At 45.9% G+C, this 144,179-nt stretch overlaps 1 protein-coding gene across 2 annotated transcripts; it reads right to left on the bottom strand.

Annotated features, from left to right (window-relative positions):
• Positions 1–35,726: 35,726 nt before the first annotated feature.
• On the bottom strand, positions 35,727–97,604 carry CYTH1 (cytohesin 1). 2 transcript variants are annotated; one of them, XM_044300137.1, is made up of 13 exons: positions 97,474–97,604; positions 72,394–72,476; positions 70,849–70,913; positions 70,432–70,498; positions 68,077–68,195; positions 66,823–66,903; positions 63,260–63,372; positions 62,772–62,920; positions 62,444–62,556; positions 57,721–57,799; positions 42,330–42,401; positions 40,162–40,316; positions 35,727–36,687 (listed from the first exon to the last, which is right to left on the bottom strand). In XM_044300137.1, coding segments are annotated over exons 1-13 (1,176 nt in total). In that variant the 5' UTR covers positions 97,475–97,604; the 3' UTR covers positions 35,727–36,608. The 2 variants fall into 2 exon arrangements, with proteins under 2 accessions (XP_044156072.1, XP_044156071.1); XM_044300136.1 differs by lacking the exon at positions 97,474–97,604 and adding an exon at positions 91,380–91,688.
• Positions 97,605–144,179: the final 46,575 nt, after the last annotated feature.

Raw genomic sequence — 144,179 nt, 5'->3', positions numbered from 1 at the left:
TGCACAGTGGTAACAAGGCATGATGGATACATGTTCTCATTCTGTTTACGCCAAATTCGGACTCTACCATTTGAATGTCTCAACAGAAATCGAGACTCATCAGACCAGGCAACATTTTTCCAGTCTTCAACAGTCCAATTTTGGTGAGCTCGTGCAAATTGTAGCCTCTTTTTCCTATTTGTAGTGGAGATGAGTGGTACCCGGTGGGGTCTTCTGCTGTTGTAGCCCATTCGCCTCCGGGTTGTGCGTGTTGTGGCTTCACAAATGCTTTGCTGCATACCTCGGTTGTAACATGTGGTTATTTCAGTCAACGTTGCTCTTCTATCAGCTTGAATCAGTCGGCCCATTCTCCTCTGACCTCTAGCATCAACAAGGCATTTTCGCCCACAGGACTGCCGCATACTGGATGTTTTTCCCTTTTCACACCATTCTTTGCAAACCCTAGAAATGGTTGTGCGTGAAAATCCCAGTAACTGAGCAGATTGTGGAAATACTCAGACCGGCCCGTCTGGCACCAACAACCATGCCACGCTCAAAATTGCTTAAATCACCTTTCTTTCCCATTCTGACATTCAGTTTGGAGATCAGGAGATTGTCTTGACCAGGACCACAACCCTACATGCATTGAAGCAACTGCTATGTGATTGGTTAACTCGATAATCGCATTAATGAGAAATAGAACAGGTGTTCCTAATAATTCTTTAGGTGAGTGTGTATATATAAATATATATATATATATATATATATATATATATATATACACACACACACACTTTTTTCATCCACTTGGATGCACTTACTCTGCACTGGAGGGAACGGGAAGGACCTGACATTCCCAGCCTATTGACGTCACATTTGATGTCATGAAACTGGGAGTGTCGGGTCCTTCCAGTTCCCTCCAGGGCAAAGTGAGTGTCAGCATGTTCAAGTGGATGAGCTTAAATGAGGCCATTACAGATACTGGGGGCACTGATAGGTGTACTGAAGATACTGCAGGGGATAGGGTACTAAAAAACAAATAAACCAATGAAATCCATAAATTTTTCATGACCAAAACAGATACAAAGCAGCCATTAAAACGGATGAATACAGAATGGCAATTCTGTAATACCAAGCGATCTAAAAGTCATGCACACCCCAAAATAATGCCAATCAAACCGTTATCTTATCCCGCAAAAAATGAGATCCTACCTAAGTCACCCCCCCCCCTCAAAAAAATATGGCTCTAAGAATATGGAGACAATAAAAAAAAAAAAAAATTTCAAATAAGCTTTATTATGTAAAACCGAAACAAACAACTAAAAAAAGTAGTCATATTTGGTAATGTCGTGTCCGTATCAACCTTCTCTATAAAAATAGCACATGACCTAACCTGTCAGATGACCATTGTAAAAAGCAAAAAAATAAAAACGGTGCCAAAACAGCTATTTTTTGTTACCTTGCCTCACAAAAAGTGTAATATAGAGCAACCAAAAATCATATGTACCCTAAAATAGTGCCAACAGAATTGCCACCTTATCCTGTAGTTTACAAAATGGGGTAACTTTTTGGGAGTTTCTACTCTAGGGGTGGATCAGGGGGTCTTCAAATGTGATATGGCAGCTTAAAATTATCCCAGTGAAATCTGCACTCTAAAAACCATATGGCGTTCCTTTTGTTCTGTGCCCTGCCGTGTGACCGTACAGCAGTTTATGACCACATATAAATAAATATACGTAATAAATATTGAGTTTTGTTTGGCTGTTAACCCTTGCTTCGTTAGCGGAAAAAATTTATTAAAATTGAAAATCTGCCAAAAAAGTGAAATTCTGAAATTTCATCTCCATTTTCCTTTACTTCTTGTGGAACACCAAGGGTTAACAAAGTTTGTAAAAATCTGTTTAAAATACCTTGAGGGGTGTAGTTTCTAAAATGGGCTCTTTTTTGGGTGGTTTCTATTATGTAAGCCTCACACAGTGACTTCAGACCTGAACTGGTCCTTAAAAAGTGGGTTTGGGAAATTTTCGGAAAAATGTTAAGATTTGCTTCTAAACTTCCTTGTAACGTTCTCAAAAAATAAAATGGCATTCACAAAATGATCCAAACATAAAGTAGACATATGCGAAATGTAAAATAATAACTATTATATTAGGTATCACTCTCTGTTTTAAAAGCAGAGAAATAGAAATTTGGAAAGTTGCAAATTTTTCCAATTTTTAAGTAAAGTTGGGATTTAAAAAAAATTAAAATGAAAAATATTGACTGTAATTTACAACTATCATGAAGTACAATGTGTCACGAGAAACAATCTCAGAATGGCTTGGATAAGTAAAATCGTTCCAAAGATATTACCACATAAAGTGACACGTCAAATATAAAAAAAACAGCCTGACCCTCAAGGTGAAATAAGGCAGGGTCCTGAAAGGGTTAATGAATAGAGATAATGCACACAATGATGCTCTCTCTGTGTTCATTAGAGGCCATTTGGCACCAGGAGAAGTAAAATACAGTGTGAGCTCAGCCTGCATGTGGAACCTGCATTCCCTGTATTTAATGGAGACCAGAATGGCACCAGTGGAGGTAGTATTTAGGGTAGGTTCCTGTTCTAAAGAGATCACCTTGCCGGGGTCGGCCGGCACAAATAATTTTGTACAAAATGTATTTCTAATGTAGCATTAGCTCTAGTATATTTTCTATAGTGAGCATGGCACTATTTTATTCACTTTGTTATTTGTGTTTGCAAAATGCTGTTACATAGTTTCTACACATAAAAACTACATGCAGTGCACTTTTATATTAATCATCAGATTCATTCATAGGAAATAAGGTCAAAACATTCAAGAAATGCTTAGCACTGAAGTGTGAGGGTAATGGTCCATTAACACTTCCGCAAAATGGGTCTGCATTCGTTCCACAAAATGGGTCCGCATCCGCACTTCCGTTCTGCAGCCCAGCAAAAAAATAGAGCATGCCCTATTCTTGTCCGCAGACACGGACAAGAAAAGGCATTTCTATTATAGTGCCGGCCATGTGCGGTCCGCAAAATGCAGAAGGCACATGGCCGGTGTCCTGGTTTTGCGGACGTGTGAATGAACCCTTAATCAGTTACTGCTAATACACCAGCCAAATCTCATTCTATTGTTAATATTTAGTCTGACAAAGTTATCTTTTGACATTATTTTGGAAATACTGCCCTCTGCAGTTAAATATTTAGGAAAAACAATAGACCTATACATTTTTTTTAATAACTATCTAAAGGTAAAAGGGATTTTCCAGGAGCAGAATATTGATGTCCGGTGAGCGTTGCCACCTCCTTACGGCATACCATGCACAGTGCAGTACTTTGTATAGTGGCTGTGCTTGGTATTGCAGTTCAGGATCATTCACTTGAATAGGACTGAGCTCCGTGACCAATAAACATGACATCAGTGGCCTCGAAAAAGTAGGTCATTAATATTATAGTCCCGGAAAACCTCTTTAAAAATGACATTGTCTTCAGCTTCATCAAGAGAAAGGCAAAAATAAAAATAAAATGTCCAATTGATGATACTACTATTAACCCTCTGTGCCTGTGATCAGAGATCTACAAAAAAATAAGTTTAATATACGCAAAACCAGCAGCGTACACTAAGTAATTCTGATTTTACAAGTATAATAACTGCAACATTAAAGAGGCTTCCTGGTATTTAATAAAAAATTTGCCTAAGCACTCTTACAAACATAAATCCGTACTGGCGTTTTTTTCATGTCTTATGCGTTTTTATAGTATTTGTTCAGAGATTTTTTATTTATTTTCTGCCATGTATTTGACTTGCGTTGGTTTTATAATGTATTTTCTCCCTATACAAAAGGGTATGGCAAGACTGCATTTTTTAGAACATGCTGTGATTTGAAAAACCACCATGGGCACAAACTGCATACTGTGTTTTATAATTCCCATAGTCTTTTAGCTAACATCTGAACCTAGTGTTTGTTTTTGTTTTTGTTTTGTTTTTTTTGGGGGGGGGGGGGGGTCCAGAAAAAAAGACACCAAAAACCTCAAAAAAGGGGCAAAAAAAGTTAAATTAGCACAAACAGCATAACAACTGTGTAAACCAAGCCTTAAAGCAAGGAAGATGACCAAAACTGATAAAGCCCCTGCTGCTCCACTGCCACCTCACCCTGCCGGTCTCTGTCTACTGTGTTTGATTAGGTAAAATTATGTTGATTCAATGTTATGTAACTTCTAGCTAGAATACAAATGGTTAACCCATGGCTTAGTTTCAATCTCTAGGTAGGGTCAGGCCTGGCCCTTGGGCTTGGTCTCCTTCCTGGACCAGTATTGGAGAGAATATGGAGATTTGAGCAGTAAGAGCAGCTTGCAGGAACCTGAGTCCTGTGAGAAAATACAGACATGAAATTAGAGCTACTTCATTGAAAGTTGAGCAGCCATATTGCTCAGGCAACTGCCTGTGAAGGTAACTAGAGATGAGCGAATTTCATATTTTGAAATTCGTTCACACTTCGTTTGTTGGTTAAAGCTGATTTGCGTTATGGATTCTGTTACCACGGACATGCCTATCATAGAGCACAAATATTAAATATACAGTGTTAAGAATAATGGCAAGTGCGCTCCCTGGACTTTGTGTGGCTGTCATGGCCCATAACAGGTAGGAACTAGTGTTAGGGACCACTCATGGAGGCGACCTTGACGTGGTGAGTGGCTTATTACGCTTTGGCCAAAATGTACACTAATGCCTCATTCAACATCCAGCATAGAGGCAGGGCAGAGTGCTGGTTCTTCTTGTTGCATGTTGAAGCTCTACTTGGAACCTTGTTAAGATCTAGCCATGCTAAATATGATTTTTAGTCATTTTTTAAGTGGTCTTAAACTTTTGATCAGGACTATACTATGTGGGGGCAGTGTGGTAGAAATTATTGTGTGGGGGAAATTACTATGTGGGGGCAGTGTGGGGGAAATTACTATGTGGGACAAATTACTATATGGGGCAGTGTGGGGGAAATTACTATGTGGGGCAGTGTGGGGGAAATTACTATGTGGGGCAGTGAGGGGGAAATTACTATGTGGGGGAAATTACTATGTGGGGCAGTGTGGGCGAAATTACTATATGGGGCAGTGTGGGCGAAATTACTATGTGGGGGCTGTGTGGTAGAAATTATTGTGTGGGGGAAATTACTATGTGGGGCAGTGTGGGCGAAATTACTATGTGGGGGCAGTGTGGGGGAAATTACTATGTGGGACAAATTACTATATGGGGCAGTGTGGGGGAAATTACTATGTGGGGCAGTGTGGGGGAAATTACTATGTGGGGCAGTGAGGGGGAAATTACTATGTGGGGCAGTGTGGGGGAAATTACTATGTGGGGGCAGTGAGGGGGAAATTACTATGTGGGGGCAGTGTGGGGGAAATTACTATGTGGGACAAATTACTATATGGGGCAGTGTGGGGGAAATTACTATGTGGGGCAGTGTGGGGGAAATTACTATGTGGGGCAGTGAGGGGGAAATTACTATGTGGGGCAGTGTGGGGGAAATTACTATGTGGGGCAGTGAGGGGGAAATTACTATGTGGGGGCAGTGTGGGGGAAATTACTGTGTGGGGGAAATTACTATGTGGGGCAGTGTGGGCGAAATTACTATATGGGGCAGTGTGGGCCAAATTACTATGTGGGGGCAGTGTGGGGGAAATTACTATGTGGGACAAATTACTATATGGGGCAGTGTGGGGGAAATTACTATGTCGGACAAATTACTATATGGGGCAGTGTGGGGGAAATTACTGTGTGGGGGAAATTACTATGTGGGGCAGTGTGGGCGAAATTACTATGTGGGGGCAGTGTGGGGGAAATTACTATATGGGGCAGTGTGGGCGAAATTACTATGTGGGGGCAGTGTGGGGGAAATTACTATGTGGGACAAATTACTATATGGGGCAGTGTGGGGGAAATTACTATGTGGGGGCAGTGTGGGGGAAATTACTATATGGGGCAGTGTGGGGGAAATTACTATGTGGAGCAGTGTGGGGGAAATTACTATGTGGGGCAGTGAGGGGGAAATTACTATGTGGGGCAGTGTGGGGGAAATTACTATGTGGGGCAGTGAGGGGGAAATTACTATGTGGGGGCAGTGTGGGGGAAATTACTGTGTGGGGGAAATTACTATGTGGGGCAGTGTGGGCGAAATTACTATATGGGGCAGTGTGGGCGAAATTACTATGTGGGGGCAGTGTGGGGGAAATTACTATGTGGGACAAATTACTATATGGGGCAGTGTGGGGGAAATTACTATGTGGGACAAATTACTATATGGGGCAGTGTGGGGGAAATTACTGTGTGGGGGAAATTACTATGTGGGGCAGTGTGGGCGAAATTACTATGTGGGGGCAGTGTGGGGGAAATTACTATATGGGGCAGTGTGGGCGAAATTACTATGTGGGGGCAGTGTGGGGGAAATTACTATGTGGGACAAATTACTATATGGGGCAGTGTGGGGGAAATTACTATGTGGGGGCAGTGTGGGGGAAATTACTATATGGGGCAGTGTGGGGGAAATTACTATATGGGGCACTGAGGGCGAAAATACTATGTGGGGGCAGTGTGGGGGAAATTACTATGTGGGACAAATTACTATATGGGGCAGTGTGGGGGAAATTACTATGTGGGACAAATTACTATATGGGGCAGTGTGGGGGAAATTACTATGTGGGGCAGTGTGGGCGAAATTACTATGTGGGGGCAGTGTGGGGGAAATTACTATATGGGGCAGTGTGGGCGAAATTACTATGTGGGGGCAGTGTGGGGGAAATTACTATGTGGGACAAATTACTATATGGGGCAGTGTGGGGGAAATTACTATGTGGGGGCAGTGTGGGGGAAATTACTATATGGGGCAGTGTGGGCGAAATTACTATGTGGGGGCAGTGTGGGGGAAATTACTATGTGGGACAAATTACTATATGGGGCAGTGTGGGGGAAATTACTATGTGGGGCAGTGTGGGGGAAATTACTATGTGGGACAAATTACTATATGGGGCAGTGTGGGGGAAATTACTGTGTGGGGGAAATTACTATGTGGGGGCAGTGTGGGGGAAATTACTATGTGGGGCAGTGTGGGCGAAATTACTATGTGGGGGCAGTGTGGGCAAAATTACTATGTGGGACAAATTACTATGTGGGGCAGTGTGGGGGAAATTACTATGTGGGGCAGTGTGGGGGAAATTACTATGTGGGGCAGTGTGGGGGAAATTACTATGTGGGACAAATTACTATATGGGGCAGTGTGGGGGAAATTACTGTGTGGGGGAAATTACTATGTGGGGCAGTGTGGGGGAAATTACTGTGTGGGGGAAATTACTATGTGGGGCAGTGTGGGCGAAATTACTATGTGGGGGCAGTGTGAGGGAAATTACTGTGTGGTGGAAATTATTGTCTGGGGAAAATTACTATGTGGGGGAAATTACTATGTGGGGCAGTGTGGGCGAAATTACTATGTGGGGGCTGTGTGGGGGAAATTACTATGTGGGACAAATTACTATATGGGGCAGTGTGGGGGAAATTACTATGTGGGGCAGTGTGGGGGAAATTACTATGTGGGGGAAATTACTATATGGGGCAGTGTGGGGGAAATTACTATGTGGGGCAGTGTGGGGGAAATTACTATGTGGGGCAGTGTGGGGGAAATTACTATGTGGGGCAGTGTGGGCGAAATTACTATGTGGGGCAGTGTGGGCGAAATTACTATGTGGGGGCAGTGTGAGGGAAATTACTGTGTGGTGGAAATTATTGTCTGGGGAAAATTACTATGTGGGGGAAATTACTATGTGGGGCAGTGTGGGCGAAATTACTATGTGGGGGCAGTGTGGGGGAAATTACTATGTGGGACAAATTACTATATGGGGCAGTGTGGGGGAAATTACTATGTGGGGCAGTGTGGGGGAAATTACTATGTGGGACAAATTACTATATGGGGCAGTGTGGGGGAAATTACTATGTGGGGCAGTGTGGGGGAAATTACTATGTGGGAGAAATTACTATGTGGGGGGCAGTGTGGGGGAAATTACTGTGTGTGTGGGAAATTACTATGTGGATGCAGTGTGGTAGAAATTACTCTGTGGGGCAAATTACTATGTGGGGCATTGTGGGGGAAATTACTGCGTGGGACAAATTACTATGTGGGGGCAGTGTGGGGGAAAATTACTGTGTGTGTGGGAAATTACTGTGTGGGGGCAGTGTGGGGGAAAATTACTGTGTGTGGGAAATTACTGTGTGGGGGCATACTACTATACGGGGCAGTGTGGAGTAAATTACTGTGTGGGAGCAAATTACTATGGGGGGATTACAATGTGGGGGCAGTGTGGAGGAAATTACTATATGGTGCAGCGTCGGGGGCCTTGCTATTGGGGAGGCACTGTAGGGGCAATTCTATTCTTTTTGGGACACTATACAGGGATTATTACCTGGAGCACAATATAGGGTGTTATTATTATTACTGGGGGCACTCTAGGGGACATTATCACTGCTGTAGACACTATAGGGACATTTGGGGTAATTTATCAAACTGGTGTAAAGTAGAACTGGCTTAGTTGCCCATAGCAGCCAATCAGATTTCACCTTTCATTTTTGACAGCTCCTTTGGAAATCCAGTTCTACTTTACACCAGTTTGATAAATAACCCCAATTATGTCTATTAGGGTCACTATTTTTTCAGCACTATAGTACCTGGGGCATTGGGGACCCCCGGGGCACAGTATTGGGACAGGCAGCAGGATGACACTGTCGGGACACCAGAATGGGGAGGTTGATGGAAAAATTTAGAAATCTAACGTGTTTGTGCAGTAAGCGAGGATAGACGTTTACTACTTGGGGTTCTTAAAGGGAAAGTGTTTTTTGTGATGCCAGTTGCACTTCAGAAATGAAGGACAGGGTCCCCCTTTTAATAGGAATAGTGGTACCTATGATAGGAATGCCAGAGTGGTGTAAGGGTGGCCTAATGTCTCTTGGTGCTGTAGCTTTGCACTTGTCACTGTGCTCCTACCTGGATATCCTGGAACCCCAAGCGTGGCTGTTCACTGCAGTGAAAAGAGTAGTTGATGAAGGAGATGATGGAAAGACTTGGTATAACGTTGAACAGTAACTTTAGGCTACTTTCACATTACCGTTTTTCTTTTCCGGCATAGAGTTCCATCACAGGGGCTCAATACCGGAAAAGAACTGATCAGGCATATCCCCATGCATTCTGAATGGAGAGTAGTAATCCGTTCAGGATGCATCAGGATGTCTTCAGTTCAGTCATTTCCGTTGCCTGAACTGCCTGCCCGATCAGGCAAATGTTATGCAAACGCATGTAATTTTTTCTGACTGACCAGGCATTTTTCAGACTGATCAGGATCCTGATCAGTCTGAAAAATGCCTGATCAGTCAGAAAAATGCATTGCAATATCGGATCCGTTTTTCCGGTGTCATCAGGCAAAACGGATCCGGTATTTATTTTTTTCTCATTTTTAAAGGTCTGTGCATGCGCAGACCGGAAGGACGGATCCGACATTCCGGTATTTTGAATGCCGGATCTGGCACTAATACATTCCTATGGAAAAAAATGCTGGATCCGGCATTCAGGCAAGTCTTGCTACGGTTTTCTCTTTTGACTGATCAGTCAAAATGACTGAACTGAAGACACGCAAGTGTGAAAGTACCCTTACTTGAGTAATCTTGTAACAGAAACAATCTTCAAGCTTTCTCTTGGTCATTAGCAGATTCGCACAACTTTTGGCAGGCAAACACATTCAGCTCTGCTACAGCTGTACTCTTTTAGCTCTGCTATGCTGACTGGATTAAATAGGAACTTTTCCTTTCTGTTGCAACTTAGTTCACTGTAGCCTGACTCTGTCTTTATCTTGATCTGTATCTTTATCTGTATTCTGAACTTTATCCAGGGAACTACGCTTCCTGGTTTGTGAGGCTTGTAGCTTGGGCCTCTGGGTCCAACAGAACTGAATGTGTTCTGCAGACTTTGGGCAGGGCTCTCCCAAAAGAGCTCTCTGCGGCACGACCTCTCTCCAAGGAGGGAAAGGCTAGACTGACCTTCCACTAACTACACTCTCCCCTCTCTAGAGAGGGCTGGAATGTAAGGAGGGTTCCATTCTATCTAACACAGCTCTGCCAGAAGTGCCTCCATCTGCTGGTAAACCAGGCATATTGCATGTAAAACCATTACCAAATCATAAATACATTTACACATTGTGCAGGACCTGGGGATAAATACACAAGATGATACAGGGTACACCATTAAGGATAGCGGAGGGGTAAAAAGAGTGGTAATGTCCCCTTGCAGGGTGTTACATCTGTGTTACAAACTCTGCAGAGACGAGATGAGGCTGAAAGAATTTGCCATGGTGGTCTGGGTCAAATGGAGGAGAAGAGGAAAGAGAAGGTCTACATGACAGGAGATGTCCCTGGATGTAAAAGGTATGTGGTGCTGTATTCTCCTCCAAGTCTTTTTTATTATAATTATATGTATTTAAAATTTGGCAATCAAATTTTTCAGTTTAGGAGCCAATTTGGGGTATTTTTTTAAATCTGGAGATGTCATATGGTCTAGGAAGAGACTGTGGCGCTCACGAAGCACCGCAACCTCTTCATACAAATACAAAAAAAAAAAAATTAAAATGGAGGGAGGTGCCCAAGTTGGGTAGACATCCCCGGGCCTATCATGCACTTAATCCGCCCCTGGTCATGCACATGCCATGTGTTAAGTTATACCCAAGTTAAGGTATACCCTAAAGGCGCCAGGAAGTGTTGTCATTATTAGTGTCAACTTAGGTCATGTGACCAGTCACCCTGATCGCATCATCACTGATCCACTGCCGAGGAATCATGTGTCCCGCCATGCCAAGACCTAAATCAATCATGATGAATCACGTGATGTACTATCACATGACTCACTCTATCAGTAGAGTTTGGAATAGAACTCTAAATATATGATTATGAGGTACTACTGAAAGGGTTCCTCTACCACATCAGCCAATATAGGATATTCAGTGCACACTCAAATGTATTGAAAAATGTATAATAATCTTTATTTGCCTTTTCCAGTTCACCAAATTAATAACAAGTATTTTTCTCCTATTTTTCACTCCCGCTATTGTGACATAAATAAATCCAGATATAATAAGTGACAATATTTCAGCCAAAGTGACCTTTGTCAAGTCCCATCTGGAGAGTGGAATATGGAAATGCCTGTAGCTCCTTCTCCAGCCGCAGGCAATGCTATTCTCCACTCTCCAGATGGGACTTGACAAAGGTTGCCCTGACCGAAAAATTGTCACTTATTATATCTGGATTTATTTATGTAACAATAGCTGTAGTGAAAAATAGGAGAAAAATATTTGTTATTAATTTATTTGATGGACTACAAAAGCATGTGACAGTACAAGGCAGGCATGTTTTTTGGGCAGAAATAATGCCATCTAGGTATCTTGCTGAGAGGCTGAGAGCATGCCATCATCTCCCTAAGGAAAGCAGACTCTACTAAATGGTATGGCAGCGACTGCACCGCCAGCAACTTGACTAGGTAGGAGTTAAGCTTGTGCACCATCAGATTGCTGGGCGTGTACAGTTCTTTCCTGGCGACACATTCTGTTATCGATGGCTGATGACAGAGCAGAGGAGAAGGAGTCTAAGCGGAAGAAACAGCAAGTGATGATGACAACAAAGACACAATACTGCACTTGGATGCAGCTACAAAAAAAAAAATAGGGATAGGGAAGAAACTCTTCTTGCAGTAGCTGGCAGTCATACAATAAGCACAATGTTAATAGGGATAAGAGAAATTTTCTTTGCATACCATTTGCCACTAGCCCCTATTTTTACTATCTATGAAAGATCCATAAAAGTATCATTGCCCCACCTGGTCGTTAAATGTGACAAACACAAATTCCACAATATGTAATGTGTCCCAGTATCTGGACTTCTTTCTTCAAAACTTTGTAGTTAAATGCTATTTACACCTTTGGGGGCATTTTTTTTATTAGTGTATTATACTCATTTTTTTCAATTGGTCTTTGGTATTAAAAATTCAGAGTCTTTTTGTCCGTACAGAGCTGAGTTTCTCTAGTAGCAGGATCTGAATTTTCTCTTCTGCTCATCAGCCACCTTACCGGGGCTCCTTATCTCTGATCTCTGACTTTATAAATGCTCATTATAGCTCACTGATAAGAATGTTGCTTAAAGGCTGTCTATGTACACCTTTGGGGGCATTTTTCTTTATTAGTGCATTATACTCATAAAGATCTAAAAATCAGTTTTTCAATTGGTCTTTATTAAAAAAAAATATGGGGAAGAACATTTTGCCTTTGCAGCTTAGGGAGCTTTTTTTGTTTCGCACGGTAAGAGTGGTTGAAGTGCATGCACAGTTTCCTGGCCATTTTTACCAGCTCTTTTAGTTCAGTGGAAGACTTGAGGAACCGAGTGACAACGAGATTGAAGACAGGCGCCATGAAGGGTGCATAAGTGAGCCCTCCATGATGCCATAACGCCTCTGGTCAACTCAGTAATGAAGTTATGAAACTTACTTGCAGTGATGATTATTTTTTGGTCACCATGGATGTGTCTTCATTGTACTCAAACATAGACCATCAACTTGGGATCTAGTGCACCACACACTACCTTAGTGCCAATCCAGTACTCCCTGTGTCAATTTTTAACTCAATGCCTGGAATTCCTATTAACTCACAATTTGTTTATATATGAGAGTAAGATTTTTCACCAATTCCTTGGCACAGCAATGGGGAGTAAGGTGGCACCAACTTGCAAGTCCAGGTTGTTTTTCTATTGCAGATACATAGATGATCTATTCTTAATGTGGAAGGGGGGTGAAGATTCCATTATTGAATTCACTAACCAACCTAATCAAAACATATGGGGGATTCATTTTTCTCTTGACTACAGCCCAACTACAATAGAATGTCTGGATATAAAAATCTCCCAGTTCATTACGTCCACCTTTTTTGAAAAAGGTGGACAGTAACAGTTATTTACAAAAGGAAATGTCATCACCAAAGGAAATGGTTAACCAGTATTCCCTTAATGTTGTAGTTTTATTCCGGCTGCCTCTCAGCATGCGCTGCCGTGCTGCCGCCGGAACTCTGGCCCGCGCCCCCATTATAGTCAATGGGGCCGGAGCTGTAGTCCGGGGGCATACATGCACTAGCAGCAGCAAGGATCCAACAGGCTGTTCACCCTCCGGAACAGCCTACCGGATTTCCTTGCCGCTAGTGTGAAACTAGCCTAAGAGGATACGTAAGAATTGCACTGAGGATGCCATGTTTCTCTCACAAGCCGGCATTCTGAGGGACAGATTTGCTGAAAAAGGGTATCCGTCAAGTCTAATCTATGATGTCTACAGGAGGACACAACAGCTTTACCAACAACGTTGCCTACAGCCAAGAGCAAATACTAATAAAGATCACAGGAAAAAAGCTTTGTCATAACAAAACTTTCTTACAATATATTCATCTGCACGACAGATTTAGGGGTAAATATTGACCGATCCTCTTGAAGAACCCATTTTGGGGCACCGCCCTGCCTGCACGTCCAACTGTTGTTCATAGAAGAGTCCCCACAATAAAAAACATCTTGGCACCCAGTAGACTGAGGCAGCATGCAGATACTCCAGCAGGCCTTGCTGATGACAAGCTGGGCAGCTATTACTATAATAAGACCCGCTGTTTGTGTTGTCTGAGCATCACTGTCACTGAATTGTATATGCAGCCCACAGATCACAAATTAAACATGCACTCAATTACAAATATTCCTTTGTAATTTATCTTATTGAATCTTGCTGTAATATCTAGTATGCTGGTTGGATCACTCATATATCTGGAAAAAAATATCCAGAAATAAATCCTCAAACATGGCCTATCCCATTACTGTGCAGATTGGACAACTACTGTACAATAGTTGTCCTGATTCTATTGTAATTACCACCCATAGATTATATTCCTGGGAATATTTACCACAGATTTGATGCCTTATTCAAGCGCGATGTCTACTTGAACTTCAGACCTTGACTCCGGGTGGCAATAGTAGAAACAATTGTGTAAAATATCAATCAATATGTTATTGTATTTCTATATGTTATTTCATTATTATACAGTTGCAAGAAAAAGTATGTGAACCCTTTGGAAGGATATAGATTTCTGAACAAATTGGTCATAAAATGGGATCTGATCTTCATCTAAGTCACAACAATAGACAATCACAGTCTGCTTAAACTAATAACACACAAAGAATTACGTTACCATGTTTTTTTTTTAACACACCATGTAAACATTCACAGTGCAGGTGGAAAAAGTATGTGAACCCCTAGACTAATGACATCTCCAAGAGCAAATTGGAGTGAGGTGTCAGCCAACTGGAGTCCAAGCAATGAGATGAGATTTGAGGTGTTGGTTACAGCTGCCCTTCCCTATAAAAAACACACACCAGTTCTGGGTTTGCTTTGCACAAGAAGCATTGCCTTATGTGAATGATGCCTCACACAAAAGAGCTCTCAGAAGACCTACGATTAAGAATTGTTGACTTGCAAAAAGCTGGAAAGAGTTATTTAAGTATCTCCAAAAGCCTTCATTAGTCCATGGTAAGACAAATTGTCTATAAATGGAGAAAGTTCAGCACTGCTGCTACTCTCCCTAGGAGTGGCCGTCCTGTAAAGATGACTGTAAGAGCACAGCGCAGACTGATCAATAAGGTGAAGAAGAATCCTAGAGTGTCAGCTAAATACTTACAAAAGTCTCTGGCATATGCTAACATCCCTGTTACCGAATCTACGATATGTAAAACACTAAACAAGAATGGATTTCCTGGGAGGGTACCACAGAGGAAGCCATTACTCCTGACCGTTGTGCAGGTCTGATCTGCAACTACAGGAAATGTTTGGTTGAAGTTATTGCTGCCAAAGGAGGTCCAACCAGTTATTAAATCCAAGGGTTCACATACTTTTTCCACCTGCACTGTGAATGTTTACATGGTGTGTTCAATAAAAACATGGTAGCATTTAATTCTTTGTGTGTTATTAGTTTAAGCAGACTGTGATTGTCTATTGTTGTTACTTAGATGAAGATCAGATCACATTTTATGACCAATTTGTGCAGAAATCCATATAATTCCAAAGGGTTCACATACTTTTTCTTGCAACTGTATATACTATTCATTTTACCTTTCCTTATGGCATCTCTTTTGTTATAATTTTTAAGGACTTTAAAGGCCTTTGTCCTTTTTTTATTCTACTTTTTGTGTATTAAGTGTTCTTTTTAAGGGTACTTTTACACTAGCGTTATTCTTTTCCGGTATTGAGTTCCGTCCTAAGGGCTCAATACTGGAAATAAAACGGATCAGTTTAATCCTAATGCATTCTGAATAGAGAGCATTCCATTCAGGATGCATCAGTTCAGTCCCTCTTACGGTATTTTGCCGAAGAAGCAGCATGCTGCGGTATTTTCTCCATCCACAATTCCAGAACACTTGCCGGAATGCCGGATTCAGCATTAATTTCCATTGAAATGTATTAATACCGGATCCGGCATTAAAATTGCCGCATTGGCGGATCCGGTCTTAAAAATATGAAAACAATAAATACCGGATCCATTTTTCCGGATGACACCGGAGAGACGGATCCGGTATTTCAATGCATTTGTCAGACGGATCCGCATCCAGATCTGTCTACAAATTATATCCGTTTACATATGGATTTCCGGATCCGGCAGGCAGTTCCCGCTTTGGAACTGCCTGCTGGATCCTCACAACGCAAGTGTGAAAGTACCCTAACAAAACACCATTTGTTACTGATTTCTTTGTAGTCAGTGATACAATGTATTAATTTTGTTTTAAAGGGATTCTGTCACCTCCCCTAAGGCAAAAAACGATTTAAAAGCAGCCATGCAGCACAGCTTACCTGGATTAGGCTGTGCTGTTCAATCTTGAAATCCGTCCAGCAGTTAGTTCAAAAAACGAGTTTGATCAATAAGGAAATGTGTCCTGAAGGTGCCCAGAGGGGCGTTTTTTTCTTCCTAGTGAGCCCAGTACCGCCCCTCTTTCAGTGCCCAGCCCGCCTTCCTTGTATTTTCTAACTGCCGCCCCCAGCCTGCCACAGCCTCCCCTCCCTCTCCTCCCCCTCCCTCACGCCGAACGAAGTCTCGCACAGGCGCAGTACCCACTGAGGGCTGCGCCTGTGCGATCATCAGGAGACTGAGGGCGGCAGCTTCATCTTCGTCACTGGGCATGCGCCGAGCCCAGTGACGTCCGATGCTCGCTCTCCCCTCAGTCAGCAGGGAAGAGCGAGCATCGGACGTCACTGGGCTCGGCGCATGCCCAGTGACGAAGATGAAGCTGCCGCCCTCAGTCTCCTGATGATCGCACAGGCGCAGCCCTCAGTGGGTACTGCGCCTGTGCGAGACTTCGTTCGGCGTGAGGGAGGGGGAGGAGAGGGAGGGGAGGCTGTGGCAGGCTGGGGGCGGCGGTTAGACAGTACAAGGAAGGCGGGCTGGGCACTGTAAGAGGGGCGGTACTGGGCTCTCTCAGAAGAAAAAAACGCCCCTCTGGGCACCTTCAGGACGCATTTCCTTATTGATCAAACTCGTTTTTTGAACTAACTGCTGGACGGATTTCAAGATTGAACAGCACAGCCTAATCCAGGTAAGCTGTGCTGCATGGCTGGTTTTAAATCGTTTTTTGCCTTAGGGGAGGTGACAGAATCCCTTTAAACTTTCACAATTTCAGGGCAATAGTGACCCCCAGTGGCCATTTCTAGATATTTCACTTAAATATTATTTCATAATATCCTCACCACTTGACGAAGATAAGTCATATTCAGTGAGTTTTATAGTCCGTTGAATAATTATATTTCAGTCACTTGTATTTACTTATTACATTTAGAATGCATCTGGCTGAACTGGATGGACAAATGGCTTTATTCAACCATGTAAACTATGTTATTTTGTAATTAAATTTTTGCAATTTAATTGTTTAATCATGCCTAACTGTCAATCAAGGGGTAAACCTGTCCTCGAAATGTTAACACCAGAATTTCTTTTGAATGCGAAGTGTACCATATTTAACTTGTTTGTCAGTGACCCTAATGAAGGGGGTGTTCCATCCCTGAAACATGTAGTTGATACCAGGAAGACAAATAAAAACTGTTTAATACTACTTTCCGTTGGAAGTTGTGCCACGCCGCATATGCTTTCTGATTTTCCTAAATGAAAAGACATGAGTTTGGTACCTAGTCACACAAATTGTGGAACAGTTATAGCAAAATTACAAGTGTGTTTTCTGTAAAATAAAGACAGAGGTGCAATTTAAGGTCCTTCCCCTTCTACAAACACATTGAACACTGCTATTGACAATTTACTTTGGGAATATTGAAGTATTGGCGCCGGTAAGATTTCTGAATACTCTGTTACTTTTATTTAAAAACATAGGTTCAAAACAGTCAATATTCAATATGTGAGAGAGAATCTAAATCGCACATCCTCATTACTATGCTTTTCATATAACAACTGTTTTAAATTTTAGCATGATAAAACATGGCTATACAGCACTATTATCAATCTATTGCTGTGCACTATTAGGAAGCATTAGTATACAGTTTGATCAAAGAGCATAGGCCCACTTACCACAACAAGGTTGCCTCTTCAAGTGGGGACCTACTCTAACTTTGGCGCAGCACTGTGTGGCGACTATCGTGCCCCCACACCGCTCCAGCAGGCAATAGGACCCAGCGGCCACACAGCGCCCTCACTGTGCAGCAAAGCCACCTAGACCCACTTGAAGAGGCAACCTTGTCGTGGTAAGTGGGCCTATGCTCTTTGATCAAACTGTATACTAATGCCTCCTAATAGTGCACAGCAATAGATTGATAATAGTGCTGTAGAGCCATGTTTTCTCATGCTGTAATTTAAAACAGTTGTTATATCAAAAGCATAGTAATGAGGATGTGCGATTTAGATTCTCTCTACATATTGAATAGGTTCAAAACAGACTTTCTTTACTGTTAAGACACATGTTGCAAATTTGTAATGTGTTTATTCCTCCCCCCACACACATACACACAAAACCACAAATATAATGATGCAGTAAGTATGTGTGACGTGAAAAGAAAATTATATATGGTTTTCATAATTTTTTATAAATAAAAATCTGGAAAGTGGATGTGAATCGATATTCAGCCCCTCCTGAGGAAACAATACTTCATAATCAGTAATACCTGTAATAGCGGCCGGGGTCCATGTTTGGGAAGTTGGTATATGGCAGACGCCATAAAACCAGAGGTACAACGCATGCGGCAGTGAATTGCGTGATGATGCCCAAGTTTCTATGGCGCTAATGAGAAGTGAAACCAAGCGCACACTGCAAACTCATCACAGTGCACATAGAAAATCAAAATGCTGAAAGGGGCAAAGGGGGCGGAGCCAGCAAGCCATGGTGTAGGTCGTCTCCACCAGAGCTCCTCACCGCTAGCCCAGCTTTATCAGCTTTATTCAGCAGACAAAGAACCCACGATGGGGAAAACTCTCAGAGACAGAGATGGGGCAACGGGGAACACCCTGAAGACGAAAAAGACACAGGGGGACCTGAATAAATTCCTTAACAGAAGATCTTCCTCGCACCCTGAGAGCGGCAAGATGGCGCGTGAGGCGCCAACTAACTCTGAACGGGAATGCCGACAGCTCAGACGCTGAAGCTTACAAAGAGGTGAGACAGACTCTCTTCCTCTCACCCGAAGCTTCCTGCAACAATCGCTAGCCAAGGCCCTTACCCCGGTTATGAAAGAACTTTCTGACAATAAAGCCAAGTTCCAGCAGCTTGGTCACCGGGTTGAACACCTGGAAGAAAGCCATGACCTCCTAGTCCGGCATGAAGCCGGAGTACAAAATCACCTGGCTGCTATGTCTAAAATGATTAACGCAGCCTATGTGCACCTGGAAGATCGGGAGAATAGAGGGCGGAAGAAAAATGGCCGCCTGAGAGGAATACCTGAGACGGTGCCGGCTGAAGACCTGAGGGACACAGTGCGCCGCCTGTTTGCCCTCCTGGTGGGAGAAGACCACGCTAGATTCATCCAAGGACTCAACTTCTATAGGCCGACCTCCCTCTAAGAGACAACTGAGAAGACTCCTTCTCACCTTCACAGACTTAGGGGTCTCAGATGTCTGGCGCCTTCTCCATCCTGAGGAAAAGGACTAGACCTTCCACTCGCGGACGCACAATACATATCAACGTCTGGACTATTTACTCTTAACAAACCAATTGCTATCTTCAGTAATGGAGGCCAATATTGGGAACATAGTCATATCTGACCATGCGCCAGTGAGTGTGAAGGTGAGGTTTCACCAGCAAGACAACTCTCTGGGAAGTACATAAGGTAGTTGTCAGAGGGGAGCTTATAAGTTTGGGCACCAAGGTCAATAGAAATAGACAGAAACAGTTAGACTCCCTCCTTCAGCAGATCTCCACACTCGAGACTCTGCACAAGAGAGCGAGGTCAGGTGAGGTCCTGGAGTCGCTAAAACAGCTGAGACAAAAGGTTATTGACCTACTAAGCATACGGGCGGCTAGAGCCCTAAAGACCCTGCATCTCTAACCTTCTAAAGGGACAAAGGAACAAATCCTTTATCCAAGCCATTAAATCGAGTTCAGGCTCCCGACTTATCAACACCCCAGCGATAGCCCAAGAGTTTCGCTCCTTCTATTCGACTTTGTATAACCTCCCGGCACCCTCCACTAGCTAGCAGCTTGACGATCGCATCACGGAGTTCCTAGACTCCATTAACATCCCGAGCCTTACCACAGAAGATGTACACGGGCTACTTCTGCCATTTACGGTAGAAGAGCTAGACCAAGTCCTCTCTTCTATTCCTTCCGGTAAGAGCCCAGGGCCGGATGGGTTTCCAATCTCCTATTACAAAAAATTCCGGGACATCCTAATACCTCACTTTGTCGATGTGTGCAATCACCTCCTCAAGGGTGGTTCTCTGACCCCGCAAGCCCAGGAGGCACATATAACAATTATCCACAAAGAGGGAAAGGATAAAGAGGCCTGTGGAAATTACAGACTGATATCACTGCTAAATACTGACCTAAAATGATGGACTAAATTGCTTAACAACAGAATTTCGAAGTTGCTTCTTGGGCTGGTGGGTGAAGAGCAAGTGGGCTTTGTTGCAGGCAGGGAGGGCAGACATAACATCAGTAGAGTGATACATGTGACCACGCACACTATTAAAACTAAGTCCCACCTTGTGCTCCTAGGCACAGATGCTGAGAGGGCGTTCGATAGGGTCAGTTGGAACTATATGAGAAGGGCCATTTTTACACTGTATTCAGCACCATCTGCGAAAGTGCTGGTAAACAGGACCCTATCAGACGCCTTCCAAATCAAAAATGGTACCCACCAAGGATGCCCATTGTCCCCCACCCTGTTCATCCTCACCCTGGAGACGCTACTACTAAAGTTCTGCCAATCCCCCATGATTAAAGGAGTGAAATTGGGAAATCACACTCATAAGATGGCCGCCTTTGCGGACGATTTACTGCTCTTGTTGACAAACCCTGAGGAGGCCCTGCCGGAGGTTATGCGGATATTCGAATCCTTTGGGCTAATCTCAAACTTTAAGATAAACTTTGATAAATCGGAAGCCTTAGGTATATCTTTGCCACCTGCCCTGCGAACTAGGGTCAAAGCCCTCAAACCATTTAAATGGCCTTCCCAGGCAATAAAATATCTGGGAGTCATGATCCCGCTAGATCCCAAGCTCTTATTTCGCCTCAATTTCCCCCCGCTACTTTCCAAAGTCACCTCTATTCTCTCAAAAAGCTCCTCGCCCTTCCTCACCTGGTTAGGCAGGAAGAATGTCTTAACCACCTACATTCTGCCATTACTTATGTATACTCTAAGAGCCCTTCCTATTTCAATACCCTGTAACCTCATAAACAAAATTCAAACCCTTATGAGCAAGTATCTCTGGGCTAGTGGCCGTCCTAGAATGTCCATCCGCCTGCTCTCTCGTAGGAAAAAACATGGCGGCATTTCTCTCCCAGACATTCCGACCTATATCCAGGCCATTAACCTAGAAAGGTGGCTTAGGCTGACCAGACAGGAGACCCACTGTATGCACATAGACTTAGAATTGGCCCTACTAGGCAAAGATTCATTCCACAGATTGTGGATACCTGGGAAGGTGGGAGAAGGGGCCAAAGTAGACAGCGAGCTTACCAGGGGACTGTTACATGTCTGCCGCAAATCAAAGGAACTTAACTCTGGTCAGGCTAAGGTTTCTCCTTTGGCTCCTATATCAGTTCTACCTACCCCTACGTGTCCACAAGTTAAAATTCCATCTGAAATTTGTCTCTCAATGACCCGACACAGACTAGGTGACTTGACAAAGCTACAGGCCCCTGCTGACTTCTATGCTGCCCTTTCTGGAGGACCAGATCCTGGGAAAAACTTCATTCAAGGGAATGACTTTGAAAACATCTGCAGACAGTTTAAGTCCTCTAAGTTTATTCCATTACCAGACCCGACGTAGTTAGAAAACTTCATATTGCTGCCAAATCTGCCCCACAAGTGTACCACCCACATATATAGGCAAATTCTCTGTGCAAGGGACTCAAATTTGCCACCATGGGTAGCTGATTGGGAGAGAGAACTACACCTCACGCTAGATGATAATAGCAGAAAATGGATCCAAAAGTGTTCACACGGTTTTTCCAAATGTATATAAATACAAGAAAACTCTGTAAAGGTGGCGTTTAGGGCTCTTTCACACCTGCGTTATTGTCTTCCGGCATAGAGTTCCGTCGTCGGGGCTCTATGCCGGAAGAATCCTGATCAGTTTTATCCTAATGCATTCTGAATGGAGTGAAATCCGTTCAGGATGCATCAGGATGTCTTCAGTTCCGGAACGGAACGTTTTTTGGCCGGAGAAAATACAGCAGCATGCTGCGCTTTTTGCTCCGGCCAAAAATCCTGAAGACTTGCCACAAGGCCGGATCCGGAATTAATGCCCATTGAAAGGCATTGATCCGGATCCGGCCTTAAGCTAAACGTTGTTTCGGCGCATTGCCGGATCTGACGTTTAGCTTTTTCTGAATGGTTACCATGGCTGCCGGGACGCTAAAGTGATGACGTGATCGCATGGCACGTCATCCATGCGCATGGGGCGCTCTGACGTCATTCTGGAGCGCCCCGGGAGCCGTGCGGACTGTAAGTATACCACTCCCCCGCTCCCCACTACTACTATGGCAACCAGGACTTTAATAGCGTCCTGGGTGCCATAGTAACACTGAAAGCATTTTGAAGACGGATCAGTCTTCAAATGCTTTCAGTACACTTGCGTTTTTCCGGATCCGGCGTGTAATTCCGGCAAGTGGAGTACACGCCGGACCGGACAACGCAAGTGTGAAAGAGGCCTTAGATGGTACAGAACCCCCGAGTACCTTTATAAAATAAAGCTGCTCCCCACAGACCTTTGTTGGAGATGTAATGCCACCACTAGGTCCATCTCTCACATCTGGTGGTTCTGTCCGGCCATTCGCCAATTTTGGGAAGGAGTAGAGCACGCTATAAACAAGATCTGTGCCACGACCCTAAGACTCACAGCCCAGTTAGTTTTACTCTGGCTGCCCACTTCAAACTTTCGTCCAGGGAAGAACAATCTAATCATCCACTTACTTATGGCTGCAAAACTCCTAATTCCCCTGAAATGGAGATCAGTTGATCCACCGACCATGGATATGTTGCGTGACAGGGTTCACCAGATGTGTCAAATGGAGGAACTGATAGGATTGACATACCACAGTAGAGACCGCTACCTGCTGCTCTGGCAGCCCTGGCTGAATTACAGGGCAAGCCTCCTCGATCCTCTGCACACAGGAACTAACTAGAAATAAGTGCTGGAAAATATTATTTCTTGGGATCTCCTAGATCTCCCTTCCCTCCCCCCTCCCATGTTCATTCTTTGGGGTACATTGACTAAGGTTCGTCCGCTCAACGAACTAGAAGACGTGAATAGTTATGGTCTCATTATTATTCCTGAATGGATTGTAGATTACAATTTAGGATGACAAAACGTTAGGGCTGTTAGTTCTGGTTGATTGTTTATCCTTTTCTTTTATTTGTATGTCATTTCTGGATTTTATGCCTGTGCTGTAAGGTCATTCACCTGCTGGGCCCCTTGGTCCTAGTGATTTTCTCATCCTAGCCTGTATTGTTAGGCTGTGCCTTCGAAGAGATCTGCCTTGTTTTATTTACGATGTGGCGCACTCAACATTGTAACTGTGCATTTAACTATGATCTCTGTTTGTCTAATAAAAAAAGATTTCAGGACTTCCGGTTCCGGCGCTGGGATGCTAGCAGCGGCGTGAAAGAGCTCCGGCGCCCGCTTGTCTTCAGATTAGATCCCCACCGTGTGTGTAAGTGTGGGACTACTACTAAAGAAGAATCTGAGGTCTGCTATCGATTGTAGTGCTTGGTGCAAGGAGCGGTACCTTTTGCGGAGCGGCAGCATTAAGTCCACCATGTCGGCCAGCGCGGGAGATTCGCAAGGCAAGATGGCGGAGACATGCGCTTCTTTACCTGAATCGGGGGCCGATACCCATGACGGGGGCGAGTCGCTTGCTGTAAATCAGATAACACCGTTGGCACAGGGCATCGATTATAAATCGCTGGCTATAGAAGTGGCAACTTACCTGGCTCCTGATATCAGGGATACGCTGACGAAGACGCTGTCAGCGTCCCTGCAACAGCTGCATGAAATGATTCATCAACGTGATGGCAGATTAGAGGAGTTGGAGCAGAGGTCGCATTCTGTTGAGAGTGATACTGCCAGTCACGCACGCACCCTGAGTGAACTGTCCAAGCAAAACATGATTTTAATGGACAGGGTGGAAGACCTGGAAAACAGGTCGAGACGAAGCAACTTACGCTTGATAGGCTTGCCAGAGTCGGTAAAAGCATTGGAATTGAAGGGACTTTGTGAATTAGATCTGCCACGAGCTCTGGGCCTAGAGGGGCGCCATAAGGTGGAGAGAGTGCACAGAACTGGGCTTATGGAGAGCTCACAGTGAAAAGAGCGGGGGAGGCATATGGTTCACCCATAAAACCGCAACAAGTAATCATGAAGTATCTTGATTACTGTGATAAAGAAGCCATCCGCCATCCCAAGAGCATTCCGGAATAGGAAAAGTCCCCTCAGAATACAAGGACATAATGTTTGCGGATTATTCAGCGGCAGTAGCAAAGAAAAGAAGAGAGTTTAGGCATGTTTGCTCTCAGCTATATCAAAGGCAGATCAAATTTCAGCTAATGTACCCAGCAAAACTACGTGTTACCCATGCGGATGGATCTACGATCATATTTCATGAGCCGTCGGCGGCGGAAGAAATGATGGACACTCTACAGAACAGAAGGCAGGAGGGGGGGAGTGGAACGCAGGCAGAGAGCCTCATCGCCGCGTCAGGATATGAGTGAAGGAGAACGGCGGCAGACGAATTCTCAAGATCCTGGACGGGGACGTCGTGACAGAGAGGGCCGATCAGGGACTGACAACAGGCGTACTTCCAGGAGAGAAGTGCAATCGTATCCGAGGAGGTGACTGTTCCTGTGACAATATGTGTTGTGGTTCGGCATGATCTACCACTTGGAGTAGTGGGTTCCATTGTTCACAGGGGGTGATCTCCCCTTTTGGTTTATACCAACCACTGATATGGATGAGTGGAGGTGGTTATCGTTATAGACGTTCCCTGTTCAAGAATATGTTTAGTTGGTAATATCAATGCTTTCTCCGGGGGACAAATGGCCTTAGGCAATTTGTGTTATGAATTAGGAAGATGGGCGGGTGCTGCAACCCAGAAAAAAGGAAGTTTAAATATAGTTAGGGGCTGCTCTAACGGTTAGGGAAGGGGGGTAGGGGGGTAAGGAAGGGAGGTCTATTTTTGGGGTTCTGGTAAAAAGCATCTAGTAACTTTTGTCCGTTCTGAACGTATTCATTGGTCCGGCTACAAGAGTAGTGGTTTTAGGGAAAATCTAAGATGAAAATCATCTCCTGGAACATAAAAGGGCTGAGGTCACCCCAAAAAAGGTGGATGATTCTCAGACATTTAAAGAAACTCAAGCCTGACATTGTTCTTCTCCAGGAAACTCACCTTGAGGAGAAGGATTTTGACAGGATGAAAAGGTTGTAGGTGGGTGCAGTGTTTGGTTCTTCGGCGTGTGATAGGAAGGCAGGGTTTATAACATTGGTCAATAAACAGCTTAATTGTACGATAATAGGGCATACTGCAGATACAAAGGGCAGATGGGTGCAGGTTCTGATCCAGGTCCAGGATACGCAATACAGCATTTATAATGTATATGGTCCCAATACCAACAATGGTGCATTCTTTAGCGAATTGGAGTCCAGGGTGTTAGGAGACGCGAATCCTCACAAGATCATTGGGGGGATTTTAACTCAGTGGTTAGAGGTGCAGAGGACAGAAGACGAGAAGGTGATAGGGTTGGGATTGATGGGCCGCAGGACAACGTGATGCAACCCTTCATGGAAGGAGCGAGTCTGGTAGATCCTTGGCGCCAATTGCATCCAGATGACCGGGGTTTTACATTTTACTCCAACTCACAGCACTCGTGGTCGCGGATCGACTACATACTTCATATGGCATACGTATCGACTACATACTTCGGGTCGTATGGCATTAGACAATGAAAACATGTCTTATATCAATTTACTCCCCAAGCCAGGGAAGGATACCTTGTCACCGGGTTCCTACAGGCCCATATCTCTAATAAATGTTGATGCGAAACTGCTGGCCAAGATTATAACGGACCGCTTGGCGATATTTCTGCCCCAGTTAATAGGAAGAGAACAGGTAGGATTTGTGAAAGGCAGGTCCACTGTAAGAAATATAAGGACGGTCTTGACGGTCTTGGATCGAATACAACATCTTCCAGTTAGGGGTGAGTTTCCAGCCATGCTCACCTTGGATGCGGAAAAGGCATTTGATAATGTTAGATGGGCATGGCTGGGAGCGGTATTGGATAAGATGGGATTTAAGGGGCGTTTAGGGCCTATTTATCCCAAATGTATCATAATCCGAGAGCAAGGGTGTATACTCAAGGCTTTTTGTCTAAACCCTTTCAACTTCAAAAAGGTACCAGACAGGGTTGTCCGCTGTCTCCTCTCCTGTTTAATTTAGCTTTAGAGCCACTTGCCAGGGAATTGTGTGATTCCAATATTTTTGAGGGCATCAAGGTTGGGGGTGTCAGGCAAAAGCGGCCTTGTTTGCCGATGATATAATATTATTTTTAGAACGCCCGAAACAACATCTGGGGAAGGTGATGGAATTGCTAAGTGAGTTCGGAAAATACTCGGGCTATGCAGTGAATAGGTCTAAATGTGAACTGCTTCCGTTAGCTCAAGGAGATGATGGGAGGGATATTGGCGCAGAGAAGTATGGTGTTGCTAATCCGTTGACTCAGATTACTTACCTAGGGGTCAAGATAGGGAAATCGCCACATTCCATTTATAGGCTGAATTACCCGCCTTTGTTCGCCAAAATTAAAAAGGATCTGGACAGGTGGATGAATTTACTGCTTTCCTTAATGGGTCGTTGCCAGCTGATTAAGATGATGGGGGCGGCGAAGCTAATGTATCCTTTGCAGACAATACCTGTCCTCTTACGACATGCAGATATAGGTGACCTTGAGAAAAAATTTACTAAATTTTTGTGGAGAAGGAGGAAGGCAAGAATTGCGTTAAAAAAGTTGAAGCTTAAAGGGGTTGTCCAGGTTCAGAGCTGAACCTGGACAGCCCTCCATTTTCACCCAGGCAGCCCCCCTGACATGAGCATCGGAGCAGTTCATGCTCCGATGCTCTCCTTTGCCCTGCGCTAAATTGCACAGGGCAAAGGCATTTTTCTGAGTTCAGGTGACGTACCGGGGCTCTCTATGGGGCTGACAGGAACCCCGGTGACGTCACCGGCACTGATGGGCGGGATTTGGCTCTACCCTAGCCAGTAAAACGGCTAGGGCAGAGCTAAAGCCCGCCCCTCAGAGCCGGTGACGTCACCGAACACACTGCCGGGCGGAATTTACCGCCCGGCAGTGTGTTATTGAAAACAAAAGAGCCAGTGCCCTGCGCGATTTAGCGCAGGGCACTGGAGCGCATCGGAGCATGAGAAACTCCGATGCTAGCCTCAGGGGGGCTGCCGGGGTGAAAATAAGGGTATGTCCGGGTTCAGCTCTGAACCCGGACAACCCCTTTAAGAAGGAGCAGGGAGGTCTTAATTTCCCAGACTTACGGGGATATAATTTAGCGTGTCTTAGCAGACACATATTAGACTGGGCCAATGAGACTTCGTTTTACTCAAACCTAGGTGTTGAGTCAGCTAGCAGCTCCGTGGAACCTGATATCCCTCCTCCATACCCAGGTGTCAAAACTCCCATATGTAGCAAGAAGATCTCTTATTCTTACGACACAATAATTGCATGGAAAAATGTGAGGAAGTTTTTTGGTTTGTCTTATTTGTTTTCGAAACACCTCCCTTTACAGGGTAATCCTAACTTTCCTCCTGGATATAGTGAGAAATCCTTCCAAGAGTGGTCGAACAAGGGAGTGACAAAGTTGGGGGACTTGATACATTAGAGAGAGACCAGATGGGCATCATTGGGAGAATTAATAGAGAGATGGGGCCTACAGAGACCGGCAAAATTTCCCTATAGGCAAGTTCATAATTATGTGAAGAGCATTATAAGGGATATCTCCAAAGAAGGGCAGAAGAACAGGTTTGACTCCTTTCTGGGGCATAAGTGTAGGATGTCTATTTCAGAAATCTATAATGTACTTAGGGCAACCTGGGAGGATCAGCTGGTAGCTAGTCTGTTCAGGAAGTGGGAAAATCTATTGGAGGTAACGGAATTAGAGCCCATCGCTCGGGCGGGTATTCAGGCGTTATATAAAGCAGTATACAAACTGAAAAGAATGACGTGGTATTAGCAGGAGGTGCTCCAACCCACATGCAGTCGTGCATATATATATATATATAGGGGAGCAAATCCTGCACTTGTGGCCCGTTGCTAATGGCGATCCCCAGCAAAAATGCATACGGTGGAGGATGCCCGCAGCAAACCACAAGTACCACAATATACATCCTACACAAGGTAGCAATTATGTGGATGTGATAATCAATATAACAATATAACAAAATAATAGCAAAGACAGGTGCACTCTGCGGTCTTACTAAACCCTCAAACTGATTTTAAAATTGAGAGATTAGTCAACGTGTCCTAAACCCGCACTGCCTGTTACCAGAGTCAGTGTAAGATGGTAAAGAGATGAGCACCGAAAGAAATAAAAAATATTATATATATATTATATATTTAGGACAAATATTATATATATATATATATATATATATATATATATATATATATATATATACACATATATACATATATACATACACACACACAGGTCCTTCTAAAAAAATTAGCATATTGTGATAAAGTTCATTATTTTCTGTAATGTACTGATAAACATTAGACTTTCATATATTTTAGATTCATTACACACCAACTGAAGTAGAACAAGCCTTTTATTGTTTTAATATTGATGATTTTGGCATACAGCTCATGAAAACCCAAAATTCCTATCTAAAAAAATTAGCATATCATGAAAAGGTTCTCTAAACGAGCTATTAACCTAATCATCTGAATCAACTAATTAACTCTAAACACCTGCAAAAGATTCCTGAGGCTTTTAAAAACTCCCAGCCTGGTTCATTACTCAAAACCGCAATCATGGGTAAGACTGCCGACCTGACTGCTGTCCAGAAGGCCATCATTGACACCCTCAAGCAAGAGGGTAAGACACAGAAAGAAATTTCTGAACAAATAGGCTGTTCCCAAAGTGCTGTATCAAGGCACCTCAGTGGGAAGTCTGTGGGAAGGAAAAAGTGTGGCAGAAAACGCTGCACAACGAGAAGAGGTGACCGGACCCTGAGGAAGATTGTGGAGAAGGACCGATTCCAGACCTTGGGGGACCTGTGGAAGCAGTGGACTGAGTCTGGAGTAGAAACATCCAGAGCCACCGTGTACAGGCATGTGCAGGAAATGGGCTACAGGTGCCGCATTCCCCAGATCAAGCCACTTTTGAACCAGAAACAGCGGCAGAAGCGCCTGACCTGGGCTACAGAGAAGCAGCACTGGACTGTTGCATGTCATTCGGAAATCAAGGTGCCAGAGTCTGGAGGAAGACTGGGGAGAGGGAAATGCCAAAATGCCTGAAGTCCAGTGTCAAGTACCCACAGTCATTGATGGTCTGGGGTGCCATGTCAGCTGCTGGTGTTGGTCCACTGTGTTTTATCAAGGGCAGAGTCAATGCAGCTAGCTATCAGGAGATTTTGGAGCACTTCATGCTTCCATCTGCTGAAAAGCTTGGGGAGAGGGAAGCTGACCTAACCGCTAACCCCAAAAAAAATGTGCGATAGGGTTAGAAGAGACTAAGTACCTGGGTATATCATTGGGTGCAGAGTCATCAAACCCCACGTGAACAAAATAAAGGCGATACAGAATTGGCCCCGACCTGTCACCACTAGGCAAATAAAGTCACTCCTGGGAATGGTGGGCTATTACATGAGGTTTGTTCCCCACTTTGCTACTCTAGCTGCGCCCTTGACAAGGGCTCTTGAAGGGATGAAAATCAGTGATGGTTTGCTGGGATGATCAGGCGGAAGAGGATTTTACCGCTTTGAAGTCGGCCCTGTGTGGGTCACCTGTTTTGGTGACGCCCGACTTCAAGAGGGAGTCCGTGGTACAAACGGATGCCTCTGAAGTAGGCCTCGGTGCTGTACTGTCTCAGAAAGTCAACTGGGAGGAGCATCCCGTTGTCTCCCTAAGCCGCAAGCTCAACCCAGCCGAAACCAGGTACAGTATAGTGGAGAGAGAGTGCCTGGCTATCAAGTGGGCACTCGAGTCTATCCGCTACTATTTGTTGGGGAGAAATTTCCATCTGGTGACCGACCACTCCCCTCTCAAAGTGGACGAGCCAGGCCAAAGGCAGGAATGCCCGGGTCACCAGATGTTTATTGTCTCTGCAGAACTTTAAGTTCTCGGTAGAACACAGAGCAGGCTGGTTGCAGGGAAACGCGGATGCCCCATTTATATAATTGAAGAACATTTTAGGGTTAGTTTTACTCTCTTTGGCAATGACACTCTGTCTAGTTTGGCTGCTGAAACACAAATCTTTTTTAATCATTCTTTAGTTGATTCCCTTATGCACTTTGGTTCACTGTCTTGTTACATCTCCTCACAGTTGTATGAAAACAAATATTTTCATACAACTTACACTCCATTGTTCCCTCAGTGTTCACAAGTTGTCCAGGCTCTAAGACAGCAAAGCAGCTCCCTCCACCATGCTTCACAGTTGGGATAAGGTTTTGGTGTTGGTGTTCAGTGTTCTTTTTTTATCCATAGTTCCACTTTAGTCCAGGTGGTCTCAGGCAAACTTGCATCTTTATTTAATGGGTAAAGTACCAGTGAAATCCACACTTCCAATTTCATCTCCTTATTAAAATACCTTTTGACAATTAGCAAAGTCATTAACGGAGCAGGTTCACAGATTTTTGCTTCTGCACTGTGATGTTTACAGAGTCTGGTCAATAAAACTCATGAATGTAAATCTCATTCAGCTACTGTAAATGCTGCAGATTTTACACTGGCAATTCCACTGTGGAGAGTATGCAGCGTTTACACCAGCTGCAGCTCGACCCTTAGAACGCGTACAGTCCAGGAAAAATGGTCCATGCAAAGGCCACATCTGAATCAACTACATCTCATCTGATATATGATGGAGTGAGTTTCTGCCCAACCATGGGTCTGCTGCACTACACTTACAAGATGATGTGAGTCTTGCTCCAGCTTAAAGAGGCTCTGTCACCAGGATCAACTCTGTTAAACCAGGCCTGGTAGGGTTGATCTAGCTGATACCTTTCTAGATGCTGGCATTGTGGAGACATTTAGACTTGTATTCATATGCAAATGAGCCATTGGAGCACCAAGAGGTATGCTTATGTGCTTTGAACACTGCTCCAGCGAAACCTCTGGTGCACACTACAGATTTATCCAACGCTCCAAACATGCCCCTCTACCCTTAGATTGACAGCACTGGACCTCAAGTCTAGCGCTGATTTTTCATGCCTGTACAGTTGCTAGCAAGAAGCACCCCGCCTTCTGCTGCTTGCCAAGCAGCAAAGGTGTTCAGTGCACATGCGCCATTGACGTCATTCCACCCGGAAGTGAGGTGCCGTCGGCTTCATCTGCAGTTATATTATTTTGCTGTGCGGAGGCACGAACAGAAACACCACGGAAGCACTCCGTAGTGCTCCCGTGGGGTTACGATCCGTGCTTCCATTCAGCATCTCAGTGATTGCGGACCCATTCAAGTGAATTGCGGGCCACAATATGGCCACGGGCACACAACGTTTCATTATTCTGTACAGAAATCACTATATGAGAAACAATGGAAACCAGCGACTCAACCTATAAACCGAATAGATCAGGGTGCTCACCTCTTTGGTCCACCCAGACCGCACGAACAGACCAAGGAAAATTGTAAAAAAGTGTGAGGGGCACTCCGTATGTTGGAATAGAGACAGCAAATGGATAATGGCTAAGTATTATTTAATTCAATGTATCATAAAAAGCCAATGCATCAAACAACATAAAAAACATCCATACAATGCAATACAATAAAAATACAATAAAATAAATACCCAATGGAAAAGGGCCCTGAAGATTCGCTAGACAATCGTAAAGATTCAAAAATTCGTATTCGTGAATAATCGGCAGGCCCCACAATATTTCTCAGTGTGAGTAATCGCAGCGGATATTCATACACTTAGAGAGTTCGTTCTTAAATCTGGCCTGTGTCAGGTTCCAAATAATTCGCATGCACGATCTGCGTCAGAAATATCGTATTGCGCACTGTCCGAATTAAATCCTCCGGTTTATTCGGATAATCCGATATATCAATGATCGTGAAGGGGATCTCTTACCCTGTTCCGTCACCGGCTCGATGTAATGAATCGAAGATCCAGACGATCTTACCCAAACGCGGCGTCCCACGTGGTATGGAGTCTCGAACGTGATGTCTCACGTGACTCCTCGGCTGAAGCAGTAGTGGAATTGTCGATCCTTCTTAGTAATACAGCCTCTGGTTCGAGACAAGGTAATAATCCAAATGCGAAGATCACCCCCACTGTAGACCTTTCCTCTAGGTGACTCCTGGTTTATTGAGGAACGGCTCACTGTCTCAGACACGTTTCAGGGTATACACCCCTTCCACAGTGGAGGGATGTATACCCTGAAACGCGTCTGGGCCAGTTGGGACAGTGAGCCGTTCCCCAATAAACCAGGAGTGGGGCCCATTTCGGAAAGTAAACACCCTAAGGTATTCGCTGATGGGCATAGTGAGTTCATTGAAGTTTTAATTTTTTGTCACAAGTTAGCGGAAAATTATTATTATTATTATTATTTTTTTTACACAAAGTCTCATATTCCACTAACTTGTGACAAAAAATAAAATTTTACATGAACTAACCATACCCCTCACAGAATACCTTGGGGTGTCTTTCCAAAATGGGGTCACATGTGGGGTATTTATACTGCCCTGGCATTTTAGGGGCCCTAAAGCGTGAGAAGTAGTTTGGAATCCAAATTTGTAAAAATGCCCTGTGAAATCCTGAAAGTACTCATTGGAAATTGGGCCCCTTTGCGCATCTTGGCTGCAAAAAAGTGTCACACATGTGGTATCGCCGTACTCAGAAGAAGTAGGGCAATGTGTTTTGGGGTGTCTTTTTACATATACCCATGCTGGGTGAGAGAAATCTCTCTCTAAAAGACAACTTTTCCCATTTTTTTATACAAAGTTGTAATTTGACAGAGATATTTCTCACACAAAGTTTGGGTATATGTAAAAGTACACCCCAAAACACATTGCCCTACTTCTCCTGAGTACGGCGATACCACATGTGTGACACTTTTGTGCAGCAAAGATGCGCAAAGGGGCCCAAATTCCAATGAGTACCTTTTAGGAGGGAATTTTTAGGTATTTGGATTCCAGACTTCTTCTCACGCTTTAGGGCCCCTAAAATGCCAGGGCAGTATAAATACCCCACAAGTGACCCCATTTTGGAAAGAAGACACCCCAAGGTATTCCGTGAGGGGCATGGCGAGTTCCTAGAATATATATTTTTTTGGCACAAGTTAGGGGAAAATGATTATTTTATTTATTTTTTTCTCTTACAAAATCATTTACCGCTAACTTGTGCCAAAAAAAAATAAAAAATAATTTGAGGAACTCGCCATGCCCCTCACGGAATACCTTGGGGTGTCTTCTTTCCAAAATGGGGTCACTGCCCTGGCATTTAGGGGCCCTAAAGCGCGAGAACAAGTCTGGAATGCAAATGTCTAAAAAATTTTACGCATTTGGATTCTGAGAGGGGTATGGTGAGTTCATGTGAGATTTTATTTTTTGGCACAAGTTAGTGGAATATGAGACTTTGTAAGAAAAAAAAAGAAAAAAATTTCCACTAACCAAAAAATAAAAATTTCTTCTATGAACTCGCCATGCCCCTCAAAAGTGATCTTTTTATAGCACCGCAGCGATTTTACGGTGTTTTTGCAGTGATCAGAAAAAAAAATTCTGTCACTGCAGTGGGGCGGACTGAACGCAAGTGTGCGCACAAGATCAGGCCTGATCGGACGAACACTGCGTTTTTTGTAGAGCCTATAAACATGTCCTATTCTTGTCCGCAATTGCGAACAAGAAAAGGCATTTTCTATATAGTTCTGGCAATGTGCGGGGTCCGCAAAATGCGGAAAGCACATTGGCAGTGTCCGTGTTTTGCAGATCCGCGGTGTCTGTGTTTTGCGGATCCGTGGATCCGCAAAACACAGACGGACGTCTGAATGGAGCCTTACAGGGGGGTGATCAATGACAGGGGGGTGATCAGGTTGTCTATATGGGGTATAATAAGTGATAGGGGGGTGGGGGTGTAGTGTAGTGGTGTTTGGTGCTACTTACAGAGCTACCTGTGTCCTCTGGTGGTCGATCCAAGCAAAAGGGACCACCAGAGGACACAGGTAGCAGGTATATCAGACGCTGTTAACAAAACAGCGTCCAATATACCCTTCAAGGGTTTAAAAATAAATAAAAAAAATCACATCTACAGCCTGCCAGCGAACGATCGCCGCTGGCAGGCTGTAGATGTACTCGTTTACTTGCCGTTGCCTGTGTGTGCGCGCGTTCACAGGAAATCTCGCGTCTCGCGAGATGACGCGCCGAAGAGGATCAAACCGGCCGCCTCCGGACCGCAATCCTGCGTTAGGCGGTCCGGAGGCGGTTAATGCTCTAAAGAGCTTGAAAAATTTGAAAAATACCAGAACAAACTCCATACCCACAGCACGCTGCATCTTAATAAAAAAAGACATCACAAACCCCAAAAATTAAAGGACCAAGAATGTAGACTTTTCAGTAGGTTACTATAGACTTTAAAATCGCAGCAGCAGAAAGGACACCCCCCCTTTGAAATAAATCTAGCAGAGCAATGAATGGGGAGAGCTTTAAATCCATGTCCCTCTAAATAGTTTAGAGTCCAAAAAGGACGACAGTGGTACTTTATTGGTAAAATGGTGACTGATGAAATGTACGGACATACTAGTAAAGAGCATTTAAAGGCCAATGCAATCGGGGGGGGGGGGGGGAATACAAAATAGCTCTTTTTCATAAAGAAAATGTAACCAAGTAAACAATATTTCAAGGATTTTTTTAAAAACTCTGGACATTGTCTTTACAGCACAGATGCCTGTAGGTGTCACTACAGACAGAGCTACTCTGCAACCGTCAGCAGTGACAAATCACAGTGAAGCCAGTACCCTTATACATAAATTATTCTAAAGTTCTGGTCTTCTCATTTTGGGCACCAACCAAAAAAAAAGTGGGGGAAAAAAGGGCAGTGTGTCTTATAAAGCAAATATTATGGAAGCTCTCATTAGTATACAGGAAGTGCAGGGAGCAGTGTAGCGCTGCTAGGGCTGACTGTACTCACCGCTCCTTGGTCTTCTTCTGGGCCCCATGCTGCACTGTGTCCTGATGCATATAGAGTCAGGACATAGTGCACAGGCATGCACTATGACCTGATGCTGTGTGATGTCAGGTCACAGCGCAGGGTGAGGAGCTGGCAGAATACCAGGGAGCAGTGAGTGAAGGAATAGCGCAACCTGGAGCAGGAGAGGCAAGTTAATTTTTTTTATCTCCAATTTGAGATCTGATCTGTGGACTGATGAAGATTGGTAGTCTGATTGAGGGGTCCGACCTGAGGTCTAATGAATAATCCCCCCCCCCCCCTCGATTTTTCTCCTCTATAACCTAGGTGTGTCTTATAATCAGGTGAGTCTTCTAAAAGTGAAAAGTACTGTAAGTAATAATTATCATTTTTAACCTATTGTGACCCATAAAAAAAAAAAAAAAAAAATATATAAATATATATATATATATATATATATATATATATATATATATATATATATATATATATATTTTATATTTTTTTTTTTCATATTCCTTGGAAACCCATGGTCAAAAGGAGCGACACATACAGAAACATAGTACTGGCATGAAAGGTGAAGAAGAGCCCCACAGAGATGATTTATATTGCATACTTTAATGACCTAGGTTACACACACAATTTATTATTTATCCATTTAATGTATTTGTTACATACAGAAAAGCAATCATAAATTTCCAGCTATAAATTAGGACTAAAGTTTACATATATATCACGAAGACATAAAATGTGACACACCAACATAAACTCTGTCCAAAATACTTTTCCAGGCTAAGCAGGTACAAAAGGACAATGGGCAGTTTGAAGTATTAAATACAGGACCATGAAACTGTGCAAGCTTTAAGAATATATAAAATAAAAAAAATTAAATTATAAAAGTGCAACGGGGCACCAAGAACAGCAAGAACCAGAGTCCAGGGGTATGTTTGCTGCTACATATACTGCACCACCCCGCCATTCAATATGGCCATCATAGACATGTACAGGATTACAAAAACATGGCTGCTTTCTTCAGCCCCACTCTAAAGTCAATGGGGCCAAGCTGCAGTACCACAACCAACCTGCGGAGAGGACTGGTGCTGTTATTGGAAGAAAGCAGCTACGCTTTTTAGAAAATCCCTTTAAAGTGGAATCCTGTCAGAAGATTTCGGCTAATCAGCAAATGTCAATAGCAGACAGGACTTCCTATTAATTGCACTGCCCAGCACCCACATTCTTACGGGAATCTTGAAGTCACACTGTGAAGTAAACAGGTATTGCACTGAATAAAATAAAACCTGTTCAGGATAAAAATTCTGACGAAGTACTGGCAGTACATAGAGAACATGAAAACAGTAATAAATAGGTAATAAAGGCACGTAATGGCATTATTCCAGGATGCAGAAGGCCAGATAAGCAGATATAGACACCTCTTGTTGCACTGTGTACCGTACACTTTCTGCTTCACAGAAAAAGATTCTAATGTCTCTTGGTAGAGGAGACCTTCTTTTTTCGGGCGGCCAGCATTTCATAAAACGGGTCCCTGCTAATTGCAGCTCTGCATTGAGAAAAAGAAGAGAAAACATGCTCGAATGAGACACTGAGAACATCTCTGAGAACTAACCGCAGATCTGTGGATGTAGGCTTACTCAGACCCTCAACCATGCACAAAACATAGAAACTGGGGTGCAGAAAAATGGCAGCAGGAGCTCTGAACTGATGAGTCGAAATGTGAAATATTTGGCTAGAACAGAAGGCAGTTTGTTCGCTAAAGGACTGGAGGGCAAAACAATAATGAGTGACTGCAGGCAACAGCGAAGCATGGTGGAGGTTCACTGTAACTCTGCGGCTGCTTTTCAGCAAATGGAGTCATGGATTAGGTCAGGATTAATGGTGTCCTCAATGCTGATAAATTCAGGCAGATACTTATCCATCATGCATTACCATCGGGGAGCCGTCTGACTCCAAATTTATTCTGCAGCAGGACAACCACCCCAAACATACCGCCAATATCATTAATAACCATCTTCAGCATAAAGAAGAACAAGGAGTCCTGGAAGTGATGATATGGCCTCCACAGAGCATTGATCTCAACATCATCCAGTCTGCCTGGGATGACATGATGGATTTGAGCAAGTCTATACAGGGAGTGCAGAATTATTAGGCAAGTTGCATTTTTGAGGATTAAATTTTATTATTGAACAACAACCATGTTCTCAATGAACCCAAAAAACTCATTAATATCAAAGCTGAATATTTTTGGAAGTAGTTTTTAGTTAGTTTTTAGTTTTAGCTATTTTAGGGGGATATCTGTGTGTGCAGGTGACTATTACTGTACATAATTATTAGGCAACTTAACAAAAAACAAATATATACCCATTTCAATTATTCATTTTTACCAGTGAAACCAATATAACATCTCAACATTCACAAATATACATTTCTGACATTCAAAAACAAAACAAAAACAAATCAGTGACCAATATAGCCACCTTTCTTTGCAAGGACACTCAAAAGCCTGCCATCCATGGATTCTGTCAGTGTTTTGATCTGTTCACCATCAACATTGCGTGCAGCAGCAACCACAGCCTCCCAGACACTGTTCAGAGAGGTGTACTGTTTTCCCTCCTTGTAAATCTCACATTTAATGATGGACCACAGGTTCTCAATGGGGTTCAGATCAGGTGAACAAGGAGGCCATGTCATTAGATTTTCTTCTTTTATACCCTTTCTTGCCAGCCAAGTTGTGGAATACTTGGACGCGTGTGATGGAGCATTGTCCTGCATGAAAATCATGTTTTTCTTACCTTGCAGACTTCTTCCTGTACCACTGCTTGAAGAAGATGTCTTCCAGAAACTGGCAGTAGGACTGGGAGTTGAGCTTGACTCCATCCTCAACCCAAAAAGGCCCCACAAGCTCATCTTTGATGATACCAGCCCAAACCAGTACTCCACCTCCACCTTGCTGGCGTCTGAGTCGGACTGGAGCTCTCTGCCCTTTACCAATCCAGCCACGGGCCCATCCATCTGGCCCATCAAGACTCACTCTCATTTCATCAGTCCATAAAACCTTAGAAAAATCAGTCTTGAGATATTTCTTGGCCCAGTATTGACTTTTTAGCTTGTGTGTCTTGTTCAGTGGTGGTCGTCTTTCAGCCTTTCTTACCTTGGCCATGTCTCTGAGTATTGCACACCTTGTGCTTTTGGGCACTCCAGTGATGTTGCAGCTCTAAAATAAGGCCAAACTGGTGGCAAGTGGCATCTTGGCAGCTGCACGCTTGACTTTTCTCAGTTCATGGGCAGTTATTTTGCGCCTTGGTTTTTCCATAAGCTTCTTGCGACCCTGTTGACTATTTTGAATGAAACGCTTGATTGTTCGATGATCACGCTTCAGAAGCTTTGCAATTTTAAGAGTGCTGCATCCCTCTGCAAGATATCTCACTATTTTTTACTTTTCTGAGCCTGTCAAGTCCTTCTTTTGACCCATTTTGCCAAAGGAAAGGAAGTTGCCTAATAATTATGCACACCTGATATAGGGTGTTGATGTCATTAGACCACACCCCTTCTCATTACAGAGATGCACATCACCTAATATGCTTAATTGGTAGTAGGCTTTCGAGCCTATACAGCTTGGAGTAAGACAACATGCATAAAGAGGATGATGTGGTCAAAATACTCATTTGCCTAATAATTCTGCACGTAGTGTATCCACCGATCTGTGGTTAGTTCTCCAAGATGTTTGAAACAACCTCCCTGGCGAGCTCCTTCAAAAACTGTGTACATGTGTACCTAGAAAAACTGATGCTGTTTTGAAGACAAACGCTGTTCACACCAAATATTGATTGAATTTAGATTTCTCTTTTGTTCATTCACTTTACATTTTGTGAATTGATAAAAATAAACTATTAACAGTATTTCTGAAAGCATTCTTATTTTGCAGCATTTTTCCACACCTGCCTTAAAAAAATAAATTAAAAAAATTAACTTGCAAGAAGCGACAGTTGTGTATATGTTTCTCCGTTCATACTATGGAAGCATCGATGTGAGCCTCTCCAGAGAGTCAGAGTGTCGGTCACATGACACAGCTGAGGATCAGAGGCCAAAGGATAACTAACACCTACAATCAGCATTTAGAAAATTACCTTCACTACAATTTACAGCATGTAGTACCTCTGTAACTCACCAGAGAATACATTTTTTTGTGGGACTGCAGGGAGCAGCCCTGCAGTAATCAGTCCTTGCCACTAGATGGTGGATGAGGCTGTGTAGTCCCAGTGCTTACTCCTCTAAACACTGATCAGCAGGGATGCAATGAGTTGGGTCCATGCTAATCGGATATTAATCATCTGACATTGGTCATCAATACTTAAAGGGGTTCTCCGGGAATGGTTAACTCCGCTTGCAGAGTGTCCTGGGGAAGAGGACGAGGCCTCACTACATACTACACTGCTTTACAATATATGGTAATGATGTGATCCTGCCTACGATATACCATCATGGCTGAGTGGCCTGACAGGAATGCTCACCAATGTGTACTATATCCATGCAACAACCCTAGGTACCTCTGTCCTGTTCACAGTCTAGGACGGGTTGCGGGCGGCCACTTTAAATCATTCCTAGGAGAACCCCTTTAAGAAAAATGCCAGATAAAAACTAAATAAAGGGTTGTATTGGTGTAAAAAAAAAAAAATTAAAAATAAAAATCAAACAACTGACAGATCCCCCATCACTTTTTTCCAATTCCTGGTGCCTCTTGACAAGCAGGAAATGACCGCTTAGCCAATCATTGGCTGCAGTCGATCACTGCTGTGGCCTGTGATTGGCTGAGCTGTTATTTCCAGCATGTCAAGTGGGACCACGAAGGAGAGACCAACAGAAGTGTCAGAACAGGAGCAGCAGGGTATTTATAAGGCATGTATTATTTTATACCACATGGTCAGCCTTTTTAGTTTCTTTAAGCGCCCTCTTCCAGTTGCCATTATGTCACATGTATTTTGTGCTCACAAGACTGACAGATCACACTGGCACTTACTTTATACTTTTTATCCATTCATCTTTCTCTTCAGGCGTTGGTGCAGAGATTCGGTACACTGTGTGATTCCCCTCTACGACTCTGCCATCAGCCTCGGTCTTGCATGCCTTGATTACCTGGTCCTTATTGTCTGGTATAAACAGCTCAAAACAATTCTAAAAAATAGGAAATATCAGAAATGAGGAGGGGGATGGTAGAACTGAGAACGTATACAAAACAAGAGTCCATTTCTGCGTTATAAAAATGCCCCTGCTAATTTATCACGCTCTCTTTGAAGGTGCTAACTAATTTAGCATTTTGAATTGCACCTTTTGAGGGCAGCGACCGGCTCCATTCTGGTCGTGCACTTCTTCCATCTCTCTAATACAGAATAAAGCTGGTTCCTACCAATACTAGAAGAACATTTTATAGGCCCAGTCAGGACAGAGAGAAGAGGATTCCTGTTGGGCCGGTATATAATTTAGTGTAGGGACCCATCTGAATGAGAAATGTCTTATGGCAGCAGATGGGCTCATACAATTTGATAAAACGTATGCCAAGAACCTCACATGTGTAGAATAGTAAAAGTAGCAGTCATGAAATAAACACCACGTGCTCTTCCCTGTCCCGTGACCAGGTCCCCCCACCCCGGGTACACAATACTGCTGCATTAGTGTTTATTTCATCAGACCATCTGAACCCCCTGTGACTCGTCTGGTTTCTGGTTTGACTCATCATTTATAGTAAGCCCCTTTTTTCCTTGTCCCCCTCTCTTTGTGTACAATTTGATATCATTATTTATTTCTCATTGGCGACTATATTACGCCACGATCCAACTTATATGACCCCCTGATGAACCCTTAATGGGGGAAACGTGTTGGGTTAGGAACGAGCAAGGTTGTTTATTAGGGCCTTAACAGGGTCAATCAGGAAAGGAAGGAGGACGGAGAGGCTCCACCATCAGGGGTTGTCTCTGGGCTGAGGGTGAGTACAGGGTAGATGTAGGGACATTTCCTCACCAACCTGTCTCCCCTCTTCTCCCCACTCTTTGACCATAGGCCCGATGTTTTTCCCTTTTGTATTTGCTGCATACATACTACAAGATATACACTTACCTACGGCTTAGTGCTACATATGAAGGTAGCAAGTCTCATCGTGTCTATTTTAAATGAACTGAATAAATGAGTATATTTTAGGGGTCCTTTGTTTTTTGGTTTAGTTATAAATTGTTCTTACCTCAATATGTTTTTACGGCCCTTGCTTTGCACACACGGGCACAGTCATGTTGGAAGAGCAAAGGGCTTTTTCCAACTGCTGTCGCCCGGTTGGAAGCATACAATTGTCTAAAATGGCAGTGTATGCTGTAGTATTAACATTGCCCTTCAATAGAAATAGGGGTAAAACCCAGAGAAATAACCCCGACCATTATCTCTCTTCCACCAAATATTAGTTTGCACTAAGTATCCCAGAGTTGCTGTTTATCCATCATACCATCAGATAATGAAACGTGATTCATCACTCCAGAGTCCGGGGACGACGTGCTTTACACCATAAACAGCTGTTGCTTGGAATACTGATCTTAGGCCTGTATACTGCCGCTCAACCATAGGGTGCCAGTCCGTAAAGTTACTGTTCTTACGCTAATGTCACTTCCAGAGGCATTTTGGACCTCTTTAGTGAGTGATGCAGTAGAGGATAGGTGGTATGTACACGTCACACACTTCACTGTGAGTAGCCTGTTCTACCACTAAACTGTTGTTATTGCTAGATGCTTACAGGTGACCGGGGCATATCTAGCAGATCATACATTTCACAAACTGGCTTGTTTCAAAGGTGGTGCCCCATTACAGCCACTGTTAAGAGTTCTTCAGGAAACACATACTATTACCAATGTTGGTCTATGGTGATTGCATGACTATGTGCTTGACTTTATGCACATATTTGCAGCATGCACAGCCAAGCCATACCTACCTGCAGCAGACAATGGGCAATCATGCAGCAGTTGGTCGCTTCGGTGGGCAGAGCATGGCTGTGTGCATATAGCCTCAACATGTGGTCCTACCATTAAACACGTGAATGCAAGCAGGAGTAGTCTTCACATACTTATCATATATAGTATATACATTTTTCAATATGTCTGTCTAAAACTGAACACACACACACATATATATATGTAAATAAATACTTACATGTTTCTTTGAGTCTTCAACCTCCCGAATGCTTAAGTTTTCTAAAGGTATAATCCCCCGAGGCTCCTTGTCCTGGAAGAGTTAATAATTAAGATATACATGAATGAATAGAATGACTGTTTCTTCGGATTCTATGCTCACACTCCTCACAGCTTAACAAGCACAGCGCCGTCCATTGTGTAGTGGCTGTGCTTGGTATTGCAACTCTGCCTAATTCACTTGAACGAGTCTGAGCTGCGCCAAGGCCATGCGAACGATAACTGTGATGTCACTGGCTAGAGCACCGTGGCCTCCTCAAATAGCTGATCGGTTGGGGTCCCAGGTATCGGACCCTCAGACAGTGGCACAAGAAAATATATATCTTCACACACACACAAATGTGTTTCAAAGCCTGTATGATCTGAGAAATCATTGCTCTGGCTTGTTTGTGTACAGTTTGACTCCTAAAATAGGTTTAAAGAGCCTCAGTCGATGTATAGTAATGTATCTGGAATGCTCTGCTGGAATTAAACTAGGGGTAGACCTGCTGCGGCTTGCATGGTGCACATCTGGAATTTGGGTAAACATGCTGGTCAGTTTACATTATTGCCTATAGCATCTCTATGGATTCATGAAAATTTTAAAAAAATAAAAAATAAAATCAGATTTGTGATCATAAAATAATCTAATACGGTATAGAATGACAGCAATGTACAGTAAATTCCCGTGGCTTACTCACCATAGTATGTTACGGTATATTGCTACATACATAGATACATACAGATCAGCCATAACATTAGGTCAAGTGAATAGCATTGATTGGCCTGTGATAGTGGCACCCGTCGAGGGGCAGGATATATTACACAGCTAGTAAACAGTTGGTACTTGAATGTGTGGGACGCAGAAAAAAAACGGGCAATTGTAAGGATCTGAACAACTTTGACAAGGGCCAAATTGTGTTAGCTGGACAACTATGACAGATCATCTCCAAAACGGCAGGTTTTGTAATGTATTCCCAGTTTGCAGTGGTTTGTATCTACCAAAAGTGGTCCAAGAAAGAAAGGAAGGACAATATGCGTGTACGAAGTGAAAACTAGTCCATCTGGCCTGATCTTACAGAAGAGATACTACAGAAAAAATTACTGAAAAAGTTACTGCTGGCTATGGTGGAAAGGTGTCCGAATCTCAGAGCATCCCAGCTTGTGTATGAGGCCATGCAGCCATAGACTGCTCAGAGTGCCCTTGGCAACCCCATCCACCTCCGAAAGCGACTACAATGGGCACATGAGCATCAGAACTGAAGGATGGAGCATTAAAAGAAGGTGCCTGGTCTGGTGAGCCAAGTTTTCATTTATTACACATAGTATGGACAGCTGGGTGCATGTACATCGAAGTCTGTACAATGAGGAGATGGCACCAAGATGCCCTAATGGAAAGATTTAAGCCAATGTCTGTGGACAATGTCTGCTAAAAAATCTTGAGTGCTGTCATTCATGTAGATGTGACATGTACACTACTACCTGAACACTGCAAAAACTGAATATTTTGAGGGGCATGACAAAGAGTTCAAGTTGTTAAATTGGCCTCCAAATTCCCCAAACCTCAATCTGTGGCATTGCTGGGAAAACCTCTGTGTTCCATGGATCCAGCACCTTGCACCTAAAAGGAGCTATAAGATCTGCTGCTAACTTCTTGTTGCTAGATACCAGAAAACACCTTCGGGGGACTGAAGGAGTTTGATACAGCTGACAGTCTGCACTGCTCTGCCATCCAGAAATGGTGCTCTGCCATCCAGAAATGGTGCGGGGAAGATTCAGGGGGCGTGGCCAACTGCCGACATGAGCGCATGCACTTGAGAGCTGCTCCCGTTCCCCGCACAGAATCCTGCAGTATCCTGGCCACTCCAAACACAGAGTGGCAAGTGCACAGAGGGAAGAGGAGACTCAAAATGGCGCCATCGCTCCTGCCACATCACGGGCGGCAGTCACGTGAGGTCAAGCAGCACAGCAGTCAGAAGCGGAAGCTACGGGGGAGCCTGAGCTTACTTTAAAAAAACATCTCTGATCAGCTTTTAACAGCGATCTCTACATGTCAGACCTTACTTACCTACAAAATTGAAGAGGTGAAGGTGGACCTGGGTTTGCTGAGGCAAGACATGCAGCAGCTCAGGGAGCGGGTGCGCCACACAGAAGACAGGGTCTTGACTTTAGAAGACCTCACTAGACCACTAGTTGTGAAAATACAAGATGTGGAGAGGTCTGTGAGCCTATGGCAACAAAAGTGCGATGATCTTGAGAACAGGGCCAGACGCAACAATGTTAGAATCCTGGGATTACCAGAGAGAGCGGAAGGCTCGGATCCGGTTACATTTCTGGAACTTTGGTTTAAGGCGCAATTTCCTGAAGCGCCATTTTCTGCTGCCTATGCTGTTGAAAGAGCGCATCGAGTCCCTGCCAGGCCTCCCCTCCAGGTGCTCCTCCAAGACCCCTTTTGACGCGGATGCTTAAAGGGAACCTGTCACCGGGATTTTGTGTATAGAGCTGAGGACATGGGTTGCTAGATGGCCGCTAGCACATCCACAATACCCAGTCCCCATAGCTCTGTGTGCTTTTATTGTGTAAAAAAAAACCGATTTGATACATATGCAAATTAACCTGAGATGAGTCCTGTACGTGAGATGAGTCAGGGACAGGACTCATCTCAGGTTAATTTGCATATGTATCAAATAGTTTTTTTTACACAATAAAAGCACACAGAGCTATGGGGACTGGGTATTGCGGATGTGCTAGCGGCCATCTAGCAACCCACGTCCTCAGCTCTATACACAAAATCCCGGTGACAGGTTCCCTTTAACTGGAAAGATAGAGATCTCATCCTGAGTCAAGCAAGAAACAAGCGTGACATCAAGCATGAAAATGCGAATATATAGAAGAGGGCCACCTTTATCTCAGTAAAGAGACGACTACGTGAATTAAACCTACAATACTCCATGGCTTATCCGGCGCGTCTTCGGGTGGTGGATGGAGAAAAGATCGACTTCTTCGTTGATCCAAAGGAGGCAGAGGAATGGATTTCCAGGATACTGAGTCGCCCAAGACCTCATTGATATTATTGATTTTGTAGATGCCGCAAGTATCACTACTACACTGTTACACTTACGTTTGAGGTGTTCCGTTGACTTTTAACATCACTGACTGGGACTCAGGGCAATCTGTCACCCTGCACCAGTGGAACGTATTAGACCAGAATACTTCATACTCTTATAGTAGATGGGCCTCTATTTTCCATTTTTTTATTTTCTATATGCACGCATTATGCCACATTATTTTATTATTATGGGGACAGAGCAGATACCTGCATAGGTTTACCATCTCATTGCACTATGCAGGTCTCCGGCAACCTAGCCACATTACAGGATGGCATTGATGTCATAATTTATATGTTCATTCAATTGTCTGATATACCAAAGTTATGTTACACATAGTTTATTCTGTTAAAGGCATGGTACACTGTCTATACTATCTCAGGGGGGGAAGGCATATGTGAGACGGTTCAAGGTTGAGGGTTACTGCCTCCCTGAAACCAGGAAGTTGATCCATTCGGTGAGAGAGCTATTGTGTTACAGATGGCATATCTGAATGTAGTGTCCTGGAACGTGAGAGGACTAGGCATTCCAAGGAAAAGAATCACTGTATTTTCCCATTTACTTTAGTACAACCGTCACATACTGGATCTACAGGAGACCCGCCTTACACCAGAGACAGGGAGTAGAATTAGGAAGCCATGGGTTCAGTGGTCTCTGAATGCGTATGGGTCAACGCATTCTAGAGGAGTGGCCCTACTTGTACATAAGAATCTTAGATGGGAGGTACAGCAATCAGTGGTAGATCCAGAGGGGCAATAACGAGATTTTTGTATTACTTACCAGTAAAATCTCTTTCTCGCTCTTTCCTTGGGGGACACAGAAGACCTTGGGTATAGCTCATCTCCCTAGGAGGCGTGACACTAAGAAAAAACTGTTAAGCCCCTCCTCCACAGCTATACCCTCAGCCTGGAGAGAGAGGCTGCCAGTTGCGTGTCCAAGTAGTGAAAAAAGGCAAAGTCCAAAAGTGGAACCAACAAGCCAACTACCCAACGGGTAAAACAACTCGGAAACCGTGCAGAGAAAACCAAAGAATGGGTGGGTGCTGTGTCCCCCAAGGAAAGAGCGAGAAAGAGATTTTACTGGTAAGTAATACAAAAATCTCGTTTTCTGGCCCAGTTTCCTTGGGGGACACAGAAGACCTTGGGACGTTCAAAAGCAGTCCAAGAGGGGAGGGACCACAGCACCAAGGCGAAGCACCCGAAGGCAGCAAGGAAATGCCGCCTGCAAAAACCAGGCGGCCCAAGGCAGCAGCCGCCGCCGAAGCCAGAGTACGCACTCAGGAGAACCTGGTAAAGAGTGCAAGGAAGACCGTGGCCACCCTGCACAATGACATGGCTGAAGCCCAAGGCCTCCGGCCCCGGAGGCACCAACCGCTCTGGTGAAATGAACGGTGACACCAAAAAAACAGAACCCTGCCCTTGAGCAGTAACCACAGCAATAGCCATTTGGTTAAAGCGGAGGAAAGCACCCAGGAGCCGTTAACCTTGGCGCGGACCTCCTGGAAACAAGAGACCGAGCGTCGACAAGAGTCGGAGACGTCCAAACAAAAAACCGCAGACACTTCAAGTAACAGAGTCCCAGTCGCAGGTCCAGGCCAGACTGGAGAAGACCGAATCATGGGAAGAGAAAGGCAGAATTGGGTGAATGACCAGCTTCCTAAAGAACCCCAGGGAAGACCCTAAGTCAGACAACAGAACCTGGACGAAGCACGGCCGGGAGCTAACACTAGTGTGCTCGCTGGACTCGTCTGGGCAGACGGGAGGAAACCCAATGCGAGTAAGCGCAAATCAGTGACACGGGCAAAAAGGTCGGGAAAACTGGTCCCGTCGGCCCCCGAGCAACGCCGTCCCGAATCCACGCGGAGTGGGGGAGCAGATGGACAAACGGAAGGAACCGAAAGGGACCCGGCCAGTATCCAACAGACTCCAGGACAAGTCAGGCTAAAGTCCTTGTCGTTGTAGCCACCACAAGAAGGTGGTGTTCTACAGTCCCGGTGTGGGGGCCTGAAGGGTAATCTTGACAGAAGAAAGTAGGCCCGCCAGGCTACCGAGAAGGTAAAGTCCAAGTAGGACCATCGCCCAGAATGGTAAAAGTAATCTGCACCCAGCGGGAGGACAGAATGCGGCAAACCCGGTAATAGGCACACAGCTAGTACAGCCAGTGTGAACCATGGAGACAGTACGAGGTCATAAGGAACACCGGGACCATCCATATGAACAACCATGGTCTCCCCAGGGGGGAGGGCAGTGAAGGAACAGCCCCTGAAGCCTGGCCGGGGCAGAAGCCACATCGGAGTAAAACTGACCCCGGAGAAGCCAAAACAGAGCCGTCGAGAGAAAAATAGCCGAGAAGACGGATGACAGCCTCCAACCGCAAGGAGGAGCGGGCAACAGGGAAGCCACAGGACCGCTCAAAAGCAGAACTACGCTACTCCGAGATGTCCGGCTCACCAATTCGCAGAAGGCGAATACCCTAACGAATCGAAAGTGGAGGTCCCTGAGACCTGGGTAATCGAGCAACCAAGAGAAGTTGGGCGACCTGCTCGAAAAGAGCGGCTAGAACCTGGTAGCAAAACAAACTGAAGCACGGAGGGTGCCAACAGGAAGGACTCAAACCAAAACGCATCCAAGAGGAGGAAAGGCAACAGGCGAGGGAACCGTAATCCCGCCAGAGCCAACGTAGACTGCGAGGGACGCTGGAGACAGCACTCTCGACCATGTGACCGCTTGCGCTGGGAAGCAATGCCACAGGTTAACTAATGGGTACACATCTAGGAACCACAAACACTCCCCAGGCGGAAGGGCCAACGAATATGGTGGATACCGTCACAACGGAAACACCAAATATACCCTCTGAACAGAGAATGGATACCACCCAGCTCGCTGCAGTAGAGAGCAATAGAGCCCGTCCAGGCCAGGTGAACAGAAAGATCTCTTCAGAGAAGAATGCCAGGCCGGCGGCAATCACCGTATCCCAAGAGAAAAACGTCAAGTCGCAGGAAGAATGGAGGCATACGTACAAGCAGCCCCATAAGCAGTGAGAAAGCCAACCCACCTACGGAAGGAGAAGGCATACACGGCCCAACAACGCACAGAGTGCCCAAGAGCGTCCGCCCACTGCGAAATAGTCAAACAGCAAGGAGGGCCAGCCACAGAGTCCCACAGAATCCACGGAAGTGCAAAGTGCAACCGGAAGGGGGGACATACACAAAGGACTAGTATGGCATGCGACGGAACGCAAGCAGTCCGCCCAGAAGAGAGGGCAATGTACTTGGCAAACATTGCGGGCAGCAAGCGTGCAAAGCCCGCCCCACAAGGGGGTGATGCCCAAGACCAGCACCTACTTCAGAGAAGTAAGACATACCATATTCCGCCCAGAAGAGGGCCATGCACATGGCCACACCGCATCCAGCAGGACGTCCACCTAGTGAAAAGTGGACATGCACAGGGTAATCCTAGCATTAAGTGAGTGTGCAATAATCCACCAAACACCGAATTTTGTGAGAGTACAACTACTCCGCCAATGAATGGGGACAAGTACAAGTCCAGCACAGCATATACAAGGACAGTTGTGAGTCCTGTGAGCGCACAAAAAGTCCACCCATGGAATGAGGGGTGGTCACGCACAAGGCCAGCACCGTATCCAATGGGAGTGCAAGCATTCCACCCATCTTAGAGGCCAGCAACGTATCTGGTGAGAGTGCAGTATGCTGCCCAGAAGGGGGAGCCATGCCCATGGCCAGTATTGCAACCAGGGAGAATGCGAGCACCCCGCCATGGATGGGGGTCAGGCACCTGGCCAGCAGCACACTGGCGAGAGAACAAATACAGTCAGTGAGAGTGTGTGTATGTTGCCTGAGGAAAGGAGACATGCCCATGGCCGGCAGCGAATCCAGTAAGAGTGCCGTACACCGCCCACGGAAGGGGGAACATGTATATGGCCGGCAGTGGATTTAGTGAGTTGCAAGCATCCCCCATGGAAGGGGGTCATGCACGCGGCCAGCAACTTACCAGCAAGAGAACGACCCCAGTCAGTGAGGGCGTATGCATGGCGCTTGAGGGACGAAGGCATGCCCAAGGCCGGCAGCGAATCCAATGAGAATGCAGCATACCGCCTATGGAAGGGGGTTATGCACATGGCCGGCTGCCCAGCACCATAACCAATGAAGTGCAGTATTCCGCCTAAGGAAGGGGGTCATGCACAAGACCGGCAGCGAATCCAGTGAGTGCAGCATTCCCCCCCTGGAAGGGGGTCATGCACAAGACCGGCAGCAATCCAGTGAGTGCAGCATTCCGCCTATGGAAGGGGGTCATGCACAAGACCGGCAGCGAATCCAGTGAGTGCAGCATTCCGCCTATGGAAGGGGGTCATGCACAAGACCGGCAGCGAATCCAGTGAGTGCAGCATTCCGCCTATGGAAGGGGGTCATGCACAAGACCGTCAGCGAATCCAGTGAGTGCAGCATTCCGCCTACGGAAGGGGGTCATGCACATGGCCGGTATCAAATCCAGTGAGTGCAGCGTTTCGCCTATGGAAAGGAATCACGCACATGGCCGGCAGTGAATCCAGTGAAAGTGCAGCGTTCCCCTATGGAAGGGGGTCGTGCACCAGACTAACACCGTATCTGGTGAGAGTGCAGATTCCACCTATGGAAGGAGGACATGCACAAGACCGGCAACGAATCCAATGAGTGCAGCATTCCGCCTATGGAAGGGGGTTGTGCACATGGCCTGCAGCGAATCCAATGAGTGCAGAGTTCTCGTGCACATGGCCAACACCGTATTCGGTGAGAGTGCAGTATTCCACCTAAGCGGGGGGTCATGCACCAGGCAAGCCTGCAACCCGAGAGAGTGCAGTATCCCGCCTAGGAAGGGGTTGTCTGCACATGGCAGGCACCATAGCTGGAGGGTGACGAACTCTGCCTACAGAAAAAAAAGAGAGCGCATGCACTTGGCCAGCGCTGTATCCCGGAGAGGGCAAGAACCACTTAGAAGGGAAACATGCACCAGCCGGGGAGTGCGACACAATGCCGCTCATGGAAGGAGCACGCATACAGGCGGCGCTACCGAGATAAGGCTGCAGCGTCCTGCGCAGCGCACAAGATATCCATTAGTTAACCATTTTATGCATTTCTAAATAAAAAATAGCCTCACTGAGGCAGAAAGAAGTGCCACCATACAGGTGCCCAGCATAGAAGTAGAGGGGGGAGGGGCGCCAGCCATATAGGCCCATCGGGAGCCGCCGGTACCCGAAGGGTTAACAGCCAACCAACCTGGAAGGGAGGAGGAGGCGGCGCCGTGATCCCCTGGGGGCGGGGAACCTCCAGGCGGGAAGGATTCGCGCCCGGAGAAGTTCCCGCCCCCTCAACAGAGGCCGGAAGATTGCGGCCTAGCAGGCCGTGAAGCCGGGGCCTAAATTTTCTGCGGCACCCGGCTGACCGGGGCCGCACAGGAAACCGGAGCGGACTGCCCGGACAAACCGGCCGCGGAAGCCCACCCCGCGGACCGGAAGTCAGGGGCCCGGGTGGAGCGCCGGAATGCGGCCCAGTAGGCCCGAAGCCTGGGCCAAAATTTGCGGCGCCCGGCCGACCGGAAGTCGCCGACGGCCGGCCGGAATCGTTGGAGCATCGTGCTCAGCCAGATGCCGGCCGCGGGAGTCTACCCCGCAGGCCAGAACAGTCGGGGGCCGGGAAGGAGTGCCGGAGTGCGGCCCAGCTCGGAGGTGCGGCCCAGCAGGCCGGGAAGAAGCGCCGGAGGTGCGGCCGAGCAGGCCGGGAAGTAAAAAACCCAAGCAGCACTGCCGTCAGGAAAAAGCCCCCGGTCCAGAGCAGCGCATCGGTGAGGGGATGGGGGGACCCTGAGACTGGGTGCCCGTGAGGATGCGAGCACAGCGTTCCCAGGAGGGACGCTGATAAGTGAATGCCTATTCTCAGCATTCTGCTGCTAAAACGTCCCATGAGGGCCAGAAGGGAGGAGAGGGAGCAGGAGTAGAATGTCGCCCCGCAGCACCCCAGGGGCCAGCCTAGGTCCAGCAGTGACCGAAGGGTCCAGAGGCCCAGTATGGGGGGTCAGGCACGCAGGAGACCAGGGTGGGGGGTGGGGGACGTAGGGCTGGAGAAGCCACTCTCTCACCATAGTCGTCTTCACCCTCGGTCCATTCCAGCAGGGTCGCCCCTTCAGCTACTGGCACCGTAGTGGCAGGACGCTGGAAGAGGGACTTGGCGTGCGGGCGACCCTTGCGCTGGCGGGATGTAGGGGAGCTGGGCTGCCCTGATCCACCTTGTCTTCTGTGGGGGAGGCAGCAGTGCGGATGACCGGCACTGGCGCAGCTCAACCCCGGGAGAAACAGAGAGGTCTAGTGCGTCTCTGTTGTCCCTGATGATCTGGAACAAAAAGAAAAGAAAAAAGTAAAAATCAAAATTTAAACAAGGAGAAAACAGCCCTGCAGTAGCAGGGAGTGTCTTGCCTCCTTGGACACTAAGCTAAAACTGGCAGCCTCTCTCTCCAGGCTGAGGGTATAGCTGTGGAGGAGGGGCTTAACAGTTTTTTCTTAGTGTCACGCCTCCTAGGGAGATGAGCTATACCCAAGGTCTTCTGTGTCCCCCAAGGAAACTGGGCGAGAAATATCTTTGTGTATGCGTTCATCAATTGCACTCCCTATGTAGTGGTCAATATATACAACCCCCCCCCCCCCCCCTTTAATTTGGTGATGCATGATGACATGGACAGATTTCACCCGGCAGGAAGAAGGGATAGTCGCTCTCCCCCTGACACCACTCTCTCTAGAGTGGTTGCAGAGCTGGGATGGCTAGATATGTGGAGACTTAAACATCTGCTTTAGAGGGAGTATTCCTGTTTTACTCCTGCCAGGGGTGCCTTGTCTAGGATTGATTACCTCCTCGGCAATGCCACAGTATACATAGATCTTGAAGATATAGGGTATGGATCACAGGGACCCTCGGACCACGCTCCGTTTTTTTGTGAAACTAAGACTTTATGACGTTGTCAAACAGTAACAAAATGCGCATTCGTCCATTCTGGTTGTCCCTTATGGCCACGAATGACAGAATCCCTGACCAGCTTCAGATGTTCCTGGAGGTGCAGGATGAGATGGCGGATGAATTGTTGCTCTGGGAGACTATGAAAGCCTACTTGAGGGGGTGTCTCAAATCGTCTATCTCCTATATCAAGAAAGATTCAATGCGCAAAGAACTAGAATTACACACTAGTTGTAAAGAGGCAGAGAGCTCATTCAGGTCTGATCCCTCTGAGGCGAATAGAAGGGAATGGATGCTTAAAGGCAGGTTATATATGATGCATCTTAAGGAGAAGAGCGAGCGCAAACTGTTCTTTTTAAAACAGAAATCCTTTGAGATGGGTAATCAGGCTGGCAAACTGCTTGCTCATATTGTGCGAAACAATAGCATGTCTCCCCCGGTCATCCGAATAAAGAATTCTGAGGGCCTGGTGGTGGAGACAGTGGAGGGTATTCTACAATGTTTCCAGAGGTTCTATCAGGAACTGTACGAGTCCGCAGTTCAATACACACCGCAGGAGTTATGTTATTATCTAATGGAGGTAGCCACCCTCAGCTTAGTGAAGAGTACAGGAATCTATTAGATGCTGATATTTCGCTAGAAGAAATCCAAATAGCTATTAAGGAGTTGCCTGCTGGGAAAGCGCCCGGTCCAGACGGTATTCCGATAGAAGTGTATTCTAAATATGTAGATGTACTAGGGCCCCAGCTTCTCAAATTATATTTGGCTACTCAGCGGCGGCATCAGTTGTCGGAATCCATGTACGATGCTACTATAGTGGCGATTCTGAAGCCCGATAAAAACCTGCTGGAGTGCGGATCGTATCGACCAATCTCGCTACTGAATTTAGATTATAAAATACTAACAAGGCTTTTGGCTACTAGACTAAATAAGGTAATCACCACCATAGTGCATAGGGATCAGTCAGGATTTATCCCGGGCAGTCCCGACATCTGATAACCTTAGGAGAGCGCAGGTCATAGCGCAGATAGGAATGGCGGGGGATAAGCACTGGGCCTTGGCATCGCTGGACACAGCAAAGGCTTTCAATTCCGTGGAGTGGATGTATTTATTAACGGCATTGCAAAGTTTTGGTTTTGGCCCCAAGGTTCATCAAATGGATAGAGACACTATATCAACTTCCCAAGGATAACATATTGTTGAATGGGACTCACCCTCAGTATAAGATCTATACAGGTGTCAACATGGGGGATAGGGCAGACAAAGTGATTATATGTGGACGATCTTCTCTTTATGGATAAGCCTGAGACTACGCTTCCTAGAGCTATTGAAATAGGAAACTTTGGGAGGTACTCGGGCTTGCACATAAACTGGACGAAGTCTGCAATCATGCCCCTTTGGGCGCAGGCGTGGACTCCACAGTTTTGCAACCTGCCGGTTGTCTATCACTTCAAATACTTAGGGATTGTAATCACCAAAGATCCCCAAATGTCGTACTCTCAAAATATAGCACTCCTGGAACCCCTGTTTATAGATAAATTTAGAACGTGGAAGTCCCTACCGTTATCAATTATGGGGAGACTAAACTTAGTCAAAATTGTCCTTTTGCCTAAGGGCCTATACCTTCTGGCGCATGCATGCGCACACCCATACCGTGTGGCTTCTTTGACCGCATTCATGTGCTGGTGGCTAACTTTATCTGGGAAGAAGCCAGAAGGAAACTTTCCCTTAGTGTGCTGTAGAGATCCAAACTAGAAGGGGGTGCCGCACTGCCTGATTTTTTTCTTATACTATTTGGCCAGTCAGCTAAAATTTTTATATCTTGGGTTTCAGCAACAGAATTGCCAAATGCAGAATATTACCTCAAGGAATACTTACACATGTCCACTCTGTGGCCGATATTAAAGGGGGCGCGGTCTGCCTCCACAAGTCTTCTACCTCTACATAAACTAGCTCATCAAGTGTGGAACGCCGCCAAGATGCAATCATTTAAAGATCTTCCGGATGTAATCCCAATATGGGATAATAATAATCCCATGTTCACTCATTTAAAAGAACTGTAGGGAGAAACTATGTGGAAGCGCCTAGGCGTACTCATCCTGCGAGAGTTATATGTCGAAGGGATTTGGTGTTCCTTTTCGCAGATGCAGGAGAAACTTGGGCTGCCCCGCAACTCTTTCTTTAGATACCTGTAACTGAGGCACGCGTTAAGGGCCCAGTTTGGGGAGAGGGGGCAAGGCATCTCAAAATATCCTTTAATAGGCATACTGAGGTCGCAGGGTCCGAGGGGCATCATCTCTGTGCTATATACACATCTACTCAGTAGTCGCATGACGTTGAACCCTCTCGCTATTGAGAGTAAATGGAAAATTGAAATACCGTCTCTGACGGCTGATGACTGGAACGAGGCTTTAATAGCTCCGCTGAAGGTCTCTCCATCAATCAACAATAGATTGATTCAGCTGTTTATAATGCACAGAAGTTACCTTACGCCCACTAGATTACACAAAATGGGCAGGCTGTCACACAATAGATGCCATAGATATCATCTGATGTGGGATTGTAATTACTTGAGAGGCTATTGGAGGGAGGTGGTAGAAGTATTGTCAACTACGGTTCCTTCTGCTGTACCGCTGTGTCCTAAAATATGTGTACTGGGTATACTGGATGAGGAGACATGGGGGCATTACCATAGAGTGTTTCTAAGTGGGACCCTATTCCTTGCTAGAAAAGCCATTGCTTTAAGGTGGATGGCCGATAGAGAGCCCACATTAAACCAGTGGAAATCACTAGTTAATCAAGCTGTGAGCATGGAGAAAATTGTATTCTTGCACAGAAAATGCCCACAAAAATTTCACAAGGTATGGGGAGAATGGTGCTCAGCCTCTATAACATTGCACAACGCATGCATGCACTCTGTGGCCGATATTGATAGTCCACCTGATGTATTATAATGCAGGACTCATGTTCTGGATCATTGCTCTATTATAGCTGTTTCTCACTCCTCTCTGATTAAGATTACGTTTTTTTGTACCTCTTGTAAAATCCTTAGGGATCTCTCATGATTTCTGTGTATCCCCAGCGAGGGATGTATCCTTGGTATGCTTCTTTGTCTCATGCCTTACTTGTTAAACTTCAATAAAACGAGTAAAAAAAAAAATGGTGAGGGGGCGTAGAGGAGGGGGAGAGACAGTGCACGCTCCCGTGTGGAGCAGGGGGGAGTTAGAGAATCAGTCAGATGACGGATTCTCTGTAAATCCACTGAGAGCAGCCTGCTTTGCATAGGAAGCACACCAGGCTGTAGAAGTAAAATTAAAAAAGATAAATAAATTATTCTGTCTCTCAGAGTGGGAATGCACCTACAATGTGAATTTCAGACCCCTCTATGATTTCTAAGTGGGAGAACTTTCAAAATCGCAGGGTGTTCAAATACTTCTGTTCCTCATAGTATGTGATCTATTCAGGATGACAACCAGTAAAGTGTCCATCCATAGTTAGGCAGACTAGAACTGCAGCTATGTAGTTGGTAAAGATGACCTAGCAAAGCCACCTTACACTAGGATTGCTGGACATTGGGAGCCAGACACAATTTATTAATTTGCTCAAACTCTCAACCTTTTCCATCTTTTCACGGTATTAAGTCAAGCTTTCCAAATTCTTCACTGCATGGTTCCGGTTCAGACATCTGTGCTTTCAACAGCTGATCTTGCATTTTGAGGCCAGTAAATCACAAGACTTCCAAATGTCTCTAAAAAGGCAGTGACTCAGAAAACGTTCTGCACTCCTTGTACTACTTGACTAATTTAACCTTGCCCAGTCCGAAAAAATATAAAAACATAAAAAGGGTTGTGTGTTTTCTGGTCAGCACTTTTACAATATACTGTATATATGTAGTCTCCCCTTCCTCTACATCCTATAGGGAAAAGTTTCTACTAAGGGGCTATCGGTATCGTTTTTTTCTATTTAAAAATGCAGCTGCAGATTTTGCTGCACGGAAAGTTCACAAGAGCACAGTAGTCTCCATAATTCTTAAGTGAAAGAAGTTTGAAAAACAAACAGAACTTCCTATAGCTGGCTGCCCCACCAAACTTAGTAATGAGGGTAGAAGGGCCTTAGCAAGAGAGGTGACTAATGGTCACTCTGGCTGAGCTCGAAAAATCCTGTGTGCAGATGGTAGAAACTTACAGAATATCAGCAATCACTACAGAAGCCTCTCCCCCAAAAAAAGACCCAAAAAAGTTAGCAAAAAGCACCTAAAGAACTTTCATATTCTCTGGTCTGATGAAACCAAGATTGAACTTTGTGGCCTCAGTTTAAAGAGTCATGTCTGGAGGAAACCAGACACTGCTCATAATCTGCCCAATGCAACCACTACAGTGAAGCATGGTGGTGGCAGCATCATGTTAAGGGGTTGTTTTTCAGCGGCTGGGACATGGAGACTGGTCAGGGTTGAGGGAAAGCTCAATGGAGTAAAGTACTAGACCTCAAACTGGGCTGAAGGTTTACTTTCCAACACGACAATGACCCTGAGCACACAGCCAAGACAATACAGAAGTTGCTTAAGGACAACTCTGTGAATGTCCTTGAGTGGCCCAGCCAGAGCCCTAACTGGAACCCAATTGAACATCTCTGAAGAGACCTGAAAATGGCTGTCCACTGACATCCACTTCCAACCTGACATAGCTGGAGAGGATCTGCAGAGAAGGGGAGAAAATCCCCAAATCCAGGTGTGCAAACCTTGTAACATCATACCCAAGAAGGCTGGAGGCTTTAATAGCTTTCTGGGACTAAAGTATTGATGATCTACATTTAGGAGAGGTCATCAATATCAGATCTGTGGGTGTCCCAACTCCTGGCACCCCAGCTGATCAGCTAATATAAGTAACCGCAAGGCACATGAACTAGCACAGCACCCACCGTACAATCTGTAGTGGAAGGGAACTTTACTGTAAGCTCAGCCCCATTCAGCTGATCAGTTGGCGTGCTCTGAGTCCGACCCCCAATGGTATGATATGGATTTCCTATACTAAGGACAGGTCATCAATATTTAAGTCCCATGAAATGCCTTTAATAAAAACATACAAACAAAAGCAAAAGTGTTATTTATGCTGCTTTCTGGGGATCCTGGAGCTTGGACCCCACCAATCATACATTGATGGAGTACACTAAGGATAGCTAATGTATTCCGAGACTAATTTAAAAGGACTTTTCTAGGAATTTACAATTTGTACATACTGCCAAATGATCATATTTACACAGCTTCCACTCACCGTTGTGTACTCAAAATAGTACAGACAGTTGTCTGTCAGAATGAACCAGCGTCTTTTCCATGTCTTAACACGACCACCTGCAAGCCAAAAGAGGAATACATAATCTGCAAATTATTTTTTTTAAAGGCAAAAAATACCACACACACACACACACACACACACACACTGTTCAAAGTCCAAGGCAATAAAACAGCAATGTTTTGTAAATGATCACAAAGAATGAAGGTGGGTTTACACGGCCCGATTTACAGGCAGATTATCGGGAACAACTGTTCCTGCGAAATGCTCGTTCCCGACAATCTGCCCAACTAAATGTTCTGCCAATCACTCGAATGAGCAAAAAGATTGTTCATCAGGTGATCCTGTCGTTTGTGCAGGTACATCAATAATTGTTTCTAGGCAGCAGATCGTGCAGTCGAAACAGTGATCTGCTGCCCAAAAACAAGGATTCTGTATGGGGGTGAACGATTGCAATATCACTGAACGAGCAGGCGACCGTCGGGAAGAAACAATTCCTTCCCGACAACAGGCTGTTACATCGTGCTGTGTAAACCTGGCTTAAGACATCCAATCAATTCTAGACAAACATTGCCTGATATCAGAGATAAGAAAGGTATACATTAGTAATGTAATGTAAAGAGAATGTGGAAGTCCAGTGTAAGAGGAAAGATAAAAGGTACAGCCAGATAACCTTGTCACTCCTAACATCTTGTGCCAGCCACCGTGTTTTCACAGAGTACAGGACGTCAGTGGAGGGGAGCAATGAGTTGGGGAGTATGCAGCAAAACTCCTAAGTGCTAATAATCCGCTATTGACCAACCATACATTCTAATAAATCTATGTAACAGAATCATCCATTGATAGATTCAGTATGCTCTCTGTGCTTGCATGGGAAGGTCTGAAGAGTCAGGGGTCAACCATAGTAAATTATCCCTATGTACACAGTCATTTACTTATTAACTGGGAGGACTATGCAAGCACGATCAAATGCAATATTAGTCAGAATCTTCTACAAAACTACATAAATGCACAGGTGCACATACGCAATGGCTGCAATACAAAAGTCAACACAAGATGTATTACACTCTGCAAACGTTGAAAATATGGATTTGGAATTGCATTGCATTACTGCTATAATTACTTTACACATAAATGTACACCTTTAAATCAATGTATATGAGCCCATCTGCCCTGGCAAGGGAACCTTTTATAGTTGGGACCCTACACTACACAGACTAACCTGCGAGTCTGTTTTAGGGTAGAGCCCATTTGGAAGAGGTCACTGTGCTGAGGCTGATAAGCACATTTTGATCAATGTGAGCCTAAGAGCCCCACATTTATGTGTATAGTAAAGTTAGCAGTGATACGATTTCAAATCCATATACCCAATGTATGAAGACGTGCTGATGCATCCTGTGGCTACATATTTGTCAGCACAGCATTTATTTTTGGATTTAAATTATGATTCAGTAATTTATCCCCAGAACATTGTTTCCTGCTGCCAATGACATTTGCCATTCTTACACCTCCTCTGCAAAGTTAGAAAAAATAAAATGTAGAAATAACTTCAAAAGTAAATTAATATCTGTGCTCCCCCACCGACTCCCCAGTGCCGCCTTATCCTCCAAGTCCTCCAGCCCTCATTACTCACAAAACCTACACATCTCCACTGGATGCAACTACATTAGCCCCCTACCAGCAACCACCATCTCTCCAATCCCACCTCTTACGGTACAGCACTCCTCTTCACATGTTTTCATTTCTGCAATTCTCTACGGATATCAGGCACACCTAGACATAAGGGGTATCTGTGCACTTGGCACACTCTGTTCTTTCAGGTTTTGGGATTTTTGTAGCTGCTGCACCATCTGTGGGTGAACATTTTTAAATAAAAATGTATTTTTGTAACCCAATTTGAAGCAGCATGGATTATTAAAGTATCAAATGTGAATGCAGAAGGGTTTTGTGGTTATACTGATGCACTCCTCGTTTTGGACACCCTATCTGGGTTTTAGAAGGTGTTCACCCAGTGACTTAGCTCCACTATGGTATGTTCACACCTGTTTTGGTTTTTATTTTATGAAAAACATAAAAAAATAAACTGGAGAAAAATAAATAGCATTTTACCATTAAAAAGGTACCTAAACCTTTTTTTAAAAAAAATTAAAATAAATGGATGGGCAGAAGTTCTGCAGTGAGGCAATAAAATCCAAAGGTGTCTTCGAGCAGCGCTTCTGCCCCTTAGTGTTTTTTTATTTAAAAAAAAAAAAAGGGGGAATCTGTCACCATGGCAAGCCATATTTACCGTAACTCCAGATCAGTCATTTGTATGTTGATACTCAGCCCCATTTCCCCCTTTATTGTCCACAAACCAACCATGGAATGCATAGACAGGACTTCTCCTGGAGTCCTTTCCATTACCTGCGCATGCACAGGTGTCCTCTCAATGCATTCCATGCCTGGTTTGTGGGTGCATGGTGGGGTAACAGGGTGAGTATTGACATATAAATCACTCATCTGGGACAGATAGAACATGTATTGCTCCAGTTATTATGGCTTGCCAGAAGGGACACATTCCCTTTAAAGAGGTTTGTCTTATGGAAGATACTTTACTAACATATATTTGAATGAGATTTGTCAAAAAAATCCATGCACAAGATGCAGAAACCTCAAAGATTTATGGAAAGCATTTAAGTCACAAAAATTTCTGCTGTCCGGTACAGATATCAGAACTTAGGTGAGCTAAATAGGGATCACAGGACTGATGTTGGAACAGGTAAATGAAATGAGGGCAGAGATCCACAGCGCACACGTATGTATTGGAAGAGAAAACACAAAAATACTCATCACATTTTAAATTATGCCTAATGCAGGGCCCAAGGGGCCAGAGAAAGACATGAGGCTTTCAAGTACAACAGAGATAGAAGTCCGTTGAGGTCCAGCACAATTTATTTTCCTGGAGTGTCCTTTCGAATGTTTTTCGGTATCAATGGTGTCAATGTTTTACAATACAAGCTGTTTGGGCAATTTCATAACAAAATGTAATTCTCATTATAGAGGAACTTCAATTTACTAGTTCTTATGGAAGTGTGTGCTTGGTAAAAAAATAAAAAGATTTGGAAGAATGCCGTTCAGAAGCCCTACTGTCTTGCATCATTTTACCCACCTTTTACAATGCAAAAAAACACAAGGAAAAAGTTAAAGTAAAGAAGCAGTGCAGACATGTCACCAAGCAAGAATTGAGCCCAGAAAAATCTATCAGCATTAGACGGTCCCAGCTCCCACATATAATGAACATACAACCCATGCACCTACCTCCTGGAACGTGTGGCAAAAAGAGGCGCAGCCCAAATGTAGAAAACATACGCGTAAAAAGGAAAACAAGGAAATATAAAATTAAAATTTGTATGTGAAAACACAATACAAGACCAACCCATACAGGTGTAGTATTACATCACAAAGCAGGCTTTCACAGGGCACATATTGGATTAGCATTGGCGACGTTGGTAGTTCAAAAGGTCATGTAAAGGCCTGAAACGAATATACAGCGTTTAATATTTTACTATACATAGGTGAAAGTGCATTTTCTATTCCCCACCCCCACATGACTTATCCCAACAAATCTAACTGAAATCAGACCGTAATCACACTGGAATATTACATTCACAATATTTGTAAAAACACCATCTGTAATGAACAATCAACCAGATTATGTTGTCCCTCAGAATATGCATACAGTCCACACATAAATTGTTAGACCATTATAATGAATCTACGGAGCCTTGAAAGAAATGGCACCGCACCACTGATGAATGAAGGGGGCAGAGAAATATTACACTAATGGGCCCAGTAATGTAATTGTAAGCCGCTGCTTGGTAGCAAGTCTCCACTTAGTGGGTGGCCCCAACCCGAGGGCTCATGTCTATGATACAACAGGGTAAGTCAAGATGAAAAACACCTAGAGGTGTTAATTATTACACGTGCATGCTGAGCTGTGGGTACTGCACCAAGGTTACTGTTAATTAACTGCTGCACATGTACTTGGTTACAAGTTGTGGTGTACAGATCCAGATATTTTTTGCATCGATGATTCGTTTGTGCCATGTGACCACAGAATGCGAGTGAAGAACTTGCTATTACTCACGCTCCGTGGTCACCCGCCTGCCCGCACCGCACTGCACTGGATCCAGACGTACACACTTTGTCAGGACACAGTGCACATAAGAACGCACTATGACCTGATGCTGTGTGACTTCAGGACCCAGTGCAGCGCATGAAGAAGAGGATGGAAGATCTCTGGCGTATCGGCAGCACACCTACAGGAAAAGGTAAGTATTTTCGTTCACTGCAGCTGCGGCTGGGCACTAGGAGGGGGAACTGAGGGGGGAGCAAATGATGGCACAAAGAAAGGGGCAGCTGATGGCACAAAGAAAGGGGCAGCTGATGGCACAAAGAAAGGGGCAGCTGATGGCAGTGGGGCTGATGAGTTTTTATAGAAAACTTTCTTCTAATTAGTTTTTTCCTTATTAGAGTACTCGATTAATCATTGGATTAATCGGTAGAATACTTGATTACTAAAATAATCGTTAGCTGCAGCCCTACTTATGACCTCACACTGGATTAGTCAATATCTCCCAACTGCTTCCCTCAAAATCCGACTTGTCTGATGAACTAGATAAATAATAATTGCTCCAATCAGACAGAACATAGACAACAAAACTCACCCATTTTTAATAGCCAGCCTTCACGATCTGGGTTAAAGAACGTGTGAGTTAGGTCATTTCCGTCATCTTCGGGAATTTTAAATGGTTCATTCTTTATACTGTCATACAAATTCTAAAAAAAGATTGAAAATCCATAACAAGTCAACAATATAACTCCCATTACAAGTGCACTGAACACAATGAGACAAATCATCATTGCTGGAAAATTGGATTTTGTAGAGACCATTATCTATGTGACCAGATTTACAAAGTCTGCTTTTAATACTCTAAATTAAATGCTCTGAAAATAAAAGTGTATTTTTTTTCCTTCTACATGTGTGTACTAACCTTCAGAAGTTCCTCAGGTAGATCGCCTCCATCATTTATGCCACGGTTCATGGAGAAAAATCGTTCGGCATTTGGTTTATCTTTGACATTGGGATTGTGCAGGCTGGTATTTAACATGATGATGGCAAAAGACAATACATAGCACGTGTCTGTAGGCAAAGTAAAAGAGATGATGGTGGTTGGAATAAGAGGCTAACTAAAACAAGCAGGAAAGTATATTTAGGGTCCATTCACACGTCCGTAGTGTATTGCGGATCCGCAATACAACCAGCCGGAACCCCCATAGAACTGCCTATTCTTGTCCACAATTGCGGACAAGAACAGGACATGTTCTATTTTTTTCCGGAGACGCGGACCGCTTGAAAAGTGTTTTCGTACATCAGCAAATGGCATTTGTCATGTAGACAAAGTTAATACAAGACACTCACTAATGTATTGTGATTGTCTATTTAAACTGAGCAAAAGAAGGAAGCAAATAAACTATGAACCTGTAGACTGAAAAACTCCGGGGTTACACTGACAGTAACGTTGTGCAAATGCCTCCATCATGCGGTCGATCTTTTGGGCTTCTCCTGGTAAGCGAAAACTCCACAGGAACTGACTAAAAGAGACAAAGTGAACAATGTTAGAATTAGCTGAAAATAACAGGCTACACACACACACGACAGTGACAGAAATGGTCAGGGACAAACGGTCATGGCCATGTTTCAACTTTCAACCATTTGTGCATCCATTTTCGGGCCATCTGTCCATTTTGCATCCGTTTTTCACGGCAGTTAAAAATGGCCATCAAAAACATATTTCATTGGCTTTTTTTATTTATTTTTATAAAAGACACCAACCCATGCAGTGCCCTCAGTGCACATAATGTTTCCCATAATGGTCCCCCAGAAGTAATAATGTCCCCCAGATGTAATGTTTCATTTTAGCAAAAAAAGAAAAATATAATACTCTCACCTCATCTATTTGCATGCGCAGAGACAGTCGGTCCTCTCTTCATTAAAAAAGGACCTGCACTCAGCTTGATTACGTCACCTCACGCTCCCAGCATGAGCACGTACGTGCTGACCTCACCAAGCTGAGCGCAGGTCCTTTTCAATGAAGAGAAGAGCGACTGCTGCGGAGGAGATCGCTGCATGTAATAGCAGCAGTCTCCTCTGCTAGTGAGCAAGTGACTAGCGGGAAGGTACGCTTCCCTCCTGACAATAGTCTGCCTGATCGGGGTGTCTGATACACCCTTTATACACACAATGCCATCAGTCACTGATAACACCTCCTCCCTGTACCGATAGTCGTTCAGGAAGTGAAAAAAAGCAAAGATATAAATGTCAGGTTTCACTAAATATTTTCTACTCGGCTTCTCCTACTCTTTAACATGCTGCTGTCGGACTGCAGTGCATTTTGTGGCGACAGGGATTCTACACTTTAGGGCTCGTCTTTTACAAGTTATTTTTTGAATGATAGCAGCAATAGTACAATGGAAAAACCTAAATACTGTAATTGTATTGAAAAGAAACCAATAGCATTTTCTAGTAACCAAAAAAAACAGCCCAGACATGATAAGAGGTATCAAAATTCAAACACATTTACAAACACTTCAGGTCAATGAGGAGATGAAAAGAAAAATACATCCACACAAAAGGTTGATGTGGTTATAGAGAAAACCCCTGAGGCTATTCGGTAAGATTGGGAGGAATATTGCATCAGAAAATTATCTATTGTTTAAATCACATTTTTATGTTTAACATATTAAAAAATAATTTTAAATTTTCCATGTCAATATATATATTTAAACAATAATCCTAAAATCCTGCCTAATAGGCGCCATTTCTTGGTATGTACAGCTCACTATACTGCTATCTGCTTATCTGTCATTGTAAGGGCTCGTTCACACGAACGTTTATTGCGTTCCGTATACAGAACCATTTATTTCAATGGGTCCGCAAAAAAACGAAATGTACTCCGTGAGCATTCCATTTCCTTATGTCCGCAATTCCGTTCCGCTTGTCCTATTCTTGTCCGCAAATCACGGTCCGTGGCTCCATTCAAGTCAATGGGTCCACAAAAAAAAAAAAAACAGAACACATACGGAAATGCATCCGTATGTCTTCCGTATCCGTTCAGTTTTTTGCAGAACCATCTATGGAAAATGTTATGCCCAGCCCAATTTTTTCTGTGATTACTGTATACTGTATAAGCCATACGGAAAAACGGAACGGAAACAAAAAACGGAACAACGGATCCATGAAAAACGGTCCGCAAAACTGTGAAAAAGCCATACGGTCGTGTGAACAAGCCTTAAGGCTACTTTCACACTGACGTTTCTGGGTCCATTTGTGAGATCCGTTTCAGGGCTCTCACAAGCGGCCCAAAACGGATCAGTTTAGCCCCAATGCATTCTGAATGGATAAGGATCAGTTCAGAATGCATCAGTTTGGCTCCGTTGCATCTCCATTCCGCTCTGGAGGCAGACACCAAAACGCTGCTTGCAGTGTTTTGATGTCCGCCAGACGATGCGAAGCTAAACTGATCCGTCCGGACTTACAACGCAAGTCAATGGGGACGGATCCGTTATCACTGACACAATACGGTGCATTGACTTTTAATGCAAGTCAGGACGGATCCATTTTTAGACTTTTTTTTTGTAAGTATAATGCAAACGGATCCGTTCTGAACAGATACAAGCATTTGCATTATCAGTGCTGATCTGTCTGTGCAGATACAAGACGGATCCGCACAGAACGCAGGTGTGAAAGTAGCCTAATGCTACTTTCACACTGGCATTTTGGCTTTCCGCTTGTGAGATCTGTTCAGTGCTCTCACAAGTGGTCCAAAACGGATCAGTTTGCATTCTAATGGAAAAGGATCCGCTCAGAATGCTTAAGTTTGCATCAGTTAAGTCTCCATTCCGCTTTGCAGGTGGACACTAAACTGCTGCTTGCAGCTTTTGGTGTCCGTCTGATGAAACTGAGCAAAACAGGTCCTGGCACACAATGTAAGTCAATGGGGACGGATCCGTTTTCACTGACACAATCTGGCACAATAGAAAACGTCTTGGCTATGTTAAAGATAATACAAACGGATCTGTTCTGAACGGATGCAGACGGTTGTATTATCTGAACAGATCCGTCCATGATGGATACACACAAACACGAGTGTGAAAGTAGCCTAAGGCTACTTTCACACTAGCGTTCGATCGGATCCGTTCTGAACGGATCCGATCATAATAATGCAGACGGAGGCTCCGTTCAGAACGGATCCGTCTGCATTATTTTTAGCATATAACAGCTAAGTGTGAAAATAGCCTCGTACGGATCCGTCCAGACTTTCAATGTAAAGTCAATGGGGGACGGATCCGCCTGAAGATTGAGCCATATTGTGGCATCTTCAAACGGATCCGTCCCCATTGACTTACATTGTAAGTCTGGACGGATCCGCACGCCTCCGCACGGCCAGGCGGACACCCGAACGCTGTCCGCCTGTCAGTGCGGAGGCGAGCGGAGCGGAGGCTCAACGCCGCCAGACTGATGGAGTCTGAGCGGATCCGCTCCATTCAGACTGCATCAGGGCTGGACGGCTGCGTTCGGGTCCGCTCGTGAGCCCCTTCAAACGGAGCTCACGAGCGGACCGACGAACGCTAGTGTGAAAGTAGCCTAATCCTGCTAGTAATGATATCACCTCTGTGTACAGATAAAAAAGGATCCACCATTCACAATAGGAGATTGTCCCATCTTATCTATTCTCTCCTTGTACAATGACCTCTGCACAGAGGACCGCCATAAAGCAATTTTCTTAATGCTTTCTAAAGGCTCTTAAGAAAAACGTATGCAAGATGGTTGCCCCATAATCATGTTCAGCAAATAGAATTAAAAAAAATCTACAGTCAGAAAATAAAAAAACTGATTAGAAAAAAAGGATATGTGCTACTATCTGGTTTTAGCTGGCAGAAAACAATTTTGGCAACCAATACATAAAAAAGAACAGGCCAAATACTGACCCGAGAGAAACCTCATATTAGAGTCCAGTAGGCAATTCCAGTCAACTAACTCACCGAAGCGCCTGCACCAAGTTAAGGTCTGTGAACTCGTGAAGCTCCACAAATGCATGAAGTATTTGGATGTTGAAATCATCTCTGAAAATGTGAAAATGACAAAACAAGATTACATGGATATTATTAGATAGTAAAGTCATTATCTGCCATATAAATAATAAAATCTATTATATTTTTCTTAAAGGGGGCTCTTTGAGAGATCATCCAATCTCCTCAGGGTCCGCACCCCATAAATAGAAGATTTTGCCGGGGCAGCTGCAGCCAGACAGGCATTTTTCTTGCTGGTGATATGTAGTATTACAAGGTGGTCATTAATATAAATGGCTGTCCTTTTAATACAAGGATGGCTCAAGTGCGCTAGCAAAGGAGTCGCTCATACGGGAAGGGAAGAGGGGTACCATTCTGATACATGAGTGAAGAACCACCTCTATGAAGTCCATTTACCCCAATAAGGTGTACAGACAGGGGTTGTCTTCATGAAACAACCCCTTTAACTAGTCAAATTAGGTATGGGAGATCAGATACAGACATCGATCTGGTACATTTTTTAAAGGATTTTAACAACTTTGGGGTACAACTCCAATTCCAGTAAAGTTGGGACGCTGTGAAAAATTTGGAGAAATGTAAATAAGAACAGATTGTAATGATTTTTAAATCTCACAGACCCATACTTTATTCACAATAAATCATAGAACACAGATTAGATGATGAAAGCGAGACATTTTACCAGTTCATAGAACACATCTGGAAAGGCACAGATGCTCCCATCCAGACAACGTCTCGAAAGCCTTGCATATTTCAGCAAGACAATGCTAAACCACATACTCACAGAAGAAGAGTCCGGGCGTGGAACTGGCCGCCTGCAGTCCAGACCTTTCACCCACAGAAAACATTTGGCGAATCATGAAACAAAAAATCTGGCAAAGAAGATCTAGGACTGGAGCACCGTGAAATGGTGAAACGTCTCACTTTCAACATCTGATAAATGTATGATCTATTGTAAATAAAATATGGGCCTATGAGATTTGGAGATCATTGCATTCTGGTTTTAATTACATGCACTTACATTTTTCACAGTGCTCCAACATTTTTTAAACTGCGGTTGTATTTTGTGGAATTATTTTATTTTCTAGAGAGTAGTCCTGAGGTCGGCCCTTGGTGACTATACTAAAACAGATGCTATTGGAAGGCAGTTCCTGCGTTCTTCTGAAGAACCCCTGTACAATGCTCAAGAGCTAATGTATATAAACTTACCGTTCCCCCAAATAGTCTCCAATAGCCGTTTTGTTTAATCCTTCTCCTTTGTACAAAAACTGAGCAATGCTCTCACGTGTATTTGCCAGCAGCTCGTTCTCAATCAAGAACCGAATACCCTGCAAAAAATAAATAAATGTATAAATGGACTTAAAGCACAAATCGTCGACTGTGATGCCACCATGCGGTGGGGTGGGCATACCATGTATCCTTATAATTACTTCTGAATGGCTCACATACTTGTGCTGTCATACAATATCCAGATTTTGTTTTGTGAGTTATAGTTAACTAGAGCCTTCTGGATACAGGGGCGACGCACACGCTGGCCCAGATTCACTAAACGTCTCAGCCAAGAATCTGTCTAAAAAGTGGTACAGAGTTTCTCCGATTTCTTAACCCGCTCAAAAAGGGGTTGGGTTTAATAAGATCGGATGCGGTTTGTGCTGCGAAGGGTGCGTGGCCTAAGATGTGCAGTTTTGTGCCAAAATTGCACATAATTCTGGTGTAAGAGTCTGTCACAAAGAAAGCCAAGCAATAGTTGGCATAGAGTTAGACAAGAGTTGGCATAGAGTTAGTCCATCCCTGAACCACATGCAATATATCTGGTGCAGGTATAGACAGCTTGTCTAGGGTTAACCCATCTACAGGATTATTTAATCTACCCAAGTTAGTCTTTCATAAAATCTATTAGTACAGATAAGTGTTCTGGGTCCATACTAGCCCCAATGACGTACAATACAGTTAAAAACAAGAGAGTGTTCCAAGACTTAAAAAAAAAAAAGAGAAAAAAGAAAAAAAAAAAAAGGAAAAAAAAGAAAAAGAGGAAATACCACAAATAAAAAACAACAATATTCCTTATTAAAATCCCCAGTGCTCAGTTGATCCCCGTGGCTGTGCAGAAATGATGTTACATAGAACTTTTGCATAACCACTTCCACCAATCTGGCATCAACTGTGATGTTTGCATGTACACCATGTGCTTGCTGATGTCTGTGACTGGCTGCAGTGGTCACGTAAATTATGTGCAGAACTAGTGGGGACCACTAAAGAGGCAATGCTGGATTTATAGGGTGAATAATGCTTACTTTTATACCATTTTCTGCCCTTAGGCAATTTTCGGAAAGGGGTTTTCTGGGCGTTAATGACCTACCCTGAAGGAGATGTACTGTGCAAGCACCAATGATAGAATCTACAGCGCATACGTGAGACTACAGGGCCAAGCAAGAGCACATGGAGGATGCCTGGACTTGTCAATTAAGGGAAGGCGTGCTTGCCAAGGTCGGGAAGGCGAGAAAACTGAGATGCACTGAAGGTCTAGGGCCTGTCCCTCTGTGTACTTAAAAGGGTTTTCCAGGATTTTTATACTGATGATCTATCCTCAGGATAGGTCATCAGTATCTGATCAGTGGGGGTCCGACTCCTAGGACCCCACAGATGAGTCGTTTCAGAAGGCAATGGCACTCCTGTGAGGGCCTTCTCGCAGCTCCCCAAGCACAGCACCATACATTGTATAGCAAATGTGCTTGGTATCGCACTCAGCCCCATTCACTTTAATGGGGCTGAGCTGCTCCCAGGCCCCATGACACGTGAATGTGATGTGACACGGCCTAGGAAAAGTTGTGAGAAGGCCGTGGCGCTTCTCAAACAGCTGATTGGCGGGGGTCCAGGGAGTCAGACCCCCACCAATGAGATACAGAGGATAGGTCATCAGTATTAAAAACGTGGAACACCCCTTTAAGTGCTAATTTGCACATCTCATAAATAGCGTAACAGATTTTATCAAGAAAGCTATTGTTTTGATCAGCAGGGTCAACCCTACCAGGCAATATGCTTGGTTTAATAGTGCTGATCTTGCTGACTGGTTCTCTTTGAAGGCTATGGAAACCTTTGAAGATATTTTCATTATTGGTAAAGTACATGTATTTTAAAATAAAATGATTTTGTAGCAGGTTTTTATTTTAAAAAATGTTTCATTTAGCTTTGGCAGCTTTTATGTTTCAGATTAAATAGCAGCTGCTGAAAGACATTCTGTGATAAATTCTGATTAATGCTAGACTTTGAAGTTAGAAGATTGTTTGGGAGAGGACCGAGGTGGGCTGGAGACCCAGCCATCAGACAGAGAGTTTGATGGATTTCGCTGTGAATATTCTCTGTAGCTGCTACGTACTGTGAAACATAAAAACTGCAGAAGCAACAATTTTTTTAATAAACCCTATTGCAAACATCTTTTTAAATAAAAAAATGGCTCCAACGATGTCCATAACCTTTAAAAGGGTTTCCCACAGAGGAATCCTTCTCTAATGACTTAATGTTCACGACTATTAAAACACAACAGAAACATTACATGCTGCATACCTTTTTAGGGTCCATGTTGAACTTTTTTCTTCCCATTCCAATCTGTTTATTCTTTTGCATATTTTTCCTGTTGAGCAGGGCATAGTATTACAGAAAAGCAACATCTCTAATAATTAAGCACAATGACGCGTCCTAGACCTCGGTTACCCTACAGTAACATTTTTATCATTAATAATCCCTTCAAAACAGGAATCCCTTTATTTCAGGCTACTCTGTGCTCGCACTAATTTATTACCGTTATGTCTAAAAATGTTATGTTTTGATTTTTTGACTTTATCATCTTCTTGCCTGTTCTGTATCCCCCTGCAATGTGCCACAGAGAAATTACATAACAGTAAAAGATACAAAGCCAATCCTAATCACTTACAGAAACATGAATAAAACCACAATCCCGTATAGGATAATATTAGAGCTTACCTCTCCTCCACGGTTCCCAAATTTTCAATTTCATTTGTAACTTCTGCTATCTCTTCCTTAAGTCTCTGAAATAAGGAAACAAAATAATTAGACTAAATAGTTCTACACAATACAAAACACAGACTATCATTTAATGTTAAAGGTGTACAAGGAGCAATTTCCATTTAACCTCTTCCAAATACAACATTTACATCAGCTTATTCTTCCTAAATTCCCTTTTAGGCCTCTTTCACACGGGCGTCATTTTTTTTGCCCGGATAAGAGCCGGGTGCGTTGCGGGAAAATGCGCGATTTTTTCTGCGCAAGTGCAAAACATTGTCATGCGTTGCACTCGCGTGAGAAAAATCGCGCATGTTTGGTACCCAAACCCGAACTTCTTCATAGAAGTTCGGGCTTGGGATTGATGTTCTGAAGATTGTATTATTTTCCCTTATAACATGGTTATAAGCGAAAATAATAGCATTCTGAATACAGAATGCATAGTAAACCAGCGCTAGAGGGGTTAAAAAAAAAAAAAAAAAATTTAACTCACCTTAGTCCACTTGCTCGCGAAGCCCGGCATCTCCTTCTGTCTCCGCTGCTGATGAACAGGACCTGGGGTGAGCTGCTCCATTAAATACAGGTTAAGGACCTTCGATGACGTCACTCCGGTCATCACATGGTACGTCACATGATCTTTTACCATGGTGATTCACCATGGTAAAAGATCATGTGATGACCGGAGTGACGTCATCGAAGGTCCTTAAGCTCTATTTAATGGAGTAGCTCACCCCAGGTCCTGTTCATCAGCAGCGGAGACAGAAGGAGATGCCGGGCTTCGCGAGCAAGTGGACTAAGGTGAGTTAAAAAAATTTTTCTTTTTTTTTTAACCCCTCTAGCGCTGGTTTACTATGCATTCTGTATTCAGAATGCTATTATTTTCCCTTATAACCATGTTATAAGGGAAAATAATAATGATCGGGTCTCCATCCCGATGGTCTCCTAGCAACCATGCGTGCAAATCGCACGGCATCCGTACTTGTTTGCGGATGCCATCCGATTTTCACACACCCCATTCACTTCTATGGGGCCTGCGTCACGTCAAAATCGGAAAATATAGAGCATGCTGCGATTTCAACTGAACGCACAAGTGATGCGTTAAAAACATCGCTCATGTGCACAGCCCCATAGAAATGAATGGGTCAGGATTCAGTGCGAGTGCCATACGTTCGCCGCACGGATCGCACCCGCACGGAAAACTCGCCCGTGTGAAAGGGGCCTTAGGACCAAGCCCATGCTGTAGCACAGCTGTGATTTCCTGGTGACTGTTTTGGTCCAGGGGCAGCACCCCACACAATCCCATACAAGTATGTCATGGTGCATATGGGCATGACCGCTGATGGTAAAGAAGGATCAGGCATATTGGTTCTCTACAACCCTAGGAGCACGTATTCCACTCTCCCTACTGAACAATGTGTAGTCATGTAAAATACACATATACCCTTTAAATGTCACATTTGATACCAGTTTAAAAGCTGCCAGACCAATCTATGGCCATTCATTCACCTGTATGTCCTCCAGCAGCTTCTGCTTTCTTCTCTGGATGTTCTCCAGTTCTTCTCTCTCCTGAGACGTCAAATCACTGGCCACTAGAGAAAAAAGTGATCATAAATTATTCATCCATTCATATAGTTCTGTGCATCACGAGGTTTGCTGTTAAAGGGATTGTGTCACTTCAGCAAATGGCATTCATCATGTAGAGAAAGTAAATACCAGGCACTTACTAAAGTGGTACCTTGGAACCGAACCAGAGTTTGGGAAATGTTTTTTTACAGTACAAATTAATTTCATAAGTTATTACGCGAAGTCTCGTGAGACTTAGCGAAGCAATAAATTCGGCTCATTGGAGCTAATACATTCAAATACTGTATGGAGCTCCTGTCCATACAGTATTAGGGTCCATTCACAGGTCCGAAAATGGGTCCACATCCATTCCGCAATATTGGGAACGGGTGCGGACCCATTTATTCTCAATGGAGCAGGAATAGATGTGGAGAGCATACTGCGTGCTCTCCGCATCTGCATTTCCAAAGTGCAGCCCCAAATTTCCGGGCCGCAGCTCCGCAAAAAAATAGAACATGTCCTATTCTTGTCCGCAATTGCGGACAAGAATAGGCAGTTCTAGGGGGGGGGGCCGCCCTTAGACATCTTTAACACAACCGTATGGCTTTTTCAGTGTTTCACCGTCCTTTTTTCACGGATCCGTTGTTCCGTTTTTCTGTATGGCATATACAGTAATTACATAGAAAGAAATGGGGCTGGACATAAAAGTTTCAATAGATGGTTCAGCAAAAACGGAATGGATACAGAAGACATACTGATGCATTTCCGTATGTGTTCCTTTTTTTGCGGACCCATTGACTTGAATGGAGCCATGGAATGTGATTTGCAGGCAATAATAGGACATGTTCTCTCTTTCAACGGAACGGAAAAAGGAAATACGGAAACGGAATGCATACGGAGTACATTCCGTTTTTTTTTGCGGAACCATTGAAATGAATGGTTCCGTATACGGAACGCAAACAACGGCCTGTAAACGAAAAAATAAAAAAAATAAAAAATGGTTGTGTGAAAGAGGCCTTAGAACAAAGTTTTATGCGAATCGACCTCTTTAAGGCTATTGAGTACAAACCCTGATAACAACTTCCTGTTCATTACGGTTTCGTGACTCATTAAGGCGCGCAACCTGAACGACTGCCAGGAGGGTTGTGACATCCACATCATGAGGTGATCTCATCTTATATTATCCCAAAACCAGTCTAGTCTGTAATATGTCTGAAGCGATCCCAAAACACACACAGGTATATAGCAGTCTTATACCTACACATTGTTAGAAACATTAAGGGCAAGTCCGCACATGGCGGAAATATTTCACCGCGGATCTCCAGGAAGACAGTGCTACAGTGAAAGTGATAAAATCCGCCCTGGTTCCAGTTTAAGGTAACTAGAATTTGATGAAACCATTCTTTACAGCTATCAAAATCTGTGCTTGCATGCAGGGAATGGAAACGTACTGGTTTACATTCAGAGATGGGAAAACTTAATTTTTTTCTCAAAACTGCTTTTGCACCAGTCACGAACATAGACCTAGTGACCATGGGATCGATGACCTCACACACGCGTCCGGAGGAGCAGACTACTTTTAGTGAATATAACAAGTGTAAGGCTACTTTCACACTAGCGTTCGTCGGTCCGCTCGTGAGCTCCGTTTGAAGGAGCTCACGAGCGGACCCGAACGCAGCCGTCCAGCCCTGATGCAGTCTGAATGGAGCGGATCCGCTCAGACTGCATCAGTCTGGCGGCGTTAAGCCTCCGCTCCGCTCGCCTCCGCACGGACAGGCGGACAGCTGAACGCTGCTTGCAGCGTTCGGGTGTCCGCCTGGCCGTGCGGAGGCGTGCGGATCCATGCGGATCCGTCCAGACTTACAATGTAAGTCAATGGGGACGGATCCGTTTGAAGATGCCACAATATGGCTCAATCTTCAGGCGGATCCGTCCCCCATTGACTTTACATTGAAAGTCTGGACGGATCCGTCCGAGGCTATTTTCACACTTAGCTGTTATATGCTAAAAATAATGCAGACGGATCCGTTCTGAACGGAGCCTCCGTCTGCATTATTATGATCGGATCCGTTCAGAACGGATCCGATCAAACGCTAGTGTGAAAGTAGCCTAAAACACACAAAATCTGGACATAACTCTATGTGCAGATTAACACCTTCTAAATGACAACAGCAAAGTTTAAAAATAAAAGCTGAACTTGAAAAACACACAAATGTAGTAATTTTGTCCAACTTTTTGTGCAGTTTACATTTACACTATATCTTCATGGGAGGGGGGAGGGGGGGGGGCGGCAGATCTCATCTTTTCTTATACAGAGATCCAAATCCTCTGCTTCCCTTCACACAGAGTTAAATGACAAATATCTGGCTGCCCAATCATCACTAGGGAGGTTCCAGCAAAATCAGAGGCTTAAAAGGGAGGTTCCAGCAAATTAGAGGTCCTCCCTAATCTCCATTTCTTCATCAGATCGCCACATGCAGGAAATGCCTCGAAATTCCCACTCAGCCAATTACTGGGAACATGCACGGTGTCCCAACAGCAGCCCCGACACGGCTTCGGTGAGGGGAGTACATCTTTTCTGACTCCACTGCAAACCATTTCTATGTAACTTGAATGCCCCTTTAAAAGGGTTGTCCGATGACATAAAGCATTGCCATATTGTTAGGATATGCAATCACTTCCCGATCAGTGGCGGTCTGAATACAGAGGGGCTGCAGTGCCGATTTAGCAATGGGTTTCCCTCTTCACAATGGTGGTCCCGGCAGAGAATGACAGGACACCTCCCTTCCTGTAAATGGGCCCTTGAGACCGTTCCCTGAACAAACTGTAAAAGGTTGTCCAAAGCCATACCCGTAAACTTTATGTTTATGCAGGGGGATTGGGAGCCCCAGATACTATAAAGTTCTTTTATAAAATCAAAGAATTTTGGAGCTATCCAGAAAATAAATTCTACATTTCATAAACCACATACCCTTGTTTGGTAAGTTTCAAGTGCCATGCACACAGTGATTACCAATATAAGTGGGTATACAGAGATATCTGTCAATCACTAAGTAGGTCCGCCCACTGGACTCCTTCGCCATGGAGGAGCAGAGATCTAAATGAATGAAATACAAGTTATACTGAAATCTGCTAGCAGGCTAGGTTATATAGCCGGTATGGCATCAAGTTCTTGCTTGGGGCCGTGTACAGACGGACACCACTGGAAACAGAAGCAGGTGTCCATTCGTGGTTTGGGGCTAAACTGTAAGGGTACTTTCACACTTGCGGCAGAGGATTCCGGCAGGCAATCCGGACGCAAACTGATGGCATTTGTCAGACGGATCCGTCTGACAAATGCATTGCAATACCGGATCCGTCTCTCTGGGGTCATGCGGAAAAACAGATCTGGTATGAATTTATTTTTGCATTTTTAAAGGTCCGGAACCGGCACTAATATGCTTAAATGTAAATTAATGCTGACATTCCAGGAAGAGTTCATTATTTTTGGCCGGAGAGAAAACTGCAGCATGCTGCGGTATTTTCTCCGTAAACCCCCCCCCCCCCCCCAAAAAAGTGACTGAACTGAGTGATGCATCCTGAACGGAATGCTCTCCACTCAGAATGCATTAGGATAAGGCCTCATGCACACGGCCGTTGTTATTGTCCGCAGTTTTGGCGGCTCGGATGTGGACCCATTCACTTCAATGGGGCCGCAAAAGATGCGGACAGCACTCCGTGTGCTGTCCGCATCCGTTGCTCCATTCAGTGATCCGCAAAAAATATATAACCTGTCCTATTCTTGTCCATTTTGCGGACAAGAATAGGCAGTTAAATAAAAGGCTGTCCATGCCGTTCCACAAATTGCGGAACGCACACAGACACCATCTGTGTTTTGAGGACAGATGTGCTCCTATCTCCAGAACAGTGCCCCCAAAGTGAAGGGAGAGCAGCCACCCTCCATTCACCACTAAGGAGAATCAGAACACAGCCAAGCTGATGTGCTCTCCTTTAGGGCTCATGCACACGCCCGTACACATTTTGCAGTCTGCAAAAAGCGGATCCGCAAAAAATACCGATGATATCTGTGTGCATTCCATATTTTGCAGAATGGAACAGCTGGCCCTTCATAGAACAGTCCTATCCTTGTCTGTAATGCAGACAATGATAGGACATGTCTTTTTTTGCCGAACGGAAATGCGGACATACGGAAACGGAATGCAGACTGAGTAACTTCAGGTTTTTTTGTGGACTCATTGAAGTGAATGGTTCCACATACGGTCCGCAAAAAAAACGGAACGAAACGGAAGGAACATACATGTATGTGCACGAGTCTTACTTCGGGGCCCCGTTCTGGAGAAGACGTGGGACCTGTATCTATCTTTCATTTGTGCAATATTCTAACAATATGCCATAAATGCTGAGCTAGGACAACCCCTTTAAGTTGTAAAATGGTTTGCCTTCATGAGATCATGCCTTTAAGGAAATCGGGTCAGTGACAGACCTCTAATTAACTATAAGGCCACCTGCACACAATGTGGATTACGTGTGGTTTTTCCGCGCATATTCTCGTGTGGAAAAAAAAGGGTTTAAAAGGTGAGTAGGCTGGAAAACCCCTTTAAAAGGCTTTGTTTGCTCCATGTACATGAAGGGCTCTCAAGAGGAAATCAAGTGTTTACAGGTCATGTGGACTAATACTGTGTGGTTATCTGTGGCAGATGAAGATAATAATTGTCCACCTCCGCCTATCTAGTTATATGATTATTTAGAGGAAATTATAGAAATATATCAAATTACTAGCAGTAAACAGAAGTTACCATGGAGATAATATTCTGCTAATGAACCAACATCCGGCACTGGACCCTGACATATACAGGAGTGGCACGGATGAAGGCAGAAGGGGAAGTTTGGCGGCATTATCTAATATGAGGCGGAGGATGGGAGCGTTATTTTGTGTCAACTCCTTTCTAATATCAGCAGGACTAATGACCGTTTATGAACACAGTGACATCATCGTTCTGTGGTGCGGTAGGGTGGATGACTTGGCACCACTCATGAATCAGTAGCATGTCGTTATTTTCTTCTTCCCCAATTTAACTCCTTATAGCTGCTGCCAAGACAAAGTGAGAGCAGTTTCAGGTAGAATTATCAGGGCCCAGATCTGGGAATGGGGGGCGGGGAGGATATAAAATAAATGAAAAATAAAAAAACTGTAGATTTAGCAAGTCAGCGACAGGTCCTCTTTAAAGCCAAAATTAGTCAAAAATTAGGAAAATAAATGCCCTAATAACGCTTAAAGGGGTTCAATATTGGTGGCCTCTCCTCAGGATAGGGCATCAATACCTGATGGGTGGGGAGTCAGATTCGTGGCACCGCTGGTGATCTGCTGTTTGAAGACGCACCATCTTACAGTGACGTCACGGTCATCGGTCAAATGACCTAGCTCGGTCCCATTCAAATGAATGGCATGGGTTGCAAAACTAAGTACAGCCACTATACAATGTATGGCACTGTGCTTGGTGAGCTGCAAGGAGGACACAGTGTTCACCAGAGCGCCGCAACCTCTTCAAAGAGCTGATCGGTGGGGTTGCCAGGTGCTAAATCCCAAAGGATTAGATACTGAAGACCTAGAGATGGTAGAATCAAAGGCCTAGAAGTCCGATTTGACATTGAACAAATTACCTAACTTTTTCTGATAAGTTTCCATCATACAGAAGCTCTTGCAAAACAGCAGGGAGTCTATGCTCACGTTCCTATAAGCCCCCTAATCCAAGTACATTAGGCCTCTTTCAAATGAGTGATACGGATGGTTTTGCATGCACGTTCAAATCAGTTTTGTCTGCAACTGCATTCAGTATTTGCTTTTTTTGCGATTGCGTTCAGTGTGTGCGTTTTTTTACATTTGGATTGCATCTGGGTTGCATGCGTTTTTCACGTACGTGAAATAAAAAACTGAAGAACAATTTACACCTCCAGCAACCATCAGAGAAAAACACATTGCATCCTGGTGTCTTCTGTTTTTCACCCAAACCCCATTCACTTCTATGGAGCCATAGCTGCGTGAAAACGCAGAATATAGAAGATGCTGCCATTTTTCCTGAACACAGAAATGATATTTAAAAAAAGTGCTGATCAATGACATACAAGTCGAACAGAACTAGTTTTTACACGGCTTGATATTACTACAACCATTCGTCCCACGTTCAGTTTGCACTTCGCTAGCAGCACATTTCCTGTTTTTTGGGGAGAAATGAGCCGACAACAAACGCCCATGAATGTCTCTTGTTTGCACATTTACACAAGGCAACAATCAGAATGAGAATCTGTCATTGCCGATCATCGCCCGCGTTTACAAGGGCCCTGCATCGAGTATTCAGTTCCTTCATAGCGGCAGAAACCCTGGATTCAAGATGCGACAGATCCACCATACAGTGGACACCCCGACTTATGAGATTCACTTGGTTCTGTCATAGTTTCCATCAGTATATATATATATCTTCTATTTTTTACATCAATTATTATGGAATGTAAGACGCAACGCCGATGCAAACAATCCAAGTCTACCTGAAGTGATGAATTGGGAACATTTAAAAACTGTATGAGATATGTGAAACAGTGGGACGCATAACCCCGGCGATCTCTTGGTCCTGACCTTTCGATCTGTCAGAATAACAGTAAATGCAATTGGGGATGTGAAAGACACACAAACTGCTGACCTGAACTGATTTATCATATGACACTAAAAATTCCAAAAATAAGCATTTAAAATGTAAAACTGCAAGGAACTTGTTTTATTACATTGTGTAATAGAAATATGTAAAAAAACAAAAAAAAAACCAAAAACAACAACATGGGGAAGAAGTAGACGACCTGCTGGTGGACCTCATGGTAATAACCCATGAATTTTCACACCTGACATCAGCGAGAGAAGTGTACGAGTTACAGCGTGGTAAGGGATGGTCTTCTTCTACAGCTTCATTAGAGGACACTAATTGTACCTGAGCCTGAAGGGTACAGAAGGACCTGGAAACTCCCAGGTCATTGTCGGAGGATCCTTCCACCCAAGTACAGGCTCATAAATCTTGGAAATCATAAAGAATGAAACAATCTAGGGCCTCATTCACATGTGCATCTTGATCAGTATTCTCCACCAGGATGTGTAAGGCTACATTCACATCTGAGATTTTGCTGAATCCGTCATGGATCAGCAAAAACACTTCCGTCATGATAATTGACTTGCATTATGGGTCATGATGGATCCCTCTCTAAAACCATTGTAAGTCAATGGGGGACGGATCTGTTTTCTTTTGTGTCAGAGAAAACGGATCCATCACCATTGACTTACATTGTGGGTCATGACGGATCCGCCTGGCTCCGCATTCCAGGACACACTCAAAAACACTGCTTGCAAGCGCTTTTGTGTGCGTCATGGGAACGCAATGAAACGTAACGGAATGCATTCTGGTGAACTCTGTTCCCTGACAATGAATGGGGACAAAACTGAAGCGTTTTTCTCCAGCATTGAGACCCTATGACGGATCTCAATAGCGGAGAAGGAAGGAGCAGATGTGAAAATACCCTAAGGCTGGGTTCACATCACATTTTTGCCATCCACTTAAGGCACACAAAAAACGTATACATTAACGGATGCATCAGACTGATGCCATACAGTGGCACCCGTTCACCATAGAGTTGTAAAAAAGTATACTTTTCTTTACCGAACTCTGCAGTATACAAAAGTGTGGTGTGCTATGCTTTTGTATCTTTTTTTCCCCCGAATGTAACTATTAAATTGATATAAAAAACCGTGATGTGAACCCACCCTAAGCCATGTGGGTTTAAAGCATGGAGCAAACCTTTCCACGATTCTTACTGGTGTTTTAGTTCCACTCCTGGTTGGGGCTTACAGAATACTGACTATAAAACTGCTGTGTGAATGAGGCTGGAGGGGGGTCATTTACAAAGACCGGCGTTTTCTTTGATTTCCCCCCTTGTGCTGCTGAAGGATGTGCCCAATTTATATATGCAGATGATTGCTAATTGCCATGGTGCACTGTGTAAATGCACCCTAAGGCCCCTTTCATGCGGGCGAGTATTCCGCGCGGATGCGATGTGTGAGTTGAACGCATTGCACCCGCACTCAATACCGACCCATTCATTTCTATGGGGCTGTTCACATGAGCGGTGATTTTCACGTATCACTTGTGTGTTGCGTGAAAATCGCAGCATGCTCTATTTTGTGCGTTTTTCACGTAACGCAGGCCCCATAGAAATGAATGTGGTTGAGTGAAAATCGCAAGCATCCACAAGCAAGTGCTGATGCGGTGCGATTTTCACGCACGGTTGCTAGGAGACGATCGGGATGGAGACCCGATCATTATTATTTTCCCTTATAACATGGTTATAAGGGAAAATAATAGCATTCTGAATACAGAATGCATAGTAAAACAGCGCTGGAGGGGTTACATTTTTTTTTATTTAACTCACCTTAGTCCACTTGATCACGTAGCCCGGCATCTCCTTCTGTCCCCTTTGCTGAACAGGACCTGTGGTGAGCATTAATTACATGAACAGGACCTGTGGTGACGTCACTCCGGTCATCACATGTTCCATCACATGATCCATCACCATGGTAAAAGATCATGTGATGGAACATGTGATGACCGGAGTGACGTCATCACTGGTCCTTTTCATGTAATTAATGCTCACCCCAGGTCCTGTTCAGCAAAGGAGACAGAAGGAGATGCTGGGCTACGCGATCAAGTGGATTAAAGTGAGTTAAATGATTTTTTATTTATTTTTTAACCCCTCCAGCGCTATTTTACTATGTATTCTGTATTCAGAATGGTATGATTTTCCCTTATAACCATGTTATAAGGGGAAATAATACAATCTACAGAACACCGATCCCAAGCCCGAACTTCTGTGAAGAAGTTCGGGTTTGGGTACCAAACATGCGCAATTTTTTTCACGCGAGTGCAAAACGCATTACTATGTTTTGCACTCGCGCAGAAAAATCGCGGGTGTTCCCGTAACGCACCCGCACATTTTCCCGCAACACCCGTGTGAAAGGGGCCTAAGGCTACCTGCACACGTTGTGGATTACGTGCAGTTTTTCCACGTAGATACTCGTGCGTGATTTCAGTACCGGCAAAGTGTATGAGATTAGGCAAATCTCACGTACACTTTACATGTTCAATGCGGAAACCGAGCTGAGTACGGATTTAGAAGTGTTTTGGATTTTTGATGCGGATTTCACCCTTCAATGGAAGGGTGAGATATGCGGTAAAACTGCATCAAATCGTACGGATCTTCTGTATGTTTACCTGCACCCGCGTGCAGATAGCCTGGCTACTTTCACACTAGCTTCAGTTTTGCCCCTATTCATTCTCAATGGGGACAAAACTGAACTGAACAGAACGGAGTGCACCAGAATGCATTCCGTACAGTTTAGTTGCGTTCTCATACCAGAGAGAAAACCGCAGCATGTTGTAGTTTTCGTCCTGGGACGCGGAGCAAGACGAATCCGGCATGACCCCCCTATGCAAGTCAATGGGGACGGATCAGTTTTCTCTGCCACAATCGAAAACGGATACGTCCTCCATTGTCTTTCAATGGAGTTCATGATGGATCCGTCTTGGGCATGTAAAAGATGATACAACCGGATCCGTTCATAACGCATGCAGGAGGTTGTGTTATCAATAAGGCCTCATGCACACGACTGTTGTGTTTTGCGGTCCGCAAACCGCGTATCCGCAAAACACGGTCAGCATCCGTATGCGTTCCGCAATTTGCTGAATGGCACGGACAGCCTTGAATATAACTGCCTATTCTTAGGACAGGTTATATTTTTTTTTGCGGACCACGGAACAGAGCAACGGATGTGGACAGCAGACAGTTCTGTCCGCATCTTTTGCGGCCCCATTGAAGTGAATGGGTCCGCATCCGAGCCGCCAAAACTGCGGCTCAGATGTGGACCAAAACAATGGCCGTGTGCATGAGGCCTAACGGAAGCGTTTTTGCTGAACCCTGCTGGATCCAGTAAAAACGCTAATGTGAAAGTAGCCTTAGGGGGTATTCACACGACAGTGTTGTTCTGCATCCATTCTGAGTTCTGTGTGGATCGAATGCAGACCCATTCATTTCAATGGGGCCACAAAAAATGCAGACAGCACACGGTGTGTCCGTTCTGTGGCCCCACAAAAAAAATAGATAATTTCCTAAAATGGACAAGAATAGGCATTTGATACATAGGGCCAGATTTATGATCAGCCCTTTAAGACTGTGAGAAATGTGGTTTGACGGTAGCAGTTTATCCGTCAGTAAGCAGCTTTACAAAAGTAGCACGTCTTTACAAAAAGTCACATGTTCATGTAAAAAGTCGCATAAGATCATCATGGTCCGCACTGGAGTGAATTTGCGCATTTTTTAGCGAATTTTTGCTACTTTTTAAATAGTTGCAATAGCAAATCTGTCTAGAGAGTCATTTACATAAGAAAACACGCCCACTTTCAGAAAACTGGCAAGCATGGCGCAGAGCCAATAAAAGTCGCAAATGTTTGCACAGTTTAAAAGGATTCTGTCATGACATTTGAGGCCTATAACCTAAACATATGGCCAGGTCCCTACTAATAACCTGAATCCGAAACTGTCCTTATTAAATCTGCCTGTGGATCTATTAGCACATAACCCGTCATTAACCTACCTAAGGTGCCCAAGGGAACGTCGCTTCATACAGGGTGCCCGGCTGCAGTCTGGTGCCCAGCGCCGCCTTCCCACTAGAAATCGCCGCCCTCCCTTTCTATAGAGCCGCCATCCTCACCTCAGCACCGCCTCCGAAATCGTCCGCTCCCTCAGACAGATCCCACGCGTGTGCACTAGGTATAACCTGATGCACCCGCGCGGACTCCTGGCAGAGGCCTCGTTGAGCGAAGTGCGCGTGCGCCGTCCTTCGCTTAAACCTGCCTTGACCGCCCTATTGCAGCCATGCTCTCACAGCCGCACGGGATCTGGCTGAGGGAGCGGACGATTTTGGAGGCGGTGCTGAGGTGAGGGAGGCAGCTCTATAGAAATGGAGGGCGGCGATTTCTAGTGGGAAGGCGGCGCTGGGCACCAGACGGAGATGGCTGCAGCCGGGCACACTGTATGAAGAGACGTCCCCTTGGGCACCTTAGGTAGGTGAATGACAGGTTATAAAAACCTGTTTTATGTGTTAATAGAGCCACAGGCACATTTAATAAGGACAGCTTCGGATTGAGGTTATTAGTAGGGACCTGGCCATATGTTTAGGTTATAGGCCTAAAATGTCATGACAGAATCCCTTTAAGCGATTGCGCAAAAATTTGCGTCTTTTTCACCCCATTATTCTGACTTGCGCTAATGATAAATCTGGCCCATAGTGTGGGACCTGCAAAAAAGGAAAATGCGGGATACACACAGCCGGTTTCTATGTTTTGCAGATCTGGATTTGATTTTAACATGGCCGATCCTCTTCATCATCTACATCTGCCATTTGGGGAGAGTCGTTAGGCCCACACACATTAGATGGTCAGCTGGACCCACCAGCTTAACAGTCTAGTTCCAACCGCCTTGCATGTGATGATGGCACGTCTGATCCTAGTATGACACCTGCCATCCTATCAGTACCTCATCTCCTGGATGCAGACGGTGGCCACGCTACATATTTATACGGAGAGGCTTTACAGTAGAACTGTAAGGTAACTTTTACAAAGACAAGCCTATAAGGCATTTCTGTGTGGTCAAGGAAGGGCTTTATGGTGGCACATGGAGTGCAAGGTCATTGTACTACTCCTCAGGGACTCTGTGCCACCATAGGTGTCACAAAATTTCCAAGTAGTAAGGAACGTAGCCCATCTCCTCCCTACTGCTGAAGGCGTCAGAAACTGCGGAAATGTGGTAGCATCCGGCCCGTAATGCATGAGTGTCCTCCAAAAGCAGAAGTGTGAGGAGAAAAGCGTCTTCTGTGAACTTTCTGGCCTTTGCTGGTAATCTGTATACAGTTCACGGAGGTGCACTTATGCGTTGCCGCCTCATCTTCTGCACAATGATCGGTTTCCCATGAGCAGATTTCAGGGACCCCATGTATAGCATCTTCTGCTTTATTTTCCTGGTTTACATGTGTGCAGAACAAATGTATAGGAAACGTATGCATGTACCGTCATCTCTATGCCTGAGATTTTGATATTCATGGCCTATACTCAGAAAAGGTCATCAATATCTGATCAGTGGGGGTCAAACTCCCTGGCACCCCTACCAATCAGCTGTTTGAGGAGGCCATGGAACTCTGGTGAGCGTTGCGGCCTCCTCACAGTGCCGTGCTTGGTATTGCAGCCCAGCCACATTCACTTGAATATGACCGATGAATGTGACATCACCGGCCTAGGAAGAGGCAGTAGTGTCCACCAGGGAGCAGTAGACTCCTCAAACAGCTGATCAGCAGAGGGTGTCGGAAGTCAGACCTGCACCGATCAAAAATGGATGACCTCTCCTGAGGATAGGCCACCAATATCAGAATAACGGATAACCCCTTTAAAGGGGTTTTCCATTGGCTTTGAAACTGATGATCTATCGTTAGAGCCCACCAACATGGGTAGATTATTGGGTACGACTTTTAGGACACTTGTCCCCCATAACTGCCCTATGCAAATGTTCTGCCGATCACCCGACAAATGAGCATATACAACTGTTTGTCGGGGGATCTGATCCTTGATTCGGTAAATAAAACCCTTGTTTCTCTTCAGCACATCACCTAGTGTAACCAAACCGTATGGAGATGAATGATCGTAGTAATGATTGTACAGCCCTGATGACTGCTGTATGTAAATGTACAACACATGAAATGCATGGCTTTTTTTTTTTTTTTTGTTGCAAGCATTTAAAAAACTGTAGAAGAAGGTCTAAAAGTTTTCTTTTTTGTTCCCCAGGAGGTAAAGGCTAAATGCACACGATCAAGATTTGCGTGCGGAAAATCCGCACAGTAGGTCATGCACATTGTATTCTATGAGAAATAAAAATTCTCATGTACACAAAGCTGATTTTTTCCGTGCGGAGTTTAAAATCCGCAGTGCGTTATTTAATTTTTTCTGACTGGTCTTTCACTTCAATGGACAGTAAAATCTGCATGCGGAAAATTCGCACCAAATCTGCATGTAAATCCACACCAATTGATGTGGATTGTCCGCATGTAAATCCTGAACGTGTGCATTTATCCAGACACTGAAGGCTATCCTTAGGCCAGTGATGGCTAACCTCTGGCACTCCAGCTGTGGTGAAACTATGACTCCCAGCATGCTCTATTTATTTCTATGGTGTTCTGAGAACAGCCAAGCAAGTGTGCATCTTGGGAGTTGTAGTTTTACCACAGGTGGAGTCCCGGAGGATCGCAGATTTAGGTCCCTTTCACACAAGCGAGTTTTCCACGCGGGGGCAATGTGTGACATGAACGCATAGTACCCACACTGAATCCTGACCCATTCATGTCTGTGTACACAAGCGTTTTTTTCACGCATAAGTTCTGCGTTCCGTGAAAAACGTAGCATGTTCTATATTCTGCGTTTTTCAAGCAGTCCTGGCCCCATAGAAGTGAATGGGCCTTCAGTGAAAAACGCATTGCATCCAGAAGCAAGTGCGGGAGCGATGTGTTTTTCACTGATGGTTGCCAAGAGATGTTGTTTGTAAACCTTCAGTTTTTTTTTTTATCACGCGCGTGAAAAACGCATCAAAACGCATTGCACCCGCAACTGAACGCAATTGCTGACTGAACTTGCAAAATGGTGCGAGTTTCACTGAACGCATCCGGAGCTAATCCGAGGCCTTAGGCGATATGGAACGTGTCAGGATCTGCTCAGTGAAAAATTTATGATTTTGCATGCAAGGTAAATTAGTTTCATCTGCGACTGCTTTCAGCGTTTGTTTTTTCCTGCCCGGACTGCATCCTTTTTTCACGCGCATGAACAGAAAACTGAAGTATAAACACACAACATCTTCGTGTACACGGATTGCAAACAAATGCAGAAGATGGAAAATGCTGGACGGACAGATGGTCAGTGAGAAATAGGGCTGCAACGATTAATCGATGTAATCGATTATATTCGATAACTGGATTCGTTGTCGACGAATCCAGTTATCGAATAATCGCCGATTCGTTGCTATGCGGGCGGGCGGTCGCTGCATCTTTATTTTACCTTTTTACAATGACGCTCCTGTAACAGCCAGGCAGAGCGGACGGCGGCGTAACGTCACTCACACACGTGACACGCCTGCTCCGCCTCCTTCATTCATGAGGTGGGCGGAGCAGGTGCGTCACGTGAGTGAGTGACGTTACGCCGCCGTCCGCTCTGCCTGGCTGTTACAGGAGCGTCATTGTAAAAAGGTAAAATAAAGATGCAGTGATTAGTCCGACTTATAAACATCGGGGCCGGGGCTGTTATGGGGAGGGGGGAGGATCTGTCTATGGCACTGCTATGGGGAGGGGGGTCTGTGTATAGCACTGCTATGGGGAGGGGGGTCTGTGTATAGCACTGCTATGGGGAGGGGGGGTCTGTGTATAGCACTGCTATGGGGAGGGGGGTCTGTGTATAGCACTGCTATGGGGAGGGGGGAGGATCTGTCTATGGCACTCCATAACTACGCCGTCCACAGATCCCCCTCTCCATAACTACGCCGTCCACAGATCCCCCTCTCCATAACTACGCCGTCCACAGATCCCCCTCTCCATAACTACGCCGTCCACAGATCCCCCATAATAGTGTCGTCCACAGATCCCCCATAATAGTGTCGTCCACAATTTGTTTTAATATGGCCTTTGAACATCATTTTTCAAGTAAGATCATATAAACCTCTCTGTTTTGTAATTTTGTCGTTTTTCCCGATTAATCGATTAATCGTAGAAATTAATCGGCAACTAATCGATTATTCAAATAATCATTAGCTGCAGCCCTAGTGAGAAACCACACTCGTGTGCATATATCCAATGAACTGAATTGGTTACTGTTCAGTCCAGATTCTGTCCACTGTAAAAACAGACTGGATCTGGACAGAAAAAGTGTGGAAATTTGGTGGATCTAGGGTTTCTACACTTTTGTCCAACATACTTGGTGCGGGGGCAAGGCTTAGTGGAAACTGAGCGGAGTCGGAAATGTGCCATTATGTGCCAAAATTGCACAGTTCTGATATAAAAAACTGCCTCAAAGTAAATAGTTGGTACAGAGTCAGAGAAAAGTGCATTATCCAGCCTGAGCCCCTGCGATAGATCTGGTGTAGGTCTAGACAGTCGGTTTAACTTCCAACATCTACAGGATTGGTAAATGTGGGCCCCGTCTGTCTTAGGGTACTTTCACACTAGCCCCCCGAAGAAGCGCGTCTGCGAAACGTACGTGGGGTCTTGCCTCTCCTTACACTGGTTCGTATAGTTATGTTTTGATCTATTGCTTGCCCTGCTATGTTTTTCAGTGGTAGATTGGTAATTGTGCATCTCCCACTTGGGATTTATGATACTTCCATTATTGGAATGTCAGCTTCATATCTCCCATTGAACATGTTATAACATATGATAACATCATGGTATTTATATAGTGACTGCATATTAGCGGTCAGTGTATTTACTCTCGCCCCTACTGCTGGCTGCTTAATATACTGTTTAATTGGTGGATCGGGGTGTTTTCTATGTAAGTATACTGTTGGTATATACTGTATTTGGAACCCCGTGTTAAAGGGGTTGTCAGGGATTCAGAGCTGAACCCGGACATATCCCCATTTTCACCCATGCAGCCCCCCTGACTTGAGAATCAGAGCAGTTCATGCCTCCGATGCTCTCCTTTGCCCTGTGCTAAATCGCGCAGGGCAAGGGCATTTTCAAGAGTTCCAGTGACGAACCGGGGCTCTCTTTGGGGCTGCTAGGAAGTCCGGTGATGTCATGGCACTGATGGGCGGGCTTTAGCACTACCCTAGCCAGTGAAACTGCGCTAAAGCACACCCATCAGAGCCGGTGACGTCACCGAACACACTGCGTGTGTTATTGTAAATAAAAGAGCCCTTGCCCTGCACGATCCAGCGCAGGGCAAGGGAGCGCATCAGGGGGGCTGCCTGGGTGAAAATATGGGTATGTTCGGGTTCAACTCTGAACCCGGATGACCCCTTTAAGACGTGTTATTTACAGCCACCATTGGGGGTAGCATATTTACCCTATTGACTCCAGTGTATGTGGGCAGGGCTTTCTTCCATTTCACAGCACTTTTCGCAATGTTTTATCAATATTGCTTATTGTATATGATGTCCCTTTTTGGTGATTTCAAAAAGATGTATTTTTGTATTGTCATTAGTGATGAGCGAACTTCTGTTTTAAGTTCGGCGTCTAAAGTTCGGCTTCCGGTTAGCGGAGAATCCCGATATCGATTCAGAATTCCGTTGTGGTCCGTGGTAGCGGAATCAATAATCGGCCATTATTGATTCCGCTACCACGGACCACAACGGTATTCGGAATCCATATCGGGATTCTCCGCTAACCGGAAGCCGAACTTTAGACGCCGAACTTAAAACAGAAGTTCGCTCATCACTAATTGTCATTTGTGTGGCTCTAATTATTTAGGAGTTTTTTTTATATGTTTCCACACATATTGTTTTGTATTTTGTTCAATAATTGGCGGTTGTTTACTTTCAAACTAGCGTTAGAAGAATCCGCAGGCTTGTATTTTTGTGATTTTCGTAAAAAAATCAAATAAAAATTATCTGATTTAAAAAAAAGAAGAATCCGCAGGCAGTTTCATTGCCGGAACTGGCTGCCTGATCCGGAAATCCATATGGAAACTGATATCTTTTTCCCCCCAGATCCATTAGACTTTTGCATTGAGATACCGGATCCGTCTTTCCGATATAAACTAAAAATAAAAAAATGCAGCATGCTGCGGTATTTTCCCTGGTCAAATACCGTAAAAGGGACAGAATGAAAGACATCCTGATGCATACTGAACGGATTGCTTTCCATTCAGAATGCATTAGGACAAACCGGATGCTTTCTTTTGCGGTATCGAGACCCTTCACTGGATTTCAATACCGGGAAAAGAATAACGCTAGTGTGAAGTACCCTTACTGCTAGTGTTTTCCCCCTACAGAGAAGGCGATGTCAAAACGCCTTGAAAAACACCAAGAGCTCATGCATGCTGCTTTTTTTTGTAAAGAAGCAAGAAAGACAAAAAAAACAAAACAAACAATCACCTAACAAACAAAACTGCCAGGAGCAAAAACACTTGTGTGTCCTGCATCTCAGATGTCCCATAGCCTTTTAGCTAACATCCGGAGCTAGTGATTTTGCTGCAAAAAAAAACACACAAAAAAAATGCAGAAAAAAGCCTAAAAACACCTTTAGGCCCTATGCACATGACCACATCTGTTTTTGCAGTCCAGCCGTGTGCATCCCACTTTTTACCTTCCGCAGGTCCCGCGCCATGTTACAAATGTCTAACAGACGCGTTCTATCTTTTTTCCAGGCCCTGGACGGACATACGGATGTGGACAGGACACGGTGTGCTGTCCGCATCTGATCCGCACCAAAACTACGGTTGTGTGCATGAGCCCTTAGGATATGTTCACACTGATTTTTATTACTACATCGATTTTAGAGCAGATTCTGCACCTAAAATTCGCTCAGAAGACACACGCACTCCACCTCCGACTGTTTTCTGTTTACCCGCAGTTTTAAAAACCATAGCGTGGGAAAAAACAAGCAAAATGTTCATAGGGAAAAGACTCTGTGTGAATTCAGTGTCTGTAGGTCTGTTCCGCAAAAAAATAAAACATGTCCTAATATTGTCTGCATTACGGACAAGGATAGGACTATTCTTTTAGGGCCGTATGTCGCAAATCATACAACGTGTCATTTTGCTATTTCTACTGATGGGTGGAGGAAAAAAAATTGCAAAGTGCACCGTATTATGCGAAACTGCAAAATGGATTCGGTCGTGTGCATGAGGCCTTAGGCTGGTTTCACACACCTAACAGTCTGAAAAACATTTTTCTGGATTCTCATGCTGTTTTTAAGACTTTTTTTTTAAAGTCTGCGGTGTATATAAAAAATGCGGAGCCCAAAGTGACACTAAATCAAAAATGCCACCAAAAGAAGAAAAAATCTGGCGTTTTTAAAATCTGGCTTTTTAAACAGTTGGAAATAAGCGTAGAAAGGACACAGATTGCTGAGCAGTGTGAACTGCATTAAGACTTTACGGAACTGTGTCATCCGGGGTGGAAGCAGTCGTCCAGCTGCACTGAACGTAGGACTCGGTATATAATATAATACCGCGTGTTATACGGCTTCCAGTGACCGAAATATCCACGGAGGAGTCGTAACGACGCACGCCATGTCTGTTTTTTAGTCATATTACTATAATACACGTCCACCATCTTGTACTTTCTACTTTGCACGTCTTCCAACACTATTACTTATACCTCCCCAGACACCAATGTATGTGGGGTGAGGGGGCGATAAACATCACCCTACTGTGCATGTTAACAATCCCCCGACCACCGCTGCACCCCCCAGCACTCTGAGAGCCATCAGCGCACATTCACACAGTGCAGTCGGCTTTTTTTTTTTGCCCCCCATTACTGCAAAAATCACAACAGAATTTTGCGTTAACGACCGCAATAATAGGTGGCGTGGGAATGTACGCTGGCGAAGCGTCAGAAATGTTACGCCAATGACGGATATAAGAAATCGACTTTTGCTGGCAGTCAGGTCAGAATGGCGACGTCAGGAACAATCATGGCGATCTGCGTTAAAGATGGCGGCAGCGGAGGGTGGACAGATGGCCGTACGCGCAATTTACAATCTACGCTCAGCTATAGATACACAGACTGAGGCATGGCACACCAAGAGTTAATCCATAGGCACAGAACATACGTCATACCCCTCCATACAGGTTCCCTGTCACACTCACCATCCGTATTTAACACCATGGTGACGGCTGGACCGGCCGAGGCTCCTGCGTTTACCGTGCGGCTCCTGGACGTCTTCACCGCCCGAACAAGGTGCCACCTAGGACTTTCTGTAATGACAGCAGCAAGTCCCAGCAGGGCGAGTGGGCGGAGGATGGGCGTACACGTCACCCCGAGGTGGGGGTAAAGCCGTCACACCCTGTTCCTGTCACCGCTTAACCCGTGCAGTGCGGGGCTGGCAAGGAGGAGGAGTCTGTGGCGGTAAACACCTGAGCAGCCGTCACGTGACGCAGGTGGGCTTCAGCGGCGCGCGGCCGTCAGATTTTAGGCGGGAAATGCGTGTGGCAACTTCTGACAGGCAACCGGGAGCCTGTGACAGGAGGGAGCAGTGTACGAGGAGCTGCAGATAGCAAGAGCTGCGCCCACACTGCGGCGAGAGACATCCTTCCTGTACGTGTATCACACCGTGCTGTGAGGAGACGGAGAAATACCGCAACACCAGTACTGCATACACCCTGTCAAAGACACCAGGGCCCCTCTGAGCTCAGTCTCACCCCTCAAATTTCATTCTAGGGATTTATAAAGAAGATGCGCAAGATATATGAAAATAAACCAAATGTTACGCCCTTTCTATGTCCCCTCCTGACCTGCCTTCTCCCCTAAGGAAGCTAATTATAGGTCCTTGTTCAGATTTAAAAAATTAAGCCATCAAACAGGTACGTTCCTAAGTCGCGGATACGCAGAGGATTTTTTAATTTATTTATTTTTAGACGTTTTGACCTTTAGGACCTGTTCACACGACAAAGTTTGGCATGGGCCCCGCGTCATAATTCACTCCCTTTGCTTTCAGTTGGAAGCAGGGTGACTGGAGATTTCAAGCTGCGACCTTGCGCCTCTTTTTGTGACTTTTTTTAATTGCCCATTTGGGGCAGGCGCCACAAATTTACTAATTTTTTCGCCAGAAAAAGATGTAAAAGTTGCAGAAAATGCACATTTTCTAGGACATGTTCTATTTTTTTGCGGAACGGACAGGCAGAAATACGGAAACGGAATGCACACAGAATCATTTCCGTTTTTTTTTTTTTCAAGCCCCATTGAAATGAATGGTTCTGCATACGGACCTGTAAAAAAACGGAACGGAAACTGAAAAAAAATACATTTGTGTACATGAGCCATAAGGCTACATTCACACGACCGTTTGTGGTCTGTGAAACACTGATCCGCCAAAAATACGGATTACATCCTTTTGGCATCCGTATTGCATCTGTGTTTTTTGCGGATCCATTGTAGCAATGCCTATCCTTGTCCGCAAAACAGACAATAATAGGACATGTTTTATCATTTTTTTGCGGAATGGACATACGGATGCGGACAGCACACGGTGTGCAGTCCGCATCTTTTGAAGCCACACTGAAGTGAATGGTTCCACATCCGACCCGTAAAAAAAACGCTGATCGGAAGCAGACAAAAAAATATGTTTGTGTGCATGAGCTCTTAGGCTTAGTCCTTAAAGGGTTTCTACCACTTGCAGATCACATATTTGGTGATCAGACACTAGCGATCCGCTAGTGTCTGATGTAGCTTACAAGCTAATTATTACCTTAATCCGTTCGGCCCATACCTCAAAAAAAGCACTTATATATTTATGCAAATGAGCCTCTAGGTGCTATGCAGGCGTTTTTCCAGCACCTAGAGGCTCCGTCTACCTTGCAGTTTGCCGCCCAGCGCCTCGCTCCAGCACGCCCATCTTCAACTCTATTCGATCCTCCCCCTGCTTCTGCCTTCCGAAATCTCGCGCCTGCGCCGTTCGTCGCGGCATTCGGCGCAGGCGCAGTCAATGTCTGACCGCTCCGTGCTCAGACATTTCCACTGCGCCTGCGCCGATGACATCGGCGCAGGCGCAGTGGAAATGTCTGAGCACGGAGCGGTCAGACATTGACTGCGCCTGCGCCGAATGCCTCCGAATGCCGCGACGAACGGCGCAGGCGCGGGATTTCTGAAGGCTGAAGCAGGGGGAGGATCGAATACGGTAAGAGATGGGCGTGCTGGAGCGAGGCGATGGGCGGCAAACTGCAAGGTAGACGGAGCCTCTAGGTGCTGGAAAAACGCCTGCATAGCACCTAGAGGCTCATTTGCATAAATATATAAGTGCTTTTTTTGAGGTATGGGCCGAACGGATTAAGGTAATAATTAGCTTGTAAGCTACATCAGACACTAGCGGATCGCTAGTGTCTGATCACCAAATATGTGATATGCAAGTGGTAGAAACCCTTTAACCTGTTGGGGACACATGACGTACCAGTCATCATTCATCAGGCACTCTGTGACAATGTTGAGGGGGGTCCTGTGACCCCCCCGTATTGGCGATCGCTGCAAACTGCAGGTCAATTCAGACCTGCGGTTTGCAGCGCTTTCGGAAGTTTCTGATCGGACCGTGGAGATCAGAAACTTCAAAATGACATATCCTGTAATTTTTAACCCCCTCCCCCCTGCAGCCCTCATTATTAGTTGCCGCGATAACCCACTCTTATTTTTAGGGCGATTGACTCAGGTAGGGGCTCATTTTTTGCGGGATCAGGTGACGGTTAGATTGGTACTATTCTGGTGGGCAAACGCCTTTTTGATCGCTTGCTGTTGTACTATTTGTGATGTAAGGTGACAAAAAAAATTGTTTATTTAGCACAGTTTTTATTTTTACGGTGTTCATCTGAGGGGTTAGGTCATGTGGTATGTTTATAGAGCCGTTCAATACGGACGTGGCAATACCTAATATGTCCAATTTTTTTTAACTTTATTTGGGGAAAATGAAATTTTTGTTTATTTTTACTTGAAACTTTTAATTTTTCGGGCGGGGGGGGGGACTTTATTTTTTGTCCCACTTTGGGACTTCAACTTTTGGGAGTCTAATCCCTTTTACAATGCATTCCAATACTTCTGTATTGGAATGCATTGGCTGTATGAGTAATACTGTGTCGTCACCGGAAGGCAGCACAGATGCCTAAGGTAGGCATTGCGCTACAGGTCTAAATTGACCTGCGGTTTGCGGCGATCGCCGATGCGGGGGGGTCACATGACGCCCCCGGCGTTGTAACAGGATGCCTGCTGAATGATTTCAGCGGACATCCTGTTCCGATTAACCCCCGCTGCGCAACTCGGCAAACGTGGCGTACCGGTACGTCCTAAGTCCTTAAGGTGTTAAAGGGGTTGTCCCACAAAAAATATTCTACAGTTTTCAAACCAGCACCTCACCTGGATCTTAATATTTTTGTAATTGCATGTAATTACAAATGTAATATATCCACTGAGTTATTCAATAAAATGTATCTGTATAGCTCCACCTGCTGTTTGTTCTTTTCTTATTTCTTTGTCCTGCTCACTGAGAAGGCTGCACATGCTCAGTTTCATCCTTCATTTGCCTCCTGAGCTGTGATAGGAAGAGCATGGACACGCCCCCTGAGCTGTGATAGGGAGAGCATGGACACGCCCCCCTGAGCTGTGATAGGGAGAGCATGGACACGCCTCCTTAGCTGCAGCAGAAGTGTCTTTTGGTAGAAAGAGGTTGTCATGTCCTATATAATGTCTGATGTAATTTTTTACATTAGTCATGGTATAATCCCTTTAAGGTGAAAATTGATTTGGTCCTGAAGGGGTTAAAAAAGGCAACACACACACACACACACACTACACTGGCACCTGTGTTTGTTCAATTGTCTATAGGAGAAAAACACCAGACCCCAAAAAAATAAAAGAAATCAGCACGCCGAGTGCTGCATTTTTTGCGGACCCATTGAAATGATTAGGTCCACATCCTATCCGCAAAAAAAAAACGGAACGGACACGGAAACAAAATACATTCGTGTGCATGTAGCCTAAGGGCTCATTCACACGACCGTATGTCTTTTTCAGTGTTTTGCAGGCCGTTTTTTCCGGATCCATTTTTCTGTTTTCTTTTCAGTAGTGTTTCTGGCTCCGTTCCGTTTTCCGGTTCCATTTTTCCGTATGGCATATACAGTACACAGTAATTACATAGAAAAAATTGAGCTGGGCATAAAATTTCCAATACGTGTTCCGTTTTTTTTTGCGGACCCATTGACTTGAATGGAGCCACGGAACGTGATTTGCAGGCAATAACAGTACATCTTCCATCGGAACGGAAACGGAATCCATACGGAGTATATATATTTTTTTTTTGCGGAACAATTAAAATGAATGGTTCCGTATACGGAACGCAAAAATCGGCCCGTATACGGAATGCAAAAAAAGTTTGTGTGAACGAGCCCTAATCCCGCATGTAACACACATGGATATTGCAGTGGATTTGTTGCAGATTTTTCTGCGGACATGTGGCTAAATCCATGGCAGAAATTAAGATGCAGAAAATCCACCTAGTATGGATGAAACCTACAGGTCATCTGATTTAAGGGCTCATGCACACAAACGTATTTTCTTTCCGCTTCGTTCCGTTATTTTATTTTTTTGCGGACCATATGCGGAAACTTTCACTTCAATGGGTCCGCAAAAACAACGGAAGGTTCTCCATGTGCATTCCGTTTCCGTTCCGCAAAAAAGTAGTGCATGTCCTATTATTGTCCTCAAATCACGGTCCGAGGCCCCATTCAAGTCAATGCGGAACGCACACAACATATCCGTATGTCATCCGTATTTTGTGGCTCCATACTGTAGAAATGCTATGCCCAGCCCATATTGCTCATGTGTTTGGTGATTAATAAGTTACTGTTTCCGATCGACAAAAAAACTGATCAAATACAGAAACCATACGGGTGTGTTCTTGGGATAACGGAACGGAAGAGTATTTAATTTAGATTAAAAAAAACTCAGATACGGAGCAAGGGATCCGTGAAAAATCCTAGAGGGATTTTTGTTTTTCACTCCCTGCCTTCCCGGGAAATGGGGGGGGGGGGGGGGTGTTCTTGTGTTTTAGTACAAAAAATAATAATAAAGACCTTGACTCCTATAACGTTTTAGTAGTTATGAGCTGTGTGAGTGCTCATTTTATGCGAGGCAATCTGTACTAGGGCTGCAGTAAACCATTATTTCAGTAAATCGAGTATTCTATTGATTATTTTTACGATTAATCGAGTACTCTAAGAAAAAATGAATTAATAGACTGTTTTCCTTTATAAAAACTCAGACCCCCTGCCATCAGTCCCCAACACCCTTTGTTCCCCCTGTGCAATCAGCCCAAGTGCATCAGTTCCCCCCCAGTGCCATTAGATCAGCCCCTCAATGTCCCCCAGTGCCATTAGATCAGCCCCTCAATGTCCCCTAGTGCCATTAGATCAGCCCCTCCATGTTCCCCAGTGCCACCAGATCAGCCCCTCCATGTCCCCCAGTGCCACCAGATCACTTCCTCCATGTCCCCCAGTGCCACCAGATCACTTCCTCCATGTCCCCAGTGCCACCAGATCAGCCTCTCCATCTCTCCCAGTGCCATCAGATCAGCCCCTCCATCTCTCCCAGTGCCATCAGATCAGCCCCTCCATGTCCCCCACTCCCCCAGTGCCATCAGATCAGCCTCTCCATGTCCTCACTTCCTCAGTGCCATCAGATCAGCCCCTCCATGTCCCCCAGTGCCATTAGATCAGCCCCTCCATGCCATCCATTGCCAACTGTCCCCCTTCAGTGCCATGTCCCCAGTGCCAGTGAAATAAAATACTTACCTTTCCTGTAGGGGCTCCGCTCCACAGCTCCTTCCTCTTCTTATCTGTGCGCTGCACTGTAGTCCTGATGCCGCACAGAGTCAGGTCATAGTGCGCGCTTATGTGCACTATGACCTGACGATGTGTCAGGATCCAGTGCAGCGCGGTGCGGGCTGGCGGGTGACCACGGAGCGGTAAGTATTAGCAAGCGTTTCACTCCTGCTCCGTGGTCACATGACACAAACGAATCCTCGTTTTTTATTTTTTTCGCGTGTCGCAGTATTTTTTTATGGTATCGAAACAGAATAAAATTTTTGGTATCGAAACAACCCTAGGCTGCAGTGCTCACAGCTGGCTCCTTTCTGACTCGCTCACGTACAGTACCTTGGCATGAAATGCTATATATTGCCAGTTTAAAGCAGAAGATTGAACTTACTTTTTAGAAACTCCCCATTGTGCGAACCCCGTCTGCGCTCCACAGCCCTTTTCTTTCTCTAACAATTTCAGCAGACCCTGTCAAACAACCACAGGCAATTGATATTTGTTTTGCACATTACCCTAACACTGCAGTCAGCAGGTCTGCACAGAATTTGATGATTTCAGTTTTGTTTCTTAAGAATGAGGAAGGACAAAATATTAATGAATAAACATTTTTATTTTTAGGCTTTTTGGTGTTTTAGGCTCATCCTGCCGGCTCTAGGGTATAGCGGTCCCACGGTCGTGTGAATGGGGCATAATCCAGGGTTTTGCAACTTTTTAACATCAAAGGCGTAGGGAGAATGATAAATTACACCCCCTTCAAGGTGAAGACAGTATGATATTTGAGTCGGGAGCTCCTGAGTAAAATGCACAGGAGAGAACGAGCGCGGGTGGGGATGGTGTCTGCTGTGTGGAGATTACAAACTGTTAAGAGCTTTTTTCTGAGACTTTTGAATTGTATTTCCCGGGTGATCGGTCACCAGTGAAAGAACTAGACAGGAGGGGAGCAGGGGGACTTCTGAATTGAGGATCTATTTGAGATGTACAAATCTATGTGAGGACATGCATGTAACCTGAATGGTTAGAGGGGAGAAAGCCGCTGCCAGACACCTCTAGGAAGATTATCATCCTGAGAACTAAGGACTTGTTCACATTTCCATTCTTCACTGACGTGTGCTGTCCTCATTTTCTGCGGACAGCACACGTACCCATTGATTTAAATGTGTTCAGATTTCAGTTTTTTTTTTACTTCAGAAATTGCGGATGCGGACCCATTCGTTTTAAATGGGGCTGAAAAAGATGCTGACGGCACACATCGGTGACGTGGCCCCGCAAAATAATAGAACATGTCCTATTCTTGTCCGTTTTATGGACAAGGATAGGAGAGCTCTACAAAAGGCAGGACATTCTGTTCCACAAAATGCGATATACACACGGCCGGTATCTGTGTTTTACGGACCGCAAATACGGCAGCGGGTGTGTGCATGAGCCCTTATACAGATCTATGTCCCAGATCTAAACCTGAGCTGCTTCAGACTTTTCCTTTTAAAGGAATGAGGGTGTTAAGTATGAATCAACGGTGGACTAAATCAATTTCTGTGAAGCCCACAGTTTCAACCTGGCTGTCCACACTGATAATCCTCAAGTGGTGGGGTCCCCTGTTGGAAAAATATCTGTGACCTTGCATATTTCATGTGTTTTTAAAATATCTGATACCTGGTTGCTTCTCTCTTTATAGGGAGTGAAAGAGCCCAAAGTTAAATCTAAATACACAAGATGCACAACATGTGCAAAAAGAAGCTCTGTCAGTCTTGCATTAATGAGCTTGTAAAGGAAGAGCAACCATCTATCCTCATGGAAGTTAAATCTATGATTCAAAGTGAAATAAAATCCTCCTTGGCTTCCCTCAAGTCTGTCCCTCCTATGCCTCCTGCCAAAAAAATCCAAAATGTCAGTTCCATCCTCCTCTGATACAGAGGACATGGACGAGGAGGCTTCCTGAGGGGGAAGTCGTGGAAGATGAAAATACATTTTACTTTTCTTCTGAGGATATTGAGGAGTTGCTGGGGGCTGTGAGAGCTACTATGGGCATTGAAGATGTTCAAAAGCCCCAGTCAGTTCATGATGAAATGTTTGGGGGACTTGGAGCGAAAAAATCCAAAGTTTTTCCTGTAAACGAAAATATTAAAGATATGATTTTGGTTGAGTGGACTGTACCAGAAAGAAGACTGGGAGTCTCTAAAGCAGGGGTGCACAACCTGCGGCCCGGGGGCCACATGCGGCCCTTGATACCATTCTGTGCGGCCCCCAACCATCTGGTAACAGACATGTATGCCTATGTCTTTTGGCTGCTCACATGTATTTTTTATGTATTTCTCCCATTAGAGGGGAGTCCTGGAAGTGTAACTAGACATGGTATATAATGTGTGTTCAATATGCCATAAGTACAATATTTCAGTTGTTAATACACCTTTAAATTTTAATTTCGGCCCTCGTCATTGGTTTAGTCTGGCAATTTGGCCCCCAACCGGGAAACGTTGTGCACCCCTGCTCTAAAGAGTTTAAAAACAGGTTGTTGTTTGATCAGGCTGAAATAAAAATCTTTGAGACCCCAAAGATTGACGTTTAGGTGGCAAAAGTTGTAGAAAAAACTTCCCTGCCATTTGAGGATTCGTCACAACTAAAGGATCCAATGGAGAGGAAGGCAGATGCTCTACTAAGGAAATGCTGGGAAGCCTACATGTTCGGAGTTAAGACCAACATAGAGGCAACTTCTGCGGCCAGGGCCATGTATTTTTGACTTAACGAATTAGAGAACCACATAAAAAACAAAACTCCCAGAGGAGAAATCCTAAACTCCATCCCCATTCTTAAGTCTGCCACAGCTTTTCTGGCTGATGCCTCAGCAGAATCACTCAGATTTGCTGCTAAAGATGCAGCACTATCCAATTCCACGAGAAGGGCACATTGGGTGAAGTCTTGGGGAGGGAGGGGGGGGTGACAGGACCTCCAAAGCTAAACTGTGCTCTATGGCGTTTTCTGGCGAATACGTTTTTGGGCCAGTTCTAGATGCAATCCTAGAGAAGGCTGCTGACAGAAAAAAAAGGTTCCCAGAAGAGAGCAAGAAGAGACGTTTTCGTCCCTTTAGCTCACAATCAAGATCCTACAGGGGAAAGGGAAAATCGGGTAATCCTCAGAACAAACAAACCAAAAAACAATTACGCCAATGTCTCCGTGGGAAGACGTAACCCAGAATCCTTGGGCCTTAGACATAGTAAAAAATGGCTACGGGATAGAATTTTCCTCAACCCCTCCAAAATGATGTAAAATAACAACCCACAGTCAGAACTTGTTAGCAAAAATTTGGCAAGGAGTCCTAGACTTGAAAAAATCAGGCATGGTATTAGAAGTTCCCGAACCAGAAAGGGGAAGGGGATTTTATTCAAAGTTATTTTTAGTCCAAAACCCGACAGATCTTCCCGTACTATAAGGTTATTACTATAACAAATCTACAGTATAACCTACAGAAAATTCAAAATGCAGTCAATTTCATCAATAATTCCCCTAGTCAAAAAAGGATCATATATGACATCCATCAATCTAAAAGATGCCTATTACCATGTTCCCATCCATCAAAAGTCACAAAGATACCTCAGATTCGCACTGAAAGACAAAGAGGGCATAGTCAATCATTTTAAGTTCACTGCCCTACCGTTCGGTATATCTTCCGCCCCAAGGGTGTTCACAAAGCTGATAATAGAAATGATTTCCCTTCTCAGACTAGAGGGCTTAAATTTTTGTTCCTATTTAGACGACTTCCTCATAGTAGGAAATTCTAAGCTGGAAACGTCCAGACAGACCAATTACGTTATACAAAAAATCTCAGAATTGGGCTGATTGATAAACGTGAACAAATCTTAGTACCTAGTATCCTAGTACCAGCGACAAAAAGGAAGTTCTTTGGGGTAATACTCGATTCAATTACCCAGACTTCATCTTTCCCACAAGAAAAGTTGGAATCTTCCAGGGAGAGAATAAGACATTTCCAGTCTCAGAAACAGTGCTCTATCAGAGGGGCTATGAGCATCCTGGGAATGATGACATCATGCATTACAGCCGTAGCATGGTGTCAAGCTCACACCAGGTTAACACAAACCTGAATTCTAGGGAAATGGGACAGAAAACAGTCCTCCCTAGACAAAAAGATAAATGTCCCTACCACGACCACATAAAGTCAGATTTGAACTGGTGGAAGGAAAGGGGAAATCTGTCAAAAGCCGTAGCCTGGCCAACAGTTCCAGAAATTCAAATGATGACAGACGCAAGTGGCATCGGATGGGGGGCAAAAGAAGTAAAGAGCAGATCATTAAACTACAGAGAACTGCGAGTGGTCTGGGAAACCCTGAAAGTATCTCAAGACATGTTATTCAAAAAGCATCTGAAAATATTTTCCGATAATACAACAACTGTGGCCTATCTAAAACACCAAGGAGGCACAATATCTCCAACCTTAAGGGGACTGGCAGAAAATAATGTTCTTTCAATTACAGTAATCCATCTCAGAGGTTCAGAAAACATAGAAGCCAATTATCTCAGCAAAAAAACATTAGACCCAGGGGAGTGGTCTCTAAGTCAATACATTTTTCAGAAGATTTCCAAAAGATGGGGAGTACCTCAAATAGACCTGTTCACTTCAAAAACAAATGCGAAAGTAAGGTGGTTTTGTTCCTTAAATCCCAGAGAAGGACCATGGGCTGTCGACGCTTTCTCAGTCAGGTGGACTTGGAACCTCGCCTTTCCTCCCTGGGCCCTAATCCCTCGGGTCTTGCAGAAGATATTAACGGACCCAGTAACGGTGATACTAGTGGTCCCCTACTGGCCCAAGAGAAGTTGGTTCTCCATCCTAAAGGAGATGGCTGTGGAAGAACCGTGGAAAATACCATTTCTCGCCCATTTTCCTTGGGGGACACAGACCTTGGGTATAGCTCAGCTCCCTAGGAGGCGTGACACTAAGTAAAACTGTTAAGCCCCTCCTCCATCAGCTATACCCTCAGCCTGGAGATAGAGGCTACCAGTTTTAGCTTAGTGTCCAAGGAGGCAAGACACTCCCTGCTACTGCAGGGCTGTTTTCTCCTTGTTATTTTTACTTTTTCTTCTAATTTTGTTATTTTATTTTTTCCTAGGGATACCAGAGACGCATTTGACCTCTCTGCTCTCCCGGGGTTGAGCTGCGCCAGTGCCAACTTATCTGCACTGCTGCCTCCCCCACAGAAGCAATAGGAGGATCTGGGCAGCAATGGCTCCCCTACATCCCGCCAGCTAGGGGGTCGCCCGCACGCCAAGCCCCTCTTCCAGCTTCCTGCCACTGCGGTGCCAGTGGCTGAAGGGGCGACCCTGCTGGAAAGGACTGAGGGTGAAGACGTCGCACGGTGAGATGGCTATTCCAGCCCATACCCCGTCCCTATCTGCAGCATCTACCCCTCTGGGTAAGGGGGGCACCCGTGGTCGCTCATTCTGAGCGCTCATCTGCAGGACAATGCAGCACAGCAGCATCCTCAGCACCCCCACGCTTTTCCCCCCCACGCTGCTATCTTTCTCCCCCCCCCTCCATTTTTCTCTTCTCTCTCTCCCCCTTCCCGCCGAGAACGGGGGGCGGGGCTTAGCGGTCCCGGCAGGGGGCGGGGCTTCCACGCGTCATTTTGGGGGCGGAGCTACGTTCTCCTTCACAGGAGACATTTCAAGCGCTGGAGGGGGCGGAGCTTGTTCCCCGCGCTTTCTGCTGAGGTTTCCCGCGCTTCCTCACTCCTGACAGGAAGCTGGGACACGGTGGGGGACTCTAACCTCCTGTGTACATCGCTCGGCTTCTGTGGGCGCTCTCTGCTGCTCACTGCTGTTCACTGCTTCTCTGCTGCTGCTGATCTGGGCCATCTCCTGACGTTCTTCTGAGGCACTGGTAGAACAGTTAACCCTCTCCTAACCCTCCTGGTCATAGCTGCTATAACCCTTTGTGGTCTCTATATTAGAGTACAACCACACTTCAGCATGTCAGATCCCACAGGTGCCCCCAAACCCTGGTACCATGCCTGTACCGCCTGTAAGGAACTTTTTCCGCGTGGGCAATCTGAGCCGCATTGCCTTGCATGTCAGGCCCCGGTGCAGGGCCCGCTTCCCGCTGCGCCCCCCGGTGCCTCTGAACCCCCTGACTGGGCTAGGTCTCTGTCTCAGGCGGTGGAAAGCCTTACACACGTAGTGGGCCGTCTCGTGGATAGACCGCCTCTCCCGCAGGCTGCCACAATCCCTGTCGCACCCGCTGGGACTACCGTTTCTGCCGCCCCCACTGGTTCCCTGCCTCCCAGCGAATCTTCCAGGGCCCGGCATACTCAGAAACGTTCAAGGGTTGAGCGCACATCTTCTCCAGATGCTTCGCTCTCTCCGCCATGCGTGCGAGCTCAGTCAAGTCTATCCTCTCAAAGGGATACGCTTTCTGAGGGAGAACTGGCGGATTCGGACGTGGACATGGACTCAGAGCTTCCGTCCAAATTGGCGTCCGCGGTGGGGCATCTTGTCACTAGCATCCGTGATACCTTTCAGCTACACGATGACCCCCCCAGCTCTGAACAGGCCGGCGTGTCCTTTCTCCGCCCCAAACAGGCCTCCAAGGTTTTTCCCATACACGCTGATTTTTCTTCTGTGGTATCCAAGGCTTGGACTCGGCCTAACGTCCGCTTTATTACACCCAAAAAGCTGGACATTTGTTATCCCTTTCCAGCGGATTCTGTGACCACGTGGACATCCCCGCCTAAGGTTGATCCTCCCGTGGCTCGCCTGTCCAAAACTACTACTATTCCTGTACAGGACGGATCTTCCCTCCAGTCTGTTGAGGACCGTCGTACGGAATCCCTCTCCAAGGCCATATTTACTGCCTCTGGTTCGGCCCTTAGACCGGTCTTTGCCTCCGCCTGGGTTGGCAAAGCGGTCTCTGAATGGGGTTTGCAACTGGAACGGGAGTTAGGGTCGGACGTCCCTGTTCAGGACCTCCGTTCCTTAGCCCAACTAATTGTTCAGGCCGGAAAATTCGTCTGTGAGGCCTCCCTTGATGCGGGTGCCCTCATTGCCCGTTCCTCTGCCCTGGCAGTTTCTGTCAGGAGGGAACTCTGGCTGAAGGTTTGGGCGGCGGACGCCGCTTCCAAACGCTCTTTGGCCGGCCTACCATTCACGGGTTCCCGCCTGTTCGGAACCCGTCTGGACGAACTTATATCAGAGGCCACGGGTGGGAAGAGTACTCACCTCCCCCAGTCCAGGCCAATGGGCGCCCCCCGTGGTCGCGCTGGTTCGTCCCGTTTTCGGTCCTTTCGCAAGCCCACCGGGTCTAGACCCGCGGCCAGTTCTTCTTCCTCTGGCCCAGCCCAGGATAGACGCAAGAAGGCGTTTTTTCGGACGCAACCTACCTGGCGCAAGTCCCAGCCTGCACGGGCTCCCACAGGCCAGCAGCCCTCTGCCTGAAGGTGCGCCCCCACCCACCCGGGTGGGGGGCCGCCTTCTCCTATTCAGGAACGTATGGCGGGCCCACATCTCAGACGCATGGGCGCTCGAGATTGTATCTTGCGGATACAAAATCGAATTTGCGTCCATTCCGCCAGACCGTTTCTTCCGATCCCGTCCTCCGCGAGATCCCGTACGAGTGGCCGCCTTCTTCGCGGCCATTCACTCTCTAATGGACAAGGGTGTCGTCGCCCCCGTGCCTCCGACGGAAAGGTTCAGGGGGTTCTACTCGAACCTCTTTGTGGTTCCCAAGAAGGAAGGCTCAGTGCGTCCGATCTTGGACCTAAAACGCCTGAACCGTTTTCTCCGACTGCAGAGATTCCGGATGGAGTCTCTCAGGTCCGCAGTGGCCTCCCTGGAAAGAGGGGATTTCATGGCCTCAATCGACATTCAGGATGCATACCTCCACGTTCCGGTTGCTCCATGTCATCACCGCTTCCTGCGCTTTGCGGTGGGGGACGATCACTTCCAATTCGTCGCCCTTCCCTTTGGTCTGGCGACTGCTCCTCGAGTGTTCACCAAGGTCCTGGCCCCTGTCTTGGCCCTTCTACGTTCAAGAAGTGTTTTTCTTCTCCCATACTTGGACGACATCCTGGTCAAGGCACCCTCCTTCTCTCAGACATCCCGCAGTGTGGAACTCACTCTGGAGACCCTGACGCGGTTCGGTTGGATTATCAACCACCCCAAATCTTCCCTTACCCCCTCCAGACGGCTGATCTTCCTGGGGATGCTCCTGGATACAGAGTTGGCGGAGGTCCGCCTTCCGTCGGACAAGCGTCTGGCCCTTCGCGGGTCGGTTCGCAGTCTCCTCCGTCATCACCGCCCTTCCCTCAGATCCAGCATGCGGTTGTTGGGAAAGATGGTTGCCTGTTTCGAAGCGGTGCCGTTCGCACAATTCCGATCCCGCACCTTTCAGAGGGCAATTCTGTCGGCCTGGGACAAATCACTGAGGAGTCTGGACAGGACCTTTCTTCTGCCTCCCCTGGCTCGAGCTTCCCTCGGCTGGTGGTTGCATATCCCTCTAAGGGGGAAGTCCTTCCTTCCACTGAACTGGCTGGTGATTACCACAGATGCCAGCTTACGGGGGTGGGGGGGGGTTTTCCCTCCCCGGTCCGTCCAGGGCGTTTGGTCTCTATCGGAGTCCAGACTTCCAATCAATATTCTGGAACTGAGGGCGATTCTTCTGTCCCTCAGACACTGGACCCATCTGCTGAGGGGCCACCCTGTTCGGATCCAATCGGACAATGCCACGGCTGTGGCATACATAAACCATCAGGGAGGCACTCGCAGCGCTGCAGCGATGCAAGAGGTGACCCTCATTCTCCTCTGGGCGGAGACGCACGTGCCGGCCTTATCTGCGATTTACATCCCGGGGGTGGACAACTGGGCGGCGGATTTCCTCAGCCGGTCCACCATCGACCCGGGAGAATGGTCCCTGCACCCAGAGGTGTTCGAAGCCCTTTGTCTTCGCTGGGGTCGCCCCGACGTGGACCTCATGGCCTCCAAATTCAACCACAAGGTCCCCCTATACCTGGCCAGGGCACGGGACCCGAAGGAATACGGCGCCGACGCGCTCGTCCTTCCGTGGCGCGAATTCTCCCTTCTGTACGTCTTTCCTCCTTTTCCCCTCCTGCCACGGGTTCTTCGGAGGATCGCGGCAGAGGGCGTCCCCGCGATTCTAATCGCCCCGGATTGGCCCCGCCGGTCTTGGTACGCCGACCTAATGTTGCTGTTGGCAGACGCACCGTGGCCACTGCCCTCCAGGGAAGACCTTCTCTCTCAGGGACCGATCTTCCACGAGCATTTAGGCTCGCTACGTTTGACGGCGTGGCTATTGAGACCGCCGTCTTAACGCGACGGGGTTTCTCCGCGGACGTAGTCCGCACCATGATCCGGGCTCGTAAGCCCGTATCCTCTAGGATCTACTATCGGGTTTGGAGGTCCTATCTGGGGTTCTGTGAGTCCCGGAGCATCCCACCTCTCCGGTTTTCTCTTCCCACAATCCTGTCCTTCCTCCAGTCGGGTCTGGACCTGGGGCTGTGCCTCAGTTCTCTGAAGGGTCAGATTTCGGCGCTGTCTATTCTTCTCCAGCGTCCCCTGGCCCCTCTAGGGCCAATTAAGACCTTTTTACAAGGGGTGGCTCACTCTGTTCCGCCGTACCGCCCTCCAGTTCCTTCCTGGGACCTGAATGTGGTGCTCTCGGCGCTCCAATCAGCCCCCTTCGAGCCTTTACGGGAGGTCTCCCTTCGCCTTCTGTCCTGCAAGGTCATCTTTCTTGTGGCCGTCACGTCTCTCCGACGGGTGTCGGAGTTAGCGGCTCTTTCTTGCTCCGAACCTTTCCTGATCTTCCACCAGGATAAGGTTGTGCTTCGGCCTGTCCCGACTTTCCTGCCAAAGGTGGTCTCCGCCTTTCACATCAATGAGGACATCGTCCTTCCGTCGCTCTGTCCCTCTCCTTCCCACCCCAGAGAACGGGAACTGCACCGTCTGGATGTGGTCAGGGCGTTGAGGATTTACTTGGAGGTCACCGGGTCCTTTCGGCGCACGGACTCCCTGTTTGTGGTTCCGGAGGGTTCGCGCAAAGGGTTGGCGGTCTCCAAGGTGGCTATTGCCCGTTTCATTAAACTGGCGGTGTCTGAGGCTTATCGAGCCAAGGGCAGACCTCCGCCTTTTGGCGTCACTGCTCATTCCACCAGAGCAGTCGGAGCTTCCTGGGCGCAGAGGCATCGGGCCTCGGCTGAACAGTTGTGCAAAGCAGCCACTTGGTCCTCTCTGCACACTTTCACAAAGTTCTATAGGGTGCATACGCATGCATCAGCGGATGCTGCGTTGGGCCGCCTGGTTTTGCAGGCAGCGGTTTCCTGATGCTCTGGTGGTGTTCCGCCTTGGGTTTGTGGTCCCTCCCTTCTTGGACTGCTCTTGAACGTCCCAAGGTCTGTGTCCCCCAAGGAAAATGGGCGAGAAAAGGAGATTTTTGTATAACTTACCAGTTAAATCTCTTTCTCGCTCTTCCTTGGGGGACACAGCACCCACCCTTCTGTGTTTGGTTACAGGGTTATGGTCTGGCGCCCCGTTGGGTTGCTGGCTGGTTGTTTCCGTTATTGGTTGTTATCCTTTCACTACTTGGACACGCGACTGGTAGCCTCTATCTCCAGGCTGAGGGTATAGCTGATGGAGGAGGGGCTTAACAGTTTTACTTAGTGTCACGCCTCCTAGGGAGCTGAGCTATACCCAAGGTCTGTGTCCCCCAAGGAAGAGCGAGAAAGAGATTTAACTGGTAAGTTATACAAAAATCTCCTTTTCAGAAGGACATTCTATCGCAGGGCCCAATTCTTCATCAGGACCCTAGCTTGTTCAAGCTATCAGTCTGGATCCTTAAAGTGAAATCTTAAAAAGTAAAGGGCTTTCGAAATAAGTCATTAATACTTTGAAATCTAGCAGGAAGAAAGTCACCTCGTGTCACGCCCATGTTCATGGTCGTGACTCCTTGGGAGCCGCATGCAGTTGCCCAAGGTCTGGGTGTTGTGTCAACCGCAGCTGGGGGCACTTAGTTGTTTGCCTCAAGTGCGGTTGCTGTGTACAACAGGTATGCGTGCGGTTGCCTTTGGTTATGTGTGTGAGTTTGTATGCACTTTCTATGTCTGGTGTGCACGGGGTTTATGTATGTGTGCACTGTGACACTTCCCTTCGCCTGTGGCTGCCCGTGGCAACGTGTTGTATTGTTTACATGTGTTGGCAGTGTCTCAGCCTTCTGGCCGGCTCCCAGGACACTGTTGCCACGCATGTCGTTGTCGCCGGTAACAGCTGCAGTGTGATAGATGTTTGTGCACTTCTCCTTTTAGTGGCTTCACTACCCTGTTTGGTGATGGAAGGGTTAACTCCCTTTCCACAGTGTGTCTGTGTGGGTGTGGCCACTTTGGGCTATAAAGCCTCTGTGGAGACCTAAAGCTGAGGGGTTATTCAGCCATGGTTTGCTGGAGACATCCACCTGGATTTGAGGATTTTCTGCCATTCTTCTCTGCTCATCCTCTCAAGCTCTGCTAGGTTGGATGGTGACAATCGATGGACAGCAATTTTCAGGTCTCTTCAGAGATGTTCAGTTGGGTACAAGTCAGAGCTCTGGCTGGACCACTCAAGAACATTCACAGAGTTGTTCCTAAGCCGCTCCTGTGAGAGAAATATTTTGGCAAAAGACAACTTTTCCAATTTTTTTATACAAAGTTGGCATTTGACCAAGATATTTATCTCACCCAGCATGGGTATATGTAAAATGACACCCCAAAAAACATTCCCCAACTTCTCGTGAGTACGGCGATACCAGATGTGTGACGTTTTTTTGCAGCCAAGGTGGGCAAAGGGGCACATATTCCAAAGTGCACCTTTTGGATTTCGCAGGCCATTTTTTACACATTTTGATTGCAAAGTACTTCTCACACATTTGGGTCCCTAAATTGCCAGGGCAGTATAACTACGCCACAAGTGACCCCATTTTGGAAAGAAGACACCCCCAAGGTATTCCGTGTGGGGCACGGCAAGTTCCTAGAATTTTTTTATTTTTTTGTCACAAGTTAGCGGAAAATGATGATTTATTTTTTATTTATTTTTTTCCTTACAAAGTCTCATATTCCACTAACTTGCGACAAAAAATAAAAAATTCTAGGAACTCGCCATGCCCCTCACAGAATACCTTGGGGTGTCTTCTTTCCAAAATGGGGTCACTTGTGGCGTAGTTATACTGCCCTGGCAATTTAGGGGCCCAAATGTGTGAGAAGTACTTTGCAATCAAAATGTGTAAAAAATGGCCTGCGAAATCCGAAAGGTGCACTTTGGAATATGTGCCCCTTTGCCCACCTTGGCTGCAAAAAAGCGTCACACATCTGGTATCGCCGTACTCACGAGAAGTTGGGGAATGTTTTTTGGGGTGTCATTTTACATATACCCATGCTGGGTGAGAGAAATATCTTGGCGAAAGACAACTTTTCCCTTTTTTTTTTTTTTTTTAATACAAAGTTGGCATTTGACCAAGATATTTTTCGCACCCAGCATGGGTATATGTAAAATGACACCCCAAAACACATTCCCCAGCTTCTCCTGAGTACGGCGATACCAGATGTGTGACACTTTTTTGCAGCCTAGATGCGCAAAGGTGCCCAAATTCCTTTTAGGAGGGCATTTTTAGACATTTGTATCCCAGACTTCTTCTCACGCTTTAGGGCCCCTAAAAAGCCAGGGCAGTATAAATACCCCACATGTGACCCCACTTTGGAAAGAAGACACCCCAAGGTATTCAATGAGGGGCATGGCGAGTTCATAGAAATAAATTTTTTGGGCATAAGTTAGCGGAAATTGATTTATTTTTTATTTATTTTTCTCACAAAGTCTCACTTTCCGCTAACTTAAGACAAAACCAGATTTCTCCATTCACATCAATCGATGTGGATGAATAAATCATTGCCGGGATTTATTTATTTTTTTATATACAAAGTGTTTGCCAAAGCGTAGGAATGCCGCCTCCTCCTCAGCTCGTATGCCTCGGCAAACGTATCTTTAACTGCAGAGTAGAAATCTCGTCTTGCAGCGCCGCATACACCGACTTGCGTGTAATCTGACAGCAGCGCAATGCTTCTGTCAGAATGCACATCAGTGCTGCAGCTAGTCGATCGGTTGGTCCACCTGGAAGGTAAAAAAAAAAAAGAAAAAACCAGGCCGCAACGCAATAATTTTATTAACTTTGGAACAGAACATATAAACTTTAACTTTTTGAACTAAACATTAACCTTTTTGCTTACTGGTGTTTTTTTTTTTTTTTTTCACCTTTATAGAACAAACCTCTCCTTCCCCATGGGTTAATGTGCAAAGCGCAAATCGCCCAAAGATGTGGCGAAGTGCATTATGCACTTTGTCGCAGGTGAAAGGAGAGGTTTGCAGCAGCTGTATGTAAATGGGCCCTAATAGCCCTGTGTGCCTGTCCTGGTGAGATGTGATCCCTATGCTAAGTGTACCCGTGTGTGGTACTTCCAGAAACACTCTCCAAAGCATAGGGCAGGGTGGTCAGGACAGTCAGGACAGAAATAGCGGGTGTCACACCTTATTCCACTCCTGCTACAGACACATTTTTTTCGGGGTGGCGGTCGGTTTGAGGTACCAGGAATGACACTGGGGAAATGTCGCTCGTGTAGACGGCTAACTACACCGGTGGATGGGGCCACGGAACCTCCTGGGTACAGGAGGTTCTCGATGATCTCTTCCTGAAATTTGAGGAAGGATCCAGTTCTCCCAGCCTTACTGTAGAGAACAAAACTATTATACAGAGCCAATTGAATTAAATATACAGACACCTTCTTATACCAGCGTCTGGTTCTGCGGGACACTAAATACGGAGCCAACATCTGGTCATTGAAGTCCACCCCTCCCATGTGAAGGTTATAGTCGTGGACTGGGAGGGGCTTTTCAATGACACGGGTTGCTCGCTCAATTTGGATTGTCGTGTCTGCGTGAATGGAGGAGAGCATGTAAACGTCACGCTTGTCTCTCCATTTCACCGCGAGCAGTTCTTCATTACACAAGGCAGCCCTCTCCCCCCTTGCAAGACGGGTGGTAATGAGCCGTTGGGGGAAGCCCCTGAGACTAGGTCGCGCGGTGCCACAGCAGCCAATCTGTTCTAGGAACAAATGCCTGAAGAGGGCCACACTTGTGTAGAAATTGTCCACATAAAGATGGTACCCCTTGCCAAATAAGGGTGACACCAAGTCCCAGACTGTCTTCCCACTACTCCCCAGGTAGTCAAGGCAACCGACTGGCTCCAGGGTCTGATCTTTACCCTCATAGATCCGAAATTTGTGGGTATAGCCTGTGGCCCTTTCACAGAGCTTATACAATTTGACCCCATACCGGGCACGCTTGCTTGGGATGTATTGTTTGAAGCCAAGGCGCCCGGTAAAATGTATTAGGGACTCGTCTACGCAGATGTTTTGCTCAGGGGTATACAAATCTGCAAATTTTTTGAAGTGGTCTATGAGGGGCTGAATTTTGTGGAGCCGGTCAAAAGCTGTGTGGCCCCTGGGATGGGAGCTGGTGTTATCGCTAAAGTGCAGGAAACGCAGGATGGCCTCAAATCGTGCCCTGGACATGGCAGCAGAGAACATGGGCATGTGATGAATTGGGTTCGTGGACCAAAATGACCGCAATTCATGCTTTTTGGTTAGACCCATGTTGAGGAGAAGGCCCAGAAAAAAAAATTCATTCGGAAACTTGGACGGGTTTCCACCGGAAAGGCTGGGCATAAAAGCTTCCCGGGTTGGTGGCTATAAATTGAGTGGCATACCGATTTGTTTCTGCCACGACCGTCCAAGAGCTCCGCAGTCAAGAACAGCTCAAAAAATCCCAGGGCCGAACCGATCTGAGCTGTCTCAACCCGAACTCCAGACTGGGTCGTGAAAGGGGGAACTAATGGTGCGGCTGAAGTTGGGGACTGCCAATCAGGGTTTGCCAGCACCTCAGGGACTCTAGGGGGTCTACGGGCCTGTCTGTGCGGTGGCTGCGACGGGGTAACTATTGCACGTGCCACTGTGCCAACTTCAACTGCCCTTCTGGTGTTCGCCACTTCACCATGTTGTACGGCAGTGCTGGTACTAGGTCCAGGGTGGGCTGAGCTGCTGGTGTATGCCTCACCACGTAATCCGACAGCGCCAGCCCCACTCTGCTGCCCTTGAAGCGGATCCTGCGCAACCTGTGGTCTAGCAACACGGGGCCGGGTATGCCTGGTGCTATCAGGGACCTCAACCTCCTCGTCCGAACTTTGGGTCAGACTGCCACTGCTTTCTACAGGTTCATATTCTGACCCGCTGGATTCGTCAGATGAGGGTTCCCATTCCTCATCCGACTGGGTCAGAATCCTGTAGGCCTCTTCAGAAGAATACCCCTTGTTTGACATTTGGACTACAAAATTTAGGGGGTATTCCCTGAGACTACCCAAGAAAAAAAGCAAGCCTGTCTTACAAATGGGAGGCTAGCGAAGTACCGGAGGCCGCTGCGATTGATAAAAAATATCAAAACTGATTTTTTTTTATCGCCGCAGCGCTTGGAAAGTGATTGTGCAGTGATAAAAAATAAATAAATTTTTGTCACTGGGGCGGGCGTGGGTGAACGCACGTGTGGGCGACCGATCAGGCCTGATCGGGCAAACACTGCGTTTTGGGTGGAGGGCGAGCTAAGGTGACACTAATACTATTATAGATCTGACTTTGATCAGTTTTGATCACTTACAGATACTATAAAAGTACAAATGCTGATTAGCAATACGCTAATCAGCGAATCAGTGACTGGGGTGCGGTGGGCTGGGCACTAACCGATTGCTAACTACCTATCCAAGGGGCCTAAAAACTATCCTAAAACCTATCTGTCAATACCAGTGAAAAAAAAAGTGGCAGTTTACACTGATCACTTTTTTCCCTTTTCACTAGGTGATTGACAGGGGCGATCAAGGGGTTAATTGGGGTGATGGAGGGTGATCTGGGGGCTAAGTGAAGTGTTTGGTGTATTCACTGTGAACTGTGCTCCTCTGCTGAGACCAACCGACGAAAAGAATCAGCAGAGGAGCACAGCAGCCATTTAACACCTTATATTTATAAATATAAGGTGTTATATGGCTTGTGATTTGTTTTTTTTTTAAATCATCAGCCTGCCAGCGATGATCATTGGCTGGCAGGCTGATGATGCAACCCCCCCTCGAACTTTTGCCGGCCCGCGATGCGCATGCGAGATGACACATATATGCGTGACTCTGCCTGAGACTGTCGCCTCCGGACCGCGATCCTGCGTTAGGCGGTCCGGAGGCGGTTAAAGAGGACCTTTCATGGGTCCAAACATTATAAACTAAATGTCAGGATACGTAGGGGATAGTGCAGGGATCTAACTGCACTTACTATTTTACCTGGGCGCTGCTCCGGCCAGGGAGAAGGAGATGCTCACGGAGAAAGACTCAGTCTCCTCCTCATTGCGCCGATGCTATTAATTAGCATACAGGGCGGGAGAATACAACGGGGCCACAGCGGGCGAACGGAGCGGCGCCCAGGAATAATAGTAAGTGCAGTTAGATCCCTGCACTATCCCCTACGTATTCTGATACTTAGTTTATAATGTTTGGACCCATGAAAGGTCCTCTTTAAACTGTACCACTGCTGGAATATTAATGGTGTGCAGGTAAAGAGACCGCAGCTCTCAAACGCGCACTGTGGTCTCTTCAAACAGCTGATCAACGGGTGCCGGGAGTCGGGCTGTCACCAAGCTGATATTGATGACCTATTCTGAGGATCATCAATATGGGGAATCATACAACCCCTTTAAAAATATCTCTGTACTTTGCTCCCTTCAGCTTTCCCTCAACCCTGGCCAGTCAACCAGTCCCAGCTGCTGAAAACGCTGCTGTGATCCTGCCACCACCATGCTGCACTGTAGGGATGTATTGGGCAGGTGATGAGCAGTGCCTGGCTTCCACACATTTATAATTGAGGCCAAAAAGTTCATCAACTGTCTGCTTCTGACTGCTATTTCTGTTTCTTTACAGAAAAAAGCCTGCACCAAACACTGAGCACAGATACTGATCAGTGCAGAGGTCGCAATAACGCCTGTACAAGTGTCATAGACGCCTATTCAGGCCATTTTACTCCCTGGAAAAAAACTTGTGCATATTTTTCGCATTGTCTTTTTCTAGTCAGGAGCGCTGGCTGTATCAGAAGCTGCCAGGTCCGGTGTAACCTTACATTACCCTACTTCGTGGGATCTCCCTACCTCCTAACTTCCTGTCGCACCAGAAATGACGTGTGGAGGCGTTCCTTTGCTGGAGCTATTCTCACATAGCTCCAGCAAAGGGTTAGCAGCGCTTGCGAAATCGATATTTATACTACACTCGGCACTTGCGCACTGGGACATAATTTTTCCCTATCCCCACACTGTGTAGGCGCGGAGATCGGATGGATTTTCAGGAGTTATCCGCAATGGGCCATAATATTTCTCTACTTCGGCTCTCTGGCGCATGCGCAGTGTCCCGGTGTGCTGCTGAACTCCGCAGTGAGATTTTCCCTAAACTGTCCTTTTGCGCATGCGCAGATCGTCAAAACTAAGGAACTCCTCCACACATCATTTCCGTTGCGACAGGAAGTTAGGAGGTAGGGAAATCTCACGAAGTAAGGTAATGTAACATTACACCGTCACACATGAAGCCACGCCCTCTCCTGATAAGCCCTGCCCCTCACGGACATTTCTCTTACCAGGAGCGGCCACAGAGTATGGACTAAACACTACATTGTGGTTACAGGACCTGTGGTGATGTCACAGTCATGTGATCAGCCATGTGTGTGGGAGGAGTTAGGGGAGCACAGGCTCTGTGTAGGACTGTGCAGAGGTCCTTTATGTATGGAAGGTGTGTATAAAAGCAGGGCTAGGTCAGTGTAATCAGTCTATTGTACAGTTTTCTGTGTGTAATGTGCACACAGTAGTTCTATCTGTGTAATGGACATGTAGCAGAGCTGTGTGTGCAATGTGTAATGGGCATATGGTAGAGCTGTGTATGTAATACAGTACAGACCAAAAGTTTGGACACACCTCATTCAAAGTTTTCTTTATTTTCATGACTATGAAAATTGTAGATTCACACTGAAGGCATCAAAACTATGAATTAACACATGTGGAATTATATACATAACATAAAAGTGCGAAACAACTGAAAATCTGTCATATTCTAGGTTCTTCAAAGTAGCCACCTTTTGCTTTGATTACTGCTTTGCACACTCTTGGCATTCTCTTGATGAGCTTCAAGAGGTAGTCACCTGAAATGGTCTTCCAACAGTCTTGAAGGAGATCCCAGAGATGCTTAGCACTTGTCGGCCCTTTTGCCTTCACTCTGTTTTGATGCCTTTAATGTGAATCTACAATTTTCATAGTCATGAAAATAAAGAAAACTCTTTGAATGAGAAGGTGTGTCCAAACTTTTGGTCTGTACTGTATGTATAAAGTAGCGTCAGGTGGGGCGCAGTGTATGGCAGCGTCAGTTGGGGCGCAGTGTATGGCAGCGGTGGTCTTATGTTTAGTGTATGATGTTGGATAAATGTAAAATTGTCTACATTTATTTGTGCATGGGAGACTAGCAGAAATATCAGCCTCATAACGTTATGTGGGCCTGTGCATTATATATGTGAATTACCGCAAAATTCGTACTGGGGCTCCATGGGTTTTTTGCATATTACTGTTTCCCAGGAGCTTTGCACTTCAGATTGCCGTGTTTTTGTAGCTGGTCTCCCTAAGGGCACTTTCACACTAGCGGTTTTCTTTTCTGGTATTGAGTTCCGTCCTAGGGGCTCAATACCGGAAAAAAACTGATCGGTTTTATCCTAATGCATTCTGAATGGAGAGCAACCCGTTCAGGATGCATCAGTTAGTCCCTCTTATGTTTTTTGGACCAAGAAAATACCGCAGCATGATGCAGTTTTCTCTCCGGCCAAAAATACTGATCACCTGCCGGAATGCCGGACCCGGCATTAATTTCCATTGAAATGCATTAATGCCGGATCCAGCCCCAAGTGTTCTGGCAAAACAGATCCGTTCTTTCTGTCCGCGCATGCGCAGACCATTAAATCTGAAAAATATTAATACCGGATCCGTTTTTCCAGATGACGCCGAAGAGACGGATCCAGTATTTCAATGCATTTGTCAGACCAATCCGCGTCCGGATTGCCGGGGATCCGGGCATGCAGTTCCGACGATGGAACTGCCTGCCGGAATCCTCTGCCGCAAGTGTAAAAGTACCCTTAGATAAGCTGTTGTTTTGTCCCACAACAGTAGTGACAACAGAGACATCCACAGTGCCCCACAACGGTAGTGACAACAGAGACATCCACAGTGCCCCACAACGGTAGTGACTGTTCACTGTGTAGTGAAATTCACAGTGGCCCTAAAGACAGTGAAGAAAAATGACTGGGTTGTTATGGAAAGCCTGTTCGTGATGTCAGAGGAAATCTAGTCTCCACAGAGGTGCAGGCATGTGACCACCAGGAGCGGATTGGGAACTAAAAGTGGCCCCATGTTCTAGGTAGGTCCAAACTGACAGAAGGCAAGGCAACATAAGTAGGCAGAGCCAGCAGTTGTCACCACCAGACATCTGAGAAGCTGTCAGACGTTCTTCAGAACCTCCTGCTTGAGGTTCCTTTTTGTTTTGCTTTCGTTTTCTCATCTCGTTAGCCTCTCTCAGCTGTCATGTAGTTGCACTGATTGCATCCCTTTAAATCCCTTCCCATACTGCATCACTTTGCGGTTTATACAACTTCCTGGAGTGTGTGCATGCTGGATGCTACTACTGAGTCTTCTACAGATAAGTTTTGTTCATTAATTTGTGTTTTCCTGTTTGCTGGATCCCAGGTGACCCTGACTCCCTCCGTATCAAGTGTAGGGAGCCCTCACTATTATAGGGTGTTCAGGTGTTATACAGTCGAGGAACGAGGATATGCGATCATCTACCATTGAGATTTTTGCATAGGCTGAGCAGTTAGGGAGAGAGCCAGGTCTGTTGCAGGGCTTTCCCTTTGGTTCCTTAGTTTTGGATCCAGTCAGTCGGATCTTCATTTTGTGTCTTCTAATTTTCTGTACACCTTCCGTGACAGCAGTAACCTAGTGCAGAGAAATCTATACGGCCCCAGCTGAATCAAAAACCAAAGTGCAGCACAAAATACTGCCACCTGCTGAACAGTATTCAACTGTATCACTATCATGAGGACATAGATACAGTTGAATTCAGGAGGACACCTGTGGCTGCTGACCAGGTTCCCTCCTAGGCATCGGCCCACCGGGAAATTTCCCTGTAAGGTCTATGGTCAATCTGTCCGTGGTGACCACTCTCTGCATTGAGACATAAAAAGTAGAGCAAGTACATTACACCACTCACCACAAATTATATTTTTCTCAGATTTTCCTAAATGGTCAATGCAAATTACCATATAATTTGCATTGACCCGACGCACCTTTGATCAAAAACACAGAAATATAGTGGCAAATCTGGGGGAGCTGCTCAACCCCTAACACTGTAGCGTGTTTTTCATTGGGGGAGCAGCCCCACTGCATGTGGACCGCAGCAAACGACTATCCCCAGCAAAAAAAAATTTGCATACGGTGGAGGATGTCGGCGCGGTCCACATGCACCACAAAGGCATCCTACACAAAACGGAGCATTGTGCGGATGAAAATATAATCATATAAATCACAGTAGAAATGCACCAAACGGATATGCCCCTGACTATACTGGCTAGTTATAAATGCAGATATTAAAAGCTGAGACTTTTGCCAATATATTCCTGTCAGGAAGATATCGGAGCCCAACATGCACCACGTCACGGTTCTCAGCATGGCAAGGGGTCCTACCACTAAGCTACCTATGGTGTGAACAAGGTCTGAAGGTGATGTAATCCAGCTCACAGCCAAGCTTCCACACAACCGCCTAGCAGGACAACTAGTGCAATGTGAACAAAGCCAGACTGTAAGCCACACCCATATCAGACCATGTGATGGAGGCTACCAGGTGCAAAGGAGAGTGTTTGAATGCCAGGTAAAGGCACATACACTACATATAAAACAAGACAAAAACACAGAAATATAGTGGCAAATCTGGGGGAGCTGCTCAACCCCTAACACTGTAGCGTGTTTTTCATTGGGGGAGCAGCCCCACTGCATGTGGTTTCAAAACATTTTATAGGTTGTATAAAAATGGTAATTTCTTGAATTTGCAGCATTAAGAGAACACATTTACTAAAATCAAAAGCGATTTCAATCAAAAACATCTTAACAGGCCAAGTTACATGTTAAAAGAGAACCCCTTCTTTGATATCACCTTCACAATTCTTGCATCCATTGAACTTGTGAGTTTTTGGAGAGTTTTTGCTTGAATTTCTTCGCAGGATGTCAGAATAGCCTCCCGGAGCTGCTGTTTTGATGGTACTGCCTCCCTCCCTCATAGATCTTTTCCTTGAGGATACTCCAAAGGTTCTCAATAGAGGAGGATAGTGGCCTCACCACGAGTTTCTCGCCTGTTATGCCCATAGCAGCCAATAACTCAGATGAATTTGCTACGGAAGGGTTCTTCTTTTTGTACCATAGAAGGAAGTGGTCAGTCAGAAACTCTATATACTTTGCTGAGGTCATTTTCACACCTTCAGGGACCCTAAGGCCTCTTTCACACAGGCGTCCCGTTTGCTCCAGATGCGCACCCGGGTGCACTGTGGGAAACCCGCCCGAGTGCGCACATCATTTCAGTCAGTTTTGACTGCAATTGCGTTGTTCCGTTTTTCCACGCGAGTGCAATGCATTTAAAAAACTGAATGTGGTACCCAGACCCGAACTTCTTCACTGAAGTTCGGGTTTGGTGTTGTGTAGATTTTATTATTTTTTATTATAACATGGTTATAATGGAAAATAATGGCATTCTTTAATACAAAATGCTAAGTATAATGTCAATTGAGGGTTAAAACGTAATAAAAACATAACTCACCTCATCCACTTGATTGCGCAACCAGCATAGTCTTCTTTCAGGACCTGCAAAAGGACCTTTAATGACGTGGTGAGCACGGTGACGTCAGCGCAGGTCCTGCTGAATGAAGAAGGGAAATGAGCTGACGTCACCGCACTCACCACGATTACGTCATCAAAGGTCCTGAAAGAAGACTATGCCGGCTGCGCGATCAAGTGAGTTAATTTTTTTTATTTTTTAACCCCTTAAGGCACATTTTAATTTTAATTAGTAAGCCTTCTGTATTAAGAATGCTATTAGTTTCCCTTATAACAATGTTATAAGGGAAAATAATACAGTGAATAGACTTTAATGGGGTCCGGGGTTGCTCATCCCTATCATCTAGCAACCACGCATGAAAATTGCAATGTATCCGCACTCTCTTGCGATTTTCACGCAGCCCCATTCATTTCTATGGGGCCTGCGTTGTGTGAAAAACGCAGAAACGCACAAGTGGTGCGTGAAAATCACTGCTCATCTGCACAGCCCCATTGAAGTGAATGGGTCCGGATTCAGTGCAGAATTCTCGCCCGTGTGAAAGGGGCCTACCGGCTCTCTCCCCATGATTTCGGCCCAAAACATGACTCCACTACCTCCTTGCTGATGTCGCAGGCTTATTGGGACATGGTGGCCATTAGGGCTGAAACTATTACAGGGCTCCAGATGGCAACCAAAATGGTCGGCCAATGCGACTTAGAAATTTAAAATGGCCATTTGCACCTAGACCCTCCGCTGCTCTGCCTCTTTCACACACGAGTTGAACTGACATGGGACGCGCTGCTGTCAACGAGTGCCATGTTCTCCTCAACAGCACAGGGAAGAAGGAAGACAGTCCCTCCTCCCTGTACCGCTGCTGCCACCAATGGACTGATGGAGGGAGGTGGAGGGGAGGGGCTGTGGCCACTGCGCCACCAATGAATATAGTTTATGCCTGAATACAAACGCAGGCTGCGGGTGCTGGCCATATCCCATACCCGGCACCCAGCCTCTGACTGCACGCTGCAATCTGCCCCAATTAATTGCGGCGGATCGCAGAGCGCAGTCAGAGCCCGGGTGTGGGATATGGCCGGCACCTGCAGCCTGGTTTTGTATTCAGGCATAAACAATATTCATTGGTGGCACAGTGCGCCCCCCTCCCCCCCCAACCCCAATAGTTATTAAATAAAAAACAAAAATACTAAGCCCCCTTGCAGACTAGCGTTCCTCCCGCAGCGAGTCTGCATCGTAGCTCCTGGCCTGACCTCCCAGCACTGATGGGATTCACATAGCATTATATTGATTTATGACGCTATGTAAGTGACCCTTACAGTTCTGGAATGTATTAGATAACACTGGCAGCATTATGTCAGTGTTATCCAATACATTCTAGAACTGTAAGGGTTAAATAGCATCATAAATCAATATAATGCTAGGTGACCGCTTATATAATGCTAGGCGGCCTAAAAGTTTAAATCGCCCCCTTTCCCAATGTTACATTTAAAATAAACATATCACCACGCCCAAAAAAGTGCAAAACTATTAATATTTAAAAATATCTCCTATGCGGTGAACGCCGTAACTGAAAAAAAATAACGCGCATTTTTTTTGTCACCTTGTCCCAACAAAAATTTGGACCGGACTGTTCTATAATGGTCCAGACGTTCCATAAAATGTGGAATGCATGCAGCTTTTTTGGGGTTTTATTTTTTTCACCTGGTATCGCGTATCGCAATACTTTATAGTATCAAAATCGAATCAAAATTTTGGTATCATGGCAACCCGTAATTATATGTATTTTAAATTTGGCGACTAAAAATTTAATTTGGCTTCTAAATTTTTCAGGTTAGGAGCCATTGGCTCCTTGATATGTTTTTTTTTTGTCTGGAGCACTGGATTACTCAAATTAATCTATTAACTCAACACAAATAAATCCTTGATGCAAATTTTTTGCATCGTTGATTCGTTTGTGCCATGTGACCACGGAGTGTGAGTGAAGAGCTTGCTATTACTCAAGCTCCGTGGTCACCTGCACATCGCTGTACTGGATCCTGACGTACACACATAGTCAGGACACCTTGCACATAAGCACGCACTATGACCTGACGCTGTGTGACTTCAGGTCCCAGTGCAGCACGTGAAGAAGAAAATAAAAGATCTCTGGAGTGTCTGCAGCGCCCCTACAGGAGAGGTATTTTATTTGACTGGCGCTGGGGACTTATGGCTAGGAGGGGGAGTGGGGGAACTGATGTCAAGGGGGGAGCTGGTGGCACTGCCAGAGAAACTAATTGCATTTGAGGGGAGACTGATGGCAGGAGGGGCTGATGAGTTTTTATAGAAAACATTCTTTTAATTAGTTTTTTCTTATTAGAGTACTCTATTAATCGGTAGAATACTTAATTACTAAGATAATCGATAGCTGCAGCCCTAGTGACCAACGGCCGTGTGCATGAGGCCTTAGGCCTCTTTCACACTACCGTTTTTTGTTTCTCCGTTTGTAACGGGATGTAATTAAAAATGTAGCATAGCCACTGAGCTAGTCAATAAAATGTATCTGTATAGCGCCACCTCCTGTTTGTTCTTATCCTTATTTCTTAGTCCTGCTCACTTCCTCCTGAGCTGTGATGGGGAGAGCATGGACACGCCTCCTGAGCTGTGATGGGGAGAGCATGGACACGCCTCCTGAGCTGTGATGGGGAGAGCATGGACACGCCTCCTGAGCTGTGATGGGGAGAGCATGGACACGCCTCCTGAGAAAATTTGCAAGACGATCAGGTAAAACGCAAGAAAAATTATACAACTGTGGTATTGTTGGAACCGTACTGACCTGGAGAACAAATGTAACAGGTCAATTTTACCGCATAGTGTACAGTGTAAAAAATAAAAACCTTTATCAGAATTGTGTTTTTTCCCAATTCTACCCCATTTTGAGTTTTTTTTCCAGCTCCCTACTACATGGTATGGAACCGTAAATGGTGCCATTAGAAAGTACAACTTATAAGCCCTCATGAGGCTATGTGAATGGAAAAATAAAAAAGTTAGGACTATGGGAAGGCGGGGAGTGAAAAACAAAAAACGCAAAAATGAAAAATTCCAGGGTCCTTAAGGGGTTAATGACTTTACAAAATAAGGCATTTAATGTAGAGTTGAGCGAACACCTGGATGTTCGGGTTCGAGAAGTTCGGCCGAACATCCCGGAAATGTTCGGGTTCGGGATCCGAACCCGATCCGAACTTCGTCCCGAACCCGAACCCCATTGAAGTCAATGGGGACCCGAACTTTTCGGCACTAAAACGGCTGTAAAACAGCCCAGGAAAGGGCTAGAGGGCTGCAAAAGGCAGCAACATGTAGGTAAATCCCCTGCAAACAAATGTGGATAGGGAAATTAATTAAAATTAAAATTAAATAAATAAAAATTAACCAAAATCAATTGGAGAGAGGTTCCATAGCAGAGAATCTGGCTTCCCGTCACCCACCACTGGAACAGTCCATTCTCAGATATTTAGGCCCCGGCACCCAGGCAGAGGAGAGAGGTCCCGTAACAGACAATCTGGCTTCATGTCAGCAGAGAATCAGTCTTCATGTCATAGCAGAGAATCAGGCTTCACGTCACCCACCACTGTAAGAGTCCATTTTCATAAATTTAGGCCCAGCACCCAGGCAGAGGAGAGAGGTCCCGTAACAGACAATCTGGCTTCATGTCAGCAGAGAATCAGTCTTCATATCATAGCAGAGAATCAGGCTTCACGTCAGCCACCACTGCAACAGTCCATTGTCATAAATTCAGGCCCAGCACCCAGGCAGAGGAGAGAGGTCCCGTAACAGACAATCTGGCTTCATGTCAGCAGAGAATCAGTCTGCATGTCATAGCAGAGAATGAGGCTTCACGTCACCCACCACTGCAACAGTCCATTTTCATAAATTTAGGCCCAGCACCCAGGCAGAGGAGAGAGGTCCCGTAACAGAGGATCTGGCTTCATGTCACCAGAGAATCAGTCTGCATGTCATAGCAGAGAATCAGGCTTCACGTCACCCACCACTGCAACAGTCCATTTTCATAAATTTAGGCCCAGCACCCAGGCAGAGGAGAGAGGTCCCGTAACAGAGGATCTGGCTTCATGTCACCAGAGAATCAGTCTGCATGTCATAGCAGAGAATCAGGCTTCACGTCAGCCACCACTGCAACAATCCATTGGCATATATTTAGGCCTAGCACACAGGCAGAGGAGAGAGGTCCCGTAACAGACAATCTGGCTTCATGTCAGCAGAGAATCAGTCTTCATATCATAGCAGAGAATCAGGCTTCACGTCAGCCACCAATGCAACAGTCCATTGTCAGATATTTAGGCCCAGCACCCAGGCAGAGGAGAGAGGTCCCGTAACAGAGGATCTGGCTTCATGTCAGCAGAGAATCAGTCTTCATGTCATAGCAGAGAATCAGGCTTCACGTCACCCACCACTGTAAGAGTCCATTTTCATAAATTTAGGCCCAGCACCCAGGCAGAGGAGAGAGGTCCCGTAACAGACGATCTGGCTTCATGTCAGCAGAGAATCAGTCTGCATGTCATAGCAGAGAATGAGGCTTCACGTCACCCACCACTGCAACAGTCCATTTTCATAAATTTAGGCCCAGCACCCAGGCAGAGGAGAGAGGTCCCGTAACAGAGGATCTGGCTTCATGTCACCAGAGAATCAGTCTGCATGTCATAGCAGAGAATCAGGCTTCACGTCACCCACCACTGCAACAGTCCATTTTCATAAATTTAGGCCCAGCACCCAGGCAGAGGAGAGAGGTCCCGTAACAGAGGATCTGGCTTCATGTCACCAGAGAATCAGTCTGCATGTCATAGCAGAGAATCAGGCTTCACGTCAGCCACCACTGCAACAATCCATTGGCATATATTTAGGCCTAGCACACAGGCAGAGGAGAGAGGTCCCGTAACAGACAATCTGGCTTCATGTCAGCAGAGAATCAGTCTTCATATCATAGCAGAGAATCAGGCTTCACGTCAGCCACCAATGCAACAGTCCATTGTCAGATATTTAGGCCCAGCACCCAGGCAGAGGAGAGAGGTCCCGTAACAGAGGATCTGGCTTCATGTCAGCAGAGAATCAGTCTTCATGTCATAGCAGAGAATCAGGCTTCACGTCACCCACCACTGTAAGAGTCCATTTTCATAAATTTAGGCCCAGCACCCAGGCAGAGGAGAGAGGTCCCGTAACAGACAATCTGGCTTCATGTCAGCAGAGAATTAGTCTGCATGTCATAGCAGAGAATCAGGCTTCACGTCAGCCACCACTGCAACAGTCCATTGTCATAAATTCAGGCCCAGCACCCAGGCAGAGGAGAGAGGTCCCGTAACAGACAATCTGGCTTCATGTCAGCAGAGAATCAGTCTGCATGTCATAGCAGAGAATGAGGCTTCACGTCACCCACCACTGCAACAGTCCATTTTCATAAATTTAGGCCCAGCACCCAGGCAGAGGAGAGAGGTCCCGTAACAGAGGATCTGGCTTCATGTCAGCAGAGAATCAGTCTGCATGTCATAGCAGAGAATCAGGCTTCACGTCAGCCACCACTGCAACAGTCCATTGTCATAAATTTAGGCCCAGCACCCAGGCAGAGGAGAGAGGTCCCGTAACAGACAATCTGGCTTCATGTCAGCAGAGAATTAGTCTGCATGTCATAGCAGAGAATCAGGCTTCACGTCAGCCACCACTGCAACAATCCATTGGCATATATTTAGGCCTAGCACACAGGCAGAGGAGAGAGGTCCCGTAACAGACAATCTGGCTTCATGTCAGCAGAGAATCAGTCTTCATATCATAGCAGAGAATCAGGCTTCACGTCAGCCACCAATGCAACAGTCCATTGTCAGATATTTAGGCCCAGCACCCAGGCAGAGGAGAGAGGTCCCGTAACAGACAATCTGGCTTCATGTCAGCAGAGAATCAGTCTGCATGTCATAGCAGAGAATGAGGCTTCACGTCACCCACCACTGCAACAGTCCATTTTCATAAATTTAGGCCCAGCACCCAGGCAGAGGAGAGAGGTCCCGCAACAGAGGATCTGGCTTCATGTCAGCAGAGAATCAGTCTGCATGTCATAGCAGAGAATCAGGCTTCACGTCAGCCACCACTGCAACAGTCCATTGTCATAAATTCAGGCCCAGCACCCAGGCAGAGGAGAGAGGTCCCGTAACAGACAATCTGGCTTCATGTCACCAGAGAATCAGTCTGCATGTCATAGCAGAGAATGAGGCTTCACGTCAGCCACCACTGCAACAATCCATTGGCATATATTTAGGCCTAGCACACAGGCAGAGGAGAGGTTCATTCAACTTTGGGTAGCCTTGCAATATAATGGTAAAATGAAAATAAAAATAGGATTGAATGAGGAAGTGCCCTGGAGTCCAATAATATATGGTTATGGGGAGGTAGTTAATGTCTAATCTGGACAAGGGACGGACAGGTCCTGTGGGATCCATGCCTGGTTCATTTTTATGAACGTCAGCTTGTCCACATTGGCTGTAGACAGGCGGCTGCGTTTGTCTGTAATGACGCCCCCTGCCGTGCTGAATACACGTTCAGACAAAACGCTGGCTGCCGGGCAGGCCAGCACCTCCAAGGCATAAAAGGCTAGCTCTGGCCACGTGGACAATTTAGAGACCCAGAAGTTGAATGGGGCCGAACCATCAGTCAGTACGTGGAGGGGTGTGCACACGTACTGTTCCACCATGTTAGTGAAATGTTGCCTCCTGCTAACACGTTGCGTATCAGGTGGTGGTGCAGTTAGCTGTGGCGTGTTGACAAAAGTTTTCCACATCTCTGCCATGCTAACCCTGCCCTCAGAGGAGCTGGCCGTGACACAGCTGCCTTGGCGACCTCTTGCTCCTCCTCTGCCTTGGCCTTGGGCTTCCACTTGTTCCCCTGTGACATTTGGGAATGCTCTCAGTAGCGCGTCTACCAACGTGCGCTTGTACTCGCGCATCTTCCTATCACGCTCCAGTGCAGGAAGTAAGGTGGGCACATTGTCTTTGTAGCGTGGATCCAGCAGGGTGGCAACCCAGTAGTCCGCACAGGTTAAAATGTGGGCAACTCTGCTGTCGTTGCGCAGGCACTGCAGCATGTAGTCGCTCATGTGTGCCAGGCTGCCCAGGGGTAAGGACAAGCTGTCCTCTGTGGGAGGCGTATCGTCATCGTCCTGCCTTTCCCCCCAGCCACGCACCAGTGATGGACCCGAGCTGCGTTGGGTGCCACCCCGCTGTGACCATGCTTCATCCTCATCCTCCTCCACCTCCTCCTCATCCTCGTCCTCCTCGTCCTCCAGTAGTGGGCCCTGGCTGGCCACATTTGTACCTGGCCTCTGCTGTTGCCAAAAACCTCCCTCTGAGTCACTTCGAAGAGACTGGCCTGAAAGTGCTAAAAATGACCCCTCTTCCTCCTCCTCCTCCTCCTCCTCCTGGGCCACCTCCTCTTCCATCATCGCCCTAAGTGTTTTCTCAAGGAGACATAGAAGTGGTATTGTAACGCTGATAACGGTGTCATCGCCACTGGCCATGTTGGTGGAGTACTCGAAACAGCGCAACAGGGCACACAGGTCTCGCATGGAGGCCCAGTCATTGGTGGTGAAGTGGTGCTGTTCTGTAGTGCGACTGACCCGTGCGTGCTGCAGCTGAAACTCCACTATGGCCTGCTGCTGCTCGCACAGTCTGTCCAGCATGTGCAAGGTGGAGTTCCACCTGGTGGGCACGTCGCATATGAGGCGGTGAGCGGGAAGGCCGAAGTTACGCTGTAGCGCAGACAGGCGAGCAGCGGCAGGATGTGAACGCCGGAAGCGCGAACAGACGGCCCGCACTTTATGCAGCAGCTCTGACATGTCGGGGTAGTTGTGAATGAACTTCTGCACCACCAAATTCAGCACATGCGCCAAGCAAGGGATGTGCGTCAAATTGGCTAGTCCCAGAGCTGCAACGAGATTTCGCCCATTATCACACACCACCAGGCCGGGCTTGAGGCTCACCGGCAGCAACCACTCGTCGGTCTGTTGTTCAATACCCCGCCACAACTCCTGTGCGGTGTGGGGCCTGTCCCCCAAACATATGAGTTTCAGAATGGCCTGCTGACGTTTACCCCGGGCTGTGCTGAAGTTGGTGGTGAAGGTGTGTGGCTGACTGGATGAGCAGGTGGAAGAAGAGGAGGAGGAAGCCGAGAAGGAGGAGGTGGCAACAGGAGGCAAAGAATGTTGCCCTGCGATCCTTGGCGGCGGAAGGACGTGCGCCAAACAGCTCTCCGCCTGGGGCCCAGCTGCCACTACATTTACCCAGTGTGCAGTTAGGGAGATATAGCGTCCCTGGCCGTGCTTACTGGTCCACGTATCTGTGGTTAGGTGGACCTTGCTACAGATGGCGTTGCGCAGTGCACACTTGATTTTATCGGATACTTGGTTGTGCAGGGAAGGCACGGCTCTCTTGGAGAAGTAGTGCCGGCTGGGAACAACATACTGTGGGACAGCAAGCGACATGAGCTGTTTGAAGCTGTCTGTGTCCACCAGCCTAAATGACAGCATTTCATAGGCCAGTAGTTTAGAAATGCTGGCATTCAGGGCCAGGGATCGAGGGTGGCTAGGTGGGAATTTACGCTTTCTATCAAATGTTTGTGAGATGGAGAGCTGAACGCTGGCGTGTGACATGGTTGAGACGCTTGGTGACGGAGGTGGTGGTGGTGGTGTTGGTGGTACATCCCCTGTTTGCTGGGCGGCAGGTGCCAACGTTCCTCCAGAGGCGGAGGAAGAGGCCGAGGCGGCAGCAGCAGAATAGGCCGAGGCGGCAGCAGCAGAAGAGGTAGCAGGGGGAGCCTGAGTGACTTCCTTGGTTTTAAGGTGTTTACTCCACTGCAGTTCATGCTTTGCATGCAGGTGCCTGGTCATGCAGGTTGTGCTCAGGTTCAGAACGTTAATGCCTCGCTTCAGGCTCTGATGGCACAGCGTGCAAACCACTCGGGTCTTGTCGTCAGCACATTGTTTGAAGAAGTGCCATGCCAGGGAACTCCTTGAAGCTGCCTTTGGGGTGCTCGGTCCCAGATGGCGGCGGTCAGTAGCAGGCGGAGTCTCTTGGCGGCGGGTGTTCTGCTTTTGCCCACTGCTCCCTCTTTTGCTACGCTGTTGGCTCGGTCTCACCACTGCCTCTTCCTCCGAACTGTGAAAGTCAGTGGCACGACCTTCATTCCATGTGGGGTCTAGGACCTCATCGTCCCCTGCATCGTCTTCCACCCAGTCTTGATCCCTGACCTCCTGTTCAGTCTGCACACTGCAGAAAGACGCAGCAGTTGGCACCTGTGTTTCGTCATCATCAGAGACATGCTGAGGTGGTATTCCCATGTCCTCATCATCAGGAAACATAAGTGGTTGTGCGTCAGTGCATTCTATGTCTTTCACCGCTGGGGAAGGGCTAGGTGGATGCCCTTGGGAAACCCTGCCAGCGGAGTCTTCAAACAGCATAAGAGACTGCTGCATAACTTGAGGCTGAGACAGTTTCCCTGGTATGCATGGGGGTGATGTGACAGACTGATGGGGTTGGTTTTCAGGCGCCATCTGTGCGCTTTCTGCAGAAGACTGGGTGGGAGATAATGTGAACGTGCTGGATCCACTGTCGGCCACCCAATTGACTAATGCCTGTACCTGCTCAGGCCTTACCATCCTTAGAACGGCATTGGGCCCCACCATATATCGCTGTAAATTCTGGCGGCTACTGGGACCTGAGGTAGTTGGTACACTAGGACGTGTGGATGTGGCAGAACGGCCACGTCCTCTCCCAGCACCAGAGGGTCCACTAACACCACCACGACCATGTCCACGTCCGCGTCCCTTACTAGATGTTTTTCTCATTGTTATGGTTCACCACAACAACAAATATATTATTTGGCCCAATGTATTGTATTCAAATTCAGCGGGATATAAATTTGAGGCCTAGTATTTAGGCGCTGGGTGACCGGTATGGATTTAGTGACAGAATTAGACTTGGAAATGCACAGAAGCGTGTGTGTGAAGTTATTCTGAATGACCCTATGTGCACCTTGAATATTATATACCCTTTTTGGGATAGATTTCAAATAGCTCTGATATAGCAGGAACCACTAAATTATGAAATTGCTAAATTGGGAATTGTATTTCAACCCAGAACAAAAAATGTGCTTTGACGGACACTAAATATCTTGCCCAGCAACAACAGTACAGCGGTAACGAGAGATTTAGCAGGATATAAATTTGAGGCCTAGTATTTAGGCGCTGGGTGACAGGTATGGGTTTAGTGACAGAATTAGACTTGGAAATACACAGTAGCGGGTGTGTGTGAAGTTATTCTGAATGACCCAATGTGCACCTTGAATATTATATACCCTTTTAGGGATAGATTTCAAATAGCTCTGATATAGCAGAAACCACTAAATTATGAAATTGCTAAATTGGGAATTGTATTTCAACCCAGAACAAAAAATGTGCTTTGACGGACACTAAATATCTTGCCCAGCAACAACAGTACAGCGGTAACGAGAGATTTAGCAGGATATAAATTTGAGGCCTAGTATTTAGGCGCTGGGTGACAGGTATGGGTTTAGTGACAGAATTAGACTTGAAAATACACAGTAGCGGGTGTGTGTGAAGTTATTCTGAATGACCCAATGTGCACCTTGAATATTATATACCCTTTTAGGGATAGATTTCAAATAGCTCTGATATAGCAGAAACCACTAAATTATGAAATTGCTAAATTGGGAATTGTACTTCAACCCAGAACAAAAAATGTGCTTTGACGGACACTAAATAACTTTCCCAGCTACAACAGGACAGCGGTAACGAGAGATTTAGCGGGATATAAATTTGAGGCCTAGTATTTAGGCGCTGGGTGACAGGTATGGGTTTAGTGACAGAATTAGACTTGGAAATACACAGTAGCGGGTGTGTGTGAAGTTATTCTGAATGACCCTATGTGCACCTTCAATATGATCTACCCTTTTAGGGATAGATTTCAAATAGCTCTGATATAGCAGAAACCACTAAATTATGAAATTGCTAAATTGGGAATTGTATTTCAACCCAGAACAAAAAATGTGCTTTGACGGACACTAAATAACTTTCCCAGCTACAACAGGACAGCGGTAACGAGAGATTTAGCAGGATATAAATTTGAGGCCTAGTATTTAGGCGCTGGGTGACAGGTATGGGTTTAGTGACAGAATTAGACTTGAAAATACACAGTAGCGGGTGTGTGTGAAGTTATTCTGAATGACCCAATGTGCACCTTGAATATTATATACCCTTTTAGGGATAGATTTCAAATAGCTCTGATATAGCAGAAACCACTAAATTATGAAATTGCTAAATTGGGAATTGTACTTCAACCCAGAACAAAAAATGTGCTTTGACGGACACTAAATAACTTTCCCAGCTACAACAGGACAGCGGTAACGAGAGATTTAGCAGGATATAAATTTGAGGCCTAGTATTTAGGCGCTGGGTGACAGGTATGGGTTTAGTGACAGAATTAGACTTGAAAATACACAGTAGCGGGTGTGTGTGAAGTTATTCTGAATGACCCAATGTGCACCTTGAATATTATATACCCTTTTAGGGATAGATTTCAAATAGCTCTGATATAGCAGAAACCACTAAATTATGAAATTGCTAAATTGGGAATTGTACTTCAACCCAGAACAAAAAATGTGCTTTGACGGACACTAAATAACTTTCCCAGCTACAACAGGACAGCGGTAACGAGAGATTTAGCGGGATATAAATTTGAGGCCTAGTATTTAGGCGCTGGGTGACCGGTATGGATTTAGTGACAGAATTAGACTGGGATATGGCCAAAAAATAACCACACTATTGCTGGTTAAATGCACTTGGTGACGGGCGCAGCTTGCCCCTGATGTAGTATATGGCCAAAAAATGAACAGACTATTGCTGGTTAAATGCACTTGGTGTCACAGCTTGACCAACCACACTACTGAGGGTTAAATGCACTTGGTGACGGGCGCAGCTTGCCCCTGATGTAGTATATGGCCAAAAAATAAACAGACTATTGCTGGTTAAATGCACTTGGTGTGACAGCTTCACCCTGATGTAGGCTTTAGCCAGAAAACAACCACACCATTGAGGGTTAAATGCACTTGGTGACAGGCGCAGCTTGCCCCTGATTTTGTATATGGCCAAAAAATGAACAGACTATTGCTGGTTAAATGCACTTGGTGTGACAGCTTCACCCTGATGTAGGCTTTAGCCAAAAAACAACCACACCATTGAGGGTTAAATGCACTTGGTGACAGGCGCAGCTTGCCCCTGATTTTGTATATGGCCCAAAAATGAACAGACTATTGCTGGTTAAATGCACTTGGTGTGACAGCTTCACCCTGATGTAGGCTTTAGCCAAAAAACAACCACACCATTGAGGGTTAAATGCACTTGGTGACAGGCGCAGCTTGCCCCTGATTTTGTATATGGCCAAAAAATGAACAGACTATTGCTGGTTAAATGCACTTGGTGTGACAGCTTCACCCTGATGTAGGCTTTAGCCAAAAAACAACCACACCATTGAGGGTTAAATGCACTTGGTGACAGGCGCAGCTTGCCCCTGATTTTGTATATGGCCAAAAAATGAACAGACTATTGCTGGTTAAATGCACTTGGTGTGACAGCTTCACCCTGATGTAGGCTTTAGCCAAAAAACAACCACACCATTGAGGGTTAAATGCACTTGGTCGCAGCTTGTGCTGGCGCACCACAAGACACAAAATGGCCGCCGATCACCCCAGAAAAATGTGACTGACAAACGGTCTGGGCAGCCTAAAAACAGTGAGCAATTGAGGATCAGCAGCTCAATGATCCACAGCTGCAGATCGATCAGTTAATCAAGTCCTTTGGAGGAGTTAATCTGCCTAATCTCGCCCTACTGTCGCAGCCGCAACCTCTCCCTACGCTAATCAGAGCAGAGTGACGGGCGGCGCTATGTGACTCCAGCTTAAATAGAGGCTGGGTCACATGGTGCTCTGGCCAATCACAGCCATGCCAATAGTAGGCATGGCTGTGATGGCCTCTTGGGGCAAGTAGTATGACGCTTGTTGATTGGCTGCTTTGCAGCCTTTCAAAAAGCGCCAAGAAAGCGTCACAAAAGCGCCAAGAAAGCGACGAACACCGAACCCGAACTTTTACGAAAATGTCCGGGTTCGGGTCCGTGTCACGGACACCCCAAAATTCGGTACGAACCCGAACTATACAGTTCGAGTTCGCTCATCCCTACATTTAATGTTTTGATGAAATATTGCTGGAGAGGACCTAAAATTGCAACTAAAGCAATTCGATAAAAGTAATTGTGTGCATGGCGGCAACCCATAAACAACGGTCTGGTATGTTTTATTTCATCCTACCCAATCCTTGTCCTCTGGAACTAAGCGACTTATCGCCCTTTCCTTATGATAATAGATATGCAAGCCTAGCTGATCATGCATAATTATGGGGGAAATATCAGGCGTGTATGACCAGCTTGGCAACTTTTCTCTTTTTTTTTTTTTTTTTAAATAAGGAAGGTTTCTCTTTCTACAGTGCAAATGATAAAAAGCATCTGCACCTCCAGATACTGATCTCAACACTTGGAGTAGACACATACAATCTAATACTCCTCATGTTCTATATGTATATGTAATATTAGGGTACATTCACACAAACGCATGTATTTTGCGGTCAGTGTCCATGTTGCATCAGTTTTTGGTTTTTTTGTGGACCCACTGTAACAATACCTATTCTTGCCCTCAATGTTCTAACTTTTTTTTGCAGTTCTACTGAAAAACGAGATTTTTGTATAACTTACCAGTAAAATCTCTTTCTCGCTCTTTCCTTGGGGGACACAGAAGACCTTGGGTATAGCTCATCTCCATAGGAGGCGTGACACTAAGTGAAAACTGTTAAGCCCCTCCTCCATCAGCTATACCCTCAGCCTGGAGAGAGAGACTGCCAGTTGCGTGTCCAAGCAGTGAGAAAAGGCAAAGTCCAACAAGGAACCAACAAGCCAACTACCCAACGGGTAACAAAAACTTGGAAAACGCACAGAGAAAAAACAATTAATGGGTGGGTGCTGTGTCCCCCAAGGAAAGAGCGAGAAAGAGATTTTACTGGTAAGTTATACAAAAATCTCGTTTTCTCGCCCAGTTTCCTTGGGGGACACAGAAGACCTTGGGACGTTCAAAAGCAGTCCAAAAGGGGGAGGGACCACAACACCAAGGCGAAGCACCCGAAAGGCATCAATGAACCGCCGCCTGCAAACCCAGGCGGAGTAAGGCAGCATCTGCCAAAGTCAGAGTATGCACCCTGTAGAACTCAGAAAGGCGTGCAAGGCAGACCTGTGGCCACCGTGCCCAAATGCACGGCCGAAGCCCAATGCCTCCGGCCCAGGAGGCACCGACCGCTCTGGTGAAAGGAACGGTGACACCAAAGACAGAATCCTGCCCTAGGTGCGGTAACCTCAGCAATAGCCAACCTGATCAAGCGGAGGAAAACCACCCTGGAGTCTGCCAACCCTATGCACAGACCTCCTGGAAACCCAAGAGGCCGAACGACTGCAAGAGTCGGAGATCTCCAAGTAAACAACGGCCAGGCCCAAACAACGTCCAAATAGGTGAGGTGTTGAAGCGAAGGCAACACCACCTTCAGAAGGAAGGAAGGAAGGAAGGAAGAAACGAGATGCAGAACAGCCCTGTCCTGGAAAGGACAGAAAACTCATAACAAAAAAAGGGGCCATGCCGGCACCCGTCAGAGACACGACTGATACGGAACACAACCGTACAGGACAGAAGGATAGAGTGAACTCCTGTAACAGCTCCAAGGGCAAGATTGGAGCGCCGAGAGCTCTGGATATAGTCCCCAGGGCGGTACCGAAGGACAGCACAGAGGAACCAAAGAGCCACTCCGAGGAAGAAGGTCTTGGCAGGCCCAGAGGGTCGGGAACGCTGGAAGAGGAAGAACAGCGCCGACACTTGACACCTCAACCAAAAGACAGAACCATGGGGAAAGAACTTCAGAGTGGGGAATGCACAGCTTTCCACAGAACCCCAGACAAAAAACCCTAAATCTTACGACAGAACCTGGACGAGACACAGCCAGGAGTGGACAGCAGTGAACCCGCTGGAGTCGCCTGGCAAGCAGGCGAAACCCAATGAGAACAGGCGCAGACCAGTAACACGGGCAGAAGGGTCGACAAAACTAGCCCCGTCGGCCCCGAACAACGTTGACCCGCATCCACCCGAATGGGGAGCAGAAGGACAGATGCAAAGACCCAAAAGGATCCGCCAGACGCCAGGAGAAGGCAGGCTAAAGACCATGCTGATGTAACCACGTTGAACAGCCCCTGTGTGGGATCAAAGGACAATCTGAACCGAAAAGGTAGTCCCCCCAAGTTACCGAGAAGGTAAGTCTACATCAGGACCATCGTCTTAGAACGGGCCACGCAATCTGCACCCAGCGGGAGGACAGAACGCGGTAGACTCGGTAAATAAGCACACAGCTAATACAGCCAGCGCGAACAAGGGAGACAGTACGAGGCCAAAAGGAACACCGGAACCATCCACAGGAACAACCAGGCTCACCCCAGAGGGGAGGACAGTGAAAACACAGCCTCCGTAGTCTTGTGGGAAGCCACATCGGAGTGATCTGTATAGAGCGGGAGCCAAACAAAGCCGGCGAAAAGAGGCAGTCGAGACAGAGGCCGACATAACACCCTCCAACCGAAAGGAGGAGGAGTGGGCAACAGGGAAGCCATAAGACAGCTCAAAAACAGAACCCACTACACTGTGAGACGCCCGGTCCACCGCCTCGCAGAAGGCGAATACCTTGAAGAACCCAAGGCGGAGGTCCTCCGGACCTGGGTAATCCAGCACCCAAGAGAAGTTGGGTGACCGTCCCGAGAAGAGCAGCCCGAACCCGGCAGCAGATCAGACAGAAAGCGTAGAGGCGCCAAGAGGAAGGACTCATACCACACTGCATCCGAAGAGGAGGAAATTGCGGCAGGCAAGGGAACCGCAGTCCTGACAGCGCCAATGAAGAATTCGAGAGGCCCCGCAGACAACAGCACTCTCGACCATGGGACCACTAGCGCAGGGAAGCAATGCTGCAGAAGGACGCAAAGGGCATGCATCTAGGACCCACGAACACTCCCTGGAATGAAAGGCCAACTAAATGAATGAGCACCACCCAGCTCGGTGCAGCAGAGAGAAATAGAGCCTGTCCGGTCAAGAGGACAGAAGGAACTCCCTAGGGACGAGTGCAAGGCTGGCGGCAAGCATCGGCTCCCAAGAAACAAAGGTATGCCGCAGGAAGCAGGTGAGGCATACGAACGAGCAGCCCCGCAAGCAGCGAGAAGGCCAACCCACCTAGAAAAAAGGGGGGCTCGTCCCAGAGCGCCACAGCATGTACGGAATCGCAAAGTGCAACCTGAAAGGGAGTTATGCACAAAACCAGTATAGCATGCGACGGAACGCAATCAGTCCACCCCGAAAGGGGGGAAATTGTACCTGGCCAACTACAGTTGGCAAGAGTGCAAAGACCGGTCCCAAAAGGGAGTGATGCCTAAGGCCGAACCTACTTCAGAGAAGCAGGACATACCCTATAAACCAGCAGGAATGCAGGAGGTCCATCTAGTGAAAGGGGAACATGCACAGGGTATCCTAGCATTAAATGAGTGTGCAATAATACACCCAACACTGAACTCAGCGAGAGAGTAACTACTCTGCCAATGAATGGGGACATGTACAAGTCCAGCCCAGCCACATAAGGACAGCCGTGAATCCCAGGAGCGTGCCAAATTCTGCCCTTGAAGTGAGAAGTGGTCACGCACAAGGCCAGCACCGTATCCAATGGAAGTGCAAGCGTTCCACCCATGATAGAGGGCCATTCTCATGGCCAGCAATGTATCCGGTGAGTGTAGCACACCGCCCAGAAAAAGGGGGTAAAGCACATGGCCAGCATCTCCTCCAGGGAGAGTGCGAGCACACCGCCATGCATGGGAGTCATACACATGGCCAGCAACGTACTGGCGAGAGACAACCACAGTCACTAAGAACGCGTGCATGTCGCCTGAGGAAGGAAGGCATGCCCCTGGCTGGCAGCGAATCCAGCAAGAGTGCGTACACTGCCTACGGAAGAGGAGTCATGCCCATGGCCGACAGCGGATCCAGCGAGAGTGCAAGCACCCTGCCATGTATGGGGTACATGCACGTGGCCAGCAACGTACCTGCGAGGAAACACCCAAAGACAGAGGGATGTATGTATGCTGTCTGAGGGAAGGAGGCATACCTAAGGCCGGCAGGGAATCCAATGAGAGTGCAGCATACCGCCTAAGAAAAGGCCGGCAGCGCAATCAGTGAGAGTGCAGCACAATAACATAGTACATAAGTACATCATAGCACATCAGCGAGAGTGCAGCATAATAACATAGTACATAAGTACATCATAGCACATCAGCGCCGCCTGGAAGGGGGTCGTGCACACAGCCAGTACCGTATCCGGTGAAAGTGCAGTATCCCGCCTAAAAAAGGGGGGATGCACATGATCGGCATCAGATCCAGTGAGAGTGCTGCGTTCCGCCCAGGAAGGGGGTCACGCACATGGCCGGCAGCGAATCCAGTGAGTGCAGCGTTCCGCCCACGGAAGGGGGTCACGCACATGGCCGGCAGCAAATCCAGAGAGTGCAGCGTTCCACCTATGGAAGGGGGTCGTGCAGAAGGCCAGCACCGTATCCGGTGAAGGTGCAGCATTCCGCCCAAGAAGGGGGTCATGCACATGGCCAGCCAGGGAGAGTGCAGTAGCCCGCCTAGGAGGGGGGGGGGGGAATGCACATGGCAGGCACCATAACTGGAGAGACGATGAATGCTGCCTACAGAGGGCCGAATGCACTTGGCCAGCGCCGTATCCTGGAAGAGGCAAGAAAACCGCCTAAAAGGGGAAATGCCCTAGCAGCGACGCAGGCTGGGAGCGCAACACCATGCCGCCTGTGGAAGGAGGTCATGCAGACATGCAGCATTACTGATGAGGCTGCAGCGTCAAGCGCAGCCCAATAGAAATCATGATCTATTATTTTTATTTCATTTTTTTTTTTTTTTTTTTTTTTTTTTTTCTTCTTTCAACTCAGCCTCTGAGGCTAAAGGGGAGCCACCATATAGGGGCCCTGAGAAAAAAATGGGGGCCAACTATACAGACCCAATTTTGGGAGCCGGCCTGCACCCAAAGGGTTAACAGGGATCCGGCCTGGAGGGCGGCGTGCGATCCCCTGGGGGCGGAGGAACCTCCAGGCGGGAAAATTCGCGCCTGGAGAAGTTCCCGCCCCCTCCACCAGAGACCGGAAGATTGCGGCCTACCTGGGGCGGAACGGCGCTTCAAACCGGCCGCGGGAGCCCACCCCGCGGGCCGGTCGGGATTGCGGCACAGCAGGCCGAAGCCTGGGACCAAGTAGCGGAGCCCCGCCGACCGCCACCTGCTGGGCATAGCCCAATGCCGGCCGCGGGAGCCCACCCCGCCGGCCAGAAGAGATAGGGGCCCGGAATGGCGGTTCGCCGGCGCGGGAGCCCACCCGGCCGGCCGGAGAGACAGGACTGGAATGGTGGCTCGCTGGCCGCGGGAGCCCACCCCGCCTGCCGGAAGTAAGGAGGCCTGGAATGGCGGACCGCCGCGGAACCTAAAATCTTTTGCGGCGCCCGGCCGCACCGGAATAGTAGTGCTGACCGGACCGGAGCCCGTGATGGACCAGGGGCAGCAAGGCGCGGGCCCTGTGGCCCTGAAGCAGTGGCCGGTAAGAGGGAGGGGGACCCTGAGACCGGGTCTGTGAGGGTGGGAATCCTGCCTAACCCCTACGTCAGGGGCAGCTAGGTCTGCAGCTCCCCAGGCATTCTTCTTGCAGGAAGAAGGGTGCCATGTCCTATGGGAGCAAAATGTCGCCCTGTGGCAGCCAGGGGCCAGCCTAGGGCTAGCAGGGACAAAAGGGTCCAGAGGCCCTGTCAGTATGGGAGTCAGGCACGCAGGAGACCGGGGTGGGGTGAGGGGTGAGGGGGGGGACGTAGGGCTGGAGAAGCCAATCTCTCACCATAGCCGTCTTCACCCTCGGTCCGTTCCAGCAGGGTCGCCCCTTCAGCTACTGGCACCGTAGTGGCAGGACGCTGGAAAAAGGACTTGGCGTGCGGGCGACCCTTGTGCTGGCGGGATGTAGGGGAGCTGGGCTGCCCTGATCCACCTTGCCTTCTGTGGGGGAGGCAGCAGTGCGGATGACCGGCACTGGCGCAGCTCGACCCCGGGAGAAACAGAGAGGTCTAGTGCGTCTCTGTTGTCCCTGATGATCTGGAACAAAAAGAAAAGAAAAAAGTAAAAATCAAAATTTAAAACAAGGAGAAAAGAGCCCTGCAGAGCAGGGAGTGTCTTGCCTCCTTGGACACTAAGCAAAAACTGGCAGTCTCTCTCTCCAGGCTGAGGGTATAGCTGATGGAGGAGGGGCTTAACAGTTTTCACTTAGTGTCACGCCTCCTATGGAGATGAGCTATACCCAAGGTCTTCTGTGTCCCCCAAGGAAACTGGGCGAGAAAGATGCATTTTTTGTAACCCCATTGAAAGGAATGGGTGCGGATGGGATGCGGACCAAAAATACGGTTGTGTGAATGGCCTAAGACTGTAATGTTTGTCCATCTGTTGGAAGGGGTTACTAATTCTAAGTATGTATTCCTGTGTGACCACCTTTTCTGTATTTTATTCCCAGATCAGATGCAGTTTTGAAATTTAAAACCCAAATCCCAGTCAACATAGAGTCCCAATTACATCAGGATATGATCTGCAGATCACAGAGATTTACAAGTACGGTTCTGGAGGTTACAGCAGATTAATGTTCTGTAGCAAATTGAGCCTTGGATAAGAGCCACATCACTCGAAAGCACGTTGTGGCCTCTACATAGTTTATATTCACCTGCTTCACCTGCACATTAGTGTAATTTTTAACACACATATGCTCATGTAGTTTCTTACCTCCTACAGCTGCCTTCGTAAATAATTATTTTAAAGGATGTTGATGCAAACCGTAAAACCCCTCAAGATACTGCAAGAGACCTGCAGAGCTCGCCCCTGTGCTGGGTAAGTGATCATCCAGCCAATTGCATGAGCCACGGATTGGCAATGCTTGTGGTAATCTACATTGAATGTGGCTTCAAGTTACGATGTCCCAGGAAAGACCAATGGTAATTGTAAGTATTGTAACCTGAGGTATAGTGAAAAAAAGAACATTACCCCATCTATAGATTGAATATTTATTAGGATATGTACACATGTGCTGTGCCTTACAGTATGTATGTTACATAGGAAGAGATCCACTGGATGCATTCACTAAAACCTTCCAGGTAACAAATCTATTGTCTACCTGAACAATTGTGCAGTAGAAAATAGAGGCAGAAAACACATTGCAAACATGAGAAATCTCCCTTTGATGAATAAAGGGGAATATATAATATTTGTTCAGAGTTTATCATTCACATTCATTCTCAAAAATAAAACAAAGTGGTTCTTCCAACAAACCTGAAAGGGAAAGACCATTAAGAGTACACAGTAAATCCTCGCAAGTCATGAATGTATTAGTAATGTATATCATATGTCAAAAATAAAACTATATACATAGTATGGGCACTGTGAATCCCATCCTCGAAGCACACCCATGTTAAAGGGGTTTTCCAGGCCCTTCATCTTCTCCACTGCACTGGTGCATGCTGTGGGCTCTTCCACCTGGGTCCTGAACAAATGTGGTCACTTTTTTTTAACTGTTCAGCTGCATTATAGTCAATGCAGCACAAGAGGAAAAGAAACTACCACAGTCAGTCGAGACCAACATAGAAGAGTCCGCAGTGAGCGCGAGAAAGGGCAAGTACTGTATAAAGTGCTTCTCTTCACAAGTTAGCACCATGCGTTAGACAGAATGCCCGGAAAAAACATTTAAATCATGTTATGTAAAATATTTAAGAATTGTTGGTCCTTTAAAAAAATAAAATAAATTCCATGTAAAAAAGCCCCCAAAAAACCCAGTCCTACAATCCAACTAATCATCAACACAGGCGGACACTTCCTGTTCTGTAGGATTCACTTCTCAGCAGCCATCTCATTATCATTATTTGCAGGATTACAATAAAAGATAACACCTGTATAGATAAAACAGGATCCACCATAAACAATATGTGATGGCCACAGCTCATTTATCCCCCTTCCTGCACAATGACTTCGGCACATGGCGCATGCCCACAACTCTCTACCATACAAGTCAGTCAATGAGTCCACTCCTGTCTATTGTACCTCTGGAGCTCAGGAAAGATGGCTGCCCCCATAATCATCTACAGAAACTGTAATTTAAAAAAATCTACAATAATAAAATACAAACTGATTAGAAAAAAAAAAAGGAGGTGATACATTCCCTTGAAAGAGGTATTTGTGTGGGATCTGTAGGATATGCCAACAATGTCCAATCACAGTCAATGGAAACCCTGTCACCTGTAAGAATGGCACTCCTAGCATTGCTACCACTTTGTTCTAGTGACCGGTGGAGGTCACATCTGTCCGCCACCAATGTCTGAGCTGAGACAACCACTTTACAAAGCAGATTAACCCTTTAAGGACCCATGACGTAGCTGTACGTCATCGGTCCGATCCCTAAACATGGCGCACACTCGCAGGTGCCTTAGCTGCAGGGTTTCTGATATTTTAAACAGCAGAGACCCGCGGCACATGTATGCGGTCAGCCATAAGGCTGATCGCATACATCTTACCTTTCAGATGCTGTGGTCAAATGTGACCGCGGCATCTGCGCAGACCGGAACTGGAAGTCGCGCGCTTCCGGTCCGGTAACAGCTTTCCCCGGCTGAGATCAGGGGACCTGTTACCTTGCGCTAATTGACCGAAGCCGCAAGTAGGCTTCAGAGTAAATTATATATATATATCAATACAGGCCACTAGGTGGCAGCCTTGTATTGTTATAGTGCAAATAAAGTCTTCAATGATGGCTATTTAGCCATCACTGAATATTATAGGCAATCAAATGATTGCCAATTATTGTCACCCAAGGTGACTTAAAAAATGTAAAAAAAAAAAAAAGTAAAAGTTTTTACAAATATTAAAAAAAAAATAAGTTCAAAGTACCCCCTTTCCTTAAAATAAAAATACTTAACCAATAAAAAAAATAAACATCATGGGCATCGCCGCGTGCGAAAATGCCCATACTATTAAAATATAACAATATTAATGGCATACGGCAAATGGCGTAGGGGAAAAATAAATAAAAACAGCCAATTAGCTATTTTTTGTCACTTCAAACTACCCAATTTATTTATAAAAAGTGATCAAAAAGTCGCACACACTTAAAATTGGTATCACTGAAAAGAACAGATCGTCCCGCAAAAAATTTGCAAGACGATCAGGTAAAACGCAAGAAAAATTATACAACTGTGGTATTGTTGGAACCGTACTGACCTGGAGAACAAATGTAACAGGTCAATTTTACCGCATAGTGTACAGTGTAAAAAATAAAAACCTTTATCAGAATTGTGTTTTTTCCCAATTCTACCCCATTTTGAGTTTTTTTTTCCAGCTCCCTACTACATGGTATGGAACCGTAAATGGTGCCATTAGAAAGTACAACTTATAAGCCCTCATGAGGCTATGTGAATGGAAAAATAAAAAAGTTAGGACTATGGGAAGGCGGGGAGTGAAAAACAAAAAACGCAAAAATGAAAAATTCCAGGGTCCTTAAGGGGTTAATGACTTTACAAAATAAGGCATTTAATGTTTTGATGAAATATTGCTGGAGAGGACCTAAAATTGCAACTAAAGCAATTCGATAAAAGTAATTGTGTGCATGGCGGCAACCCATAAACAAGGGTCTGGTATGTTTTATTTCATCCTACCCAATCCTTGTCCTCTGGAACTAAGCGACTTATCGCCCTTTCCTTATGATAATAGATATGCAAGCCTAGCTGATCATGCATAATTATGGGGGAAATATCAGGCGTGTATGACCAGCTTGGCAACTTTTCTCTTTTTTTAAATAAGGAAGGTTTCTCTTTCTACAGTGCAAATGATAAAAAGCATCTGCACCTCCAGATACTGATCTCAACACTTGGAGTAGACACATACAATCTAATACTCCTCATGTTCTACAAGAGAGGATCTCTTCTATATTTATCATGTTCCCAAGTTAAGGATAGTTTTACACTAGCGTTCAGAGATCCGGCAGGGAACCGAATGCCCGCTGGCCCCATTAACTATAATGTAGAATAACAGAGATCCAGCTGAGTAGTGATGAGCGAAGTGATGGTACCGCTGAACTGAAGCGGAGTTCGGTTCCAAGTTTTAAAGTGCTTTTTCACTTTACAAATCAACCACCGTTATTCAACATAGTCTTGAGTAACTTCGGCTCATCGGAGCCCGTACATTTTAATACTGTACCGAGACTGGATCTCAGTATTTATTCTAAGTTTTGAACAAAGCGACTTTGGATGCAGCATCGCTCATCACTAATGCCGAGTAGCAGCTGGACTAAAACCAATGCGCGCTTTAATGGGGGGGATGCTGGATTTCTGGAACAGCCTGCTGGATCTGTGAAACTAGCCTAATTCTTTCCACTTTTAAATTAAATTTCATGTTTTTTTTGTATTTGAAAGTATTGTTTATACAATAACATTAATATCCATATTCCAATAATATTCAATATTATCTAGGCATGAGCGATTCGAGTTTCAGATCATAGATCTAAAGTTGAGTCATTCAAAAACTTTGTTGGAAATGCCGTTTCCATACAGCATTAAAATGTATTGGCTCCAGGGAGGAAAAAATTCATCTTGGACAAAGTTGCGTAATACTTCAGTGAATGACTTCGGTGTTCCTATCTGCGTATTTAAAAACAGGAATCTGAAGTCAGGTTTGGTATCTCAGTACCAAACTTGGGGTTCCCATTTTAAAATGTTTTTAAATACGCAGATAGGAATACCGTAGTAATTCATCTCGGCCAAAGTTGCACAAGACTTCGATGAATTACTACAGTATTCCTATCTGCGTATTTAAAAACATTTTAAAATAGGAATCCGAAGTTGGGTTTGGTACCGACTTCAGATTCCTGTTTTTAAATACGCAGATAGGAATACCGATGTCATTCACTCAAGTATTGCGCAACTTTGGCCGAGAGGAATTTTTCATCCCTGGAGCCAATACATTTTAATGCTGTACAGAAACAGCATTTCCAACAAAGTTTTTGAATGAATTGACTTAAGATCTGATCCGAAACTTGATTTGCTCAAGCCCATCATCTAACAAATTATACGTACACTGAAATGCAGTGAACAAAATAACCATATACATTAAAATTCCTTAAAAGGGTGGCCTCTTGAAGGCAACTTCTCTAAATAACAGCCACCCTGTCAGGCAGCTGACCATCAGAGGTCCAGCTCCTGGGGACACTGGTGATCAGCCATTATCACTAGATTACATTTCACCCAGTCACACATCATGCAGTAGAACCATAGTATTATATGGTGCCCATTTAAATGAATAGATGTACATGTAAATACATGGTTGGACAGAGTCTGCCAGAATAGGAGCAGCTTTTACTTAAAAGTTCTTCCGTCTTGCTGATACAGGGGAACGAACAACATTTATCTAAAAGGTAGATAATAAATGTATGGTCATTGAAGGATTGGCTGCAGGGACCCTCATCGGTCATGAGGATAGGGTCCCTGAGTCTCTTGTGTGAATGGAGTGATAGTGAGCATAGGTGACCACTGCTCTATTTATTTCTATGGGACTGAGAGTTAGGCAGGTGCTTACCAGGCAGTCCAACAGACTGGAGCAGTGGTCATGCATGCACACTAACACTATACTCACATAGGGGGACTCGGGGACCCCTGTTCTTGTGAATGATGGGGGTCAGACCAAATAAGACTGCCAGCAATCATGGGAATGAGGGTTCCATGCATGAATATAGTGGTTCATTCTCTTCAATGGGACTTACTTGGCAGTCCATAAGCAGTGAATTAAAAGGAATAAACCATCT

This window comes from Bufo gargarizans, chromosome 6, assembly GCF_014858855.1.
Source record: "Bufo gargarizans isolate SCDJY-AF-19 chromosome 6, ASM1485885v1, whole genome shotgun sequence".
In the NCBI taxonomy this organism is placed as follows: Eukaryota; Metazoa; Chordata; class Amphibia; order Anura; family Bufonidae; genus Bufo; species Bufo gargarizans.
This window is presented reverse-complemented; position numbering and strand designations above follow the sequence as displayed.

Bases quoted from the DNA above. Each gene is read 5' to 3' on its own strand.
- CYTH1 (XM_044300136.1), bottom strand. The intron at 66,904-68,076 runs GTAAGTTTATAT...TCACATTTTCAG, and splicing joins GGAGACTATTTGGGGGAACG to AGATGATTTCAACATCCAAA. The intron at 62,557-62,771 runs GTTAGTACACAC...ATCTTTTTTTAG, and splicing joins TACCTGAGGAACTTCTGAAG to AATTTGTATGACAGTATAAA.